Below are 144,179 nucleotides of genomic sequence, written 5' to 3'. Positions count from 1 at the left end.
GTTACAGCCCAGCTGAGTGTAATCATTGATTTGCCTTGAACTGTGTGATGCTTGGGGGCGACGCCTCGCTGCAGAAGCAGTGGTTAAAAGTGCTCTGTTAGGCGTGTGCTCTGTAAACTGAGAATGCATGCACATAACGTCTGGGGCTGGCGTGCGTGTAGGAGGGCGTGGGTGCGCCCGGTGCTGAGCAGAGGAATCGCCGAGGGGAGTGATCCCGCGACGGCGGCAGGGGCGAGGAGCCGTGGAGACCGGTAAGGCAGGATTATTTTGTGTGTCCAGGGACTCCTTGCGGAGAGGGAGTGCTTTGTGTGGGAAGCGAGGAGAACGCCGATTCCTGACAGTGGGGAAGCGAGAAGGTGACAGTTCGAATTGTTTCTCGTACTGATTTAAAAACCCACGGCATGCAAGCGGGTCTCCAGCGTATTTAGTAGGTGTAGGGATATGCAACTCCGAAGAGCCTGTTCCTTCACGGGAGACAGTGGGAGGGATAACGGAACTGGAGACATTAACCTGGGGAATCTGAGAGGTTAAGGTAGCAACCTGTTGGTTAAGAGCGGTAACCTGGTTGTCCAAAAAGGTAAGGTGTTTGGAGATAGTGGTTAGGGTATCTTCCACCTCAGGGGGGTCTGGGTCTGATGGACTCTGCATAATGTAACGCTCGGCCTGCCCACAAGCCAGATGAGACCCCGGGACTGAGGTGTAAAGGAGAAATACCACACACCTAACAGTAAACGGGGGCACGGCCGGAGTGTGGAAGTAGCATAGCTGGTCCAGGGAACAAAAATAGAAAAATTTCAGTACTTGCCAACTCAGCGTAGAAGGGTAAAGTCCGTAAGCCAATGGTCAAGGAGTAGGGAGAGCAGCGTGGTAGAGTGTCCGTAAGCCTATGTCGTGAAGCAGAGAGAGCAGCGTAGTAGGGGTCCGTAAGCCGAGTCCAAGGGATATAGAAGACTGCAAGGTAGAGAGTCCAAAGCCAAATCCAAGGGGTTCCAGAGAGCAGCGTTGTCGAAGTCCAAAGCCAAAGGTCAAAATCCAGGGAGGTCAGCAGAGAATCCAGGGACAGGAACAGGGACTGCAACACAAGAGAGCAAAACAGAAGCAGACAGCACCAAGGTACAGACGCTATGCAGAGCAATGTGATAATGGTGAGGGGAGACTAAATATTGGGCTGGGACCTATCAGGGGAAAGGGAGGAGCGGAGGTGCGGCCCAAGGGAAGCCCTGATAGGGGAGAAGGGCCTGGGGGCAGACCTGGTGGAGCAGGGGCAGGAAAGCGCGCTGATGCGCGCACCGCACTGGAGGAGGCAGGGGTCAGGCTCCTGGCACCAGAAAAAGGAAGCTTGGGTCCTTGCGCGCCCGTAAGGGTGACGCACGCGACCTGGAAGTGCGGGGGTGATGCCGAGGACTGCAGAACGCCGCCGGAGACCAGAGGCAGCGGGGAGAAGAGGTAAGGAGGCGCTGGTAGCGGGAGTCCCCGCAGCGCGGGTCCTTACACTGGCTGTGGCTTGGGTGTGGCTTGGACTAGAGGCGTGATTTAGGGGCAGGACATATTAGTGGCATGATTTTGGGACGTGATTCTCCCAATACAGGCACTGTCTGAATACATAGCTTATTCATTGTCTGTTATCAAAAGAGACCTTGAGTCTCTAGCAACTAAGTTATACGATTCTGCCTCTCTAAAAGAACCAGTCTTATTGTTTACTGACTAAAACAGCAGGAAACTAACAATACAAAAAGTATCAGCATACAAAGTATTTTAGCAATATCCTGAGCAGGGAGAAAGGATATGTAATTTGGCAGAAACTGAGTACATTAGAAATTATATTTCAGCAAAAGGCAGACTACAGAATCTTAACTGGTTATGAACAGACAAAATGGATGCTTATCACAAGTGCAGATTCTGGCCTGACCTACCGGTCCTAACAATTCCCTCCTTTTTGTTCTCTAAAGAACAAATACCCTTATTGGTACTCTTCTCTATGACTAGAGCCATTAAACATTTTTACAGATTTAGAAAAATGTTTTATGTCTCAATACGTCACATAATTTAAGGGTCAGCTATTTGTGAGAATTGGTGGGGGCTAATTTCTGCTAAGAGTGACTGCACAAACATTCTTCTTGCACGCATCTTTCATAGTTTATTTACTCAGAATGGCAAAATGGACCAAAAGGGGTGCTATGGTCAAAATGGTTGACTTGTGATCCTTTCCTTGTGGTTGACTCACGGCCCTTGGTGACCTCCCACCTTCCTCATATCCAGTCTTCTCAGTCCCCCCATATCCTTAAGAGACAGTCTATTTAAAGAACAGTTAACCATTTAATAGTCCTGCTGGACCAAGATGTCCAAGTTGTGCATAACTTCATTCTTTTCCTTTCCGGCCATTATATCAGCCCAGTTGATTTCTTCTTTGGTCTCTTCTTCTGGGGGACTGGTGACATCATCACCGCAAAGAGGCATAGCATCGGTGGGGGTTGCAATGCACTTCTGGATCACAGTTTTGCTGTACTTAACACATAGAGAGCAATAAGTAGGACAGGCACACATACAAAAACATGCGCTAGCTTCGCTCAAAGCAAATCAATCCAACCACCAAGTCCCAATGGTTCCTGTATCCTGGATAAATACACAACATTGCACTTTAACTAGGGCGCATACATACCCCTCTCTTTGAGGCTAAAATATAGTCTAGATCTATTCCATTCTGCAGAGCCATTAATTTAAACTAAACCTCTTCTTGGTTAAGTGAGTAAATGTTGTGGTTGTATGATTGAGGATATCCCTGTAAACCTGTCATACAGTAACCCAACTCCTACATTTGGGAAAAAAGTTCCCCGAAACTTGTTCTTCCCATAGACTACTTTTTTATCACTTGTGTATTGGGTGTCTCTCTTTTGTTTCTAACTCTACCTGTGAGCAATTAACATAACTATGTGTTTGACTGATAAAACATTCTCCCACCGGGATATCATTCTGCAGGGAGATTCTATTAATCTATAAATCCAAACAAAATAAACAGAGTTAAACAAATAATACCTTACTATTTTTTTTGTCATCCTTATGGGACGCCAGTTACACAAACCCAATGGAGCATACATTGTAACTGAAAAATAATAAAAACATGTAAAAATAAAAAGTTCAAAGTTCGTGTGTTGAGGCCTGGACTTTTTGCCTATGACCTTTCTCCCTTGATGATTAGTGGTCAGAGAGTATTGTGTCCATCAAAACACTAATTTGCAGGCGCTATGTCTTTGTCTTTATTAGCTGTTTGTGCCGAGGTTTGCACTATTTTGACGTGCGTGATGTGTATCCATGATGATAATTAAGCAAACTTTTACTGCAATGATGTGATGGGTAATATTTAAATGGCCTTTTCATCTGGGATGAAGAGCGTGCTCACGTAGAAAATGCTTGACCATTAACCCGTCTCGCGTAGGTGCACTTTCAGCTTTAACCTGTGCCTAGAGATACTCAAAAAAATATATTAGTTGCATGCAATACTTATTAATTGTTTTATTACCAATAACATGGTCCTTAATTCGTTCCTTTGAACTACTGATGGGCATAACTCATCCCATAAGTGTCTCATAGGGAGATAATTTATACCTAGAAATAAATTCTTGTATTAATATGGTTACTACTGTCTTAGCATCCGCATATAAAAAGAGATATCCCCTATTAATGCTCCTCAAATTTCAAACTAAGCAACCAATGTGGATTTGACTTTGCTACAATCCAAGTTCCTAAGACATGGTACCTCAGCCTGTTCCAAACCAATTGCTTCCTTAATTAACTCTATCCTGTCTGCAGGCCATATCCCTAAGACCTGGAAAACTGCCAGAGTTGTCCCAATCTTCAAAAATGGGGACAAAAACACTGTCTCAAACTACAGATCAATCTCTCTCTCCCAATACAGACTTGCTCTCATTCATTTAAAACCAGAGACAGCACATAAAACACAGACAAAGCTCAGTTTTAGCACATCCAGTGAAAATCATACACGGTACAGTGCCTAAATATATATGTATAAATATCTATTAAGTAAAATGGTCTTTTAGTTTGACATTTTTGGCCAAAATTGTTGTAAACCCCTGAGCCAACGTCACGGCAGACCACAATTCAGGGGTCCCTAACGCTAATATAAATTCTTAATAACCTGTGTAATAACAGGAAGAATGATTTATAGTAAATCTGTCAATATTAGTTGCAAAGTTCTAAGTCTGATTGAAGCCTTTATTAACCTGTACATTACCAGGAAAAGCACTCTGTATTAGAGTTGTCGCAACCATCCTGCAAGCAAACAAGTTCCCCTGTGTGGAAGATGCTATGGAGTGAGCCCTTAACCATTTAAATGTGGGAGGGGTGAGCTTAAATTAAGTAGGAGGTTGCCACCCTCCAATCAGCCAGGACTAGCTGAAACACAATTGTAAAATATACTGGACACCTAACAAGCTCCTATTGAACCCCCAAAATAACCACAACATATATATAAGCATATGAGTGTCAACCTTTTAGTCATTTAATACTAATTAACCTTAAAACTCGCCCCACAAATCAAGCATCCCAAGAGCCTACACTCATGGCTATTGTCCAACACCCACAGTCACTCTTGGCTTTCAGCTCAAACACTCCACTGTAACTTTTCTGTTAAAAATGTGAAATGCCTTGTATATAATGTATACCCTGCTCACTTATGCAACTGCACTTGCAACAATGCATCACCTGTCCTACTCTATGTCCAGGACACACCCAAAAACAAATACATGGTTACAAAATTATAAAGTTGGCAGATATGATATATCCCTCAACATAGGGGTGGCTTGCTACCTGCTTTGCTGTGACATCTGCAAAGGTATATTTTTAATGAGAGCCTGTCAGCCCTGTTAATATGGCAGCAACCTTTATTACTGCAAGAGCCCTTGGAGTTAACATTGCTTCAAATAAATTCTTTTATCCAGATATGGATAATAGCTCATTTGCCCATTATAAAATAAAACATTAGCCAGCCAGTATAAAAAAAATAAATAAACCTTTCTACTTACCCCTGCTATCATGAGGGGCATCCTAATCAGCATACTCCAGGTCCATGTCCTCCGTTGCCAGAAAGAATACAAGACAAAATACAATCTAATGGCCCCTAACCCCTTAATCACCTTAGCAGTTAATTACCGCTATAGTAATAAAGGGGTTAACCCACCCTCCTCCGCTACCCACCCGGGAGGCCTAACCACCCACCCCGGGACCACTATACCCACCCTCACTATACCCACCCTCTACTCATATAATATGGGCATGATAAGCCACTATAGCAGTTAATGGTCACCCTAATAAAAAAGCATGAAGGCCAAAACTACACAATAATAAAAGATATACACACGCACCTAAACACCCCGATTAAATAAATAAAAGCACTAGCCAAGCAATTTCAAGTGGAAAGGGGGGGCGCTCAAAGATAATGTAAGTGTCAGGTGGAATTCAACAATACAGAGAGTGTCTCGGGTTGAATAGGGCAAAGTATATCCAGACAAATGGGTCGGATCAATCCTGTCAATCAATACTCTCCAAAAAACTACTTGTTAGACAGGAAAGGCAAAAAACAAGAAATCCGCAGTCGTTCTGTCTTTAGTGTGTGTGCTGGTCTGAGCCCCTTGCAGCTGTATGCCTGGAGATACTTAGAAAAACTCCTATGTGAGATCTCCCGAAGGAGGTCTCACCAACAAACGACAAGAAAAATGCAAACAGCGCACCAGGGGTCAGTAATTGAAAATAATGATACATTTAATATATATCAAAACAAATAATCACGGTGTCCAACATGGGACCTAAAATATTAGTATCAATTACCATTAAAAAACACAATAACTTTAAACAAACACAATAAAATTAATAATATAAATGAACTAAATACTTATATAGTGTAAAACAAATTTGCGGGGGTTGTTACAAGCTTGCGAGCCGGGACTCCACACAGGCAGGATTTTGAGCTGATGTACAGTAACGGATATCTCTAATGAAGACCCCTTACACATCCCCCGATCTAGGAGGCAGTTAGTATGTACCCTACAGACCTAGGGACTCTGGCAGATATATGTTTTTATCATTGGCACAGTGCAGCACTAATTACCTTGGGGTAGGACATTCTAAGTAACCATCTACATACATAGATTAGATGTGTTCTAAGTTCTATTCATGACTATGTTATGCCTACACCTCGCCTAGCATATAAGAGTGAGTGCTTGATAGGAGGTTTCATGCATTAGTCTGGTATGATATACCAACAGGGTTGAATGTTTGCTAGCAGGTTGCTGACTATATAGGGTTACACAGCCCACTCCACTCCCTGCACCCACTCCCTGTTTCTTTTAATAATTGTGTTTGTCTTTGCATATCTGTTTATTAAAATATTTTATTACAAATTACTAAATGGTGTATGGGTTTCTACCCAGGGATTGAATCCTTCACAGCCATTTAATAGTATAGGTGAGTGCAAATAGGAATTCTTTTGGGTGTTTCTCTTTTAACCCCTTTCTGTTCTAATTCATAACTCAAATGCAGGGTTTATATTCCTAATCCCTTTAATTGAAACACAGCATAAACCCAGCTTCTGAGTGCGTCCTTAACCTTAACTCCCCTCTCATCAATCTGCAGCCCATGAACATTTTTATGATTTAAGGAAAAGTTTTACGTTAAAAAACTGCATGGGCATATTAATTGTCCCATATATTTCTCCTATAATATTTGGAATGATGTGATTCATATCAATTGGTGTCATGATTCCCTCCTGCAGTACTCCTCGCTGACCTGTAGGGGCGCACAAAGTAGTTTATTTCTGACTCTGGCTAGTCAGTACTAGAATTAATGACGCCAGCTGCTATCGTAGGATGGCTATAAAACCCCACCCATCCAATTTGGTCTTTGCTTATCAAACCTTCTAGTTTACAGGTCAGGAGGCAGGGTATGCTTGTTTCCCTTGCGATGTGACTTTCCCTGATCATTTGTATTTAGGCTTCCATTTCCACTGATTATCAGGTAGTTTCTTATTAGTATTCCCTTACCACTATTTTTGTCCCCTATTTATTATTTGGTCGCTTGCTGCAGCCCCGTTGCTATTTCATGTAGCATTGCAGCTTCTTTCAGTTTAATTTAGTTTTTCGTTTTTCCCTTAACACTTTCTGCCACTTCCCTTGCTTTTTGTTTGTCCCCTGGTTACCATAGCTTTTTAGTGTACCTCTGTACATTTTGCAGACTCCATTCTGTTTTCCTTGTCTTGTTATTTTTGTTACTGTACATTAAATTCTATCAGTTTATAATATATATATATATCTCCTGACTTTTGTGGGTTTCCGTGCTGCCTCCGAGGGTTCCATACATCCTGATAAATTGACAAGCCCAAGTTATCAGCCCCTCCTAGGTACACGAAGCTAGCCAAAACCTTGCAGGACATGCAGGGAGATTTTTCTAAAATTTTGCAGGACATGCAGGCAGATTTATCAGCATCCAGAATAGTTGTAATGGGGTTAACTGCTAGAATTGATAGTTTTCAGACTCGGGTAACAACTTTACCAGATAGAGGGGGGGCCACAGACTATTCCTACTTCCCCCCAGTTTTATTCCGCTGGGGTCTCCTGGCTCTCAAGCGGCCAGTGGGGTACCACACATTCCCCATTACTTTCCTCATGACATTACATGCTATTCCTTAAGTGTCGCCAGAAAGGTATTTTAGGAACCCCCAGAAATATCAAGTATTTTTGACAATGTCAACTTCATTTTTTTTAAGCAGGCCTATGCCTTTTCCTGACCCCCAATCTAAGGTAGCATTTATTGTATAATGTTTGGGAGCCGATGCAGCAGCATGGGCTATCCCATTAGTGAATTTAGACAGCTATACAATCTAGATCAATTTAAGGCAGAATGTCAGCTTATATTTGATAGACAAGCTATCATCCAATTGGCAGATAACCAACTTCTGGAGCTTTGGCAGGGCACAAAATACATTTTGGGATATCTTACCCAGTTCAATCATCTAGTGCTAGAATCGGCTTGGCCTGAAGATAAAAGGGTTTCTCTGTTTTATAGAGGTCTCAGAGATGAAATCAAAGACATTTTGGCCCAGGTTGTTCCGAAACTCGCTACCTACTCAGAGTTAGTGGAATTAGTTTTTCAATTGGAACACCATTTAACAGAACGTCAGGGAGAAAGAGGGAGGAAAGACGCCAGAACTATTTATGAACACCTAGATTTAGTCCGACATGAAAAGAATGTTGGTCAAATAAGGGAACCTTCACCCGAACCCATGCACATAGGGGGAACCCAGGGATCACTTTCTAAAGAGGAAAGGGAAAGAAGGCGTAGGCAAGATTTATGTTTATATTGTGGGAAGCTAGGGAATTTTGTGTGGGAATGTCCCAAGAAAACAAAGAACTCACACCAGAGGGCTAAGAAACAAAAAACTCCACTTTGTTCTGCTAACACACTACAGGTGACTGTGGCACACTTGAACCTTCCAGCCATTATACAGTATAAAGACCATGATTGACATTTTTGTTCTCATCGATTCTGGAGTAACCAGGAATGTTTTTGACTTATCTTTCGCTAAAAGGTTGGGGATATCAAGGCATCACAAGAAACAGGAAGAAATGTTCAGAGCAGTTGATGGGTCAATTCTTACTTCAGGTCCCCTGAAGTGGCATACACCTCCATTGAAAATTACCAACAGTAATGGACATTCAGAAATTCTACAGTTTGATCTCATTGATGCACCACAATTCCTTTTTATCCTGGGAATGCCATGGTTGACGGAACATAATCCAACTATTGACTGGGAGGCATGTTCCGTGAAGTGGTCATTTATTTCACTGACTTGGTCAGTCATACCTTAAACCTCATCTTTCTGTTTTCTGTTCTCTCTTTATACCATCTATAAACTACTCAGGACCTTTTCATAGTCATCCTTCCACTTACACACCCCTGTGCTGAGACTTTGGACCTTCTGGCAAGAGACGTCTAGCTCTATGTTGAGAGTGCAAAGCTCTTTCTGAGAGACTTCAAGCTCAGTACTGAGAATGTGAATCTCTTTCTGAGAAACTCCCAGTTCTGCTCGGAGACTGTGAAACTCCTTTTGAGAGATTTCGAGCTCTGTGCTGCGACTGTGACCCTCCTTTTGATAGACTCCAGTCTGCCTTTGCCACCTTATACGTTTGCTTCCAGTAAGCAATAATTTAATTAGAGTGGCTCTGCTCACATTCAGGACGGTAATAGTAGCGTCTGCAGTCTCCAGCTCCGTCATCATGTCCTCCAACTCAGTCCATAAGAGATGGTCTGTCTTCTTCAAAGTCCTACATTCAAAGGTGACTGAAAAGACCCTTCAGTAGCTAAGCATTAGCTTTTATCTTTTTTTCCAATCATTCATGGAAGAGATCAGTCATGTCTGGTAGTTTGCAGTGAATTTTCAGTGTGGGTCAGAGGATCGTCACTCATTCTGACTCCACTTCCCTGATACTGTTTGAGAGATTTCCACTGGCAGAACCAGCTAGAGGCACCTTCTGGGTATCCAACTTCAGCATTGGATCCTTTGCTTTTCCTGGGATGCTTCAGCCAGTCCCGCTAGGCTGCAGAACATCTCGGGTCCCTTCTGACATCGCCGGGTCATCTCCGAATGTTTTTGCAACAACCACAGTAAGATGAGCACTTCTTTTCTTTTTTCTTTTCTTTCTTTATGTAGGCCCTAAGGCATCAACAGTACTGAGATCCCACTCATTGCTTGAAACTTCTCCAGTTTCACTGTTCCCACCATGCTTGGTTTACAGTTGCAGTAGCTGACAGAAATATTTGGTGTTCAGCTGGTCCTGCTGCTGCTGCTGATGTTCAAATTCAAGGACACAGGGGCATGACTCTTCTGTGTTCCAAAGGTGTAGGACCCCCCAACATCCTATGGGCATTTTGCTGGTGTGTCTCACTTTTGCTGGAACTGCATAGAAGTCATCCTCATCACCATAACGCCTGAAGGGACACTCTTTCCTTTGGCCAAGTTTATTACAGAATAAATATTTAATCCTCCTTCTGGCACTTTCAGGTGTATTCTTCACACTGACCTCAGGAAGCGCAATTTCATCAATACTTTTCTGTATATGCTACAATAACAGCTGGTAGTCATACAGGTGTGGCAGACTTTACTTGCAGAGTTTGTACCTCTCGTTGGTGTCACTGTAGCTGTCTTACTCCTAGTGAGCAGTCATTTAAAAAACATATGGTTTTTTTTCTGCCTAAGTGATGGTGTAGACTTTATTCCCAGAATTGGTACGGCAACTTGTATGAGTCACCATCTGTAGCAGTCTCCCCCAGTAAGACTGTGGCATTTGTTACTTTATCCAGCGCAGTGTACCTTGGTTTTCTGCCTGGATTTGTAGCTCCTTATTCTGGTCACCTCTGCACATGATTCTTCCGTCTTATTCCTGTTGCAAAAAACAAAACATCTTGCTGGATGATCTCCGGGGGCTCCTTTGACATCCACTGGCCACCCCTCATCCCACTTCAATCACCATATGTAGAAGATGCTAGCAGAGGTGACAACAGGAGATCATTGTGGGGGAAATCAATGTAGGCTTTTATTCAGCCAAAATGCCACGAACAAAACACAGGCTTGTTCCTCAGGCCAGATGCAGCAAAAACAGGGTAGCATAAAAAGAGCTTACGTTCAGCATAAGGGAGTAACAAAAACAAACATGCCTGGCTCCTATCTGGACCACTGACTATTATAATGGTTAGTCCCTAACTATAGGTTGGAGGGCTAAGCCCCTTGCCAACTATAATGTTGTAAGTTTACCTTCTGGTTCCCGGCTTCCTCCGGTGGGGTGCCAAGTGCAGTGTGGTCTCTCTACAGCATTCCAGGGTGCGTACCTTCCTGGATCAGAGAGCCCTCAGACTGCTGTGATCAAGGCTTTCAGGACCCCTTAATGAACCATGTGAAAGCTGGTTAATTACCTCAGCCTGCACTCTGGCTAAGATATACCAGCTCACCGCTGGACTCGGGCATACCTATGTTTTCCCCACAAAGTTATTAGACAGGGAAACCACCCTGTCACACAGACCTTCTGGTATTCTGCAAGACACCAAAGGCATCCCTTTCAAGTTATATTTAAAATGGTTTTGTTTATTCCAACTGCCAGAGAAGAAGTGTGATGCCATATTCCAAAACCCCCACTTGCAAAACCGGGTGTTGACCTGAGATACACTTTTCCTAGATCTACACAGAACCAGACAGGATCAGCGACCACCATAAAAACAATTCATGTGGTTTTAAGACAATTTGCAACTAACATTAAACTCTGATGTGCCAGATTTATTAAAATACTAAATATCTCATGATATTATCATGACATGACCCAAAAAGTTTTGTTTACACTGTTGCTGTTGACTTCACTGGCTATAATGTAAGCATAACTGATACAGTACTGTATATCACTGATATGGCCTCAGAGGATAGGTAGACCTTCTGCATTGGAAGTCATACTGTATGTTGCAAGAATTGTATGCACATGTTCAATGTAGATACTAAACCATTGCAGAAGCTCTAACATTAAAACTTAAATAAATAACTTGTCCCCACATCTTGCTTGCTTAAAGTTTTTACAAACTTTCAACCCTCTCTTTTTCTTTCCTCTAAAAACAATAGCATGCAATCTTTTTGTTTGTTGTTACTAAAAAAAAAATCAAACTACATTATTGCTTCTACGCCATGTTTTTTGCATGTCAGAGCTACTGTACATTATGTAATTGTGTGACCGATTTTTAGCTTTTTTTCCCCATTTCCTATTTTTTCAGGGAAGCTTAAAGCTGCATTTTTTAAATAATTTTCTAAATTATGTCTTGCTCTAAGAATGTCAAACACCAGAATTGTGGCTGTGACACACTTGTGTGTTCTGTAGCCACTGCAGCCTGTGTTAATCAAAGGAAATATTAGTGAAAATCCTTTTGTAAAAGGCACAACATATTCCCTGTTAATAGTTTTCATTGCTAAGGCGCTCACTCGGTCGGAGAATATTATGGCAAGTCTAGATGGAGGCCTGTATCCCCATCAGTCTCAAAAGGACCTACTGTACAAAGCATTGCCACTGTATGTGCACAATGGATGGGGCGAGAAAATATGTTGATTACATACTAATGCACTTTAGGTTTTCTCACCAGGCCTGACTCCAAGTGCAGGTCATTCAATGACCTGCACCAGATTTTAATTTACAAAAATATTATTGAACAATCAACTGATCAAATAGACAATCAGATCATAAATAAAAAATATTGCTATTTGTGTCATTTCCAAACTGTAAATTGTATGTAAATATGCAGCAACACCAATCACAAAAAAAATATTAAGGTAAAGACCAAAAGTGCTATTGAACTATTAGGCTAGAACCGCTTCCCAGGAAAATCTGTCTGGAGTGTCATTCTTTAGCTCTTTTTGGAGGAGGTTCCCCCTCTTCTCTCTTTAATCACCGATCAGCGTTTCATTAGCACAACACTACGTTTGTGGGCATGTGCTGTTACAGGACTGGCACTGATTCCACATCTGGCACACAGCTGTTCTGTGTCATGTGAAGTCTGCGGAATCTTCTTTTCACTTAAACAAAAGATACAGGACTGGTGCCAACTTTAAGGAAAATGTTCTGTTGCTAGACACTTCAAGATGGATTATATATTCTGAAAGTTGAGTGGAGTACCCTGTTATGGAAAATAAAATAGCGGGTAATAAAAATTGTTACTACTTAAGCAACAATACAATCATTATAGTTTCAATTTGACAAGTAGTTTAATGGTACAAACATGCTGCTTCCAACCAGTGGTTCAAATTCCCCAATGTTATGGATCCCTTCTAAGGGGCCAATTCACTAAACTTCGATAAGTTCAGTACATTGCCGAGCGGGTTTGCATTTTCTTACTGCACTATAAAAAAATGTGTAAAAACGGTATACACTAAGAAAAATCACCATTTTTTTTATAGTTCTGTAAAAAAAATGCAACATCACACTGCTTTGGTTTCCCCCCCCCCCCCCCCCAAGACTTACCGCACGACTTGTGATTGCTTAAACTGCAGTCTGGAAGAGCTGCACGGAGAGAGCTGCATCTCCCTGCACAGCACTTACAGGCGATCATGCAATTTTAATGTAAATTTTAATAACAGAGTATTGTAGCAGGGGGTCTCCTGAGCTGAACCGCATTAATTTCAGCCTCGGGGAACCCCTGCTTTCCGGGTTACAGGCCTCGGTATGGGTTGCTGGTATCTCGGTGCATTGTTTAAATGTCCCATCACCGGGACATTTAAAGACACAGGAGGCCTGTAACTCAGGAAGCAGGGGGTCCCCGAGGCTGAAATGAATGCGGTTCAGCTCAGCAGACCCCCTGCTACAATACTCTGTTATTAAAATTTATATTAAAACAGCTTCATTACGGCAATGAAGAGGTGTTGCACTATGATATTCTCTTTTGAATTTTCCCAAATGCTATGAGACATCTATCAAGACTTCTGTGACCTTGTCTGGATTCTAAAGGGCTGGGCTGTATATTGGTCAGTAATCTCACTAGGTGATTTATAATATTGCTTATAGGCGCCGGTATTATTGTGTTATTTTGTTTTACTTAAGTGACCTGCATCAGTCACTTTTATCAGGCTGCCTAGCTCTTTATTTTTAATGGTAATTTGTAATCACATTCAGTAACGATATTGATACATTTTAAGGCATTAGCGCTTTATCACAATATTTTTCTTTTTTCGTGGTTTACCACTGTGACAATCAATGGGTAGAGGTGTTTGGGTGTGGGGAGGGTGGATAGGCCTCCCTGGTGGGTAGCGGGGGTGGGGGGATAACCCCTTAATTACTATAGCAGTTAAATTAAGGGGTTTAAGTTAAATTAATCCCCTTAAATTAAGGGGATTAAGGGGTTAGTGGCCAGTACTTTGTTTTTTTTTTAGGAGTTGGTATTTATTTTTATTGTGTTGCACTGTAATGTTTTTTTGAATGGGGAAAAGTGCTGTTAGCCATCTTTGGCTAATAGCACTTTTACCCATTTCGGTGTGGTGTTGTTGGTACAGGGGGTGGGTGAAGGGGTAGTTGCTCCAGGATGGTGTTTAAGCCTTGCGGGAAGGTAGCACGAGGGGTTAACCCCCTCATTACCTTAACGCAGTGGTGCACAATGTGGGGGTGCGACCCCCAGGGGGGGGTGGGAGATTTTGCTGGGGGGGCGCAGGCAGTTGCAGAGGTCCCGCACTCTTCCCCCAGGCATTTAAATTGAATGCCGGGGGATCGCGTGAGGCCTCTGCAACTGTTTACTTACCGGGATTCAGCCGGCTGTGACGCGTCGCCATGCCAACACGGCATCATCTGACACCGCAGCGACATGTAATGTGACGTCACATGCGTCAAATGACGCCACGGGTCATGTGACAAGATGTCACATGACCCCGCAGCGTCATCTGACGCAGATGAAGGTAGGCGGGGGGGGGGGGCGCGAGAGCCGGAGGGAGAGAGACAGAGGGGCACAGCACTAAAAGTTCGCACTCCCCTGACTTAATGATAGCCTCATCTCAATAAACACCAGCAGCTAGTAAGGCAAATAAAATGTTAGGGCTAATTATGAAACATTTTGAAAATAATACATGTAACAGTGTCCCCCTTACCTGCCAACAGGAGGGAGAGCTGCCTCTGCATCACCCCTACATTGTTCCATCGGATCGGGAGAAGTTGCGTTGGCCATCTTGGAATGGCTCTGCATGTAATGAGAATCAGGTCAGTTAACAACGGAACAAAGGTCAGACCTACTCGAATTATGTGACCAGTTTCAAGATGTATTTTATGAGCTGCCAGGGCAGACTAATTTAGTGTCCCATAGGATTGAGACGGAACCTGGCGTAAAAGTAAGTTCCCATCCCTACAGATTGCCAGAAGGCCGAAAAGACATTGTTGTAACAGAGTGCTCACCACAAACAAGGCATGACCGTGAGGCCGAGGTGGGGATTATATATAGCACCAAACCACAGCCACGTGGGCGCATCTCGCATGTAGATATGTCGAGGTAGCCGGGTCGGCGTTGGAGAGGTATGGATACTCAGAGATACTTGCCGATGTCGAGGTTGGAGAGGTGCAGATCGTAGAAGGTAATTAGCCGTGGTCGGTTTTGGAGAGATGCGGATTGTCATGGTACTTTGCCAAGGTCGGGGTTGGAGAGGTGCGGATTGTCGTTGGTAGCCGGGGTCAGGAGTTTAGAAGAGCGGAGTCCAGAAGAATAGTCTATTCCTCAGAATCAGAGGAAAAAGGAACCGGAATGCAAGACAAGACTGTGGAGGCAAGGGTAGCAGTGAACACTTCGCACATAGGAAGGTTTATGCTCAGCCGATTTGCCAGTGGGCCGTTTGAGCATATATAGGAGAGAGGAACCAATGAGGTGTGGGATGGAGGAGGCGCATCAGTAAGACTGAACGTGATAGGCTGAAGGGATGCAGGAAACAGGGGTGGGAAGGATCCCAGAAGCAGAAAGATGACGAGGCCCATGCGTGCGTTGACTGTTGTTGCCGCGTGGGCGGACTCTGGAGGCGGGGCTGTAGAGAGTGTTATTAACCTCTGCATGGGATGTGCACGCCTAGCATGACGGCTGGTCCCAGGAGAAGGAAGAGAATCGTCATGCCAGATGGAAGGAGTGGAGGGCCCAATCACCGGTTGGTATAGGCGACGAGTGCACAGAGAACATCGCGGATCACTTATCCTGACAGTACCCCCCCCCCTTCCTCAGGAGCAACCTCCGAGCATCTCAGAGAGGCTTGTGTGGATATTTGGCGTGGAAGAGCCGGACAAGCCTGGGGGCATGAAGACAATGGTAAGGAACCAGGGACCGTTCCTCGGGTCCAAAGCCCCTTCAGTGTACGAGATAATAAATCGATCCCCTGGAAATCCTTGAGTCCAAGATGGACTGAACCTCTTAATCCTGTTGGCCCTATACGAGGAGAGGAGCCGTAGACGAGGACAAATCGGGGAAGCGAGGATCCCAGATAGCTGGTTTCAGCAGAGAAACATAGAACACTGATGGTATCCTCATAGGAGGAAGGTGCAGACGGTATGCCACCGTTTTGATCTTCTCCATGATGTAATAGGGTCCGATGAACCTTGGTGCTAATTTTAGCTTGGGAACTTTGAGACGGATGTTCTTTGAAGACAACCACACCCTGTCTCCCGGGTTGAACTTTTGAATGTTCCTACAGTGACGGTCTGCCTGTGTCTTCTGTCTAGAAGTTGCCCTAGTAAGATTCTGCTGGATTCTTTTCCATGAATTCTGTAGCCAAAGAATTCTGTTGTCTGCTGCCGGTACCCCAGAACTGGGTGTGGCGATGGGCAGGAGAGATGGGTGAAACCCATAATTAATGAAGAAGGATGACTCCATGGTGGAGTCATTGCTCAGATTGTTGTGTGCGAACTCGGCCCAAGTAAGGTCAGTCCAGTGCAGAAGCTCCAATCTTGCTTTATCAAAAACATCACGAAAGTCGGTGTACACCTCAGGCAAAGTTATCTTCTCTTTTTAAAAGCAGCAACCCCACATATACTTTTGACGGGAACCGTGCAATTCTTAGAAGATGAAGCACTCCACCGAACAGGTTCCTTGTCAGTCCAATCAATAGATGGGATGTGAAGTTGGAGCCACGGGAGACCAAGAATCACGTCAACCAATGGAGTATGGATGGCATCCAGCTGGATCTCTTCCGTATGGTCTTCACCTGTACGTAAACGATAGAGCTTGGTCTGTAAAGAGATAAATGCAGGTTGCAGTGGTCGACCATCAGTTGCTTCCAACCCTATGGCATTTCTTGCAGATGAGGGGGATGTTATTCCTCTCAGCGAAGCCCTGGTCAATGAAATTGCCTCCCGACCCGGAATCCACAAAGGCTAAAGCGGTGGTGTGGAGGTTCTCGCCGGTCAATGTAACAGGTACAAGGATCCTGGTTGGGAATGGACTATCTTTGATAGGGGAGGTAGAAAGTGTTCCCAATGTGATTCCCCTGGACTTCATTGGGAGTTGGCATTTCTTGACTTGTGGGGGCAATAGAGTAGCAAAGTGAAAAAGGGAATAATGTGTGTAAAAAGCGCTAATGCTTAAATATATTAGTGAAAAATTCCTAAAATAATTATAGAAAACCTTAAATAAAGGACTAGGCTGCCTGCTATAAATGACCCACAAAGATCATAACACAATCACAGAAAACACAATATAACGGCACCTAGATGAAACTTATATCACCTTTGTGATTGACCACTAAAAGTCCAGCCCTCACAGTCCAAGTGAAATCCAAAAATTGGCTTGCTTGATGTCTCATGACATGTAGGGATAAAAGAGACAAATCATAGTGCAACACTGGAAAACTCACTGATAAAACAAACAGTCACTAACAACATACAACACATACAGACAATACAAAATAGCTACAATAAAAACTGATACATTTAATGAAAAAATTATTAAAGTGATAACAATCAACCATATAAAATACACTGACAGGGGATCAATTCCGGAGCGTCTAAAACTGAAATCCTACTCACGAAATGTGAACAGTACAACAGCAAGTAGCAGCAACAGCTGCCAAAGAAATCCGAATTGGAATCAGTGGAGGGACATCACAGGACGTTGCAGACCTCATGTGCTACCGCCGTACACCCCGCTGGCGCGATCTCAGACCCGCTGGTGCCGTCGCCGTCGGATGATGAGTTGCGCATGCGTTGTAGTTCAAATGTCCTGGTAAACACTGCGCATGATATATAGCTACAGTGAGTGCTAATGACTCATGGAACGAGGCAACTGGAATATATCAGGATTTGTTAAAGTTGTTTGGTTTTTGCTGTTTCTTCAACAGTGTCTGTTAAAAAAAACCAGCTTTTTTTGGGATTTCACTTGGACTGTGAGGGCTGGACTTTCAGTAGTCAATCACTCAGGTGATATAAGTCTCATCTAGGCGCCGTTATATTGTGTTTTCTGTGATTTCCGGGATTGCTACAGTAGAGGCAGACACCGGCATTGCGTCGGCGCTGTTTCTCACTGGACGACAACTTGTTGGCCCCAAGTTGCATGGGCTCAGGAATACCTGGCGGAAGAGCATCAGTTGTACCAGCATGGAGAGAAGGAAATCTCGGAGTGAGTTGCCGATAACGGGTTCTTTCGGACCTCCTCTCCTGCAGTCATTGATCAATGGGGATACATTTGGCGAGAAGTTATTCAAGATCAGTAGGGCGTTCATGTGCAGTGAGCTCGTCTTTTAAAATCTCAGAAAGACCCTGCTAGAAGGCGGCTGACAATGCTTCGTTATTCCATCCGGTCTTGGCGGCGATAGTGCGGAACTCCAGAGCGTATCTAGCCACAGAGCGATTTCACTGGGAAATGTGAAAAAGGGAAGAAGCGGCAGTTACTTTGCGACCAGGTGTATCAAAGACCGGATCCTGAGTAAGGTCAGATCTTTGTTCCCAGATGGGAGTAGCCCAGGCCAGGGCATCATCGGTGAGTAGCGAGATAATGTACGCCACCTAGGATCTTTGAGAAAAGAATCAAGAACACATTAGTTCGAACTGTACTGTATGAAACACTGATTCAAAAAACCCTGGCACCCATGAGGGTCGCCACTATAACAGTTGGGTGTGGGAAGTCGGGGTTCAGAAGTCGAGGTCATGGATATAGAAGGTAGAGTTGCGGCAGAAGGCCCAGCAGGGAAGGGACAAGAAAGAGGGGCTTGCGTCTGGTCAGTAAGAGACAGGAGGTTCTGTTGCAATGTGTCCATGCGATGGTCATTCTGTTTCAAATATTTTTCAATTTTAGAAAACATGCTGGCGTACGTGCTCAAGACTCGCCCCACCTCAGCGGGGTCCATGTTTGTGGGACGGAACATACTGTAACGGAATGCTCACCACAAACAAGGTGTAACCGCGAGGGCGAGGTTGGGATTGTATATAACACCAACCCCCAGACGCGTGGGCACGTCTGGAGTGTAGATAGGTCAAGGTAGCCGGGTCGGGGTTGGAGAGCTTTGGATAGTCAGAGATACTCGCCGAGGTCGAGGTTAGAGAGGTGTGGATCATAGAAGGTACTTTAACCGTGGTCGGGATTGGAGATGTTCGGATCATCATGGTACTGCCGAGGTCGGGGTTGGAGAGGTGCGGATCGTCGTTCATAGCCGGGGTCAGGAGTTTAGTAGAGCGGAGTCCAGAAGAATAGCCGAGGTCAGAAAAAGAGGAACTAGAAACCGGAATGAAAGACAAGACTGTAGAGGCAAGGGTAGCAGTGAACACTTCGCACATAGGAAGGTTTATGCTCAGCCGATTTGCCAGTGGGCCAGCTGAGCATATATTGGAGACAGGAACCAATAAGGTACAGGCTGGAGGAGGAGCATTAGTAAGACTGACCGTGATAGGCTGAAGGGATGCAGGAGACAGGTGTGGGAAGGATCCCAGAAGCAGAAAGATGATGCGAACCGTGCGCACTGATTGCGCGCTGCATGTGCACGTTGCGCACCGATGATGTTGCCGCATGGGTGGAGTCTGGAGGCGGGACCGGAGAGAGTGGTATTAACCTCCGCGTGGGATGCCAGCCCGTGCTTGGTGGCTGGTGCCAAGAGAAGGAAGAGAAGTGTCATGGCAGACGGAAGGAGCGGAGGGCCCGATCATGGGTTGGGGTAGGTGACGAGTGTGCCGAGCGCATCGCGGATAACAGATCCTGACACTTGTAGAGAGGGAGATAATAGACATGTTGTAATTTGGCATGATCGAGGAGTCCCAGAGTGAATGGTGTAGCCCTATAGTGTTGGTCCCTAAACCAGTCGGGAAGGTGAGGTTTTGCGTGGACCTCCGAATAGTAAATGCTGTATCCAGATTCGATGCATACCTAATGCCAAGGGTGGATGAATTGCTTGACTCCCTTGGTAAAGCAGAGTATATCTCCACCCTAGACCTCACAAAAGGATATTGGCAGATACCTTTAGCAGAGGAATCAAATGCAAAACTGCCTTTGCCACCCCTCTCGGTTTATACCAATTCATCAATATGCCGTTTGGGTTACATAGGGCTCCAGCCATGTTCGAAAGATTAATGGACAAAGTGCTACGATCTCATATGGTATATGCCGCTGCCTACTTTCAACCATCCACAAAAGTGGGTAAAAGGTCATTCTGACATCTGATTCAAAAATACAATAGCAGACTGGCATTTATTAGTCCCTGAGATTAAAGTGTTAGTACAAATGGTTATATAGCAATCAAAATGGAGTCCCCCCTTGATATACACATTATCAGTCATCTATAGTAGGCACTGGCAGTCCCATATAAAAAGGTTAAAGGCCTGTCCTAAGGTCCTTAAGAGAAGCAGGGCTAACTGCCAATTCAAAAAAATGTGCCCTGGGAAAAGCCACTACAAAATATTTGGGCTATGCCGTTGGGGGAGGGATAGTAAGGCCACTCACCAGCAAGGTGGCCACCATAAAGGAAGTCCCAACCGCACAAACAAAGACACAGGTCCGCTTCCTTTTGGGGTTAGCAGGGTTACAGGCGGTTTATACCAACATTTTCAGAGATTACAGCACATCTAACAGATTTAACAAAAATGAGTGCCCCGACCCAAGTTAGATAGTCTTGGGAGTGCCAAAGCGCCTTTGATACATTAAAGAAGTGCCTGTCAGAGGGCCCCACTCTTCGGAGCCAAATTTTAAGGAGCCCTTCATAATTCAGACGGATGCCTCCAAGGTAGGACTGGGAGCAGTTCTGTCCTAACAATTTGAAGCCGGAGGCTGTTCCCAAGGGAATTTAGGTATTCCATCATTGAGAAGGAGTGCCTCGCTGTAAAATGGGCAATTGAGGCCTTGAGGCATTATGTTGCGGGTGTACACTTCACCCTTGAAATGGTTAAATACCATGAAGGACACAAATGCAAGGTTGACCCAGTGGTATATGGCCCTCTGGCCCTTCTCTTTTGATATACAGCATCGTCTTGGAAAGGATCATGGAAATTACGATTTTTTTGTCACGAGTGGAGGGTCGGGCTTAAGCCGTGTGCGGCCCTAGCCACACACAAACAGGGGATGTACTGTATGTGACAAAGTGAAGTCAGCTACTGATAATTATGCCTGGGAAACATACATCTGAGTCCTTCATCCAGCACTGAGAAGGTTAACCCAGTAAGAATAGTTGGGCAATCAGGAAGTAAGCTGAGACAGCTGAAAACCAGCTTGATAAGGAGGCTAATGCTTGTAGTGGGTGGCTGACTCAGACTACAGAGCTGTTCTGTGCAGGCGCTTATCCAGAAGGATTTCCTAACCGTTGTCTAGGGACAGAGATTCCCAACCAAAGATACAGAAAGTACTTTCCTATAGTTTCATAACCATTGTGATATATGTTTAGGGGTTGGGAACTGGACAAAGCCAGTCAGCCCAATAGATAGGGCCTTGAGTGTTTAGCAAGATCTCCCTATGGTGAGTAGGTGTTCTTTTTTGAGTTTTGTTTTGCCTTAAAGGGACAGTGGGCCTAAATGTTTATTTGTGTTGTGGAGAAATAAAACCATTCAACATTTGGTTTACCCTGAAACTGCATGTGTGGACTGTTGTCTGACCTTCCCTACAGGCCGTCCTGCCACAAGTACCTTGCTGTAAATTGAAAGCAATGATATATTATTTGTTTGATACATATGTTTTGCACCCAGATTTGTACCAAACAATATTGATACAGACTATAACCTGCACAAAGTGAGTTAATGACGTGACCTACTTTGAAGTTTTCTGGTATTAAGAATTTTTTTTCAAATTATATAACAGTATATTATAATATATCAATCTGGTGCTGTGTTTCTGCACAAGTGTGTTGCCGCCAGAAGATTAAAAAAAAACAAAATAGTACTGCATGTGCTGTATGATTTCTGAAATCATGTGAAATCACACTTTTAGGCGGTCAAGTGAAGGGCGGAGAGACTGGAGGAGAGAATATGGAAAATCAGAATTAACGCAACAAGCTTTCCTAAACTAGCGTTGGCAGAATTTATAGTGAACGTGCCTTTTTATTAACTTTAAACTTTGTTTTGTATCAGCTTGGAATTAAACTGTAATTATTAGTCATATGATATAAATTTACGGACCAGGAAACTCACTCAAACAACATGTTGCAGCTATTAAATGTGCTTTGGAAAAAATACAGAATGAAGCATTGTCACGAACGGCACACCTGTGAGCACATGACTTGTATATGTAACTAGGGTTAATACACACAGCTACTGGACAGTATCTATCTGACCCACTTTTCACCCTGCAGGGTCCCTCACATTAGTAATATCTCCCCTTAATCCGTCACAATATATATTAAATAACTTCCATCACCAAGGATACAAAAAAAAAGTCTTAATCGCTAGGGTCTTTGGTCCCCATTTAATAAGAAAAATATGTACAGATAGTGGTGCACAAAAATGTATTGTAGCAAAATGTGTCAGAAAATGTAATTACCTCTCTTCAAAATGTGCAAAGCTCAATTAAACGCCAAATACAATGACATTTTAGATTTAATAAAAAAAGTATTTTTGTACAAAAGTAGTACAGTACTTAGGTTACAGAGAGAATATTACAACAGCTCTCACGCCCCCTCTCTCTTTCACAGCCCCCTCTCTCTCTCCCTTTCACAGCCCCTCTCTCTCTCTCTTTCACAGCCCCTCTCTCTCTCTAGCTGTTTCTTACCATTTCTCTTCTTATGACATTCCCTTTCTCGCTCTTGTTGGCTTTCTCTCTTTGCCTGTGCCTCTTTCTCTCGTTGGCTGTCTCGTAAGTGCTCTCTGTCTCTCTCGCTCTCTGTCTCTCTCGCTCTCTGTCTCTCTCGCTCGCTGTCTCTCGCTCGCTGTCTCTCGCTTGCTGTCTCTCTTGCTTGCTGTCTCTCTTGCTTGCTGTTTCTCTCGCTCGCTATCTCTCTCTCTCGCTGTCTCTGGCTCCCTCTTGGGCCGCGTGTTTGCTCTGGTTGTCCCTCTTTCTATGTATTCTCTATCTCTCTCTCTCTCTCTCTCTCTCTCTCTCTCTCTCTCTCTCTCTCTCTCTCTCTTTCTCTTTCTCTTTCTCTTTCTCTTTCTCTTTCTCTTTCTCTTTCTCTTTCTCTTTCTCTCTCTTTCTCTTTCTCTCTCTCTCTTTCTTTCTCCCTCTCTCTCTTTCTTTCTCCCTCTCTCTCTTTCTTTCTCCCTCTCCCTCTTTCTCAGCCTTACTCTTTTTCTTTTGCCTGGGTCTGGTGTGCCAGATGATTAAAATACTGAACCTTTTCTGGCCTTATGACAAGCCCCATGTTTAAGGTGCAGTGAAGCCGCTTCATTTCTGGGAAGATCTGAAATCCATAATGATGTGATTTGTATTTATCATGCCATTGCATTTAACAGTCTGCACCATTTACTGGATTGCCAATAAGCATTTTAAAAAGTACAAGAAACACTCTCCATGAGTGAAATTTATAACAGAAAAGCATCAGAGATAACATCAGTTTTCTTCATAAAATAAATACAGGAAGATCATAAGATTTAAATATTTCTCCAAGGAAATGGAAAATATTTCTGGAGAGTCCAGTTTAAACATCCCAAGGTTATGCAAAGGGCTGGATAACTTCCAAACCAACTCAGCTTTTTTTACATCTGTGAAAAGGAAGCAACAGAATGATAGTTCTGGGGTAACGAATTCTGCGAGAGCAATATACTGGACCATTACACAGAATAAGAAAGATAAAGGTGCGATGAATGGAAAAGGAAAGGGTCCTCCTATTCCATTCAGATCGGGTTCTTGCAATTTCCGCTAGTATTTGAGCAAAAGGCATGCCATAGCCACTACGGTATGTCATGGGTCCCATGACTTGCCAGCCATCAAGATGTTGTAGCTACATCGTAGGGCAACCCATGGGTTAAAGAAAACCTATATAGTTATGGAAAAGTAAGTTAGCATGTACAGTTTTTACTCTACAAAATGTATATATCAGATATCAACAGTTTTCATTTGATATAATTCCATTTCAGTATAAGATTGATTGTGCCTCGGTTTCATAGAAAGCAATAGACATAAGTGGAGAAAATGGCTCTTTGCATTTTTTCCATTAACATTTTTTGTGTAATGATGCTAATATTTTGCACAATTGAAACAAAGTTAATGTATAACTAAGTTGTAGGAACTCAACAATTATTATTCCATCTTTTCCTAAATCTTGATCAATGGGTAACCTTGGTAATCTTGGACTTTTTTTTTCTTCAAAACCAGTAAATGTACATAGCGATTTAAATTATTTTTTTATTGCGTTTACAAGGATGTACACATTTTTACATTTCATTCCTCACCGGCGGTTTGAGACAAATTACCGTTAGTAGTGTTCACATCAAAAACTGATAATCAAGATTTTTCTTCTCTGTGTTTAGATTCTAAGGACATTGACTGGTTTGAAATTCTGTATGTGTTTATGTTTCACCTGAACCCTCGGTTTCATATGCCTTGTACCAATATTTTGTTCCTTGTTCAAAGCTTAGAGCAGACAGAAAAGGAAAGTAAAAAGAGAAGAGAAAGGAGGGTATGGGAGGTAGGTATAGAGGGGGAGTAGGGGAGGGAGGAGGGAGATGGGAGAGGGGAGAGGATAATCCATTCAAGATAGTCGAGGAAGAGGGACGGGGACAAGTAAATCCATCCCTCTTCCCCGCCCTGCCCCATCGTCCGCTCGATTTTAGCTCGTACTCCAAGGCAAATTGTCTTGATTATTGGGATGGGATTTTTACTTTATTTAGTTTTTAAAGATTTTTGTAGGTTTGGAGCCATGGTTCCCAAATGTTATAAAATTGTTCTGTGTTTTATTTCAGTTGGGCCGTTAGCCTCTACATAATCATAACCTAATTTATTCTTTTGATGACAGTTCTTCCTAAGGGAGCATTGATTTTCTTCCAGGCCGCGGCTATAGAGCATCTTGCAGCTGTTAGAATGTATGAGACTAGCCACCCCATGGGGCCCGTGAGGATCTCTATTGGTTTGGCTAGCAGAAAGGTCAACGGGTCCAACAGAACCCTCAGATCTGTTATTTCATGTATTATTTTTTGGATCACAGTCCAGAAGTTCTGGATCTGTGGACACGTCCACCAAATGTGAGCCATATCTCCTCTCAGCCCACACAATCTCCAGCATAGATCAGGCGTTCCTGGGAAGATCTGGCTCAGCTTACTAGGAGTTAGGTAACTTTGAAATAGAATTTTGTAAATATTTTCCTTTGTTATCATACACATACTTTTGAAGTTGAATTTATTTCTGTAAACATGTCAGTACAACCATTTAAAATAATTATAGTTACTTCCTACAACTAAAAAAAACCAGACAAACCCCCAGGTCACTCAACCATTCCAGGCAATAAATCTCTTCTCAAAGTACATATGTATTGATTCCAAAGCAACTAAGAAGCATTATTGGCTAGATTTGCTGAGCAGTGTTCTTTGTTAAGACACCATTTAGCAGGAGAAGGCACCTTACAGGTCGAGATGTGAAAATGTTTTCAAATGTGCTTTACAAACATTCTGTAAATCTGTTACATTTAAGGTTTTTGCAAAATTCTTCTGTGAACGTTCACATTGCTTGGAAATTAGGGAAAATAGATTTGTGTGTAATATTTTCATCTGATTACTATGACATTTCAACAGCGTTTTGTGAAAATGGCACTATGTAAAGGCCTTCGTGTCCTTGCAAAATAACTTTCAATGCTTGTGCACCCCACAACTGGAACAATCTAGCGGAGACTCTCACACCCGCCACCAGTCTAAGTTCTTTCAAAACTAATGCCGTTTCACATTTTAATCTGGTCTGTAACTGTTAGGTACGCCTATAATATATATTATCTTTAACTGTGCATGCAATGTCTTGTATATAATGCATACCCTGTTCACTTAATGTATATATTTATTTGTAACCATGTGTAGCCATGACTAGTTTCCTTGGCTACCAGTCTGCCCCCTCCTGGCAGTAAACCCTAATAAGAGCAGGCCAGCCAGGAGTAATCATGGGTTTTCTCCACCCCCAGCAGCTTCAGTGAGTCACAGGGGAGGTGGTGGGACTAGGCCTTTGTGTGACCAATCAGAGTCTCAGACCTGGACGTGCTTCCCTTGTATTTAAGTCAGTGCCTCTACCTGCTTGAGAGAGGCTGGTCTACTCACAACAATTGTGCAGTGCTCTGCCAATCTGTATTCCCTCGCTTAGGGTAGTGGATGGGAGTCTATGCCCCTTACTCCACCAGGGAGTAAGGGAAGAGCAATGACTGCTTCAGGGCCCCTTTGCCTGGAGTCGAGGTCCAGGGTGCATCCTGAGGGTGAAGCCCCAAGAACTGCCGGTACCCACTGTGTGAGCGGTGTATGCTGACCATCTGCAATGTGTCTGAATAAAGTGATCCTGTTCAAATAATATCTTCCTGCCTGAGACTACAATCTATCAGGGGGAGGGGAAGTAAGTTCTCCTATAGGGATTGTCCCAACATCCCTGCGGCCCTCAAGAGATGGAGGCGCTGTCACCATGAGAAAGAATCAGTTACTATCCCATGAAGCCTGTCCTCTTCTCCTCCACAACACTGCAGGAGACTCAGATCAACTATGAGCCAGCAGGTGTGCACCACACCACACACCGTGTAGCAGTGAAATCCCCAAGTGGGTGGGGGGACATGTGTTACACATGTATTTGTCATCATAACTCTATGCCCAGGAAATACTTGAAAACGAGAGGTAACTCAATGTATTACTTCTTGGTGAAACATTATATAAATACATTTAAAAAAAAAGTTTTTCAAACTTTTTTTTATTGAACTTTGCGGTTTGGCCAATGGGGGAAAAAAAAACCTTTTTATTTAACGTATTTTATTCAATGTTAAAGAAATAGGGATGATGTACAGAAATGAAAAAAATAAGGGACATAAGATGGGAGCTGATGTACATGGGTACAATAATTTTATCCAGTTATACCGTATACTAAAAGATGTATATTTCATTTCAAATAGTAATATCCACCACATAAATTGAACATTACCACCTATATGTCAAAAGGAAGAAAACACATACTTATTTGTATATATAAGTAGTTATGAGTAGATGGAATTAGTCCAACGAGCCCAGATCTCTCAAAAGTGATCATATGTTCCTAAGGCTGCGGCCAGGGTGATGCTAAGCGGGCACGCGCGGCAACGAAACTAATTGCTGCAATGTGTGTGAACAGCATGAGCGCATGCCCATGAACTCTCTTCAGCGCTCATCTTCAGGAATACAAATATTTTGAATCTGTAGCGCTGAGGTCTGATAACCTGACATACTCATAACGTATTAGAGGACAGCAAGTAAACAACCAATGCAATGCAAGTATTTGGAGATCCAATCACAGCAAAGCATTGTTACACCAATCACAGGCAATTCTATTCTGGCCAGTAAATTCCAATTCAATTAAAAAAGAATATTCTACCCCTGAACTTCTCAAAATCTGCCTATGAACGCAATAAAAAAGTATATTCTGCCCATGAACTTTTGAACTTCTGCCTGTCAACTGACTTAAAATAAAGTCTTCCAACTGTATAAATACTGGTGGTGTGCTGTGCCGTAGTGTGCTGTGCCCTGCTGTGCTGTGCCGTGGTGCGTCGTGCTCTGCTGTGCCATGCTGTGATTTGCTGTGCGTGCTCTGCTGTGCCTTGGTGTGCTGTGCCGCGCTATGTTTTGTAGAATACATGGATAATTCTACAATAGAATCCCTAATTTCAGAAGTATCGCTTAGAGCAGGGGGGCGCAAACTTTTTTCCCTGCGCCCCCCTGCCGACTGTCCCCTCACTCCCGCGCCCCCCTCCCAACCCCAACTTACCCGCGCTCCGGCGTAATGACGTCACGTTGCCATAGCAACGTGACGTCACATGACCTCGCAGCGTCATTTTGACGCCGCGTTGCCATGGCGACACAGGGAGGAAGCCGCCGGAGCCACGGTAAGTTAGGTTTACAGAGGCCCTGCAGCTCCCCCGGCACTTAATTTAAGTGCCTTCGGGAAGCGCGCGGGGCCTCTGTAAACCCCGCGCCCCCCGTCGGCAATGTCGCGCCCCCCCTGGGGGTCGCGCCCCACAGTTTGCGCACTGCTGGCTTAGAGATCCTCTGTGGAATCAAAAAAATAAATGCTACCATGACCGGATTCTTCATGATAAACTATGGAAGGAGATATCTGAAATATTGGCCATCCCATGTAAGTTATGTGTTACATTATTTAAAATTGTTTAATTATTTGTCATAAAATGTGTATTGATTTTTATTTTTAAAAGTGTTATCAAATGAACAAAATGAACTATTTAGGTAATTTGATATTTACTTATCCACCGCATGTGTTGTTGCTTGTTAATAAACAATGGCATGTAATGATGAGTTATTTTCTAGTGTTGATGGTATTTATAGCTGTATTTTTTTTATCAATTTTCCTGAAATATATATGTATGTATTAACCGAATACTTGATTTATGAAATGATGCTTAACCAGTATAATTTGTAAAATTTGAGATATTGCCATAAAAAAATGTTGTATTGAAAAATGAATCATGATTTTATATTAATTTTCCATTTTTATTTTTTAAGGTGAAATATGCAGAGGGAAGTGAAAGAACCTTATAGATGCGTTCCGGAGGGAGCTAAAGAAAAATCAAGTGCCACAATCCGGTGATGCTGATCCAAGCGGCAGAGACTTTGGTTCATCCTGGCCGTTTTTCAAAATGATGCTGTTCTTGCAGGACTAAATGATGCCTGAAAGAACAGAATCAAACTTGGAGACGTGTATAATAACCCTGGAACCTGTTATTGAGCCAGCAGTGGAGGTAACAACAGAAGAGGATTTTTTGTCTCTGGCTTCCACCTCAAATGAACCACCGCCAAAAAAACATAGGGCTGCTAGTGATGTTAAAAGGGATTAGTTGCCATAGAGGCACAAAAACTTGAGCTATGTCATTCAAAACCCCACAAGATGAGGAATGGGATTTCTTAAGAAGCTTCCTCCCGTACATTTGACAATTAGATCAAGTAGCCAAATTATTGTTAAGAAAATAAATTAGTGATTCAGTAAATGCAGTAAAGAAATGTTAAGAAAATCAGTAAAAATGTAAGGTTAAGTTACATCTAATTAAATGTTTACAAATTTCAAATACAAAACCGATAGTTGAATATATCGTAACTGATAGTAACTGATAGTTGTATATGACACATAAAAAATATAAACATTATATATGGAAAACCTATAAACAATACTGTATGTATAATTATATTATATGAATATTTTATATATACACAACTAGAAAGAGAACTATACTAAATGATGACCAACATGCTATGAAAACATAGGTAATACTAGTCATATACAACTATCAGTTGCGATATATACAACTATCAGTTTTGTTATTGTGATAATTATGTGATTTGATATATTTTTCATCCATACTATGTTAATTGTATCTTTTATCTACTATTAGAGAGTAGGGTGCATAAATATGAGTCTACTAATATTGCACATTTATCTACTATTCCCTCTTTTTTTGTGTTTCCCTTAGCGATGTCTCTCTGTTGATGTTTTGTTTCATATTGTGTATCAGGTTATGTTATGTTTTGTTTTATACATACTACTTTCCATCAGTTAACAGGGTTAACTATAATGTGTAGTACGCGTCCATTATCCGCCCACCATCAGCATTGGCTGTTCAAACTTACTGATTGGGTATAAAGGGTAGCTGGTTGACCAATGAGATTAGCCCCTGACGAAGTAATTCGTGATGAAACGCGTAGGGCGTTTCCTGGAGTGGCGAATGTACAGTAGCAGCTGCTTTTACAGCACAATTAACAGAGAGCTAATTTCCAGGCTGCAGTGAGTGGTCTGCCATCCCGGATTCATACTGTGAGCCTGTGTGTATACTGGAGCCAATACAAGAAGGTGCAACCGGAGAAAGGGTTTCTATGGGACACATAGCTATCATATGATCCGGCCTACAGAGTACCAAGACACCCCTGTTAGACTACCGCATGCAGTGAAGGAGGCACCTTACCATCTGTGAAGTTTCCGGTGTGGACCCATGCAGCATTCTGGCGATTGAGTATAACTCTACATGCTTATATAATAGCTCTGTTTGTGAGTGCGTTTTTTATATTTTACAGTCCTATAAATTATTTTTATACTTTAATACACTAGGAGTGCGCCTGTTATTTTCTTGTTTTTTACAGATATCTTTGTGGGATTGGTGATCCTTATATTCAGGCTGCAAGACTCCGGTGGACTATACTTTGTGGACTAGTTTAATTCAATTTTTATTTTTTACACACATATATTATTATTCATTTATTTAGTTTAATTGTGTTTTATTTTAAATAGGTATATTAGTTACTGTATTTGTGTGTTTTAGTATAATTTATACTTGCTGCTTATCACAACATTCACTCCAGATTGTCCATTGGTTAGCACAGCCATTAGCCAGACCTTGTCACAGCTTTGCTATAGACGCAAGTACACAATAGGCGCTACTCCCTTTCTGTCCTTTTTTGCAATATATATACAGTATATGTGTAATTTAGTGAGACATGAGAGTGTAAGGTTCATGCGCTTAATGTTCTGTTTTGATGTATTAGTGTTGGGCTAGTTGACCTTTTTACTATTATTACTATTATGACTAAGGCGCTGTTTACTGAGGTAATAAACAAGTGAGCTCACCTGCATAAAACCCCAAACAAACTAGAAAGACCAGTGACCTGTTCTTCAGGCCCTGTTTTCTGTGACCATTTTTAAAAATGTTGTTGGATGTTTTAACTAAATGTATATTTATAGAAAATAAGGCTGCAAAACATAACTGCAACAGGGAGCAAAGCCACATACTGTATGCATTCTCCAGTGACTTCATCATTATACCAACCAGGCAGTACGAGTCTTGGCAAAAGACCCCCTGAGCAAGAACTTCTCCAGTAAAAGAAAACAATCACAGATGTTTGAAAAGATCCAGTTTCATTCTTCACAAATGAACTGTAACAGCGATGGGAACATTTTCCAAAACACTTTGTCATCATGCTTGTAGAGAACAGGGACTGTAGAATCTTCTCCAACACAGCACTAAAATACTGTACTAAGCTTTGTCCGTCAAGAAAGTAAGTAATTTATTCTGGAATGAATAGGAAATAAAAAATGGAAAACTACAGCAAGCCCCCTATTAATTAGGTGTATTAGTATTTATTTAGTCCAGGCCATCTTTTCCATGTCACCACTTATTTAATAGGATGGTGCTTCTCACTGGGAAACGGGAACTACATCTGTATATGAAAGTTTTCCCCTCTGCTATTGCTGTAAAAAAAAAATCTATCTCATCCTCCTTTAGTGCATGTAGAATGGGGCTTTTCCCAATTACAGTCCCACACACATATACAAGGCTGGCATGAGTAAAGTCATATAAATAGGGGTTTCCTTATAATATTGTCTAATAAAATATGGACCAACACATTAATACTGTACATACAGCATAGGGTATCATTTATTAAAGTCTTCCAGCTGCACAACTAGGGCAAGGAGGAATAATACCCCACTGACATTCTTTAACATATTATAGCTTTATTGGGCAATAACAAAAACAAATTGATCAGCACTCCTAATATTTAGTCAGTAAAACAAAATTGTGAAAATAATATATTGGTTTAGAATGAAAAGAGGAAGTCCTGCAATAATGGCTCCATATAATAAAACACTATTACAAAAAAATAGCACAAATCCTCAGCACGCTAAAATCTTAATATACCAAATGTATTCCATTAGCAACAACAAATATATATATATATATATATATATATATATATATATATATATATATATATATATATACATCCATATCACATGATCACTAACAAAGGTATCACATATGAAGAAAAAAAACAATAACTAAAAAGAGACAACCCCCCCAAAAGAGTGCAAAGAAATACAAAAACAAGAATAAAATAGGGCAAAAGAAAAAGGAAAATCTTAAAAAAAAAACAAAAAAACCATAATGCAATAAAGAAAGCCGGTAATGGGCAGAGAAAATGGACTGGGTGGTAGTACTGGTACTAAAGAACATTTTGGACAACCTTTAGAGTGGCTGACACTTGCCCTTTTTTGTTATTTCTATTCCACAGGTGATATCTTTGTTAGTGATCATGTGATGTGAATACTGTATATTCTTTGTAAAAAAAATGTATATACTGTAGTGGCTTCTGAAATACATTTGGTACAGTATAATTCTTGGGGATTCTTGCTGTTTTTTTGCATTGGCTTTATTTATGGGTTAGTGAAATGTGATGAAACCCATATCCCCCCCCCAGACACAGATGCTATATCTAGGGTGTGTGAGGGCTGGTTACACGTGCTTGAGTGGTGCGTACCTGTAGGTAACAGGAGGGCCTGAGCTTCCCGCGATGATGTTGGGGACACAGGACCAGGCTTCTGGGGTAGTTGCCTCATTCTTTAGTGGTGGTGCAGCGCCTCCATCCTCTGTACCATCCCAGGGATATGGGGTAGGACCCGTATAGAAGAAATGACCCTGGTCCCAGGGTGGATGCTCCAGAATCACACACAGTCTCAAGTATAATCAGCAATGTCTCTTTATTGTCTCTAGCTCGCACACAGCAGCCTTGGCAGCACACAGCAGCAACAATAGCAGCAACAACAACAGCACACCAGGAGGTCTCAAGGTGTACAGCCGTTCTTCTCTCCTCTCCTTTCCTCCAAGATGTACTCCGACAGGATGGTCTGTGAGGGGCCTCAATACCCCAATGCCCACCTCAGAGGGTATCCTCTGGGTGGGGGTAGATTTTCCCCATCACCCCCTCATCGGAGTGAGGGGCATTGGTCCACCGGAGCTCTGCTCACTCACCAAATGTAGTAGGCCAGAGTTCTCTCTCTCTCTTGCTTGCTCCCAGGACGGAGCTTGATCTACTCCTCTCCTCCAACTCCCAGGACAGACAGACTGTCACTCACAGGAACCGGCTGCTAAATAGAGTCAGCCCCACCCCTCATGATATCAGCAGAACCTCCCCTCTGTCTCTTGCCGGCAGCAGAGTCAGGGGCCTGCATCTATCACTCAGGGCAGGGCGTGAAGGGGGAAAACCCATGATTACTACTGGCGCCTGCCCTTAACAGGACTTACCACAGTAGGAGAAAGATATGTATAGCCCGTGCTGTTTACAGGGGGCTACTGTGACTAATGCAGTTATTTACTGTTTCTGTTGGCCCAGATTCATCCAAGGAAAAACTTCTATTGCTTTCAATAAGATTAATTTTCATTGATAATTGTAATGCAAGTTTTGCAGCTGGGAGAATTTAGAAACGGAACCTATAAGTTAAATACAGCTACTGCACACATTCTGCTCTATGTAAGATAGGGAGGTTTAGAATGAAAGATTTGCTAACCACTGGGGGGTTTGCAATTGAATATTTGTTTACAATGACAACCTTTTTTTTTTTTAAATAAAAAAATGCAGAGTAGAACTGCATTTACCACATTTAGGCCCAGATGCACAACAATCTGTTATATCAGGGCACAGAATGTGACATTACCTGAATAGATTTTTATTAAGCTAAAAGAACGGCCGTTAGTTTTCTCATTGAGAGAGTCCCAAGCACTATATATATCCCCTCAGATATCCCTCCAAATAACATATGGAGAGACACATTTGCTCAAAAACGAGCACACCTTAGGTACGCTAATGGGATATGCAAAGTATACTTAAAGGACTCACACCCCACCCCTCCTAAAAGATTTCCATAAGACCTTTACTGACAACCCTAAGGCTGAGGGTTGTGGGGGATGGGGGATTGTTAATGGTAGGTAGTAGGTATTGTAATTTTTATTGGGGGTAGAGGGATTGGGTGAGGATAGCTGGTTAGGCCTACCGGGTGTGTCACGGGGGAGGGGGGGCGATAACCCCTTCATTACCATAGCGGTTACTAACGCTATGGTAATGAAGGAGTTAACTCCTCCTGCAACCTTCTCGGTATGCTTAATAACTCACCCTGGGCCAAGTACCCCCTTCACTCACCCCCTCTGCCCCCAATAAAGCTGCTATTGTGCCTTAACCCCTTCATTGCCTTAGTGATAGCCGCTAAGTTAATGAAGCTGCTTTAATGTAATTTTTATTAATAGTGTGCATGAGCGGGGGGTCTCCTGAGCTGAACCGTTTTGATTTCAGCCTCAGGGACCCCCTGCTTCCCTGGTATGTTGCATCGGGTGCCGGTACCGCAGCCATTTTTTAATCGGCCGCGTCAAGTAACCAGGGAGATATCAGCACCCCATACCAGGGCAGGGGCCCATGAGGCTGAAATCAATGCGGTTCATCTCATGAGACCCCCTGCTCCCGCACACTATTAGTAAAAATGACATTAAAGCAGCTTAATTACCATAGCGGATAGCCGCTACGGTAAAGCATTTACATTTTTTTTAAATTTAGGTTTTAATACCAGTTTTTTGTAGCAGGGGGTCTCCGGAGCAGAACCGCGTTGATTTCAGGTCTGGGGACCCCCTGCTTCCCAAGATACAGGCCCCATTATGGGGTGCCAGTATCTCCTATGCATTTAAATCCCATAGGAGATACCGGCACCCCATACCTGTACCTGGTATTAAAATGAAAATCTTGTGATCGCTGGCGAGATAGGCGCAGGCCAGATTGCTACAGATCGCCGGGTTATCCCTTTCGAGAGGGGCGAGCATCATGTCGCCGGCTACTCGCCAGTTTTGCAGATTTTGCTATTGCAGGTATTTGGGGTTTTCGGAATACCACGATAGCAACGCTGTCAAAACTGGCGGCGTAAACGGCACAGCAATTTCTTTTAGCATAGGCCCCTAAATCTACACGTTTCTCTTACAGTATAAAGATATCATTACATAGCTCAAAAAACATCCACAAAAAGCACAAGGGAGGGATAAAAGATGGAGAAAAACACATATTTAGAACGTCAAATATCAGGATGAGATAAAAGGAAGAAAACATGGAGAATCGGTGTGAAAAAGATCAAGGGGATTGAACATCTGTTGCATGAAAAGTACTACAAGCCCCATCATATACTGTATATCTGAAGAATAATGTGTGAATAGTGGGACACTTTAGATTTTTTATTGAGAATAGATGCAGTATATTAGATGTTTAATAACTCAAGTCAAAAAGGGTCCCAATTTAAAATCTACATTTAAACCATAAGGTGTTAGGGTTCTTTGCTTGTGGAACCAGAACATTTTGCGTTTGCTCAGATCCACATCTCTGTCTCTTCCCCTCCAATGCTGCAACACATGTTCAATCCCTATACATTTCAAACCTCTAGGGTCTGATTGGTGGTGTATTGGTGATTGAGGGGATTTTAATGTCTGGGTTGATGTGGGTTGATCCTCTAGATACATTTCTGGGGCATCTGTATTGGTCAGCATGTCTCTGATAAACAGGATTAAGGAAGCACTGGTAGTTACTGGCACTGTTACTATTTTACAAGAGGTTACCGTGTTTGCCTTACATCTCAATCTCTACATCTCCACAAGCCTAGTGTAAGAATGAGTAAATATCAATTTTAATGTGAACTCTTTTCCTACTAGTCATGTCTCAATGATTAGGGTTAAATCTACACAAATCCAGCTGTCATTCTGATTTATTTTTTGTGATTGCTGTTATTTTATTTTTGCTTATTACAATATTTTGTACATCCAATGCACTTTTCCTTCTACTATGCTAACTGCAAAATCATTGAACATGCTGTATATTTAATGATTTAGATGAGGTTGGATATTTATTTTACCATGATATGTAATTTGTGCTATCTGGGTGTTCATCCAAGACACCACAGTCGCTGGTTACGGTATACTATAACTCCCATTGAATGCTGATTAAGTATACACCTGTTGTTCCATTGGTTTTACTTTCCTATACCTTACATCTTTTTATTTGCATTTCAAGTATGCCACTGTTGTATTAATGTACTCCTTTACCTTTCATCCCATTTCTTTGACTTTTTTTGTACCTCATATCTATTGACTCCTGTTCTACGTATGTCCCTGAGTTAGCGACGTATTCCTTTACCTGCTTATGCATACTGTTTCTTAGTATCAGGTGGGCATCTGCTAATGGTATCATAGGGCTACTGGCTTGATCTCAATTGACAGTGTCTTGCTGCCTAGAAACTTTAATTGGATGCACTGCCCTGTTGGTCACGGACAGAAGTACTCTTTTGCCCAATGATTTTCACGCTATTTGTGCTATTGCTCCGCTACTATATATAGCGGCTCTTCTTCATGCTGCCATTAGAGCCCCAGAAAGGACCACAGGCCGGAAACGTCACTCTTTCTTTTTTCTTTGTACCAGTTTAAGGTACAGTACCATGATTGAATCGAGAGGATCATTTCAACTGCTTTGGACATTACTCTAAATCTCTACTGTGGAGTGAACTGGGGCGCTCCCTTTACACAATGCTTGAAACTGAACAGAAGAATAAGGTCAAAAATAAATATACATATACCACACTTCAAATGCTCAGTGTCTGCTGCTCAACCCCTGGAAAGGATCTTCCCACGATCCTCAAGAAAACATAGGTAGAAAGACAGAGGGGCGCAGACAAGGGTCAGAGTTAATATCAGACCAGTAGTTGAAAACACATACAATAGTAAACCAATGGTTAGGAGCACAGAGGTGATAAGAGTATAATGTAATATGTACTCACACGGGCCTGTGTGGTACTGGGTAGTACTATAGGTATCTTTATTTTCTTTCCCTCCTTCTTGCTAGTCAGTCATGCTCCTTCTACATCATGGATGGGCCACTCAGGGCGAATGTAGTGGAAGACAGCGCCACACAGATGAATAAAAATACGTTTATTGGCAAAGAATGTGAGGCAAAAATTCTCTCACATGTAAAAAAACTGCTCAGGGACGCCGACGTCAACCTCCCACTCTCCGGTGCAGTGTGCTCCTGTTTGCCTCGTCCGGTCTACAGGACTGTTCACATCAGTGCAGGCGCCAGCTACGGTGTCCTCGAGCAGACACACAACTTCTGGTCAAGGTCTCTGCACACACAACGCGTTTCGGATAATTGAATCCTTCATCAGGCGTGTCAGACACGCCTGCACTGACGGTGAACAGTCCTGTAGACCGGACGTGGCCAACAGGAGCACACTGCACCGGAGAGCGGGACGTTGATGTCGGCGTCCCTGAGCAGGTTTTTTTGCATGTGAGTGAATTGTTGTCTCACATTCTTTGCCAATAAATGTATTTTTATTCATCTGTGTGGCGCTGTCTTCCACTACATGCGCCCTGAGTGGCCCATCCATGATGTACAGAGGGAGAAGGAGCATGACTAACTAGCAAGAAGGAGGGAAAGATAATAAAGATACCTATAGTACTACCCAGTACCACACAGGCCCGTGTGAGTACATATTACATTATACTCTTATCACCCATGTGCTCCTAATCATTGGTTTACTATTGTATTTGTTTTCAACTACTGGTCTGATATTAACTCTGACCCTTGTCTGCATCCCTCTGTCTCTCTTTCTATCTAAATCTCTACTGTTGGAGGTCTTGCATGGTGGGGATAAACCTAACTGATCAACGATATTGCAAAATAACAGTCCACAAGCACTTGAAAGAAGTCAGAGCTCCTGTCATGAGGCATTGTATCAGTTTATATTAGACCAGCTAAGCTCGTCTTCGCTGTGGAGAGGCTTTGCAGGTCAGCAGGTCTGTAGTTTGGTGCGGCTTTTTCTCAGTCATGTTGTGATGAGTTTGCTCTCTTCTTTTCTGATAAGCATCGGGATTTTGATAGTACTGGCTATTGAGTGTCCAGTTTCCAGGCATTTCAACAACAGTTCTCTAGCTTCATGGACTGGTTTTGACCAGCTGTATGTGGAAGACATTGTGCATACTGTAGTATCCAGAGGTTACACCCCACTCACTGTAATTTGGATCCAGGTCAAACACACCTTAAGAGGTTTATTGATGTAACCAGCCCTGTATTTGCCAAAAACGTCCAGAGTTGTTTGCAGATTTGGATCTTTCCAGAACCACTGAACAAAGTTGTCGTCAGACCTCCACTAAAAAAGCCTTCATTAGACCTAGATTGTATGACTAATTACAGTCCGGGTCTATCAAACCTTCCTTTCCTATGGAAGTTTATTGAAAAAGCATTTACAACCCAACTTGACACCTGGCTGTAAATCCCTGATATTTATAACCCATTACAGTCAGGATTCAGAACATGGCATAGTAATGAAACATCTCTGGCATGTGTGCTTGATGATCTTCTGCTGGCATGAGACAGAGGTGACTGTTCAATCGCAGTCCTCCTTAACCTCTTTGCAGCATTTGATACTGTAAAACAGGATGTCCAAGGAGTGCCTGAAGGATGACTGAGTGGCACAGTTCCAAGCTGGTTAAAATCTTCTCACTGACAGGTCACAGAGAGTGTCTTCAAGAGTATACTCCTCTGCACAAAAGCACATTAGATGTGGAGTGCCACAGGGCTCTACAGTATCTTATCTCTGTGATGTTTGTGTTGTGCATGCTACCAATGGGGGGTGGGGGGTGCATTATTAGATGGCATGGTCTGGCTATCACTGCTACGTAGATGGCACTCAACTCTACTTGTCCTTTGCACAAGCTATTATGGATCCATTATTCCTACATTTATTTTGAGCTGATTCCCTTGAGTAAATGAGTTGGAGTTGGTTGAGGTTAAACCCTGATAAGACAGTGGTGCTCATGGTGGGTGCTCACCATCTGATGACAATAAGACTTCAGTTATTTTTACCATAAACCCTTAAACTTCTGGAATTCCCAGCTGCTATATTCTGACTGTGTGCGTAATTTTGGCGTTGTCCTTGATTGTGAGTTGACACAAACATCAGATGTCAAATCCTCATTCTTTAGATTAGCCAGGATTAAGCACTTAATTTTCCTTCCCTGGTTCATGACTTTGTGTCCTCACATTTCCTGGGACTTCTGGAAATTGAGCTTCACTGCTTGCAGCTGGTTTAAAATGCGTTGTCCAGGTTCCAACCAGAACTGTTCTTTCAACGGGACACTTGTTCTCTGTTTTCTGCACTAGCTGCCTTTAAGATGGTGAATCAGTTTTTAGATTGTCTTCTTGACATTCAAAGCCCTACATAATCAGAGTACCTGCTACCTGAAGGAGCTCCTCGTTCCGTACACTCCCATTCACTTAGCTCAGCAGGTGATGGACTCCTAACAGTTGTAGAATTCCGTTGGGGCCTGAGTTTTTAGACATGCAGATCCTATTCCTTGGAACTCTCTACCTCAGCCCAGTCAAACTCAAAATAGCTTGGGGGACAATTCTTAAGTCTGACTGCAAAACGCGGGTGGGCCACAACAGGAAAAAATAGAATACAGTCACTATAACCTATGCGTACACTTTTCTTTTTTTCTTAAGATTTTTATATAACATCTCTCACTCTCTCTACCACTCTCTCAAAGAGGAAACAGAATCCCAATAGGTGGCCCTGATAGAGGGGGGGAGGGGTGGCGTGGGAGGAAGACTCCCTCTCCCCCCACCCTCACAATACACACACACTCATTCCCCACACCAAAACACACACACAATACCCCTCTTACCCACAATTCCCCTCTTCCTCACAACAAACACACACAATACCACCCATGCCTGACAATACACACACAATATTCCCCCTCCCCATAATACCCCACCCTCCCCCACAATAAACCCTCCCACAATACCCCTTCAAACCCCACCCTCCTCCACAATAACCCCCACCCCCCACCAAATCTACTCTCCCCCACAATACTCCCCTCCCTCCAAAAGCTTACCTTAGGGAGAGCCTATTGGGCCGCGCGGTCGTGGAAGATTGGCCTGAGTTTCACCTGGGCCTTACTTCTGGCACGCATTAGTGAGATGAGGAGGCCTGGACCAGTGGGGAGCAGAGGAGGGCCGACAGCCGGATGCAACTTCCTGCACCGGGCAGCCGAGCCCCACAGCCACCAGGCGCTGGATGTCCCAGCACTCCTCCTTGGTTCAAGCACAGTGGTCAGCTGATCGGGCTGATGGTGACCCCTTCTGGGCCGCGTCTTTGACAGCCCTAGTCTTGGGCGTTTAATACCTTTGCACCGGCCCTGCCTTTAAGAGGTTAAAAAAATCTTCCAAAAGTTTTTTTTGTGTAATAAGATTGGAGAATTGTGTAAATAGCACTATAATGTACATCTGGATTAAAACATCATTGCAACGATGAGTAATCAACAGAATCTATGGTATAACTTGAATATTTTAATAAAGACAATCCATTGTGGTTCTATTACTTATGTCCCATGGAACGTATCAGCAATGTAATATGTTGTCATCTAATCACTTTTTCTACTTTTGCCAGTAATGTTTACTTGTGCAGTAGAGCTTCTGCATGTTGTTTTCTTCGTAAGGCAATCCAAATTAGCCTTAATTACACTTAGTTATGTCTAATTTCTGATTTATCTGTTGCTGCGTACTTTGTTAAGGTTGTTATATGTTTTACAAAGTAAGGATATACAATGGTAAATTGTGATTGTTATCACGATAAGACCATGCTACACATTGCAGATTAAAGATGTAATATCGTAGAACGCCTTTAATCACATTTAGAAGAGACCTGTGTCTGACATTAAGGGAGTGTCGAAGTCCAATTATAAGTGATGTCCTGTATTAAAGCAACAAATAGATACCAATTTCACCACAATAACACAGTGCAAACATTTAATTTTATTTTCTTTATTTCCAAAATTGATTTCCCCCCCCCCTCCCTGTTCTCACATGCTCAAAATAAGCTGCTCAGAGTGAGCTCTGTTAATTAAGTATAGGCAGGTTTGCAGGTGTAAGAAATCCAAAGTGCAGCATCTGTTCTGATGTCCAAATCAAACTCTGGAACTAATATTCAAATCTAAGCGAAATCTGAGCCTAAACATGATGAAGACTCATCCTTATTTTTTTTTTAATTTGGCCTAATTTTGGGTTCGCAAACATTAAACTCGTGAAGTTTATTTTTAATAAACTGGGAACACTTTTGGTTTTGCAAACTAAAAACGTGCAGACAAATGCACAAAAGTTTCCCAAAAATGTTTATAAAATTCACAGCCTATTTTGAGTTTTTTCCAAAACCACTAAAAAAAAAAAGTATAATAAAAACCACCAGCGAGGGTGCCTAACCTTAATTAGGTTTAGCTAAAACTACTTCAAAATGGGTTGATGGTTTACTATATATTGAATTTATTTTGTCTCAATATGAAAAAATAATAGGTCTACATACTTATGTTCTGTATCCACTCCCCCTGAATAACTTATAAAAGACAATGTGCACATCACCAAAAATGTTACAAAACATCACACTGTTTCCTTGTGTAGCTATAGCCATTGTCTTTTATGTTAACCACTTTATTCTGTTATCTTTTCACTTCTGTATAGCCAAAATGACAAATTCCTGCATAAAGATCCAGATTGCTGAAGAAATATGACATTTTGAGTTGGTTTTATAATGCACATTAATATAAAACCAATTTTTCAGGACACGCCACTGGCATTAAGATGCTAGATTGACAGTTTCTGAAGGTCTCTTTGGATCAGCTCCTTCTCGCTTTTTTTTATGTCCTATTGAGATAAACACAGCTGCAACTATCAGACCTGCAGAAGAAAAACATGCAGATTAATACAAGTGATATATCAATTATGCACAGAATGTATTGCATTTAGTCTACTGCTTTCTCTAGATTGTACAGACACGAGAAATCGTTTGGCTACTTAACTGTGTTCAAAATGCATCCTCTGCGGATTCACTGCCCAGCTATCGCCCCTAAGCTGGAAGTACAGTTTTTAAGAAAAGTAGGAATCTGATGTTTTTCATGTTATGCTGTTCAGCTAATTAGGGCCTAATTTTGATAAATTAGCTGTGAATGAAATGTTACAAAAGATTGAGGGGATGATATACTGTATCACAACAATTTTGGCGAACAATAGATGCAAGTTAAGCATAATTTCCATATTGTGTTCATCTACAGTATTAAGATGTTTTTCACAAATGTTTGTCCTGTGTGCATAAGCTTGTGTTTATTTTCTATAGTTATTAGTTCAGCCTGCAAAAAAATACTGTTCACTAGAGACAGATGAGACATTTACACATTATTGTGAAATTTTTGCATTTTGAACGTTCCAGTATCTCAATATGTCACTATCCTATCAAATCCTGTATTACACGCAAAATTCTCCTCACTTTCAAGGCTTTACACTCTTCTGCCCCTCCTAACATCTCAGCCCTACTTTCTCGCTATATACCTTCCCGATTCTTGTGTTCTGCTCAGGGATGTCTTCTCTCGACTTTTTTTTTATCTAAAGCTCTCTCTCTCTCCCCCTCTCTCCCCCTCTCTCCCCCTCTCTCTCCCCCTCTCTCTCCCCCTCTCTCTCCCCCTCTCTCTCCCCCTCTCTCTCCCCCTCTCTCTCCCCCTCTCTCTCCCCCTCTCTCTCCCCCTCTCTCTCCCCCTCTCTTTCCCCCTCTCTCTCCCCCTCTCCCTCCCCCTCTCCCTCTCTCTCTCCCTTTAAGATCTTAAAACACACCTTCTTGTCGAAGCGTATGGGTATCTCCGTGGCTGATACTATACACCTCATACACTGACCTTTGCCCCTTGCAGACACACTTACCAGAACATCCTCCTACTGTCTCTGTACATTCTTCCTACCTACCACTTCGATTGTAAGCTCTCCGGTGCAGGGACTCCTTTTTGCAAATGTTACTTTTATGTCTGAAGCGCTTATTCCCATTATGTGCTATATTATTATGTCACGTGTATTACTGTTGTGAAGCGCTATGTTCATAAATGGCGCTATAAAAATAAAGATATACTTACATACTATGCGCAACACACCATTATCTATGTCACTATACATGACTACACTCTATTATCAAAGTTGTACCCACGTTTGCATAGAAAAAATACCCATGAGAGTAATTGCATGCCTTCCACAAGGCCATCAGACCTACACCCATTGTCACATCATACATTGATAAGCTACATACAGTAATATGCAAATATTGTATATTTGCTATACTTTGTACGGTGGAGGGTTCTGTAACTTCTGTACCCACCATAACCTAATTCTGTGAACAGAGATCAAGCGCAAACACTATCTTTAAATATGCTATAGATAGATAAGAGAAAATTTCAAGAGGTATAGATATCTATATATGACTAAAAAGGAGGGAGAGTAGGGTCAAAAAGGTGCACTCAAATGCTGAATTATGAAAAATAGAAATGGACTTTATTAACAAAGAGTATAAAAAACACAAAAGACAGACCCACACAATTCACATGTCAGATCGCTATGCGACACAGCGTAAAAACATCAAAGAGGTACAATTGGTCTGATAAGAGCCAAAGCAGGGTAACAATATATCATTACAAATATAACATAACAGAACTAGGGGAAAAATATTTCTCCCCAAGTAATGTTTACTGAGATCGGCCGATCCAGAACAAGAGTAGCAATGAATATGAATGGTAAGTAGATACAGACCACAAGAGAAAAATTGGATATATATTGTAGTAAATGTACATAAACCTCTTAATGATGATGAAAGATAATTAGACACATAGCTAGAAATACATACAGTTGTGACCCTTAAATGTGCTGTAAATCAGCTGAATAAAGTGATGCCCAGATTGAGCTGCACATGTAAAATAAGTAGCAGCAGTGGTAGATCTATAAAGTGCACTGGTAGCGCTCATACAGTATAAAGTCCCCTGAGATACAGAGCTCAAAGATAATGAGCAGTGGTGGTGTGTGAATAACACAGGGACATAGAGCACTGCTGTGTGTTGTGTGCACAAGGCACTGGGGAAATCCAGTGATAAATACCAGCGTTACTCAGTCAGGCAGCAGGAGAATCAGATGATAAAGACCAAAGTCTTGCAGTGGGACATCAACAGTAAAACGGATGAAAGTCTCACGCAGTATGGTAAGGCACACGGGTCACAGGATGGAGGGGTGCTGTCACAGGAGTCATATTATTCCCTTGGGTCGGTAGCACCACCAGAGGGTTACCTTTTACCTTGACTTCTGGTTAACTGATTATTTAATCACACAAGGGTGATTTGATTGCGGCATCTATTGTGTGTTCCAGATATCTATATATATCTATATATATATAGATCTATATATATATAGATCTATATATATATATAGATCTATATATATATAGATATATATATATATATACAGTGTTCGACAAACCTATACATTTGCTCGCCCCGGGCGAGTGGATTTAACCCCCGGGCGAGTAAATATTGGCCCAAGCAGCACACGTTTGGTACTAGGTGGCGAGTAGATTTTTTTGTGTGGCGAGTAGATTTTTTGGTGATTTGTCAACCACTGTATATATATATATATATATATATATATATATATATATATATATATATATATATATATATATATATATATATATATATATACTGAGTTAAGTTATGGTGAGTAAAAAAAGTGACAAAAACCCTTCACAGCAAAGCATATAGCAAATGTAAATATACTGTATGCTCATTTGCATGTCTTAGGCAGGTCTGCAATCCCGCCTTTCACCATTATCACCCAGCACACAGCACTTCCACTGCAGCAAGGGATTCTGGGAAATGACATGCAAATGAGCACACAGTGCCACTTTTTGCTTCAAAAACCATTTTTAACATGGTTCCCTATAGGCTTAAGCTTGCTACATGGTCACAGCTTTGAGCACAGCCAGGGTTAAAGTGCATACCCAGAAAACTACCCACAGACAGCTGTTTCGACCTTAATGGGTCTCATCAGTGTGGGGTTGATTAACTGGCAATGCAATGCTATGATTTTTGAAGCAAAAAGTGGCACTGTGTGCTCATTTGCATGTCATTTCCCAGAATCCCTTGCTGCAGTGGAAGGTCAAATTGGGGGTGAAACAGCGGTCTTTGATCAATCCTCTTATACTGTGCCTTTCATTACCCCAATCCTAGCTGTATTAACTGTATAAACTGATTAATGCAGCAGTCAAAAGCTTTAGGGAAGCAGTGGCGAGAAAAAGTTTGTGAACCGCAATAATTACGGAAATTCCATAGTTTTTCCATGATAATCTTCTTGAATGAAAAACAGTCTTTAATTAAATATCCAATATGGTTTATATTAACCAATTCCATGTCTTTTGAAATAGGTAGATCTTCAGGTGTGAGTTTGGGAGGGGTAGATCTTCGGGTGTGAGTTTGGGAGCCCCCCTCCCCCCCGCCCTTTATAGAGATCAGAACCTTTGTGAGTTTGGTCTTCACCATACATGTGTGTGGAAACACTGTCATGCCAAAATTCTAAAGAAATCTCTGGGGACCTCAGAAAAGCAGTTATTGATGCGAATCAGTATAGAAAGAGTTACAAAACCATTTCTAAGGATTTGGGACAACATCAATCCATTGTCAGACAAATGGAGATCCACAAAAGAATGGCTGCAGAAGAAGAAATTATGCATTTTTGAATGACCTACTCAAAGTCCGGACCTAAACCCCATTGAAATATTGTGTCAGGAACTAAAGTGAGCTGTCCATGTAAAGAACCCCTTAAATGTCACTGAGTTGAAGCAGTTCTGTAATGAGGAATAGGCCAACATTTCTCAAAACCGATGTGAGAGGCAGACCAGCAGTTACAGGAAATGGTTAGTTGAAGTTAGTGCTGCTCAAGGGGGCGCCACCACTTACTGAATCTACTTTTTCACACATGAATATTGAATGTTGAATCATTTGTGGATAAATAAATCTGGAAAAAGTACCATGTTCTTGTGTCATTTGTTTAATCAGGTTATCTGTATCTATTATTAGGACTTAGCTCTAACAACATTTTAGGTTTGAAATATGTGAAAATACTAAGTGGTTCACAAACTTTTTCTTGCCACAGCATTTAATGAAATGGCTAGGAAATTTAAGGTGACACACATATTGTGTGCTCATTTCCATGTCACAACCCAGATTCCTTGACTACAGTTTAACCACTGGAGGCACTGTATGATGTGCCAATGGAGTATAGAAGCAGATTTGGGGACCTGTGGAAGACATGCACATATAATTATTTGTTTTAATGGTGATAAAACTACAATTTTAAAAATGTACAATTGTTTAAAAAAAAAAAAAGTGTGCTGAAACTTACCAATCTTTGCATTTCTCAAAACCTTTCCATGAATGTTTGCAAAATAATCTATGACAACATACATCTCTACTATTTACAATATAATACATAATTAAGGAGTGAATGCTATGGTGAACACAAAGCATTAGGATACAGTCATTTCCACATATTTTACATATAGGGAAAACAAACCAGTTGCCTTTTTTTTTCCTTAAAACCATGCTATAGGTTCAACTGAAACGTTACCCTACCTATAATTGCCAGTGTTCCAGCCAGGATACCAACAGCCATAGCAACAGTAGGCTTTCCAGAAGGAGATAGTGTGTCCTTGGGGCATTCATTCTTAGATGTGCAGCTGCAGATAAACACTGTAAATATAAATGACATTTTATTAATGTGATATTTAATTTAAAGCTTTTCTATATTTTCTTTTTTCTAAAGATAAATATCTTTATTATCTTGTTCCTAAAGCAACTTTTGTGTATTGCTTTAGCCACTTTAATTTATATGTGTAGCATACTGGATAGATCATTGAAAATACATATTCTTTGACATCTAAAATCTACAGCAAATGTTCCAAACCTCGATTACTTTTATCAAGCGGACAATCTCAAATGCCAATCTCATTAGAACTTTAAAGAAATCCTACATATGTACACTTTCCAAAACATGAAACAATACCCACAAAACTCTTTCAAGATCTCAGAATTTAGGAAAAATAAAAGCAATAAAGGATGTTTTTAATTATTATAATTTTTTTACATTGAGTATCTACTTGGAGGAATTATGCTGAAAAAAATAATTTTTTTTCTTGGCTCCCCCTCTCTTGATAATTGTTTTGAGCCGAGTTGTGTCCTTTTGTTATCCATTGACTGGCTTGTCGGTGAAAATGAGACCCATCTCCCTTTAATATAGGATTTACATAACGTGTTCATTTCTTACTGGTAGTGTTAGGGAAATATATGCTAATTTAAAATTACAAAAGGGTCTATCTACTGAGCTTCATTTAAGTTGTGCCTATTTGTGACACTAAAAAAAAATCAAAAACGTGCCAAAAGGTTTCTTTACAACAGTGCATCATTGCTATAACCTTCTTAGGCTGCGTCCCCGCTAGCGCTGAGTTCGCTGTGCAGATGGCACTTGGCGAGGTGACTTGCATATATATATGCAAGTCCCCGCTCACGCGATGCGCTCACCGGCGCTCGGGTGAACAAATGTTTTCAACTTTATAGCATGCTCAGCTTCCCCTGCAGCCCCCACCCCACTCCCCCCCCCCGCACCTCCTGTCCCGCGAGCGCTTGCGAAAATTTTAAGGACACCCGGCGCTCATGCTCTCCAAGCATGAGCACGCTCAGTGCCAGCGGGGACAAAGCTTTACTGTCAGGGTCGCCTAGACTTCCTGCCTAGCCATAGTTCTTCTTTGTCCACCAGGTGTGCTGCTGCCTTCTGTTTGCTCTGGGTTCCTCTGTCTGTCTGTCTTCTGGTTGCTCCTCTCTCTGTCTTATAGTTCTGCTTCCTGTCTGTTTCCCTTGCCTTTGTTTCGAGTCAGACTCCTTTGCACATGATTCTGTCTCTGATCCTGATCTGTTCCTGTACCTTTCCTGTATTTGATTCTGTTCGCAGTAAAGGCCCTTGCTGGTATCTGGCTTGTCCCTGTTTGTTCCCAGGTCTCAGTCCCTGCTCCCAGACCTGTCCCTGCTCCCCTGTCCTGTTCAAGTCTCCTCGTTGCCGACCTCTGCTTGTTACCTGACTACACTGTCTGCCGCCTGCCTCGAACCCCTGCTTGTCACCCGACTGCGCTGTCTGCCGCCTGCCTCGGACCCTCTGATTGTGATCCCTACTACGCTCCTGCTGTTCCGGCCACCGGGATCCTACCCGCCACAGGAGTCTCCTGTGACACTTACATTTGCCAAGTTATTGGTAACAATTCCACTATTCCAATACTATATCACATCGCACATATAGCGCTTCTAAACGTTTACCCCTTAGGCAAAGCATACATGTCACACATCCCATGCTATTGACTATAGATTTGTTTTGTTTCCTCTTTTCTCTACGCAGTGAAGGAAATACAAGAGATAGTATAAAATTGGTAGTGTAGGACCTGCTAAAAAAGGTCTACCTTAACGTGGTCACATGCTCAACATGTTGTGGCCAGAATATTGCTTTAAACAACCCATACTTATGAGAAGTTAAAACGTATAGAACTTAATCAAATAATTTTCCATATTGGATGTACATTAGGGTTTCTTTGTTTATTAAATCCATAACTTAATCACCAAGAACTCTCAATGATAATTTAGCATGTACGTGTGTGTTAATTTTGGAACATACCAGGAACATGGACAGTCGCTTCAATGGGAGGCCTCCCACGATCATTAATTTTTATAGGGACATTATAATTTTTTTCTTCAAGCTGTGCATGCTTCATAGAAAGACGAGCATGAGTACCTGCCAATTAAAAGATAGATTATTCAGTAAGCATTAGTCTTATTAACTGTGACCTGCGAAAAAAAGAGCGTGTGTGCTGCGCTAATCAAAATAATAATAGAACTATATATATATATATATATATATATATATATATATAGGCAATACGATACCGCATCAAGATGAAATATCAGAGGCAGCACTCCAAATGGTAGTCAAAATATTGTATTGAATCAACAAGACATCATTCCAAATATATATATATATATATATATATATAGTGCATACAAATAATAATAATAAATCACTTAAACGTATTGTTATAGTGTGATCTACCGGTTGCCAAACATAGGTAACTCTGACTACCCTAGCCAGATACAGTACTGTGGAACAAAATGTTACCAAACGGCGCCAGCAAAACTTAGATAACAAATATATAAAAAGTGTATATGCGACCAAACAGTGTCAGTGTTCAATACTACCAGAAAGTCCTTGGTAAAATTCAATATAAGGTAAGTCCAACAAACGATGACTCCAAATAGTGATCAATCCGGGGGGTACCGCATATGTGACAAGGAAAAACAGAACAAATATAGTGCAACACTGTGTAAATAACGGACAGGTAATCCAAGAAGAAGGGGGGGGGGCAAACCCCAGAGAATAAAACTTGGGCAAGATAGTGAGTAAAACAAAAGGTACATTTAATAAACAACATAACACTTTAAAAACAGCTCCTCTCCTCACGATGGCAAACAGCAATTAGAATCCTACTTACTGGACCCAAGTAGGATATGCGCATAGAATATCTCATGTAACAGGAAAATCGCCTCCCACTGCCACCAGCTACTCTCGGAATCCTAGCGTTGCGCCCCCCCCAGACACGCTGGGGCGTAAGGAACCTCCGCCTTGCTGATGGTCATTCCGGCTGGCTTCCCTCTACTTGGTGTACTGCTCCTGATCTCAGGGTACCCCTGACGAAGCGGAAGGATCCGTGAACCGCGTAGGGTGGAGTTTGCCCTACTCCCACGTGTGTGCCAAACAGAGTAGCATCAACGTGCACTCTTTCCTGACAAACCTGGGACCTACCGTGATGTGACGTCATACCCGGATACAAGCCGCAGATACCATCGCTTCTCGCGAGAGAGGCTTGCGGACATCCAGGAGATCGTCCTGGATGAGATATGTTACATGAGATATGTTACATGTTTTCCTGTTACATGAGATATTCTATGCGCATATCCTACTTGGGTCCAGTAAGTAGGATTCTAATTGCCGTTTGCCATCGTGAGGAGAGGAGCTGTTTTAAAGTGTTATGTTGTTTATTAAATGTACCTTTTGTTTACTCACTATCTTGCACAACTTTGTTTCTCTGGGGTTTGCCCCCCCCCCCTTCTTCTTGGATTACCTGTCCGTTATTTACACAGTGTTGCACTATATTTGTTCTGTTTTTCCTTGTCACATATGCGGTACCCCCCAGATTGGTCACCATTTGGAGTAATCGTTTGTTGGACTTACCTGATATTAAATTTTACCAAGGACATTCTGTAGTATTGAACACTGACACTGTTTGGTCGCATATACACTTTTTATATATATTTGTTATCTAAGTTTTGCCTTGCGTCGTTGGGTAACATTTTGTTCCACATTAACTGTGACCTACCATATTTTCATTGTTCTGTACTGTAATATCAATGCACTTGTGTTACATTACGGCTTTATAAAGACTAATTTTCTTGAGATCAATTTACTACTAAAGGATTAGTGGGTGCAAGGTATTTATAAAACGAAACACATTTTAAGTGTTTGGATAGAGATTAAAAATGTGAGATTGTGTGTTGTGTATTGTGTGCATTAATTAGTGGACACAGCAGAACTATACAGATTACCGAAATAACTCTTGGATAGATTCCTTAATTTATGACAGCAATCAAGTAACATATAATTCAAGTGATTGAAACTTAAAACAGTTATCGGCGATGCTCATTTAAAACATTTTCCTTTTTAACTTGAAGTATATGAAGCATGCTTGATCCATGTTAGTTTGAGCTGTGGGGACTCCCTTATTCCCGAGATATTAACTATTGTATCTACCAGACAAGAATACTTGTCCGGAGGACACACAATGGCCAGCAGGATCAGGCTCGCTCTGATGACCAGTAGAAAGTTGCTTTATCATCAGGAAACCATGTCAGCCACACTTACTTTTTTCTGCTGACATAAGAAATAGTGTCTCTCTCTGCAACAGTGGAACCTTTATGGTCAGAATACTACCGTATGATTTAACACTGGGGACCCTTCAGTTAGGGCATATTAGGTACTGCTTTAAGGTGCACTATGGCTTAGCACCATTTAGTATCTTTGGGCCTTGGTACACTTCCTTTGTCCATTTTAACTGTGATGTAATTAGAACATATTACTGTAATATGATTGCCTATGATCCCCGCTCTTAGAAAAAGAGTGTTCTGTATTTTAATTTTACACAAGGTTCTCCACACTGGAACGGTTCACATAATTCCCTCAACGTTCCCTGCCGGCCTTAGGACATTCCTAATCTCACTCTTTTTTTTTTTTTTTAAACATATGAATATAATTATAAATCTTACTGCTGATTATGTGTATCTATTATTTGTTTGTGTGTCTGTCTTATTACCCGGAAAGTCTTTGAAAACAAGATTTATATCTAATGGTATTGTATCTTCAACATGTTTTATAATACTGAATATTAGAAACATATGTTCATTTAGAAGAATAATGTACTAAACTGCTACCTTACCATTCAAGAGACATTACCTGTTAAGAGCACCTTAACGGTGAGCAGGCATTTTGAGAAACTTACCATTGATTTTTGCAATATCCCAGTCTCTTGTTATATTTTCATCACCTCCAAGGTCAAAATTGAAACTTTTGCCATATGTATATGAATCATCATCAGTTGCTTCAATTACTACTGCTTCCGGTTTGGTCAAAGGATAGCAGAAGAAAGTCCCATAATAATTTTTGGCTAACCTAGGTGCGTTGTCATTAATATCCTCTAAATACAAATGGAAATTTACAGAGGAGCTCACACGTGGATTATCTGTAAAATGATCAGAAATAATGTCAATTAAGCAACTATAGCCATCTTAGGTACAAGGTGTTATTGAGCAGCAGGAACTTTTTTTTCCAATAAAATAACATTATAAAGTGCAGTACAAACCGTCAAATAATAAATACAATTTTCAAGATGCTCCAAAGCCTTGGCAGTATCAACTTGGTCATCATGGATGAGGTCTCCATATATTAGACTTTTCCATGCTGCCTGTCAGTGATCTTGAGACTATGGCAATGCTGTTGCGTGTGATCCCAGCAACTGCCAGAACTACGAGGCATCCGACATATTATTGATAATGTAGAACACTCCAAAAACCGAATGGCCCGAAGGGGTATGATGCACAGTATACCGACTGTTATAATTTAATTCACCAAATTATTGCGCCCCAGTCTGGCAGACCAACTCTGTCACAGGCAAGGACATTTAATACCTTAAACTGACCTTGCACCTCCACCAGACTAAACACCTTCGCTTGACCCACTGTCAAACCATAGTTACATTACATAGTTAGATAGTAGATGAGGTAGAAAAAAGACATACGTTCATCAGGTTCAACCTATGGTAAATTAAGACGACAGATACTTATCCTATATTTGTATTTACAGTATATTGATCCAGAGGAAGGCAAACAAAAAAACAGAGTGAAATTTCATTCAATGATATCTCATAAAGGGAAAAATAAATTCCTTCCCGACTCCAAATATTGGCAATCAGATTTCTGCCTGGATCAACATCCTTCCCATGTTTACTTATTTGGCATATCCCTATATATAATTTTCCTTTCTAAAAAGATGTTCATCACAGAAACACTCAAAGCACAAAGCTGCCCTCGGGCATATAAAAGAAAAATATAGACATAGTGGAAAAGTGTAATGCGGAAAGTCAAATATTTAAATAAAACGAGTGATTGCTCACTCACCCAGAGTGGCCACACCGCTTACTTTTTACTTGGAGCATGTGAGTTTAACGGGCTCCTTGCTCACATTTGTGTTGTACTGTATTAAACTGCGTTGCACTATAGTATCTTCTTTTTTTATATATGATTAGCTGATATACCCGGCGTTGCCCGGGATGTAAATCCGTAATAGGTAGTATTATTTATAAATAGGGGAACAATAGGTTGACTATTTGGTGGAAAGGTTGTATAATAATGTTGAAAAGAAACATGGAAGAAAATGTAATACGATGTTGTTTAAAAATGGTTTATTGTAAGCACACCACAGTACAATGTATATTTTGGTGACATAAGTGATGTAAAAATGTGAGGTGTGTGTCCTGCTAGGGTGTGAGTGGGTGTGAGGCGTCGGGTGGGTGTTCAGTATGGGTGGCGGGTGGGTAGTGAGTGCTGGCTGTGGGTGGGGGTCCCGCTAGAGTGTGAGCGGGTGCGAGGCGGCGGGTGTCTGGCGAGTGCGGGCGGCGGCTGGTCAGTGATGTCGGTGCAAAGGGGTGTGCGTGCGGCAGGTGGGTGTGAGGCTGGAGGCGCCGGGTGGGTGGTGAGTGGGTGCGGCGGCTAGTCAGTGATGTCGGTGCGTAAGGGCGAGAGGCGGCGTGTGTGTGTCGAGTGTGGTAGGTGGGTGAAAGGCGGCAGGTGTCTGTTGAGTGAGGGCAGCAGCTGTGGGGCGCAGGGGTGTGAGGCGGCGGGTGGCTGAAAGGCAGAGGCGGGAGGCTGCGGGAGTGCGGGCGACGGGTGGGTGAAAGGCGGGAGGGCGGCGGGAGTGTGGGCGGCGAGTGGGTGAAAGGCAGAGGCGAGAGTGCGGCGGGTGGGTGAAAGGCAGAGGCGGGAGGCAGCGGGAGTGCGGGCGGCGGGTGGGTGGCGGGAGTGTGGGCGGCGAGTGGGTGAAAGGCAGAGGCGGGAGGTGGTGGGAATACGGGCGGGTGAAAGGCAGAGGCGGGGGTGAAAGGCAGGGGTGGGGGGGAAGGCAGGGGCGGGGAGGGGGTAAGGCGGGGGGGGAAGGCAGGGGCAGGGGGGAGGAAGGCAGGGGCAGGGGGGGGAAAGGCCGGGGTGGGGAGGCAGGGGCAGGGGGGAAGGCAGGGGGTGGAAGGCAGGGGAGGGGGGGGCAGGGGCAGGGGGGGAGGCAGGGGTGGGAGGCAAGGGGGGGTGTCACTGTGTGTCTGTTCCTGTGGGTATCAGTGTGTCTGTCCCTGTGTGTGTCAGTCCCTGTGTGTGTCAGTGTGTCTGTCACTGTGTGTGTCGGGGGGGGTCAAAAATGGAGCTGGGGGGTCAAAAACGGAGCTGGGGGTCAAAAAACGGAGCTGGGAGGGGGGGTCAAAAACGGAGCTGGAAGGGGGGTCAAAAACGGAGCTGGGGGGGTAAAAAAAGGAGCTGGGGGGTCAAAAACAGAGCTGGGGAGGTAAAAAACAGAGCTGAGGGGGTAAAAAACGGAGCGAGGGGGGGGGTAAAAAACAGAGTTGGGGGGGTAAAAAAACAGAGCTGGGGGGGTCAAAAACTGAGCTGGGGGGGTCCAAAATGGAGCTGGGGGTGGTCAAAAACGGAACTGAGGGGGTTAAAAACTGAGCTGGGGGGGGTCAAAAACGGAGCTAGGGTGGGGTCAAAAACGGAGCTGGGGGGGGTCAAAAACGGAGCTCTCCCCCTTCCCCCAGCAGTAGCAACAGCCGGCGCCACCACCACCTTGAGCATTTCCTCACCTCAGGCAGCAGCAGCAGTGTGGCCAGGGGTTGGGGACCCCTGGGTTAGAGCGCACCGGCCAATGAGAGCCGTTGGGGGGCTGCAATCTGGAGGGGTGAGACATATGTGTGTGTATATACTGTTAGACTACACCGGCCAATGAGAGTTGTGCGGGGGCGGGCGGGCGGACCAGGGGAGCTATCTCATTGGCCTGAGGTGGAGTGACGGGCCAAAGGATCAATGTAATTGCCCCTAGACACAGGGACATACAATGTTTTCAAAAATATATATATAGATCTGTGAGAGGTCCTGTGACATCCATCAGATCCAGATTCTTACCTACACAAACGCCTGAAAATCACCAATATCACGTGAGTGAGCAATCCCTCCTTTTTTTTTTTTTAAATATTTGACTTTCTGCATTACACTTTTCCAATAAGTCTATATGTTTCTTTTATATGCCTGAGGGGAGCTTTGCACTTTGAGTGTTTCTGTGATGTCTATCCTAGGTGCTGAGAAACACCTACCGACTGCTGCATCTCCCCATTGGGTTTAGGTTTGCGCTTCACTTCTGCCATAAAAAGATGTCCAACCTTTTTTTTGAAGATATTTATTGTATCTGCCATCACAGTCTCCATGGGTAATCCATTCCACATTTTAACTGCCCTTACTGTAAAGAAACCTTTCATTTGTTGCTGGTGAAATCTCCTTTCCTCCAACCTTAAGGTATGACCCGTGTCATTTGTACTGCCCTTGGGATGAATAGTTTTTTGTAAATATTGTAGTTATCATCTCCCCTCTTAGATGCCTCTTATCTAATGTAAACACATCTAATTTATCTAGCTTATCCTCATAAATCAAATTTCCCATCCCCTTTATTAATTTGCTGGCTCTTCTCTGCACTTTTTCTAGTTCCATAATGTCTTTTTTATGGAGTGGTGACCAAAACTGTACTCCATATTCAAGGTGTGGTCTAACTAATGCTTTATACAGTGGCATAATTATGTTTACTCCCCTTCCATCCATCCATTCCCCATTTAATGCAAGATAAGATCTTGTTTGACTTTGCAGCTACTGCATGACATTGGGCACTATTAGTAAGCCTGCTGTCTACAAGCACTCCTAAATCCTTCTCCATCAAGGATTCTCCTAATTTTTCCTCATTTAATTTGTAAGTCGCCTGTTTATTCTTGTTTTCCAAATAACCTTACATTTATTTGTATTAAACCTCATCTGCCATTTACCTGCCCAAGTTTACAGTCTATCCAAATCCTTCTGGAGAGAAATTACATCCTGCTCTGATTCTACTACCTTACACAATTTAGGGTCATCAGCAAAGATGAAGACTTTGCTCTCCATGCCAACCTCAATGTCATTAATAAATAAGTTAAAAAGCAAGGGTCCCAGTATCGATATTGAGGTACTCCACTCACAACTTTAGCTCAACCTTAAAAAAAATTTAATTTACGACAACTCTCTGTTGTCTATCCTTCAATCAATTCTCAATCCAGGTGCAAATATTTTTACTGAGTACAATTTGCTTTATTTTGTACATTAACCTCTTATGTTGAACCGTAGGAAAAGCCTTTGCAAAATCTAAGTAGAACACATCAACCGCATTACCTTGGTCTAAATTCTTACTTACCCCCTCAAAGAAACTAATAAGGTGTGTTTGGGATGACCTATGCTTCATAAATTCATGCTGACTATTACTAATATTTTGTTATTTATTCCTGAATATTATCCCGTACTAAACCTTCAAGTAGCTTCCCTACTATTGATGTTAGGCTTACAGGTCTGTAATTCCCCGGTTGTAATCTCGCTCTCTTTTTAAAGATAGGCATCACGTCTGCTTTACTCCAATCTTCTGGTACAGAGCCTGTGGAAATGGAATCCTTGAATATTAAATGTAGTGGTTTGGCCATTACTGAACTTAACTCCTTAAGAACACTTGGATTTATACCATTGTGCCAGGTGCCTTATTTACTTTACGTTCAACTGGTAGCTGAACAGGGAAGGGGGAGGAGGGATGCTTCGCTTTAACTATGAATGTAGTATAAAACTTTCTAGAATTCAAAAGAAGTGCCACCTGAGGATCAAAATGCAATTAGCTAGGGAATAGGTAGAGAGAACTGGAATCCTTTTTTTTATTGATTTGAGAGTATAAGTCAACCGCATACCAATCATCCTACACACAACACAAACATAGGTATACAGCCTCTCTATCCCTATACCTGTTCCTCCAGCCTAATTTGGGGAGCAGAAGTCTGGATAATTTGTGTCCCTCGGATAAAGTTGTTATTTTAACAAAGCAAATGGGGAGCCTGTGATACAGTATACCTGGCAACACTAACAACCTGTATACAATTACACAGTCATAACACAGATTTATAGGCTCACAATTACTGAACCAGTACAATTTTTTATATTTTTTTGGTAGAGTGCAACACAATACTCCGACATATAGTATTATCTTATCTAAAGATTTAGTCATTCACAATAGAGTAAAGCACTCCCACATACGTTACCCCTTTATGTGAGAGGGTTTCACGTTACATTTAGGATCAATCTGTTTTCTGACGCTTCAAGGTTTTTCACAAAATCAGCTATTATCACAATTAATTCAATGGTATAATTGTGATTTATGTTAAATTAAGTAGCTGATTTCGTAACCAATATTCAGCGTGCAGATCAAGCACCCTGACATCTCTCCTCATTTTTAATTTATTTTAATATTTTCTTTTGGTTCATGCTTTTGCTTTCTCCACTACATGTATATTTTAATTTAATGTGTTAATAAAATGACTTTTTAAGCTTGTCTAGGGGTGTTTCTCCAGTGCGACAATAGGGAGCTCTCTCTACTTTGTCCAATACATTATCCCCTCCCAGTCAGCACCACCCCTTTATCACCTATTATACTGGAGTTTTTTTTATCACATCTGAATGTAATTCTTTGACCCTCCTTGGTGTTTGCGCGGGGTACACACTTACCCCTTAAGGGGTACCCACCCTTCTAGTCTCATTTCTATCTTAAATACATAAAAAAGGATAGCCAAGGATCAAATGGGGGTTACAGCCAATAGAAAAATGGACGGACTCGTGAGCCAAATAGTTCTTATCTGACATTAAATTCTATGTCCTTTATGTGGAGGCTATTTATTCTATAAGATCCGTAAAATGTGTCCATTAACCTAATGGCTTATTTATTACATGGAAATCCAATTTAGTAATAGATCAGCACACGCTTGTTTTTCATGTAATTGTGAATTTATTTGGAGCAGTGTTTCCCAACCACAGCTCCTTAAAGCATCAACATGCCAGATACTGGCACAAGCAGATCACCTACTCCTACTGTGATAGAATCCCACAATGAATGAGTGACATTTTGTTTAAAGGTAGGAATCTACAGTATGAGAAAGGGGATACCCTCTGACAAAGTTGAACTGTACTTTATACCTTAACGTAAAACAAGATAGAGAGATGTGCCTAAAGGAGGCACCAAAGATCCCTTCTAGGAGGCGCACAGCAAACCTTTATAATATAATTTGGTCAGGGGTGAATTGATATATACATAAAATAAAAAAGGTTTATTAAATAACTTCGTTAAAATCGTGTTGTGTAGTGTGATGTGTATGACACAGATAAAAATAGACTGGTTAAGTCTATAGTACTACTCTGTTATCCTAGTCACTACCAGTAGTGAACAATGCTAAAGTGATGGTTTCACACAGGTTGCACTCATATGAGAGCTTATCAGGATGTAAAGTGTTGCTGCTTACGGCTGATTCCTAAGTCCAAACTTAATAGTGTACATCCGTTGTTATCGGTGCTAAACTAGACTTTGTAGACCTGAATAGGCAGGGGATAACTGCTGGCAGCGGATAGCCCGTAAGTAAGGCTCTCAATGGGCTAAAAACTGTACTAGTGTCATTAACGTGGACCCTGTTGGGTTCTGAAGGCAAAACACACAGCCAAAGAGGGTAAGTGAAATTAGCTGTTCTAGTGTTTAACCTCTTCGCACATATATAGTTACTGCCAGATATTGTTTAAATGAATCAGATACCCAGCTGCATATAGTTAAGTGCTGGATCTTAGGCAGGGAATGTGTACAGTATATGTTCTTCCTAAGAGGCTCCACTAGAGACGGATCAGGTATTTATTATGCAGTATGGGGTATTCCCCTCTGTGTATCATCACCTATCTGTAGTGTGCAATTACACTCCAGTGCTGGCAGAGTTCACGATGTCACACTGTACAGGACAAGCTTGCTACAAATAATGTTACTTTGTCACAAAAGGGGCAGAGTTTGAACAGGTAAGGTATAGATCTCTGCTGAGAAAGTTTCTAGGTCTGAACCCAGTATAGTTTCGTTGGAGTAGATCAAATGTCCAGCTGCATATGGTTAAATGCTAGTTCTTAGGCAGAGGAGGTGTGTCTGTTTCCTCAGTACACAGTAAGTATTTCTTCTGAAAAACGGGTCAGGTTTTCACTGCAGGTATATACCCAGAGACAGGGTAAATTGTTCCTGCAGATAAATATATGCTGTGGGGTGGTTCCCTCTATATGTTTAGCATATACTGGCAGAGTACAGTTAGACCGTAATGCAGGACAAAATCGCAGTGTCACACTGCACAGGGCAGGATTGCTGCAGATGTGGTAAGTCTCTCCAGAGCTCCTCTGTTCACCGGGTGATATAGGCACAGCAAAAAACAAGTTACAAACACCTCTTTAAGTGGGTGTATCAGTTATAGTAACCATGAACATTGTTTAGCATACATGTAGCAAGTGTTAATACCATGAGTTAGTTAATAGATCGTTACTATGTCACAAGTGGGGCAGAGTTTGAACCGGTAAGGTATAGATCTCTGCTGAGAAAGTTTCTAGCCCTGAACCCGGTGTAATCTCGTTGGAGTGGATCAAGTGTCCAGCTGCATATGGTTAAATGCTAGTTCTTAGGCAGAGGAGGTGTGTCTGCTTCCTCAGTGCACAGTGAGTATCTCTGCTGAAAACGGGTCAGGTTTTCACTGCAGGTATATACCCAGAAACGGGGCAGATTGTTCCTGCGGATATATATACTGTGGGGTGGTTCCCTCTATGTATTAGCATATACTGGTAGTGTACATTAAAACTGTAATGCAGGACAAAATCGCAGTGTCACGCTGCACAGGGCAGGCTTGCTGCAAATAAAGTGGTAAGTCTCTCCAAGGTTCTTCTGTTCACCGAGTGATAAGAGCACAGCAATAAACAAGTTACAAACACCTCTTTAAATGGGTGTATCAGTGATAATAACCATGAGCATTGTTCAGCATACAGGTAGCCAGTATTAATACCATGAGTTAGTTAATAGATCGTGCTATATGGTGCACAAGTAGTACTATGTCGGCAAAGACCCGACATGCGGCATGTTTCGTCGCTTCTTGCGACTTCTTCCGGGGTGGGCGTGTCTATGCTCTATGTTTTTGCATCATCTAGAGACAGTGTATGTACTTCTCAAAATGTATTATCATGGTCAGGATGACTTTTAAATACATCTCACATGTGGGATGCAGTACCTCTGCACCACCACTATCAATCTCGGCAAATAAGCGTCCCGCGGCTACCATGGTAACCGCCGGGTATAAAGGGGCCGCCAGGGACGTAGACACGCCCACCCCGGAAGAAGTCGCAAGAAGCGACGAAACATGCCGCATGTCGGGTCTTTGCCGACATAGTACTACTTGTGCACCATATAGCACGATCTATTAACTAACTCATGGTATTAATACTGGCTACCTGTATGCTGAACAATGCTCATGGTTATTATCACTGATACACCCATTTAAAGAGGTGTTTGTAACTTGTTTATTGCTGTGCTCTTATCACTCGGTGAACAGAAGAACCTTGGAGAGACTTACCACTTTATTTGCAGCAAGCCTGCCCTGTGCAGCGTGACACTGCAATTTTGTCCTGCATTACAGTTTTAATGTACACTACCAGTATATGCTAATACATAGAGGGAACCACCCCACAGTATATATATCCGCAGGAACAATCTGCCCCGTTTCTGGGTATATACCTGCAGTGAAAACCTGACCCGTTTTCAGCAGAGATACTCACTGTGCACTGAGGAAGCAGACACACCTCCTCTGCCTAAGAACTAGCATTTAACCATATGCAGCTGGACACTTGATCCACTCCAACGAGATTACACCGGGTTCAGGGCTAGAAACTTTCTCAGCAGAGATCTATACCTTACCGGTTCAAACTCTGCCCCACTTGTGACATAGTAACGATCTATTAACTAACTCATGGTATTAACACTTGCTACATGTATGCTAAACAATGTTCATGGTTACTATAACTGATACACCCACTTAAAGAGGTGTTTGTAACTTGTTTTTTGCTGTGCCTATATCACCCGGTGAACAGAGGAGCTCTGGAGAGACTTACCACATCTGCAGCAATCCTGCCCTGTGCAGTGTGACACTGCGATTTTGTCCTGCATTACGGTCTAACTGTACTCTGCCAGTATATGCTAAACATATAGAGGGAACCACCCCACAGCATATATTTATCTGCAGGAACAATTTACCCTGTCTCTGGGTATATACCTGCAGTGAAAACCTGACCCGTTTTTCAGAAGAAATACTTACTGTGTACTGAGGAAACAGACACACCTCCTCTGCCTAAGAACTAGCATTTAACCATATGCAGCTGGACATTTGATCTACTCCAACGAAACTATACTGGGTTCAGACCTAGAAACTTTCTCAGCAGAGATCTATACCTTACCTGTTCAAACTCTGCCCCTTTTGTGACAAAGTAACATTATTTGTAGCAAGCTTGTCCTGTACAGTGTGACATCGTGAACTCTGCCAGCACTGGAGTGTAATTGCACACTACAGATAGGTGATGATACACAGAGGGGAATACCCCATACTGCATAATAAATACCTGATCCGTCTCTAGTGGAGCCTCTTAGGAAGAACATATACTGTACACATTCCCTGCCTAAGATCCAGCACTTAACTATATGCAGCTGGGTATCTGATTCATTTAAACAATATCTGGCAGTAACTATATATGTGCGAAGAGGTTAAACACTAGAACAGCTAATTTCACTTACCCTCTTTGGCTGTGTGTTTTGCCTTCAGAACCCAACAGGGTCCACGTTAATGACACTAGTACAGTTTTTAGCCCATTGAGAGCCTTACTTACGGGCTATCCGCTGCCAGCAGTTATCCCCTGCCTATTCAGGTCTACAAAGTCTAGTTTAGCACCGATAACAACGGATGTACACTATTAAGTTTGGACTTAGGAATCAGCCGTAAGCAGCAACACTTTACATCCTGATAAGCTCTCATATGAGTGCAACCTGTGTGAAACCATCACTTTAGCATTGTTCACTACTGGTAGTGACTAGGATAACAGAGTAGTACTATAGACTTAACCAGTCTATTTTTATCTGTGTCATACACATCACACTACACAACACGATTTTAACGAAGTTATTTAATAAACCTTTTTTATTTTATGTATATATCAATTCACCCCTGACCAAATTATATTATAAAGGTTTGCTGTGCGCCTCCTAGAAGGGATCTTTGGTGCCTCCTTTAGGCACATCTCTCTATCTCGATACCCACACTCCCTTGGCAGCACGCTAACAACATCTAGGGGTTTCTGAGCGAGGTTCCTCTCTACAGTACTTAACGTAAAACAACAATTATTTCATTTAACATGAACTTAAATACATTGCTGTATATAACTTGTTACAGCAAATTTAATATTTAATACTTTTTCTGTAATATATAATTTTCTTGAGTATAATTGAAACAGTGTCAACCTCCTGGAAAGAGTTTCAACCATATTTACTTAGCAGTGTTAAGGCGTAAGACACTTTAAAGCTTATTCAAGTAATTGGGCTCTGAGGTGTCTTACTGCGTAGCATTGCTTAGCTAATATTGTCGCTTATAACAATACCACGGTACTCCAGTACATGGAATTACTCATAGTAAAGTATTTATCTAATTTAGAAAAATAATACATTCAAATGCATTTTTATCTAAATTAATAGAACTATTCAACATATTTTTTTTAAACTTTTAACTAAGTGCCTACAAATGTTGTCAAATGTGCTGTTCAGTAATGAGTACATTTGTTGTAGTGCAGTTGTAACTGCTTTATTACCCCCTCTCTCTTGTAAGTGAGCATACATATGAACCAAGCTCCAGTTCATACTCTCACATACAGTGTACACTATTACTGTTTTTTTCCTTCTGGGTTGATCCTTCTCCTTCTGGATTTTGGAGGAGATTTGATGTATTAGAGGACTTTGGGAAACACGTCCTCACCAGAGGTTTGAGCAACTTTCACCCAGTATCTATCACTCACACAATTGTTTGTAGTCCACTTTACACTGATTAGTGTGGGAGCGCCGTCCAATCTTTTTGGTGCAGTAATGAGAACAAACATTTCATAAATATTTACAGTATCCAGCAAGCAATTTATTCTAATAATATTTTCACATGGTCTATATATACTGTATGTTCACAATTCATGGTAGATTAAAACTGGAAAACTCAACAAGTCATGTTTATTATGTACTAGCTGATATACCCGGCGTTGCCCGGCATTGAATTCTCCTGCTCCCCCCCCACTCTCCGCTCCCCCTCCCTCTCTTTTTTTCTTCGCTCCCCCTCTCTCTCCCCCCCCTTCCCCTTTCTCCCCCGTTAACAGCAATCGGGGCCCCCCTGCACATGAATGTGGCCCCCGTGTTAATAGCTGGGTTCCCCCCTCCCCTCCGTTCACAGCTCCGGCCCTTCCCCCCTTCACACCTCCGTTCCCCCCCCCCTCTCACATGTCCAATTCCCCCCCTTCAGAGCTCAGTGGGTGAGTGAGTGACTGGGTGGGTTGACTGAGGGACTGGGTGGGTGGGTGACTGAGTGACTGGGTGGGTGGTTGGGTGGGTGACTGGGTGGGTGACTGAGTGACTGGGTGGGTGGGTGGGTGACTGAGTGACTGGGTGGGTGGGTTGGTGACTGAGTGACTTGGTGGGTGGGTGACTGGGGGTTGACTGAGTGACTGGGTGGGTGGGTGGGTGACTGAGTGACTGGGTGGGTGGGTGACTGAGTGACTGGGTGGGTGGGTGACTGAGTGACTGGGTGGGTGAGTGACTGGGTTGAGTGACTTGAGTGACTGAGTGGGTGGGTGGGTGAGTGGGTGGGTGAGTGGGTGAGTGGGTGGGTGAGTGAGTGGGTGGGTGAGTGGGTGAGTGGGTGGGTGAGTGGGTGGGTGAGTGACTGGGTTGAGTGACTGAGTGGGTGGGTGAGTGACTGAGTGGGTGAGTGACTGAGTGGGTGGGTGAGTGACTGAGTTGGGTGACTGGGTGGGATAGTGGCTGGGTGAGTGAGTGGGTGGGTGGGTGAGTGGGTGGGTGAGTGGGTGGGTGGGTGAGTGGGTGGGTGGGTGGGTGAGTGGGTGAGTGGGTGGGTGAGTGGGTAGGTGAGTGGGTGAGTGGGTGGGTGGGTTAGTGGGTGGGTGAGTGGGTGGGTGAGTAGGTGGGTGAGTGGGTGGGTGAGTGGGTGGGTGGGTGAGTGGGTGAGTGGGTTGAGTGGGTGAGTTATCTTTCCCCCCCAGCATCTCTTCCCCCAACCCTGCATCTCTTCTTCCCCCCCCCCGCATGCCTCCCCCCTTCATGCTATTCCAGGAGGCAGCAGGTGTGAGGCGCGGTGAGGCGGCCGTGGCAGCCGCAGCTGTTGGGGGGGTGGGGACAGCAGCGCGGGGCCTGTGAGGCACAGTGAGGTGGCCGTGGCAGCCGCAGCTGTTGGGAGGGGGGAGGACGGCGGCGTGGGGGCTGTGAGGCAGCCGTGGCAACCGCAGTACCCGTCCGCCTGCTCGATCCCTCACCCGTCCGGCCGCTCCCACGTGCATGTGAGGCGGGAGGCAGCGTGTTGTGGCCGCTCCCCCGCTGTGTCCCGGGCGCTCGCGCCGCTCCCCTGCTGACTGTAGCGGCGCTGGTGTGTGAGCTTGGGGGACGGTGTGTGTGTGTGTGAGACCTTTGGCCCGTCACTCCGCCTCAGGCCAATGAGAGGTGTGCGGGGGCGGGCGGCCAAGGGAGCAATCTCATTGGCCTGAGGCACAGGACAACCAGACACGCATACAACACTTTCAGAAATATATAGATAGATTTACATTGATATAAATGGTGGATAGAAGGAATTTGTGTACCTGCATCCATCAGTTACTTTTTTTTTAGCTATTGTAAATTGTTGCCTTCAGTGAAAATATAAGGTGGAACGTTATTTATTTTATAAACGCTACAAAGAGATGTCCATTCTGTTTCTTTCCTTGTATTAAGAGAGTATGTAGCGTGAGTACTACGGAGCCTTTCTTTGCTACGGGCAGAATCTGAGGAAGGGGTATTATCCCGGCCGAGATGTATAACATTAGCTAGTTTAGAACCAGTTCATACTGGCCCCCTCAACATATGCTAAAAATGTTTTATATTTTTACTTTCCCCCCCAAAAAAAATCTATCATCCCACAGAAAGTCAATGGAAACCAAAGACATCTCTCACATTCTATATACTACAAAATCTCAGTTAAAAGAATGTATAAATGTGGGTCAGTATTAATTGGGCTTCTAAACCCAATGCCTTATTTTCTTGTGTGTGATACTGTATAATATGTAAAACAATATAGATCACTTTCTATTATTTATTCAGTGTCTGCTCCTGTTACCTCTTTAGGGTTTGAGTGTTTCCTTTTTGTTTCTCCTCACCAGGCGAGTTTGTTTGTGTGCTACCTTTCACCCAGATTCATTGTCGGTTTCAAAGCGCTGTACATTATGACGAACTCTAATGTTGGCCCACTAAAAGGTATCAGAGCCTCCATAGAATCTGAATTCCTACAGGACCAATACCACTAGAGCTTTTAACTATGCTGCCTTTCACCTTACGTCTGATATGTGTTTATCCCTTTGAGAGCCGGAGTAGCCGCAGCACTAGTGTTACAGCCCGTCCAGCACATCTCGATCACGTGAGCATTCGTCAGAGCGATCACAGCATCACGGATTACGGAAGTGAAGAGGAGGAGACCTCTTCCTTTAGTTTCTCTGCATGCCACATCGTGTCCTACGGGAGATCGAATCGCAAATGCCATCTCTCCTAGAAACTGTGTTGAAGTTCATGACGTAGCCAATAGTGGCTACTGTACATCATGGGACACTCAAAAGGGTTAAGCACCACAAACCATGTAAACGTATAAATATTTCTGTAAATGCACAAGTCCTCGAATACACAGATGAGCGAATGTGTCAAAATTAAATTTGCAAGGTTTTTTTTTACATTTTCAAATAAAATGTGTATATATTTTCTATTAACAACAGGGTGACAAATTTGCACATTTCAACATAAATAAGTGATGTCTGTAAGAATAAATGTATGGACTTTCCTGTCTAGGAACATCTATTCATATAGTTCTTATTTTGACCAACAGAAGGTTTTATAGCAGGGGTGCTCAACTCCAGTCCTCAAGACCCCCCCCCCAACAGGTCAGATTTTAAAGATATCCCTGCTTCAGCCAGCCAGTGACTGAAGCCTTTGACTGAGCCAGTGATTGAGCCACCTGTGCTGAAGCAGGGATATCCTTAAAACCTGACCTGTAGGGGGGGTCTTGACACTAGTTGGGCACCCCTGCTGTAGCATACAAGAAATTCAGATATTGTAAGGACCAATACGACAAACATAACTGTATGTTTTCCCATGAATAATGCAGCAACAACCTGCTCCTTACTTCTCTCTGTGGCGATGACTGTCACCTCGTAGTGGCTCTCTGTTTCCCGGTCCAATTCTGCATTGCTAAAGATTTCTCCAGTAGATTCATGTAACCTAAGCCAGTTCCTTCTGTCCCCTTGCATTGAGAACCTGCACAAAACAGAGAAAATGAATGAGAAAGCTATCATTTCCATAAAAATAAAATAAAAGCGTTGCGTAACAGGGCTGGGATGGGACAGTTAATTCTAATAAAGCTTCTCTACCAAAATGAGTTTGAAATAAAGAGTCAGCATGCTGCCGGTTTTCCTTTACGATGGCAGACTCCATTACTCACAGTCACTTATTATTAACAGCCGTACATCTTCCATTAGTCTCAACCAAAAACAAGCTTCCTAGCATTTATCTGCCTGAGTAAGTGTATATTATAATTAAGAGCTGGCACTTGAAATCTGAGGATGAACCTTTCTCAGGTCCTGGCTCGAATTCCGATCAGATTTGAACGAAATAGAATTTGGATTCCGATTTGAAAATGCATCCCAAAGTTCCACTCTCGGTTTAAATCAAACGCCCCAAAACTTGCGCGGCTTGACTGGGAATTCAAATTAAATGTGAAATCCGCGAGGTTCAGATTTGAGAACCCCTGAACGTGCCCATTCTTAACCATGAGCTGTGTTTTATTTATTTATAAAAATACATTGAGAGTTACCTCTCATTTTCAAGTATATCCTGGGCACAGAGGTATAACAATACAAGGTTACATTGGAATAATATAATAATGTTGTATCGTGCTGCTAGTTTTACTTAGTGCTTTTCAGAGACATTTTGCAGGCACAGGTCTCTGCCCTGTGGAGCTTACAATCTATGTTTTCACAGGGAGATAAGGTGACTTGCCCAAGGTCATAAGGAGCTGACACCGGGAGTTGGACCAGTCAGTGTCTTTACTCACTGAGCCACTCCTTCTCCCAACAGAGAGTATACAGTCAATTCACAAACATTTCATGGACAGATAGAGTTGGAACATTGGATACAGGGGATAAAGGGCTGGTGAGTTTCAGATTGAAATAGAGAAGCTTTAACATCACCAAACATCCGGTTATACCGGCATTCACTGCCAACATTAGATTACAGACTGCAAGCAAGTACAATAGAATAGTCAGCAGCAATTTACCTTATGCTATCACCTTCAGGATCAATGGCCACTATCGTAGCTAACTTTGTCTTTGGAGCAATATTCTCTGGGACCTGTACTTGGTAAATGGTCTGGTTAAAGTATGGCTTTTCATCGACATCAGTCACCATAACTCTTAAGTGAGTGATGGAACTGTCATTATACATAATTCCTGTGAACAACGGTTCTGGGTTTGTGGCTTGGATCACAAGTCTATGCTCTCGGCTGGATTCAAAATCAAGTTGCTGCAAAATACAAAGTGATCGTTTAGAAACTGTAGGAGGGGCGCTGCTTTCAACAATCTTCACACACATTGACGTGCCCACAGATTTATAAGGATAAAATTATATGTGTGGGCGGGTTGTCAGACACACTTACATGAAACATACTTGTTCTGTTACTTTACACAAAATTAAAAAGTTGCGTGCACAGTACTGTGTATGGAAAAAAGCTTTTGTAAAACATTAGTGCTAAAGTCCGAAACACAAATGGACACGCAAAAAATCAACTGTAATCCTGTGGATCAGAAAAATACAATTTATGTTTACTGCTTCCAATAGGAAAACAGCAGACTTTTTAATACTATTTTCAGAAAGGGACAAAACGATGTTGTTACCTTTTGTATAATAGTTTAAAGTAGTTAGTCTGTTTGTCTTCTTTCAGACAATTAAACATATGGTTGGAACCACCATTGTCAGTTAATGTTCTTAGACATTTGTACATTCATAAGAAAATAGTCTGAGATTAAAAGCCCTTTCTACTAAGTGGTGCTACGCCATTAGACATCCTTTGGCACTGGAAGAGATATTTGGGCCCATTTACTTGAATTAGCCGTAAGATGTCTTCAGGTGCCAGAAGGTATTTTATAGGTTTGCACAATTTAGTAACTACTGTACGAGCCAAAATCTGCCTAAAGGATTCGCGAGGAGGAGAACCTGCCGTTCTCAAAAGGCTTATTTTTGAAAGACCTCATGTGAGTGCAATATACCACCTGTGTGTCTATAGTAAATTTAGATTTACACAACTGTGTTCTGCTCCATCTTTCTGAAGTTATTTGGAACAATCTTCCAGGGTTTTCATTAGAAACACGGATTGATACTTCTATTGTGTACTATATACTCACCAAGTGTGAATCGAATTAGTCACATTCTCTCTGACCTACTCTCACAGAGCCGTACCATGTGATTTATTCCCTCTTTTTTTATGAACTTGGAAGTCACTTTGCGCCTCAACATCCACTCAAAGATCATCTGCTATGCAGGTAACTGGGTATACTGGGAAAAAGGTACGCATGTCCCTAGGCACGGTTTAAGCTCCACACAATTTCATAATATCTTAGCATAAAAAAGATGTTTAGTAATCAGTAAATGCTTTGTATTACCTGCGCCAGTCTCACATATCCTCGATTTGTTACTGAATCTGTAATAATTTCAAATATCCCATGTGGGTCTCCCTCGGTTACACGGTAAATAATGGCAGAGCTCCCAGTTGATGGCTGATCTGAATCTGTGGCCTGAATTTCCATCACCACGGTCTCCAATGGTGTGTCTTCTCTAAAGGTCACATTCCCATACTAAGGGGACAGAACAAACAATGAACCAGCTCACGTTCCAAATAAAAAATTACAGTGTATTACTAGGCCTATGGCCAAAGGCTTTAGTAAAACATTGGTGGTCTTTGCACACATAGGGCACTGACAAACAAACACTCAAAATCTGGCAAGTCATAAAAATAACGTTCTTATTTACCTGAAATCAGAAGATTTATATGAGTACTTTTTCCACATAATAAAAGTTTCCATTCTAATTCAGCATTGATTGTGAAAATGTAATATTTTGTTTCCTTCACATTTTTAAAAAAAAATGTTAAGTATTACTTTACATTGATGTTTCAGTGTCATTTTTTTCTTTTTATCTGGTAAACCAGAAATTATTTTACTGGATTGTGGCAGGATATCATGTTTGCAAATGTTGCACCTTTGCTATATGTTGCCCTGTTTAGTCCTGGCCCTGCAGGCAGTGTAGGGGTTAATCCGCACAGGCCCTGTTTGTTACAGAGTTGTGCCTTTAATGTTGCACTTGATAGGTCAGTGCCTGGCACTGCATTGCTTATAGAAACTGCTAGAAGGGTCACCTGACATGAGGTGATTTTGTTGCAACTATAAGCCTGCCCTTAATCTGCCCAGTAACTGGGTGGGGTTTTGTACTTCCCTAGGTTATATAAAAGGGAAGGGTTGTGTTATATCGTCGGATCCCAGGAGAGGAGGGGATCTCTATTATAAATATGTTTACGGTAGTAATCCTTTTATTATTTAGTACGGTAGGGAAGTGCCCTCAGATAGGTTTCCCTAGAATGTAAGGATCTCCCCTAAGCCTGAACCCAGACATACACACCTGCTCTCACCCACGCCTCCTTGCCATCTCTTCCCCTGTAAATGGTGTTAACCTTCTCATTTAATACTGACTAACCTTAAAACTCGCCCCACAAATCAAGCATCCCAAAAGCCTGCACTCAGGTCTATTGTCCCAAACCCACAGTCACTCCTGCCACACATTGTGACCAAGCACTGCCATCTACAGCACGTATTCCCTCACCTGCTGTCTCTGTAAGTTTCCCATCATACCACTTAGATTTTAAGCTCTTCGGGGCAGTGATTTTTTCCTATTGTCTGATTTTGCTGCACTTATTGTATTATTATAATTCCCCGTACTGTATTCTTTGTGAAGCGCTGCGTGCACGTTTGGCACTATATAAATAAAGACATACAATAAAATACAAATCTGGCAGTACAGGCTCCTACAGGGGTGGCCGGTGTATTGTATTGTATGTCTTTATTTATATAGCGCCATAAATATACATAGCGCTTCACAGTAGTAATACATGTTGTAATCATATAAATAACAAATAATATAAATAACAGGTCATGGGAATAAGTGCTTCAGACACACTGTAAGAGTAACATTAAGGAAGAGGAGTCCCTGCTCCGAGGAGCTTACAATCTAATTGGTAGGTAGGGAGAACGTACAGAGAAAGTAGGAGGGAATTCTAGTAAGTGCGTCTGCAGGGGGCCAAGCTTTATGTATCATGTGTCCAGGATTATCCACAGTGCTATTCATATGCTTCTTTAAGCAAATGTGTCTTAAGATGGGTCTAGATAAGGTGGATAGAGAGGGTGCTAGTCGGGTATTGAGGGGAAGGGCATTCCAGAGGTGCGGGGCAGAAAGTGAGAAAGGTTTAAGGCGGGAGAGGGCTTTAGATACAAAGGGGGTAGAAAGAAGACATCCTTGAGAAGAACGCAAGAGTCGGGATGGTGCATAGCGAGAAATTAGGGCTGAGATGTAATGAGGGGCAGAAGAGTGTAAAGCTTTAAAAGTGAGGAGGAGAATTGAGTGTGAGATGCGGGATTTGATCGGAAGCCAGGAGAGGGATTTCAGGAGGGGAGACGTGGAGACAGATTTAGGAAAGAGTAGAGTGATTCTGGCAGCAGCGTTTAGGATAGATTGTAGGGGAGACAGGTGAGAGGCAGGGAGGCCGGACAGCAGGAGGTTGCAATAATCAAGATGGGAGAGAATGAGGGCCTGAGTCAGAGTTTTAGCAGTCGAGTAACAGAGGAAAGGGCGTATCTTTGTGATATTGCGGAGGAAAAAGCGACAAGTTTTAGAAACGTTTTGAATGTGAGAGGAGAATGTGAGAGAGAAGTTGTGAGTGACCCCTAAGTAGTGTGCTTGAGCTACTGGATGGAAGATTCAAGAGTAATGTGGAAGGAGATAATAAGATCAGGTTTGGGAGGAAGTATGAGGAACTCTGTTTTTGCCATGTTAAGTTTAAGGCGAAAGAGGGCCTTCCAGGATGAGATCACAGAGAGACATTCAGAAACTTAGGTTTGTATAGGAATCGAGTGTGACCCCTAGGCAGCGTGCTTGGGCTACTGGGTGAATGATCGTATTTCCAATAGTAATGTGGAAGGAGGTAGTAGGGCCAGGTTTAGGAGGAAGTATAAGGAGCTCTGTTTTTGCCATGTTAAGTTTCAGTCGGCGGATGGCCATCCAGGATGATATTCCAGAGAAACATTCAGAAACTTTGAATACAGCAGGTTTAAGGTCAGGGATTGAAAGGTAAATTTGTGTGTCGTCAGCATAGAGGTGATATTTAACCCAAAAGATGTGATTATGTCACCTAGAGAGAGTGTGTAAAGAGAAAAGAGAAAAGATAAGGGGTCCCAGGACAGAGCCCTGGGGTACCCCCACAGAGAGATCGATAGAGGAGGAGGAAGGGTTAGCAAAAGAGACACTGAAAGTGCAATGGGAGAGGTAAGAGGAGATCCAGAATAGAGCTTTGTTCTGAATACCAAGAGTATGGAGAATGTGGAGGAGAAGAGGGTGGTCCATGGTGTCAAAAGCTGCAGAGAGGTTGAGTAATAGGAGCAGAGTGTAATGACTTCTGTCTTTGGCACCATGGAGGTCGACGGTTATTTTGGTGAGGGCTGTTTCAGTAGAGTGTTCAGTGCGGAAGCCAGATTGTAGAGGGTCTAGAAGAGAATAGGTGTTGAGAAAGTGTAGCAATCGAGAGAATACAAGACGTTCAAGGAGTTTGGAGGCAAAAGGCAGGAGGGAGACATGTCGATAGTTAGAAGGACACGTAGGGTCAGGCTTGCTGTTTTTGAGCAATGGTATAACGGTTGCATGCTTGAAGGAGGATGAAAAAGCACCAGAGTAGAGGGAAGAGTTAAAGATCTGTGTGAGCATAGGGATTATAGAAGGAGCAAGAGGTTTTAGGAGATGGGAAGGAATAGGATCAAGAGGGCAGGTGGTAGAGGGAGAAGAGGAGATCAGCAGTGACACATCCTCCTCCGAGATAGCAGAAAAAGAGTCAAGAAAGGCAGGAGGAGAGTTAGGAAGCGGTGTGGGATGGGAGGAGGCAACAGATGGGATGTTCTGACGTATGGATTCCACTTTTTCCTTAAAAAAGTCAGCAAAGTCCTGAGGTGAGATGGAGGAAGAAGAGGAGGCAGCCGAGGGTGGTCTCAGTAGAGAGTCAAAGACAGAAAAGAGTCGGCGTGGGTTAGACTTGTGTGTGTTGATTAGTGATGAAAAGTAGGTTTGTTTATCCTGAGAAAGGGCAGAGTTGAAACAGGACAGCATAAATTTGTAGTGAAGGAAGTCTGCGAGCATATGAGATTTCCTCCAGAGGCGTTCAGTGGAGCGAGTGGAGGAACGCAGCATGCGTGTGTTGAAATTTAGCCAGGGTCTGGGGTTAGAAGGGCGAGGATGGCAGAGAGAAAGCGGGGCGTGTAGATCAAGAGAGGAGGATAAGGCAGAGTTGTAGTTCCTGACCAGGTTGTCAGGGTCTGAAGCAGAACTGAGAGAGGAGAGGGAGGACGTAAAGTGGACTCAAAAGCTGGTAGATCAATAGAGTGCAGGTCTCTGCAGAAACGTGTTCAAAAGATTTATGGCAATCTGTAGTTCAAGAAATGTGCCTGTCCATGAATGCGGTAATGTATGCGAAAAAGTCCTGCTGTTGAATAAATGTTTTAAAAGTTGCTGGCGCCTTTTTTCTTTTCCTACTCCTTGCCAAAAGCCAGCATGGATCTATGAGTACTAATGGGAAGAACCAAGGTATTTGCACAGCACCCATACATCTATAAGCACAGTTCTGCTTAAAGGGGCGGTAGTAAAGACATTGGGACTGCATCTGATCTATTTTTGACTGTACACCCTATCCTTCATGCCGGGAGGGGGGTGAGGGGGGGGGAGCGGATAGGGGTGTGTTAGGGGATAAGGGTGTTAAACCAAGTAAAGATTAAAGTACTATATTAAAGTACTATAGTCCTTGTCAAATGACATTCAATTCCAGTGGCATCATGTGTTGAAATTGCGTTTTCATATAAGTTCACCACATAAACATATCCCACACGTCCTAAAAATTCCCTTGATCTCACCTGAAAGTCAGATATAGGTAGTGACCAATAGTGGTCTCTTGGCAGTATCAGCCTGTGTAATTGTACACTGTAGATTATCCCATGTGCTATGTTGTATCCTATTATTTGCCATATTGAGTACCCTATTGATATATCTCTTAGCTTTAAAATAACCTCTTTTTCTCTAATAGGATATTGGGATGGACCACTGGTACTCTGTTTTGCTCTAGCCAATTGGCTGAAGGGTAAACTCTCTTTAGTTTTGTTGGTGAAACCTCTTACAGTCTGTGGGTTTTGTAAATAGATCAGTAAGTCTATTGCCCTTCATGGAGATTCTAATATCTAAAAAATCAATTGATAATTCTCAGTTGACTATTGGGAATGTAATAGTATTGTATACCAAATTGAGAGATGTTACGACTAAATGTACTGATTCCACATCATCAGACCACACCATAAAGACATTGTCTATATACAGATGCCATTGTATGATGTTTGATTGAAAGAGGTTGTTATTATAGATGTATTTCTTTTCTAAATATGCCATAAATAAATTTCCATAGGCTGGGGCCATATTGGCCCCCATAGCTGTCCCTTGAATTTGTTCATAAAAGGTTTAATTATATCTGAAAAAAAATCTTAGTCAATATAATTCTCTATCATTTAAATCAGGAAAACAATATGTTCCGGAGGGAAGGAGAGTAGTTATGGGCTTGGGGGGAGGGGGGAGTGGAAGGGGGAGGGCTGGGTGCGAGGGGGGGGGAAGGAGTGTAGATAGAGTTTTGTGGTTCAAAGGTCAGCTTCACTGAAAAAGCTATTTAAAAGAGTTCATTTTGCATGCTCTTTGAAAATGCTGAAACAGGCATTCACACCGTACAAAATGAAACATTTTCTTGGTGTTTGTGGGAGTATACTGGAGTTAGATAGCCAGGGTCTTGAATACTGACAGCAGATATACAACCTTCCACAATTAATATATGTTTTGTGATTTGGCTCTCCATACCATCAAGCCTAAAATGAACAGGTAAATTTATACTTAGAAAAGCCATGCTTGAGAAAAATTACCCCAGAGCAGAATGAAACAGCTACAGTAACTAAATACATTTCTCTCCATCTATAACCTATGTAACATCTCATTCCTGCTAAGGACTGAAGCTTGGAATTGTAAAATGCCTCAATAAATAGAATAAATATATTGGGATTGCAAGAAACCTGTGTTGGGATCTGTATTTTCACACAATGAGGATCCTATGGCATTCAAAGAATGAAAGACACAAATAATTTATTTTCAGGGTGGAGAGTATGTATGGGCCTGAGGGGGAGCAGCTATGGGTTTAGGGGGGCGAGGAGTAGGTAAGAGCCTTGGAGGAGGGGAGGATATATATAAAGCCTGGAGGGGGAGCAGGCTTGGACCTGCATGGGGGAAAAGGATTAGGTATGGACTTGTGGGGGAAGAGCCCAGAAGAGGTCTTACACTACATGTGACCTGAGGATAGGCCCTACTGAAAGGCCATGCTGGAAGGGGAGGGCCCATATGCTGGAGGGAGAAGGATCTGCCCATGTGCTGAAGGGAAATGAAGGCCCACCCATGTGCTAGAGTGAGAGCGGTGCCCGCCCAGTTGCTGGCATTGCCAGAAGTTAGGCCCAACCTCCTGTCCAGGCTAGCAATGACCCCCAGAATAGCCAGGCCTGGGACATTTGTCCCAGCTTTCACCCCCCTGTCAGCAGCACTGCCTTTAGTCCCCTAACCCTAGCTGCCTTTAAAAGCAGACCACTACCTCTTCCTGGTTTCCAGTTCAATGTACCTTGTGCACAAAAAGGAGCACACCGAAGATGCATGGGATAGAGAGAGTGGAACTTCCCAGCATCTGGTTTAGTTCAATGCTGGAGCTGCTGCCCTAAATATCAGAGGTTGTGGGTTTTGATCCTGTTGGACTGGCCACAGTACTCGCTTCATCACAAGGGGCCTTAAACTTTATAGTATCAGTGTTTTGGAAACATTTTGTGGGTTGTCACTCCTTAAAATACACTTTTCACCCCTCCCCCGCTCACCTACATACCAGCAAAACATATATTTCTGACTCTGGAAGGGAGTTAGCACCACCTTCAGGTCATTCCACTTCAGTTGCAAGTACAATCCAGGTGAATTGGCTGTTTAACCGTGCGGTTTGTCACACTTTATAGACATGTTTAAACAATGCAATTTATAATACAGAATATGGCTAGTTGTCAACTTTTATTTCATGAGTTATGACCATTTCAAATAGTGTGGTTTTGCACGGAAAAACTCGCCGCTAGTAGAATGTGACCCCAAGTCTGTTTCATTTGATATAATATTGAACACAAATATGGTACTGTACAATGCATCAATTCAAACTTCCCTTTGCCGTGATATAGAAATCATAAAAACTTGTAGAAATTAAATGTAAACATTCAATTTTAATATCAGCTGCAAGAAATGTGTAAGAAAATATGATTTTATCTCAAAAAAAAAAAAATGTTCTTACAGATTATGTTAAAATAAAGCATAGAAGACTTATTGAAAAGTGTCTTTTAGGATAAACCTTGGCTTACTGTAAGTAAATGTGCACATCATACAGTACGATGTCTCTGTGTATGGTGCCACCCACAGCCAAACTCTCTGTTGGAGTTTGTGTAGCAAACATGTCACAGTATTTATTAAAGCTGATAAACACTTATAAACCTACTAATCTCTTAAGGCACCTATTAGGTCTGCAGTTGCTATTTTACAGAAGCATACTGTTGCAGGGACAACGCAAAGACACGTGGGTTTGTCTGAATATAGGCTTTTTGTTTAGCATACTAGTATTGGCTCCTTGACTCCCAGATTCTTTTAACCTGTCCTTTTTATCACAGCGTGTTTGCTTCCGAGATTTTGGAACATGGTGTCTACTGGGGAATATCTTAGCAGCGATGGGGAAGAGTTTCCTGGGCTTCTCCTGTATCAGAGAAGGAAGCGCCTTCTGGGAGGGAGCCAGTAAACTGGAGAAATAGGACCAGTCTAGGCCCAGCAAGACTTGGGCAAGGAGCCAAGGAGCGACTCCTACTTCTAGCCTGGCCGCCCATTCCTTGACCTGTGGCAGGATATTGGCAGTCAGGTACAATTTTGCATCACCATGTATACATTCTATGCTCCACAGGGAGTAAAGGAAAGCACATCAGGCAGTATAAGTTCCTGGGAGACAAGGTTTTTCCCAGAACCCGAATCTACAAGGGCCTGGACAAATTTACCCCCAATCAGGACTGGAAGTAGCCAGAGCTTGGAGTTTTCTATGAGGAAGGCTGAGGCGATGGTCCTACTGAAGGATCAATCCATCTGTTGGCACTCCATATGATGGAAGTCCTGTTCTCCGCAGTTAGAACATGGAGAGTTGGATGAGAGACTGGAAACTAGAAGGTGAGTGGGTCCTGCGTGTGACATCCTCTAAAGTTCCCTTCTTTTGGTGATGAGCCGAAGTAGACAGGGGTCTCATCTGGAATGCTTAATGCCTCCGTGGGGCTTGGCGGTAATGAGTGGATGGGTTGCAGTTTACACGCTGGTCCGGCTCCATCTTTGGGCATGAGCTGGAACTGATGGAGTCTGTGCTATTGAGCCCAGAACACTCTCCTTGTTACTTGGCCAGAGGGGAAGTTTTCCACAAGCTGAACTGCCAGCATGGCTTTTTACCCAGGACCGCATTGGAGGGCTTTTCACCTGTAGAAATTGCTCTGGAACAACTTGTTCAAGAATCGCCTCCTTGGTGTCTGCACGTGCTGTGTGCCGAGTGCACAAGTCCAGTAACTGCTGAGCTATGACCATGAGTATCCCCTTAGGGGGGTATTTCAAGTTCCGGACCTGCTTATTTATTTATATAATGTTTTACCAGGAAGTAAAACATTAAGAGTTACCTCTCGTTTCAAAGCTGTTAATATTGTTATTTAGGAAACCTAGCTTTTTTGGGGTAACATTCAATAAATTGCAATTGCCGATTCTGTATATACTAGTGTTTGTCTATCTCACCAAAATATGTTTGTATTTGGGAAATGTATTATTAGCTGTCTATTAATCTTATGTCATTGTTACATAGTCTTCATATACATATTGGGCTAGATCAACAAAGCTCTGTTAAATCAAGGCTCATAACGTGACCTTAAATATACAACAAGCACAAAAGATCCAATGCACATCCAATGGGACACATTATTTAGGTCATAACGATATGTTTTTTCTTCTCTTAATTATGGGTCATTTAGTTCAATACTTTGGCCAAAATATTTCAAGCCTGCAACTACGTTAAGGTAAACTCTATCAGCAGGCTCCTACACTACCAATGTTGTACGGTGTCTTTTATGTTTCTTCCACTGCATAGAGTAAAGCGGAAAACAAAACAATACTATAGCTGTAATTTGACATTACCAAAAACAAGAACGGATGTTATGTTAATGCATATCCTCAAAGCTAATTATATGCAGAAACAGCGGCTGTTCTAAATGTAATTTGTATAGACATAATGTCAAATTATTGTAGCATAACCTGGCGTTATCTTCCAACAAGATGACATTAAGTATGTCTTCGATGTCGAGTGTTTCTTCGATGACCCTGAAATAGGTCTTCAACTCAAGTTGGGACAGAGAGGTTCTTGAAATAACAATGGAAATAATGCTGTTAGTTAATGCATGCCTAACTGTGGCGTTACACCAACCCAGACCTTGTAAAAGCCATATTTCTGGGTCTGGATGTAATGCCAAGTTTAGGTATAACTTAACTAACGTAATATCAATTCCCGGCATTCACCTTTGCACTATATTGGCGTGTCTTTATCCCTAATGGCTGATAAACTGTAGTTAACTAAATGTTCTTAACGGAAGAAAACATGACATGGTTATTATTGACATTATTGACTTGTGTAGATCCACCGTTAAGCTTAATGGGATGTTGAGTTACGTTAACATTATGTTAAGTCACTTACTGTAATAGAACTTTGGTGGATCAGGTCCATTGAGTTCAAAGGAATATATAATGCCAACACCAGGGTTCATTCAATACACTATGCTAATATAGAGAATGGCAGTAGGTCATACTGGCATGGTTTGCTTAATATAGTCCTAACACTGAGGATGGCATTGCAGGGTTAACGCATAGAAACTCACATTCAAGTAATTATATTATTATTATTATTATTATTATTATTAAGAATGGAAAATACTCACATCAGATCTTTCAAATATTGGAATCTGGTCATTGATGTCAATTACATGAATTTGTACCTCACAGATCGTACTGAGAGCTGTAAATATAAAATATAATTGAATTAAATAAAACATATTGGGATACAGCGTGTTGTACTTGTGAACACAATTGAGATACCTGGGAAATAAGTGAATTTAAAATTGCTAATTTGTCCCTATTTTCTAGTATCTTATGTGTGTTCATAGGTATCTTGCAATGCACTTTTGTAGACAATCTACAATTCTGACAAATAAAAATATAAATATACGGAAGAAAAACGATGCTGCTTTCAATAGTAGTTTCTTTGATACATGGGTTGCTATTTTTGCATCACCTTTTCCATTTTAGGAGACTTTGATAAATTACCCCAGAGTCTCTCTTGCTTCTACTTTATTTAGCCTATATGGCCGTAGGGGTGCTGCTGGTACTGGGCAGATCATCAGGAGTGGCTGGGTCCATGCCTTATTTGGATGTCTGGACCAGGGAATGACGCTGATGTTTTTATGTTTAGACAAGATCACAGGCCACCTGGGAGTGATACTGTGAGGTGAGGAGAGGCGGAGAGGAGGCAGATCTTGGGTAACCTGTGAGTAATACTGGAAGTTGAGGTGGGGCGGAGAGAGAGGAGGAAGATCTCAGGTAATCTGTGATTGATACTGGGAGTTGAGGCGGGGCGGAGAGAGTGGAGGCAGATCATGGGTAACCTGTGAGTGATACTGGGAGTTGAGGTGGGATGAAGAGAGAGACGAGGCAGATCATGGGACACATGCGAGTGATACTGGGAGGTGGGGCGAGTGGAGGCAGATCTTGGGTAACCTGTAAGTGATACTGGGAGTTTAGGTGGTGCGGAGAGAAAGGAGGCAGATCACAGGTAACCTGTGAATGATAATGGGAGTCATGGTGTTGCAGAGAGAGAAGAGGCAGATCTCTGTTAACCTGTGAGTGATACTGGAAGTTGAGGTGGGGCAGAGAGGAGGCAGATCTCGGGTAATCTGTGAGTGATACTGGGAGTCGGGGAGTGGAGGCAGATCTTGGGTAACCTATAAGTGATACTGGGAGTTGAGGCGGGATGGAGAGAGAAGAGGCAGATAACGGGTAACCTGTGAGTAATCCTGGGAGGCGGGGTGGAGAGGAGGCAGATCACGGGTAACCTGCGAGTGATACTGGGAGTTGAGGCGGGGCGGAGAGAGGCAGATCTTGGGTACCCTGTGAGTGATACTGGGAGTTGAGGCGGGGTGGAGAGAGGCAGATCTCGGGTAACCTGTGAGTGATACTCGGAGGTGGGCGAGTGGAGGCAGCTCTTGGTAACCTGTAAGTGATACTGGGAGTTGAGGCAGGATGAAGAGAGAGGAGGCAAATCACGGGTAACCTGTGAGTGATACTGGGAGGTGGGGTGGAGAGGAGGCAGATCTCGGGTAACCTGTGAGTGATACTGGGAGTTGAGGCAGGACAGAGAGAGAGGAGGCAGATCTCGGGTAACCTGTGAGTGATACTGGGAGGCGGGGCGGGACAGAGAGAGAGGAGGCAGATCTTGGGTAACCTGTGAGTGATACTGGGAGGCGGGGCGGGACAGAGAGAGAGGAGGCAGATCTTGGGTAACCTGTGAGTGATACTGGGAGGCGGGGTGGGACAGAGAGAGAGGAGGCACATCACGGGTAACCTGTGAGTGATACTGGGAGTTGAGACGGGACAGAGAGAGAGAGGAGGCAGATCTTGGGTAACCTGTGAGTGATACTGGGAGGCGGGCGGGACAGACAGAGAGGAGGCAGATCTCAGGTAACCTGTGAGTGATACTAGGAGGCGGGGCAGGACAGAGAGAGAGGAGGCAGATCTCAGGTAACCTGTGAGTGATACTGGGAGGCGGGGCGGGACAGAGAGAGAGGAGGCAGATCTCGGGTAACCTGTGAGTGATACTGGGAGGCGGGGTGGGACAGAGAGAGAGGAGGCAGATCTCGGGTACCCTGTGAGTGATACTGGGAGGCGGGGTGGGACAGAAAGAGAGGAGGCAGATCTCGGGTAACCTGTGAGTGATACTGGGAGGTGGGGCGGGACAGAGAGAGAGAGGAGGCAGATCTCGGGTAACCTGTGAGTGATACTGGGAGGTGGGGCGGGACAGAGAGAGAGGAGGCAGATCACGGGAAACCTGTGAGTGATACTGGGAGGCGGGGCGGGACAGAGAGAGAGGAGGCAGATCTCGGGTAACCTGTGAGTGATATTGGGAGGCGGGGCGGGACAGAGAGAGAGGAGGCAGATCTCGGGTAACCTATGAGTGATACTGGGAGGCGGGGCGGGACAGAGAGAGAGGAGGCAGATCTCGGGTAACCTGTGAGTGATACTGGGAGGCGGGGCGGGACAGAGAGAGAGGAGGCAGATCTCGGGTAACCTGTGAGTGATACTGGGAGGCGGGGTGGGACAGAGAGAGAGGAGGCAGATCTCGGGTAACCTGTGAGTGATACTGGGAGGCGGGGCGGGACAGAAAGAGAGGAGGCAGATATTGGGTAACCTGTGAGTGATACTGGGAGTTGAGGCGGGACAGAGAGAGAGGAGGCAGATCTCGGGTAACCTGTGAATGATACTGGGAGGCGGGGCGGGACAGAGAGAGAGGAGGCAGATCTCGGGTAACCTGTGATTGATACTGGGAGGTGGGGCGGGACAGAGAGAGAGGAGGCAGATCTCGGGTAACCTGTGAGTGATACTGGGAGTTGAGGCAAGGCGGAGAGCGAGGAGCCAGATCACGGGAAACCTATGAATGATAATGGGAGTTGAGGTGTGACGGAGAGAGAGGAGGCAGATATAAAGACGCATAAGGTTAGTTACAAAAAAAATAAGGTCTCTGTTAAAGTGACAACCTAACAAGTGGGTAAAAAGTGTTAAAATGCACTCATTGAGTGCCAGTTATACTGTAGATGCCTACATTTACAAATGATTATTTTTTAATTAATGAAAGTTAAGTTTTTCATTGATATATATTAAAGCAGCAATCCTACATTTTTTTGTATACTAGATGTAAAGCATGTGACAATGTATAATTCTATATTCTTACCTACATTGGCAATCGTTCGGTGCTCCTGTTATAAATCTTTAAATATCCTGATTGTGTGCCTAACGTAATGGCTGCCTTTCAGTTTCACTCAATCCTTCAGTGAGTGTAAGGCCGTGCTTATACCGGCAGTAGGCGGGCATGTGCCGCGCGCTACCGGAACAAATCAAGGTAACCTAATTCAGTTGCCTATACAGCGTGCGCAGCTCGAGCACTGCAGAGTGACCGCACAAGCTTCTCCCAGGCAGATTTTCATTTTTTATTTTGCCGCGTAATGGCCGTGTCATGTGAACGGTTCAGCCAATGAGGGCGAACCGCTCATGACCACGCCTCCGCCACGCCTCCCTGTCTCTTCTGTTTGCCTCCTGCCTTCAGAGCCGGTTTCGGCTGGGAGCTGGTGCTGGTATGATTACAGCATAACTCAGCAGCTCCAAATGTGTCCTTATATTACCAAGGTACCAGAATCTATTTTTACAGTTTACAGTTCAAATTGCTGGGAACATTGGCAACAAATTATCACAAACATGACAGTGTTGCAAAGATCATGCACTGCTGGGGAGGTGGGCTAAAACCTGCTATAGAAATCAGAGGATGCTTTCAAACTCATTAATAATGGCATTGAGTTGAATATTTTGTTTTTTATAAAAACAAAAAAAGTCACTATTACCTAATACTACCTGAACTGATTTTTATTTCTTTAAAAAACATAAGATTTTACATGTTTTGCTGCTTTAATGTCATTTTTTAGAATTTCCTCTGCTAGTAATAAAGTGATTATTTAATTGCAGATGTAGCCATATATGTATATCGTGTAGTGTTGTTCTCTACACAAATTTGTATCCAGTTCTGCAGCTAGAAGAGGTTAAATGTAATAACCCCATAAAAAGTTACTGAATGGATTGCAAGCGTAATTCATATATCTTAAGCAAGATTTTCCCCTAATTAAATTATCAGTGAATCTATTTGATGGTGAATAGTTAATTAATGTTCTATCTTTATCTTCCTATTCCCACGCAATTGCTGGGCTTTTTTCAACGCAAATGAACAAAACAGGGTATTTTTTTTATTTCTAACGCAAGTTTGGAGACCCTTCCTGCAGCGCAGAAATTAAAAGAATATTGTAGTAAATAAGTATGCTGGTTTTGTTTTACTTCTGGCTGCAAAAGAGGTGCAAAAATGGAGCAGGCCACAAATATGGGTTCAGCTTCTGTAAAACAAAACTAAAAATTAAAACAATTATTATTTATATTGAAGCAACTACTGTATACTGACCAGTTGGAGGAAGACCTTCATCAGATACTTGCACCTTTAAGGTGTACTGTGGAAAGTCTTTAATATTCAGTACAGGGCCAATCAACTGGAAGACACCTGTATACTCATTCACAATAAACATGTTATCATTTGGCAACGTGGGAATCTGCTCCAAAAGGTGGTAATGTAACAGTGAATTGCGTGTATTTTCCTCATCCATGTCGGTGGCTTGAAGAGTTCCGATATTGCTGCCTGGAGATAAGAGGACATACTGTACGTGAGAGATATTCCCTCTTTTTATTATATTATATTTATTATACGTGTCATATATTGCTCTACATTGAACTAAAGGTCAGCCTGGGAAGCAAGTCAAGTTTAGAAAACGCCCTTCAATGACATGTATAATGCTCCCTCTTTGATGTGGCATTTCCTTAGCTACCATATCACCAAAAGTCAGATATAAAATTATCAAATATTACATAACATTCATAAGGTTTGGAATATGTGTGTGTACAATTCTGATCTATTAGATCATTCCTTTTATGAAGACAATTGAAACACAAGGATGGTTTTTATGTCTCTTACCGACGCCTTCATTTTCCTGAACTTCAAACACAGTCACTGCAGCCGGACACACTGGAGGGTTGTCGTTTATATCCTTAACATTCACTACAATTTCCAGGGGTCTCGCCAAATTCTCGCCTTGCTCATTTTTTGCCAATGCATAGAAGATATGCTAAAAAGAAATAATGTAAAATAATGCATGCATATCACCAATTTTATTTTTTTTAATACCCGGTAAGGCCAGCAAAACATTGCAGATCTGCACCCAATGGGGCTCTGATATCTGAAGTGCTAGAACTATTACCTCTTGAATAGGTGTTTCGTAGCTATGCCAATTTTCCACGTTCATGAATAAGATTCCATAAAGTATAAAACACTACTGTTGCCATTTGTAATAAAGAAATGTATATTAGCACAATGGCGAGAATCAGCACGCCAAAGAAAAGGTAGCAAAGTGATGTAGAGGAGCAGGGAACCCAAAGGGACCACTGAATCCCTTAGTAATAGTAATAAAACAAAAGGGAGGGAACACACAGAAAAAAAAAACCTTATGTAAACTGAAAGATTTAATTGAAGTCAAATGCAGATTTATTGAAATGGAAAATTCATATTTCATAGTCCCAGTGCTTGGTGTCTGTGGCCTAGTAACTAATTCATGAGTTGTGTTACCTTCCTTTATTCCTGGTTTGGGACATAATGGAAGGGTATAACCTCACTCCTATATTATACAACTCAATTATTATTATTATTAACTATTTTGCATGTACTTTCAGAAGTAGGCCACACAGAGAAACCCTAGCTCAGCTAGGTAGAAAAATAGTAAATACTGGGAGTTGCTCAAAATGGGACAGGGTATGAGGCACAAACACAAATGAGAGAAAGAGAAATCCCTGATTTTTCTCACTTAAACTACCAGAGACCAGGTGAATAATCAATTAAAGTTTAACACTTCACTTTTAATGCGATGTATAAATAAAATAAGGTAGAATAGTCTATAACCGAGCGTTCTTGGCGAGTGATAAGGTAAAATACAAGGACTTAAAAATGGCGTACAGTACTACCAAAGTGATCACTGAAAAGGTTCTACGATGCATTGAGACAGATATGTATCCATCTGCTTACGCTAATCTTTTAACTATCTTACCTAGGCTACAACATATTTGGGCTACATCACACTGATGAAAGTTTAAAAAATACATTAAGTACCTACCTAGTAACACCACAATTGCCCACCTTAACCTAACTATACAGGGGTCCTACAAGCAGTGATCACTTTGGCAGTGCGTCATTTTCAAGTCTTTGTATTTTATCTTATCACTCACTAAAACAATTTGGTTATAGACTGCTCTACCTTATTTTATTTATATATTACATTAAAAGTTAATTGTTAAACTTTAATTAACTATTCACCTGATGTCTGGGAGTATTTAAGTGCCAAAATTCAGGGATTTCTCTTGCTCTCCAATGTGTTTGTACTTTCGGAAGCAATTAAATCGTTTTAGGTACTTCATCTAAGCTTTCAAGACAAACTAGGGTTCCTCTTCCAGTGTGACAACAATAATAGTTAAGCCTTCATTGTTATGCTGTGGTCAGATATGACAAATAGTCTTACTGTATGTGCTATTGCAGGTTATTGTTTAAACTTTAGGATTTATCATGTTGGTTCAATAAAATTACAACCTGCAAATAATCAAGTTTTCTCAAAGACTAATGAAACTGCAAGAACTACCAAAACTCTGCTGCAAAAAAAATGAACCACGTAGAAAAAAGGGGCCATTACAGAGTGAACTGCAACCATGTCTCGTAAAATAATATAAGAATAATAGAGTCCAAACGAACACTACTGTGAACTTAAACAAAATAGAATTTAATTATTCAACATCAACATTTCTGCCCCGCACAGGCATGGAAGTTTTTGGAAATAACGCAGTTCTATTCATCTCAGCATTGAATTTCACCTAATACAGTATAGGTGACCACATCATCTAAACATCTGCATTGTTGTTTGAAATGGTAAACAAGATGGAATTGGGTATGCCTCTCCTACGGCTCACCAAAACGTCTGCTCATATGTGGAGAAGAAAAGAATCAAAATAAAAAAAAAAGATTTTCACAAGAAGTTCAAGTTGTCAGTACTGGCAGAAGATTGTATCATATATTTTGTGACAACAAAAATGGGATTTATTCGTATGTGGAGTGTTGCGAAAAAAACATGAGTATTATCCTGTTGTGACTGCTAGCAAGAAGTAAAAGCAAAACCCAAAAGGAGCTTTTTTTAGGCAAAGATAGGGTGGCTCAGGGACTCCCCAGGGGCTTACTGCTTCAAAGTCCAACTCATTCCTACACACGAGACAGATATTGCATAAAGTATTTGAATATCAGGTCATTTATTCATTAGAAACCTCCTATGACTACGAGGTGCAGTAGGAAAACCTCTAACCCAGAACTCATTCCACCTCTAATTACAGGTACCGGCAAGTATTTATTGACTGTTTGTATTGGCGCAGTGACTCATCTAAGCCGTGCTGATGCACACTTTGTACTTTGAATATCTGGTTTCAGTGTTAGTCAGTATTTTTTTATGTCTTTATGAAAGTTTATAACACAACATGGACTTTATGGTTAGTCTTTGTGCCCACATCATATGACATGGTAGTATTGTAAAGATTAAACGTGAAGGCCTAGAGCCTATATTATACTATTCAGCTAATCTTTATGAGATTCATTCATACATTGACATACAGATGTAGCCAGACATACTGTCCCCAAAGCCCCTGCATGGAAAGCACAATGCTGCAGCTCTGAGGACGTAAAAGCTGCAGCTGCCTTTCGGGTGTCCTTTCTTCGGAATTGGACCTTGTCCTCGAGACTTCCAGCGTTATTATCTGCTGCCCGAGGGATGCCATGATCAGATAACACGGAATGCCCCGGCAGCGTGAACATTAAGTTTGTCTACATCTGTTCAGTACAGAAATGTTTAGTGCAATGTTTCCCTATCCAATCCTAACTGTGAATGGAGAAAAGTGTATTTTCTAAAACAGCTAAAGTTCTGTGTTTTAGGATTAGCCTGTATTAGGCAACTGAAAACCAATGAACTATGAATATGCAAATATGCCCTAAATTATTTAGCAAGATTTTTACATATTTCGCCAAAGTTGTCAAATGTTGCCTTGGGCCTTTGAAGTAGGTTGGTGGAGGGATGAGTCCAGTTTAATAGAGTACCAATTTGCTTAGTACTAGAGATAGGTGAATCTACCCATATCCGTTTTCTGGATTCTCTTGCATTTTCCCCCCTAAAATCCGTTTAACGGTGTCAAATACGCAAATGGATTTGGTCAGTTCTAGTCCGCGCAGATTCATCAAAAAATCCAGCAACGGACTGCTGAATCCCCACAGCCGATCTTCTGCGGATAAAAATCCACCAAACAAATTCACCCCTCTCTACATAGTACCTCCCAAAACACTATACAACATGAAGAGAGCTACCTGTGAACACACCGTAAATACCGGCGGAATGTGCTAGTTTCAATTATTTGATTATACTATTCTTACTCAAATTAGTTTTCTTGCATGTACAAATTAGCTTATTTACCACGTATCTTTATTTTTCAAGTTGTAGTAACAAAAGAGGGAGAAGGGAGTAGGTGGTATGATACCTTTGTCCTGGAACCAGTTGTATATTTCTCCTTGTTTTTGTGACTCCTGTCACTTCCCTGTGTATATTGCAACTTTGTAACTCCCTTGTTGGCTTCTCAACCAGTTGCCTTGGCAAAGCCCCTTTGGAAGTGACACTTCTTTGCTGAAGCCTACAGGGTTTTCATTAGAAAAAAGTCTTGCCTTTTAACGAAAAACCATAACGAAAGTGACGTGACGCTATTAATGGACGCACGCCTGTCATGCGTGGCCGTCTCGCGCGCATGTGCATAAGATCAGCATTCCAGCCCGCACAGAGTTTAGACAAAACGCATGGGCATAAGAAGAGGTTGTGGGCCACGGCGCACATGCGCAGAAGAGGAGGTTGTAAACCCTGCCGCGCATGCGCAGAAGCCCATATCCGCATGCACACTAACAGAGCTGCCGGCGCCATGTGCAGGACCGCCCAGTGCTGCGCGCGTGCGCAGGACACTAGACGTCAGGCGCAACTTCCCTGATCAGCTGCCTGAACCCCTTCCTATGCTTGCCAAACACCGAACTCTATGCTGCACAGTTGGGCCCCATCCCTTCTCAATAATGCCACTGGCACAACCCTTCCCAATGCTATACAGTCACACACACAGTGTCACACACACAGTGTCACACACACACAAGCACTGTCACACACAGTGTCACACAAAGTGTCACACAAACACAGTATCACACACACACACACAGTGTCACACACACAGTGTCACACAGTCACACGCATGCACAGTCACACACATGCACAGTCACACACGCACAGTCACACACGCACAGTCACAAACGCCCAGAGTCACACACAGAGTCGCACCCACACACACAGAGTCGCACGCACGCACAGTGTCACACGCACACAGTGTCGCATGCACGCACAGTGTCGCACGCACACAGTGTCGCATGCACGCACACAGATTCGCACGCACAGTGTCGCACGCACACAGTGTCGCATGCACGCACACAGTCACACAGAGTTCCACGCATACAGAGACACACAGAGACAAACATACAAACATCAGGAATTCACAGTTAGTATAAATATAGAAGTGCAAATAGCTAAAACAGAGATGTCAAACATTCTAAGTCAAACTTCTTGTGTTTTGTCACTAACATTGTGTTTTGATTTTTAATTAGAAACATCACCATCTGTGACAAAACAGTGACAAAAGACAAAGAAGTTTCACTTAAAATGTGCGTGCTCGGCACAAACCCTTTTTTCCACAGCAAGTTGGGCTGCCCCCTCCTCCCCCTGCAAGTTGACACAGTCTGACTCTATTTCCTGGTTGTCCAGGCCAGCATGTTCTCTCTTTCAGCTTGCAGCCATCTTGAGCAGTCATCTCACTTATCTCCTCTGGTAAAGTGATTGTAATTTACCTATCCCTGATACTAAAGCTATACGTATACCTTGCATTGTCCTATTTGCCATTATAGTCCCCATTTCCCCTCCATTGCTCCTATGCCACAGTGTTTACCCCAGTATCTTATCCCCTTTTGAAGTGAAACTACTTTGCTGGCACATACAGAGTTTTGATAGGAAAAATCCCTTGTTTTGTAACAAAATTCCATAAGGGAAGTGGCGTCACTGCTGGCAGAAGAGGCCATCAGTGACATCGGGGGAGGGAAAGGAAAGAAACTGACTGACACACATACACAAACACTGTGTCAGGAAATAGCCCTGACATATATTTTGCTAGATCTCCCTATCTCCCAGTTCCTTTCTCTGTCCACCGGGTGTGCTGCTGTTTTCTGTCTGCTCTGGGGTTCCTCTGTCTGTCTGTCTCCTCTTGGTGCTCCTGTCCTCTGTCCTTATAGTTTCCTGTTCCTCCTTTGCCTTTGTTTTGTGTCCAGACTCCTTATGCCCATGCTTCTGCTTCTGTTCCTGTTTCTGTTTCCGTGTGGAATCCTGTACTTATTTAAGGCCCTTGCTAGTATTCTGTCTTGTCCCTGTTTGTTTCCTGCTCCCTGCTCCCATGTCTCAGTTCCTGCTCCCCTGCCATGCTCCTGCCTTGCTGTTGCCGACCCCTGCCTGGACCTCGACGATCCTTGCTTGCTGCCTGCCACTGAACCCTGCCTGTGACCCCGACGATCCTGCTTACCGCCTGCCACCGAACTCTGACCCTAACGATCCTGCTTGCCGCCTGCCACCGACCTCAGTCCGTGACCTCAACTATCCACGCTCCCTGCTGTTCTGGCCACCAAGGTCCTACACGTTCCAGGACTCTCCCCCTTGAAACACTGACTGACAGACACACATACACTGACTGACAGACACACAAACTGACACACACACACACACACACACACACACACACACACACACACACACACACACACACACACACACACACACACACACACACACACTGACACACACACAAACACACAAACACACAAACACACAAACACACTGGCACACACAAACACACCCACTTACTGACACACACACACACACACACACACACTGACTGACACAGATACACACACTGACTGACACACACACACACACACACACACACACACACACACACACACACACACACACACACACACACACACACACACACACACACACACACTGAATGACACTCACACACATACACACACACTGACTGACTGATACACACACTGACTGACACACACACACACACACACACACACACACACACACACACTGAATGACACTCACACACACACACTGACTGACAGACAGACACACAAACACTGACTGACACACACACATACACACACACAGACACACTGACTGACTGACACACACACACGGAATTCACAGTTACTATAAATATAAAAGTGTAAATAGCTAAAACACGCATTCAAACTTATTTGCGTTTTGCACTGAAATTATGTTTTGATTTTTAATTAAAAACATCACCTTCACAAATACAATTTATGTGACAAAATAGTGACAAAAGACAAAGAAGTTACACTTAAAATGTGCGTGCTCGGCACACACACACACACTTTTTTTTTAATTTTTATTGTTGTGTCCAATAAACACTTCAGCAATTTAGAAGCTTCGCCTTGCTTAATATATGGGATTGAGTTGAGTTTCCTGCCCCTACTTATTTGCCACAATGAGCCTGGGACAGAACAACCTTCTATTGGATCAACAAGTAGTTGAAATATTACAAGTTTTCGAAACTCTCAGGGTCCTTCATCGGGTATGGCAGAAATACAGAAACACAACATAATATACTGTACAGTGTACTGTATGTACAGTAAGTGGGATATCTGGTTACAATGGATGTAGACAGGAAGTGTTATATAAAATGTGGTAGAAGCAGGTAGACGGCTGTGAAAATGAACAATAGAAACATACTGTAGAAGCCTATTTTCTTTAGAACTGCAAAGGCGGCCTAGATATTTAAGAAACATGAGGGGCACTGTGTGGGACAAGAGAGTGAATGTGAAAAAATAGCTATCAATTTAAAAACCACTATAACTATTTTGTGTCAAGTGATCTATATAAAGAATGTTATCAGGGAATAGCACAAATGTGCATGTGTACATATACTGTATACATATGCACTCACATATACATACTTATGCCTGTACATATGCTGTACACCCTACATACACAGATATATATATATATATTTATCCAGAAATGCTGGTTTAGTAACAATGCTGGTCTTTGACGTGGGCTGGAACAGAGGATTTCATATACAGTGAATTTATATTTATATATATATATATATATATATATATATATATATATATATATATATAAATATATATATATATATAAATTCACTGTATATGAAATCCTCTGTTCCAGCCCACGTCAAAGACCAGCATTGTTACTAAACCAGCATTTCTGGATAAAGGCTTAATTTTGTTCAACCATTGTGAGTGCATCTCTTACCCTCTAATAGGGATCCATAACAGACATACTACTCTATGTTCTCCCCCCACCCACCCTCCTTCTTTTTCGGCGCCTAGGTCATCTTTGATTGATATATATATACAGCAAGACAAATCAGAGCATCCTTGCAACAGTCCACAATGCAAAACATGTAAGAATATCTCCACAGTCAACACTATCCACACACCACAAAATAACCAATTCAAAATCCAATACAGGATATGTAGGTGAATCCAAACAAGCATTGCGCAAAAGGGTGAATGCCCACAGATTCACTTTCAAACACAAATAGGAAAACAAACCAATAGGAGAACATTTCTCACAGCCAGGTCACTCCTTCTCTATTGATCCTGAAAGGACAGTTCAGAAATACACTAGAAAGAAGAACTTGAAACTGAAATTCATACACCTTTTTGATTCCAAAATAATGGTTTGAACCGAGATTTGAGTTTTATGACAAATTACAACTACTAACATATTAAGTATGTGTATGCACATGCTACATGTATGTACTGTTATCTCCACTCACATTACTTCCATGTCCCAGTCTTTGTGCATAGATATGCACAGGACTGCCAAAAGGGGGGGTCTGCTGGGGTTGGCATCCCAGAACCCGTGAGTCAGCGGGCCCGGCCACATGGGCCACCTGCGTGGCCGGGCCTGTTATATTTTTTAAAAAATGGCAGCGATTGCGCATGCGCAGAGCCACGGTCTTGGTGTGCATGTGCAGGGCAAACAGGGTGTCCGGCCTGCTGCCTGTGGGCCCCCTCCCGCCCCTGCTCCTCCCCCGCGGTAAGCGCCGTTGTGAGCCCGCGCGCGCCAAATGAGCTTCCCCCGCACGCGCAAATCCAGCTTCCCCAACGCACGCCAAACCAGCTTCCCCCACGCCCACCTTCAGCCCTGGGAATTAGCCGCCAGTCTCACCCCCCGCATCCTCCAGCTGCCTACCTCCCGCACCCCTCATCCCCGCGCCTCCCCCTCAGCCGTCCACCTCCTGTGCCCCCCCTCACTCCCGAGCCTACCTCCCATCCTAGGCAGCAGGGGGGAAGCAGCTGGTGGGCAAGGAAGCAGGGTCCACCTGGTCAAAGTCAGTCACCCACCCAGTCACTCAATCACCCAACCAGTCACTCACTAACCCATCCACCAAGTCACTCACTCACCCACCCAGTCACTCACTCAACCAACCCACCAAGTCACTCAAGTCACTCAAGTGTCACTCACCCACCCAGTCACTCACTCACCAACCTAGTTACTCACCCACCCAGTCACTCAGCCACCCACCCACCCAATCTCTCATAGTCACTCACCCACCCAGTCACTCACTCACCCAGTCACTCAGTCATTCACTCACCCACCCACCTAGTCACTCACCCACACACTCACTCACCCTCCCACCCACCCACAAGGCAGTCACCCACCCACCCAACTCACCCACCCACCCAGTCACTCAACCCAGTCACTCAGTCACCCACCTAGTCACCCACCCAGTCACCCACCTCGTCACTCAGTCACCCACCCAGTCACCCACCCAATCACTCAGTCACCCACCCATCACCCAGTCACCCACCCAGTCACTCAGTCACCCACCGACCCACCCAGTCACTTACCCAATTACCCAGTCAATCACCCACCCAGTCACTGTCACCCTCCCAGTCACTGTCACCCAGTCAAACCCACCACCAAGTCACTCAGTCACCCACCCGCCCAGTCACCTATCCACCCAGTCACTCAGTCACCCACCCACCCAGTTACTCAGTCATCCACCCAGTCACCCACCCACCCAGTCATCAGTCACCCACCCAGTCACTTACCCACCCACCCAGTCACTTACCCACCCACCCAGTCACCCATCCAGTCACTGTCACCCAGTCAACACAGTCACCCACCCAGTCACTCAGTCACCCACCCACCCAGTCACCTATCCACCCAGTCACTTAATCACCCACCCAGTAGCAGCACGTGTAATCGTCCGTTGTTTCCCATAGGCATAGGGAAAGGGAGTTATACATAGAAGAACAATTCCTGTATCTTTAAAAGTCCATGAATCATAAAAATAGGTAGAAAGTCCTATGAAGGAGAGACACCCACCATAAAATGAACACCCTGGGAGGGTGGTAATGTAGTCACATTGAAGTGACAAACACACCTCCACCCATGGCTAAAGGGTACCAGTGTGAAATCTCCTGGAGTATAAACATAAGTCCATAAGCATATGAATAAGTGTGTGATCTGTGAGGGGGTACTACTCACGACTTCATTTATCACCACTGCGCTCTTGGACAAAGTGCTGTGATGCATGAAACGCATTAGAGGCTGGACACTGTGTGGTTTTTTTCACCTGTTGCTATGTGACTTATTGAATAAATAAACTATTTTCATTGCGATCCAGTCTGCCATCCTTCCTTTGCTGTGCACCGTGTAATCCCTCCCCCATGGGAGGACTTCCGTGAAATGCACTGAATATTATATTGTATTTCTGCATTTCTGCCATACCCGATGATGGACCCTGAGAGGTTCAAAAGCTCAACTACGTGCTGGTCCAATAAGAGGTATCATACCACCTACTCCCTCTCCCTCCTTTATTACTACACGGAAGAAAGGACCAACACGGCTATACACCTTTCTTTGCTTTTTCAAGGTGTATGTCAATGGGTACTCTACTTTCTCCGTCTCTCTCTGTCACTCCATAATTCCTTCTCATCTCATTCTCTCCCTTTATTCCTCTCTTCCTCATGCCTTCTCTCTCCCTCTTTCTGTCTTCCTCTCCCGCAAAAGCCCAATTTAAGGAACTGGATTAAAAAGACTTAGTAAATCACTTGTTGACTCTGACTCAGCCACAATCGTCTTTGGTTGAGATAACAAGAATTGGAAACACAGAGCAGGTGAGCGCTAACTAGATGGTAGTAACACCCTATGTAAATACAAGGTAAAACCTTGCAAAGTTAATTGGACTCTTTGCAGGGGCTGCCTACATACTAAAACTGACCCCCTGGTCAGAATGAAATACAAAGTGAAACAGATGTATTATAGGCGCCAATATGATAAAGGATATATCACACCAAATGCAGGGCCAAGGTGAGGCTCAGGATAGATGAGTTGTGCTTAAAAAAGAAGAAGACAAAAATACAAAACATAGCGTGATACTGTAGGTATATGGGACAAACAACATTCAATATTAAAAACTAACAGCTGAGATCAAGGTGAAAATTATCAAAAAACATTTAATAAAACATATAATCAATTACTATGACAATGGACATAAGAAAAATAAAAAATAATAAAAATACACAGACTGATAAAAATGACCAAATGGTTAATGGTGAGGACCACCTCACTGCGACACCGGGTGAACTGCCCACTCACCGGACGGAGGATGGTAACGAGCAGTGGATAATTTTGAGAGTATCCCCTCTCAGCTGCTCAAACAGCTACTGCACCGGAACGGATCTGAAGAGGAGGCGCTGCACACGCCAGCCGGCGTGTGTGTGTGTGCTCTCACTGCCTGCTCGCGGGATGGATGCCGTACAGCGTGTTGGCGATTTCTCAGCAGCAGATTCGTCTGTCAGAGTTTTCAGCTGATTCGCCTCCAGGACAACTCACGGGAGCAGCGGCAGTCTCGGCGTCACTTTTAGGGGTCCTTGCAAGCCACCCTACGCGTTTCGAAAGCAATCTGCTTTCTTCCTCAGGGGTTTATGCAAGAATGTCCGTTAGTGTCCCTTAAATAGGTGTCTCAATCATTTTTTTCTCTCATTTCACCTGTAGCACGCTCGCACATGAGCAGTTAATGTTGCAAAATAGTCAATCAAGTTCGAATTGCACATGCGCGGGTGCTGCTATCTATTAAAAGTCAATGCTTTTCGTAATATACACAAATGTATACAAACAGATCTCAGCTGGACAAATAATTATAAAATAAGGAATATATATATAGCCATTCTTAAAGCAAGTGATATATAACTAATGTGAAGTGAAAAATTGTGATGTGTAAGGAAATAATAAATTAAATAATTAATAATAAAAAATATATATATATATAATACATTAATTAGCTTTTATTTAAATATATAACTGTGATAGTGTAGTTATTATAAAATATCAAAAACTACTAGATAAATATATTTTATATTTTGTTAGGTGTGTGATATTTTTGTGTAATAATATATTCTTAGTGATATAATTTTAAATAATGAAATATAATATTAATATACAAAATCTAACATGATGGTGTGTATGTGTAATAATAAGTCCCCTATATCATAAGGGGATATTGACATGCTTAGGCAATATATATATAATTAGACATATTAAATAGAAATATTATAACCCATATATCATATACAGTAAATTCTATATTTTATCAATTATAACCCAAACATCATACATGGAAAATTAAAAAAGTTAATTAAAAAACAACCTGGATAAACTTCACGGAAAATCAAGTTACCAAAAAAGGTTTCAAATCGAAGTCAACGTTGAGGCCCATTGGGGATAGGGTACGGAGTTCATATATCCAATAGGATTCCCTCCTCCCCAATAGGCTCACAGCGTTTCCTCCTCTCCAATTTGGAGTAATGGTTTCGATAGCCTTGCATTTTAAACCTATAGGATTTTGTGCGTGCACCTGGAGAAAGTGATGTGACACGTTGTGCGTGGTTAGCCCTCTCTTAATGTTATATATATGCTCATACAGACGTCTTTGGACAGATCTAGTAGTCATACCCACATATTGCAGACCACACGGACATTCGAGCAAATAAACTACAAACGAACTTTTGCAAGTAATGTGATGTTTAATGGAATAATTTTTTGAAGTGTTATTGGATGTAAAATTGGAAGATTTAGTACTATATTTGCACGCAGTGCACCTATTACACGGGAAATACCCCTTATATGTGACTTCGTTACGTGGAGTGGCCTGTAAAGTTGGACAGCTTGGAGCTAATTTACGTCCGATGTTGGGGGCTCTAGTGAATATAATCTGTGGTTGTTCAGGCAAAATGCCCTCTAGCTCCTTGTCTTTTTTTAAGATGGGCCAATATTTTTTAAAGATTTTACGAATATTTGGTGCCATTTGGTTGTATTTTGTAACAAAGGCTAAGTTAGCAGAATTGTTCTTTTGTTTATTTTTATATTTCAATAGGCTGGATCTCTCCATTTTTGCAACTTCCATGACTGTGTTGTCAAGGTCTTTAGAGGGATATTCCCTTTCCAAAAAAATTTTCTTCAGAATTTCTGCTTGAATATGAAAAGTTTCAACACTAGAGCTATTTCGTTTTAGTCTGATAAATTGACCCTTGGGTATATTTTTTACCCAACTAGGGTTATGGTGACTGCGTGCATGTAAATAATTGTTTGCTTGTACCGGTTTGAAATATGTGCTGGTTTCTATGTTATTATTTTTGATTGAGATATTCAGATCTAAATATTCTATTGAGGAAGGGCTGGAATTGAAAGTGAATCCAAGATTGTAATTATTACTATTCATGTAGGTTTTGAACTCTTCTAATTGTGACAAAGTACCAGACCAGATAAAAATAATATCATCTATGTAGCGTCGCCATAGGACCAAACTTGCTCCATATGGACAGCTGGACCAAATGTGGTGTTTTTCCCAGCTGCCCATAAATAGATTTGCGAAACTTGGAGCAAATTTGGTACCCATGCCGTTTCCACATATCTGTAAAAAATAATCCTTATTGAAATAAAAAAAATTGTGAGTGAGTATAAATTTTATACCTGTAACTATAAATGAATTTAATTCTGCAGATACGGATGGATCATTATTTAGTGTTTCTGAAATGGCAGCCAACCCTTGATCATGTTTGATGACAGTATATAGTGAATTGACATCGGCCGTTACAAAATAATAATGTGGAAGCCACTGAATGTCTTGGAGGGTCTGCAATATGTGGGTAGTGTCTCGTACATATGAGGGCAACTGCACAACGTATGGTTGTAGTTTATTGTCTATATATTGAGATAAATGAGATGTTAGGGACTGTATACCCGGGTATACAGTCCCTAACATCTCATTTATCTCAATATATAGACAATAAACTACAACCATACGTTGTGCAGTTGCCCTCATATGTACGAGACACTACCCACATATTGCAGACCCTCCAAGACATTCAGTGGCTTCCACATTATTATTTTGTAACGGCCGATGTCAATTCACTATATACTGTCATCAAACATGATCAAGGGTTGGCTGCCATTTCAGAAACACTAAATAATGATCCATCCGTATCTGCAGAATTAAATTCATTTATAGTTACAGGTATAAAATTTATACTCACTCACAATTTTTTTTATTTCAATAAGGATTATTTTTTACAGATATGTGGAAACGCCATGGGTACCAAATTTGCTCCAAGTTACGCAAATCTATTTATGGGCAGCTGGGAAAAACACCACATTTGGTCCAGCTGTCCATATGGAGCAAGTTTGGTCCTATGGCGACGCTACATAGATGATATTATTTTTATCTGGTCTGGTACTTTGTCACAATTAGAAGAGTTCAAAACCTACATGAATAGTAATAATTACAATCTTGGATTCACTTTCAATTCCAGCCCTTCCTCAATAGAATATTTAGATCTGAATATCTCAATCAAAAATAATAACATAGAAACCAGCACATATTTCAAACCGGTACAAGCAAACAATTATTTACATGCACGCAGTCACCATAACCCTAGTTGGGTAAAAAATATACCCAAGGGTCAATTTATCAGACTAAAACGAAATAGCTCTAGTGTTGAAACTTTTCATATTCAAGCAGAAATTCTGAAGAAAAATTTTTTGGAAAGGGAATATCCCTCTAAAGACCTTGACAACACAGTCATGGAAGTTGCAAAAATGGAGAGATCCAGCCTATTGAAATATAAAAATAAACAAAAGAACAATTCTGCTAACTTAGCCTTTGTTACAAAATATAACCAAATGGCACCAAATATTCGTAAAATCTTTAAAAAATATTGGCCCATCTTAAAAAAAGACAAGGAGCTAGAGGGTATTTTGCCTGAACAACCACAGATTATATTCACTAGAGCCCCCAACATCGGACGTAAATTAGCTCCAAGCTGTCCAACTTTACAGGCCACTCCACGTAACGAAGTCACATATAAGGGGTATTTCCCGTGTAATAGGTGCACTGCGTGCAAATATAGTACTAAATCTTCCAATTTTACATCCAATAACACTTCAAAAAATTATTCCATTAAACATCACATTACTTGCAAAAGTTCGTTTGTAGTTTATTTGCTCGAATGTCCGTGTGGTCTGCAATATGTGGGTATGAATACTAGATCTGTCCAAAGACGTCTGTATGAGCATATATATAACATTAAGAGAGGGCTAACCACGCACAACGTGTCACATCACTTTCTCCAGGTGCACGCACAAAATCCTATAGGTTTAAAATGCAAGGCTATCGAAACCATTACTCCAAATTGGAGAGGAGGAAACGCTGTGAGCCTATTGGGGAGGAGGGAATCCTATTGGATATATGAACTCCGTACCCTATCCCCAATGGGCCTCAACGTTGACTTCGATTTGAAACCTTTTTTGGTAACTTGATTTTCCGTGAAGTTTATCCAGGTTGTTTTTTAATTAACTTTTTTAATTTTCCATGTATGATGTTTGGGTTATAATTGATAAAATATAGAATTTACTGTATATGATATATGGGTTATAATATTTCTATTTAATATGTCTAATTATATATATATTGCCTAAGCATGTCAATATCCCCTTATGATATAGGGGACTTATTATTACACATACACACCATCATGTTAGATTTTGTATATTAATATTATATTTCATTATTTAAAATTATATCACTAAGAATATATTATTACACAAAAATATCACACACCTAACAAAATATAAAATATATTTATCTAGTAGTTTTTGATATTTTATAATAACTACACTATCACAGTTATATATTTAAATAAAAGCTAATTAATGTATTATATATATATATATTTTTTATTATTAATTATTTAATTTATTATTTCCTTACACATCACAATTTTTCACTTCACATTAGTTATATATCACTTGCTTTAAGAATGGCTATATATATATTCCTTATTTTATAATTATTTGTCCAGCTGAGATCTGTTTGTATACATTTGTGTATATTACGAAAAGCATTGACTTTTAATAGATAGCAGCACCCGCGCATGTGCAATTCGAACTTGATTGACTATTTTGCAACATTAACTGCGCATGTGCGAGCGTGCTACAGGTGAAATGAGAGAAAAAAATGATTGAGACACCTATTTAAGGGACACTAACGGACATTCTTGCATAAACCCCTGAGGAAGAAAGCAGATTGCTTTCGAAACGCGTAGGGTGGCTTGCAAGGACCCCTAAAAGTGACGCCGAGACTGCCGCTGCTCCCGTGAGTTGTCCTGGAGGCGAATCAGCTGAAAACTCTGACAGACGAATCTGCTGCTGAGAAATCGCCAACACGCTGTACGGCATCCATCCCGCGAGCAGGCAGTGAGAGCACACACACACACGCCGGCTGGCGTGTGCAGCGCCTCCTCTTCAGATCCGTTCCGGTGCAGTAGCTGTTTGAGCAGCTGAGAGGGGATACTCTCAAAATTATCCACTGCTCGTTACCATCCTCCGTCCGATGAGTGGGCAGTTCACCCGGTGTCGCAGTGAGGTGGTCCTCACCATTAACCATTTGGTCATTTTTATCAGTCTGTGTATTTTTATTATTTTTTATTTTTCTTATGTCCATTGTCATAGTAATTGATTATATGTTTTATTAAATGTTTTTTGATAATTTTCACCTTGATCTCAGCTGTTAGTTTTTAATATTGAATGTTGTTTGTCCCATATACCTACAGTATCACGCTATGTTTTGTATTTTTGTCTTCTTCTTTTTTAAGCACAACTCATCTATCCTGAGCCTCACCTTGGCCCTGCATTTGGTGTGATATATCCTTTATCATATTGGCGCCTATAATACATCTGTTTCACTTGAGATAACAAGAATGTCATCATTTTTTACACTGGACTTGTTATTCTTTGGTTAGTCAGGAAAAAACAATGCACCCACTCACACTGAAAATAAATAACACAAATCTGAAATTATTGCAAAACTTCATAAAATAAAACAAAATATTTTGTGATGAATACAATTTAATGACCAGCGCCATATGTATGTCCTGTAATAGTTCCAGTTCTGTTTATGAGACTGTTAGCACTTGTAAATATGCAACACATGCCCCACAGTGTTTAAAAGAACAATGAGCTTCTATGCAGATGCATCCAAAGTAGGTCCTACAGTTCATACAGTACCTGTACTAATGCTCCCAATCCAGAAACTGCCCTAACTAGTATCATATAGGCAGACAAAACCTTACCCTGAATCACACTGACCATCGCCCTATCACTCCTTGCACTCTCCTGATCACTCCCCATTAACCCCTGCACTCCCCTGATCACTCCCTGTTAACCCCTGCACTCCCCTTATCACTCCTGATCAGCACCTGCACTCCACCAGTTTGGAATGTCACTGAGTGTGATCTTGCTAGTCCTCCTTTCTGGAGCGTGTGGCCAGGAGAGAGGAGGAGGAAGATTGAGACTCAGTGACGTTTCAAATGTGCAATGGTCAACATGGAGTTCTGGGAAGAGTGAGACAGAAACACAGGCAGAAGGGAAGAGGAGGATCTCGTATCCCAATGACATGCAGTCCGGGGATGCCGCCAGATGGTAAATGGTACACGTCTTAGGTCAGTGGTGCTCAACTCCGTGTCCTCAAAATGCTGCAACAGGTCAGGTTTTGAGAATCTCCCAACTTCAGCACAGGTGGCTCAATTTTCCACTGACCCACTGGGAGATACTCAAAACCTGACCTGTTGGGCGGGTTTTGAGGACTAGAGTAGAGCAACCCTGCCTTAAGCGCGGCCAGGCTGAGAGCGAGCGTGCTTTTGCTCGAGCACCATGACGTCAGGCACAGAATAAGCAGGGGTAATTTCTGGCCAGTTGAAATTTGCAGTTGCACAGGGGGGGAGGGGAGACGTGTCGGGGGGCACGGCTGTGATGTCACGGAGCTGGTTTGCCCTTATTGGACGAACCGCTCACGTGACACGCCAGCATCAAATTTATTTGTTTCTGCAAACAGCTGAGCGCACAGCGCTCAAGCGCGCACACGCTGGATAGTCTCATTGTGATCATGTGTTTGATCGTGTGTCGCATGAGCGCGCAAGCGCTCTCAGCTTCACTCTGGACGAGGCCTTAAGTGAGCAGGTGAGTGCTTTTTACAAAAACACAGCAATGCAGATCAGTATTGCATAAAGCCCTGCAATCGTATCTCATTGCCCTTTCTTATTTCATGATTAATAATTGTTTAGACAATATATTAGCAGGAAGGATACATGGAGATAGCAGTCTTGTTTTTGGCTACTGTATGTTCAGGAGACATGCACAGAACGATTCTGCACAAAAGTGTACAATTTTTTAACAGGATTTGCGTTTTTCTATTTCCTTAATGTGTCTTTCATTGACTGCATGCGGTTACCCTTTATTGGCAGTATATAAAACAGCCCTTCGAGATTTCATAAGTTAGAGACATTTCCTCCATTAGAATGAAAGAGAAAGGGATTCAACAACTTGCCATGGAAGGCCTGCATTTTGGGATTTACATTGGTGTGGTGCCTGACTTCCTTTTTTGTTTAAAAATAAATAAACATGAAGAGAAATTTTGAAAAACAATCCAGCTGCACAACATTTTTTTAAAAGTCAAGTCATTTCTCATATTCTCTTACCTGCGCCTTCTCTTCTCTATCCAGTGATTCAGTCACATAAATATCTCCGTTTTGATCAATGAAAAAAGGGAACCGCAAAAGCTTCTCTTTTTGGTGTAGTTCATAAATGGCACCATGATCATTCCATCTAACCTAATGTGCAAGAAAGAGAATGTATGATGATACTAAAAACACACACACACACACACACACACACACACACACACACACACACACACACACACACACACACACACACACACACACACACACACACACACACACACTAAATATAATATATATATAATAAATATTATATATATATATATAATAAATATAATAGATATTATATATATATATATATATATATATATATATATATATATATATATATATATATATATAAAGCAGAAAATAGCCGTGTTAGTCCAGTTGCGATAGTGCAGAATAAATGAGTTCTTCAGTATTAGGTGATACCTTTTTTATTGGACTAACAATTTATGTCATAGGACAAACTTTCGAGAGTTCTCCTCTCTTCTTCAGGTCAAGCAATACTGATAAACAAAGAATTTTAGCCATAGAATCCTTTGTTTATCAGTATTGCTGACCTGAAGAAGAGAGGAGAACTCTCGAAAGCTTGTCCTATATGACATAAATTGTTAGTCCAATAAAAAAGGTATCACCTAATACATATATATATATATATATATAATATATAAAAATTTAAAATAGATCCTGCACTCATGGGACTTACACTTAAGAAATATTTAATATGTGGTGATCAATGTTTCGGTTCCCATTGGAATCGTTGTCAAGATAACTTAACAAGTGCACAAAGCAAATATTTTATACCCCCTCCCATCAAGTGGGAAGGGCCGAAAGAGAAGAACAGGTGACCCATGTTGTACAAAAAAAGTGTTAAAGCAATTAAAAAGTTCAAATAGTTGTGTCTGTTTGTCATAAGCACATAATCAATCCAAACCAATGCATATACAGCACAGTATACAGCACAATCACAGAAAGCAATACTAGATTAAAGATAGAAACGTGACAATGTATTTAATCACAAATACAGCAAGGCAAGTATAAACCAACCTCACACTGATGATACCCATCAAGGCTGAAACATGTCTGTGAGTGGTTTGTACTTGCTTTGCTAGTCCCATGCTGTGCTTCAAAGCTGTGTGAACAGCAATGCATCTGCTTAAATGGGCTCCATGTGTATGGATATTCCAGGCAAAAGGTGACACATTGTGTGCTCATTTGCATGTCATTTCCCAGAATTCCTTTGCTGCAGTGGGAGCACTGTATGCTAGGTGATAATGGTTGAAAGGCAGGGGTGCAGACCTGTCTGAGACATGTGAACGTGCTCACAAGTGATATTCTTTATTGGCTATATATATATTCACATTTTAAGTTATGGGGGGTGAAAAAGGTGACAAAAAACCTCCACCGTTAGCATATAGCCAATAAAGAGGTCTGCAACCCTGCCTTTCACCATTATCATCTAGCATACAGTGCTTCCTCTGCAGCAAGGGATTATGGGAAATTACAGGCAAATGAGCACACAATGTGTCACCTTTTGCCTGAAATCCATTTTTACATTAAACCCGTATAAGCTAATGCTCTGCTGTTCACAAAGCTTTTAAGCACAGCATGGGATTAGTTGCAAAGCCAGTCAAACCAGTCACAGACAACTATCTGTGAGTGGTTTGACTGGCTTTGCATCTGTCATGGCGACCAATCAGAGCGTGGGAATTCCTCCCCGCCAGCCAATAGAAACAGGGGCTCGTCACTGGGCTGACGTCAGAAGAGGTGTGCCAAACCTGCTCGAAAATCCGGGTGAGCGGGAAATATGTTTGAGCCAATTGGAGAAGCACCTATGACCTGTATCTCCCCCAGCTAACTCATTGCCACCCGCTGGGCAGACCCCACCAAGTCTGGCAGATACAAAAGGTGTCCACTGGAAGCACTGTATGCTAGGTGATAATTTATTTATTTATTTATAAAATATTTTACCAGGAAGTAATACATTGAGAGTTACCTCTCGTTTTCAAGTATGTCCTGGGCACAGAGTAAAACAAATAATACATGGTTACAAATACAGTTACATAAATGAACAAGGTATACATTTATATACAAGACATTGCATGCACAGTTAAAGAAAATATATATTATGAGCTTATGAAACAGTTACAGACCAGATTAAAGTGTGAGACAGCCTTAGATTTGAAAGAACTTAAGCTGGTGGTGGATATGAGAGTCTCTGGTAGGTTGTTCCAGTTTTGGGGTGCACGGAAGGAGAAGGAGGAACGTCCGGATACTTTGTTGAGTCTTGGGACCATGAATAGTCTTTTGGAGTCTGATCTCAGGTGATAGGTACTGCATGTGGTAGGGGTGAGGAGCTTGTTCAGGTAGCTGGGTAGCTTGCCCAGAAAGTATTTGAGGGTGAGACAGGAAAGGTGAACTTTGCGCCTAGACTCTAGTGATGACCAATCTAGTTCTTTGAGCATTTCGCAGTGATGTGTGTTGTAGTTGCATTGGAGAACAAAACGACAAATTGAATTGTAGAGGGTGTCAAGTTTGCTAAGGTGGGTTTGAGGAGCCGAGCCATATACTATGTCTCCATAGTCAATAATTGGCATTAGCATCTGCTGTGCAATACGCTTTCTGACCAGGAGACTTAGGGAGGATTTGTTCCTGTAAAGTACCCCTAGTTTGGCATAGGTCTTGGTTGTCAGGGTATCAATGTGCATCCCGAATGTTAAGTGGGAGTCAAACCATAAGCCCAGGTATTTAAAACTAGTGACAGGTGTTAGGGTGGTTTTAGCGTTGGTTCTAATCAGGAGCTCAGTCACTGGAAGCTTTACAAATTTAGTCTTGGTCCCAAATACCATTGTTACAGTCTTGTCAGTGTTTAAAAACAGTTTGTTTTGGGAAATCCAGTTTTCGAGTCTCAAAAAGTCAGACTGAAGTATGTGTTGAAGGTCAGAGAGGCTATGGCTGTGTGCATACAGGATTGTGTCATCTGCATACATGTGTATTGAGGCTTCCTTACAAGCTGTGGGAAGATCATTAATGAACACTGAGAAGAGTAGGGGCCCCAGAACAGAGCCTTGCGGGACACCACAGGTGATATCCAGGGGGTTGGAGTTAGAGCCTGAGATGGACACATGTTGGGATCTTCCTGATAGGTAGGACTGAAACCAGTTTAAAGCATGTTTCCCTATTCCAGAGCTCTGGAGTTTGTTAAGCAGGATAGCATGATCAACTGTGTCAAAAGCCTTTGCAAAATCTAGGAATACTGCACCAGTGAGTTGTCCCCGTTCCATTCCACACTGGATTTCATTGCAAACTTTTAGCAGGGTAGTTACGGTGGAGTGTTTGGGACGAAACCCAGACTGGAATTGGCTAGGGAAATTTGTCTTGGTGTAGAACTCGCTTAATTGGGAGTGGACACATTTTTCCATAACTTTGGATAGAATTGGGAGAAGTGAGATTGGCCTGTAGTTTGAGACCGTGTTTTTGTCCCCACTTTTGAAGATTGGGACAACTCTGGCAGTTTTCCAGGTCTTAGGGATATGGCCTGCAGACAGGATAGAGTTGACTATGGACGCAATTGGTTTGGCAATGGCTGGGGCACCAAGGCGTAGGAACCTAGATTGTAGTAAGTCGGGTCCACATTGGCTGCTTAGTTTTAGTTTGAGGAGCGCTTGTGTAATCTCCTCTTCAGATACTGGGCTAAATTGAAAATTGTGGGCAGTGTTGGGAGGGGGTGGGACTATAGGGGTACTCCCAGGATGAGATTCAGGTTTGGGGTTTGTGCTGCGTTTCGCTAATAGGTTAGTGGCACACCCCACAAAGTAATCATTGAATGCATTTGCAATGTCAGTGGGGTTTGTCAGAGTAATATCCCCCTTAGTGATATTACTTGGTTGTTGATGGTTAGGAGGCTGGAATATATTGTTGATAACCTTCCAGAAATTAGCTGGGTTTGATGTATTCTGGAGGAGATTGTCAGAGTAATATTGTGTTTTTGCATGCCTTGTTTGCCTTGTGCACACGTTCCGCAGGCATCTGTAGTGATTGAGATCCTTGGTAGTGCCAGTTACTTTGTAGCTTTTCCACAAGGCATCCCTGAACTGGTAGAGTGCTATAAGGTCAGGTGTAACCCATGGAAGGTGGGCCCCCCGTACCCTTATTTTGCGTAGTGGAGCATGGGTATCGCAGAGTTTTAAGAACTCGGATTGGAAATAGTCGAGCGCAGAATCAGGGTCGGGAATTAAATCGATTCTGTGCCATGGGCAGTTGGTAAGGTCATCCAGAAACTGTTGTGGGTTAAAGTTTTTAAATGTTCTAGTGAGGAGAACTTTGGGGCTTGAATGGGGCGGTTTAATTTTCCTTACACAGTACACTATTGCATGGTCACTGAAAATGTCAGGAAGGATGCCAGAGGATTGGATTCTGCTGGGGTTTGAGGAGAGAATCCAGTCTAGCAAGGAATGGTTATGCGACTTCAGGTTTATTCGTGTGGGTTGGGAAATGAGTTGCGATAGGTTAAGTGACTTGAGTTGTATCTGGATTTTGTGGTTTTTAGGGTCAAGCCAATTGAAGTTGAAATCCCCAAGAACTAGCAGCTCACTCTTCTCATTCAGAGAGGAAATGGAGCCAAGAAACTGGGTGATATCAGTCAAGGATTGTAGAAGGGCTTTAGGGGGGCGGTAGATGCCAGCAAGCAAGATGGGCTTAGAAAAGGGGAGGCAGATTTTGCCAACTAGAGTTTCAAAAGAGGGTGGACTTGGTGGGCAATGTAGCAGTGTAAATTGTAAGGTGTCTGCAATATAAAATAACACCCCTCCTCCTCTCTTTGACCTATCTCTCCTAAAAATGGAGTATCCCTGAATGGCGATATTTGCATCAGGGGTTTTAGAGGATAGCCATGTTTCTGTAAGAACGATGGCTTTGGGTTTATGCATAAGGCACCATGCCCTTAGTTCGTCTAGTTTGGGCAGCAGGCTCCGGATGTTTATATGGGCGACAGATAGCCCTTTTTGGAATTTAAAGGTGGAATTCTCAGGGGCATGGGACAGAGCTGAAATGGGAGGACCTGGGTTAGTTTTAATATCACCTGCTAGAGAGAGTAATAGTATGAGAAGAAATTTGGGTAGTTGTTTACAAGTTGTAAATTTGTGGTGTTTTCCATTAGAGTGAGCAGTGGTTGGTGTGCTGGTTTTTAGAGTTCTCCACCAACATTCAGTAGATAGTGCAAGGCTTTTGAGTAGTCCAAGGTTTTTGGTGAAAGGTAGGGTTGCAGACCTGTCTAAGACATCTGAATGTGCTCACAAGTGATATTTATATATGTAGCCCCCTCTTGGGGGACTACTAGTTTATGTGAAGGGTTGATTGCCTTTTTGGGGTTAACTTTGTGGGCTCACTCAGGTTACTCCCCTCCCCATCATGGGATGTATGATGTCAATGTAAGGATATATATAGCCACCCCTTGTTTTCTAGAAGCAGGTTCCTCAGAGTTCTTGACTGGGGTTCTCAATGTCAGTCCTGTAAATAGGTTTGTGTGTTTGGTATTATGTCTTGAGAGGTGTCCTGTCATCCTTTATTGTTTTCCCCTTAGTAACATGCTCCTTCTAAGCTAGTGCCTATTAAAGGAGCAGGAAAAATAAGTTTGTGGGAGAGAGATGCCAATTATCCTAGTCTCATAGGGTTGCAGATACTTCAGCCTGCACTCACATTGAACCTGCCCATCCAGTATGTTCTCATAACATCCTAACCTCCCTGCAAGCTGGGTACTTAAGGTACTGGGTACCTTTTCAATGGGTACTTACAGTAAGTCATGCACCTTCCCTGAACAGGAGTGAGAACTACCCGGGGTTGAAGTGCAGAGTATTAGTGCTTGAGATAATGTACCGTAATGTATGTCAATACATGTGAAGTGTTTTAGATGGCTGTCAATAAAGCACCTTTTTATTTTACGAAAAGTTCCGGTCGCCCAACTTTTTCCCATGCTATCATCCACCCCCAGCCTGCACCTAGCCTGAGACACTGAGCACTGCCATTGTACATAACTAACCTCATGTGACATCCTTCAGAGCTGGGTTAGGAGAATTACATATAAATGTAACATTAGCAAATTGGTTATATTGAATATTCTTGCAGCCCTTGTATTTGTACAGGCTGAATAATATTAATACTGTGGACCCCTACATACAAAGCATACAATATAGTCTTAGATCCTTATTCAATCTACAGTACTGTGAAGCCCCTTCTTCACAATGCTGGAGAAGACTTTTACTCCCAATAATCTGTATGGAGCTGAACGTTTCTCCAGCACCAGGAAGCAGCATCACACCATGCTGAATAGGGGCCCTGGAATCGGAGACACAGGTCCATATTCAATATGTGGTGAAGTCACTTTTCCAGTGAAAACACCTTGAAGAACATGGGTTTGACTGAAGCTCAGAGCTTTCCCTTGCATGAGAAGCAGATTAACAGCATTTTGAATAGGAACCACAGGGAGAGGAAGTGACGTGCCCAAGTTTACACATGGTGGTTCTTGAGCTCTGTTTGCTTTTATAAAGCGGGTTGCTTTCATGACTAAATGGGCCAAATAAAGTATTAATAATTTACTGACATTGGATAAATAAAACACTTCAGGAAAATAAGGTTTATGTCTTGTTTTATTTCTAAAACTCTGATACCATTAATTAGTTGTGTCACTGTTTGTTAGTGGTTTGCAGATGATATATAATATAACATGCGCTGTGATTACACCAGTTAATCACAGTTAGACAATGGACTGGGAACTAAGAAGACCTTGCCAAACAACAGCTACTTCAGTTAATAACAACATTCAATGGAATGGCCAATAAAGAAGTGTTAACGCTTTGCGCTGTTTAGGAAACCGGGCCCTTTTATTTAAGTAGTGCATTTCATTTCAGGGCTTTACAATTCCACTTCAGAAGCATTCATGCAGACCCCTCTAAGGTAGGAAATAGGCAGCACAATTCTGGTGCTTCCCACATGAAAGAGTTAGTGGAGAGAGGTTAGAAAGTACATGTAATATCAGAGATGTTATCACTGGGGCTACTGTCTTTCATTTACATTTTTATTTTAATGTGAGCCCTTTGCAAACTTTATCAACATTTTGAAAAAGTTACAGAGATCGAGTAATTCTCTTGCATCTCCAGTCTGTGACAACAGCCTTGGTCTGACTTTTCCATAGGCACAATGCTGTTAGTGCATCAGACTGCAATCAAACATATAGGGGCCTATGCTATAGCCGTTTATAATAAAAATCGTCGGGCCATTTAATTTACCAGTTTTTTTAGCATTGCTATCACAGTACTCAGAAAGCCTCAATTACCTGTGATAGCAAAATTCCCAGAATGGGCGAGTAGCCAGCGATGTGAAGATCGCCTCTATGAAAAGCCCTTCCCTGGCGATTCCTTTCAGCTGCAGAGAGCTGCTCAGAGAGAGCCGCCTCTCCCTGCGCAAATCTCGCCTGAAATTAATGTTTTTTAATAAACAATGTAATACTAGTGGAGATGAGCAGGGGGTGTCCGGAGCAGAACCACATTGATTTGAGGTCCGGGGACCCCCTGCTTCCCGAGATACAGGCCCCGTTATGGGGTGCCGGTATCTCCTATGCATTTTATTTCCACGCTCAAGTGATGTGGGACATTTAAATGCATAGGAGAAACCAGAACCCCATAACGGGGACTGTATCTCGGGAAGCAGGGAGACCCCAGACCTCAAATCAACGCGGTTCTGCTCCGGACACCCATTGCTCATCTCCACTACTATTACATTTTATATTAAAACAGCTGCTACCCACAATAAACACACAAAATAAAAGCACAACACTAATACTCACCTCCTCCACCCCCACATGATTGATACCAGAGACAGCGGGTGTCCGGGGGCCTTTGGTGGTCCCTGAAGGTGTCTGGGGGCCCTCGGGTGGTCCCTGCGGTTGTCTGGGTGTCCTCAGGTGGTCCCCGTGGGTGTCGGGGGGCCCTCAGGTCATCCCTGCGGGTGTCTGTGAGTCCTCAGGTGGTCCCCACTAATCAAGGCTTACTGAATAGCAGTAGGCATTTTGGCCGATAAGTGCTTGATAAGTGGCTTATCGACGCTTTTAGCATAGGTCCCAAAGGATTGAGTATTTAAACGTCTCGATCACATAACACATGAAACCCTGTGCCATGCTACACACTTCTTAGACCTTAAAGCATGAGACTATAATACTTGTTATGAGACACCGCAGCCTCATATTGGCATATAACTGCACAAAGCACCAAACATGAAATAAAATAATCAAAAAGTATTTGATTACCCCCCAGCAAACAGATGGTACTGCGCATGATGAAAGAAGTCAGGTTGATGGAGCTCCTGTCTGCACGTTTAAATCAAAAAGTTGAGATTTTCAATAAAGTATGGGGAATGTGGCCATACAATTAAACATATCAGGGGCCAACCAGATCCAGTCCGGGATCCGCTCTCCACCACGCCCCTCTACGCGGAGCAAGGATTCAGGTGTCGGGTCGCCGGTGGGAGATGGAATGGGGTCCCCGACACTTCCTATATCCCTCGCTCCCGTCCCTCATCTTCCCCCTGCCCCCCCCTCCCCCCTTTTTTCTCTCTCTCCCCCCCTTTTCTTCTCTCTCTATCCACTTTTAGGACATCAACGGGGTTTGGTTGTTGACTCTCTTGATAGGTCCACCCTCCCGGACGGGAGAGTTAGTAACACCTTCACAAAAAACAAGGTCAAAAGAGTAGTCACAGAAGTTGTTATGCCGTCCCACTAGCTAAGATTAAGTGTGCGTTGTAATCCGACGTAGTACTGTTAAATTACAGTGGAAGGCTTTGATGTATATTTTCAACCTTGTGAAAAAAAATCAATAAAAAATTTGAAACAAAAAAAAATATTTGAATGACTAACTTTTTGCCCAAGTTGTCACAGCATTTTTATGGAAATGAAGAGCAGTACACACAATCTGAATCAGTGAATCTGATCATTTGGGAACATTTGCAGCACACACATACAGTAGGAACATCCTTACTTGATCTCTCTATCTGAAGGGAATCGATTTACATTTTTTGCTAGATCTCATTGCAAGGCTTATGCAATTTGCTTGACATACCCTAGAGAAGACAAATATCCTAAAATACAAAGTTCTCCCAAGAACTACATTGCCAAACAATGCTGTTGTACCTTAAACAACTGGACTTCTCAAAAAGCTCTAAACAGAGTGAGTCTTACAGTCTGTCTTGGCTCTTGGAAGACACAGCGTCTGGTTAAAATTTCCATTGCGTAGATCATTTTACAAACGGTGCTCGCAAATACCGAAATATTACTTGCCTGGTGTGTTACATTGTTGGCTACATGTGATGACTTTTCTTTCATTGATACATTATGTACAATATGTTCAAGTAGTAGAATTTAAATGAAGCCATTGCATTAAAACGAACTGTTATCCGAGTAGGACTGTCAATTACATTTTAGCACATTCAGACCATTTATCATTGATGGGTCCAATAGATTGGGGCAACTTGAAATACTGTAGACTGACCAATGTCACGACACATGCAACAGTATAGATATGTATTAGTATCACACGTTGGTGCACTGCTACACAACTGACCTTAAATGCACCATACAGAGTAGGCATTGCTTTATACTAAAATATTCAAATGATTTCCATTAATGTTTTCGTTTCTTTAGTAAATATGCTCATTTCATGTTATGTATACATTTATAAAGAAAATATACCATGGAGTATAAACACCCAGCACTTTGGAGGTCATTTATTTCATCAAGGATTACCAGCTGGAAAAAAATGAATCCACTTAAAGACAATGGAATATTTTTTTCCAACAGTATTATCCCAGTTTCACAGCTGGAAGACTGGTAATGAACCTGTCATGTGTATCCATAAAGATGATTCCAGTGAAAGCAATGGATTTTTTTTACTTTGATAAGTTCTTGATACCCCAGTTTCCCCCCAATTTTGCAGCTCAGACACTTTGATATATACGGTATTATCATTAGGACACAGGGCCATACAGAAGACAGTACCTCAGTGATTTTCATGGGATGACTTGCGGTGGAGTTCTCTGAAATAGTCACAGGTTGGGGTGCCCGCCAAATGTTCTCCTGCACTGTGATGTACACCTTTGTGGTACTGCTGAATGCATTCAATGCTGAGTCTGATACGTTAACAAGCAGTTCATATGTGTCCTGAGTTGCGACATCCAAAATGTTTCTCCCTGGAAATGAAGGGGAAGTACAATATCATGGATAACTTTGTGGGCAATTTGTTTGCATTTACTATTACATATCTATGCTATGTTAGGGGAAACATAGCTGCCACAAGTGGCTGAAATGCATTGTGTTGCAATGCGCTGAAGGATCCTTAAGCAGATAATGGGTTCTAAAACAATACACACGGCATGGGACAGTAATATATTTATTGTACTCATATCATTTTTCTAAAATGTTTTAATGAATAACTTTTACTATTCATTTTCCAATGTGATCATACACGACATTATCCAATACTCTGGTAGTCTTGTATTTTGCAGAAATCTGGAAAGGAGGGCATCCAACTATAAAAAAAGGCACTCTAAGAAAGTCACTGTGTAAATCTGAAACACTAATACTACAAAACAATCTAAGGATACCATTATCCTTTTGGGTGACAAGAGTGCCACATTGTGATCATGTGATCGTGACATCACTGATTACTCCAACGAAGAGCTCTTCCGTTCCTTCTCCGGTGAGGTCACATTCAGCACTCTGCAAGAGTGACTACAAAACAACCAAAAAGCCCATTACTTAGCTGTAACGTCATCTGCGTCCTGGAGTGCCACACGAGGTGGTAGCCACATCATGTAGCACTCGAGAGGTGAAGGTGTATGTATTTACCCAAATACATGGACATATTCAAATATACATGAGATGGGTATGGCTCCTACTGTATATAGCAGATATATCATCTCATGGATTTACATTTTCAACGAATCACTGATTAAGTATGATTGGCCTCTTACAGTATCTCAAAACATCCAGGGGGAGCATATAGGGGAATAAGAGAACAAAATACACAAATTTAAGTGCAGACGTTTCTAAAACAAGTGTATTATATAGACTGTGTCTTGGCTCATATAGTTGCTCTACTCACAGGATTCTAGAGTTTATAAAGGCAGCTGGCAAATTGGGTTGCCACCCATACAGGTACTGTGCACTGGACACCCTATCGAATTCTCCGTCAGCAATGTTAGCATATAAAATGAGAGAGAAAGCTACATAGTGCGATCAAATTGGTAAACTTTATGTAATAAAAGAAGGGTAAAAAATGCGCACTTACAATGTGCCAATATAAAAAAAAGCATGTATCACACAAGGTGAATTGGAGGTGTCCCGAACAGCTCACTGCCTCCCTTAGGTTATTTGCTGGCTTCCACGGCTCTGTGTCCCGAATCGGAGCTTCCCTCTGTGCGCCCGTCTAAATCTGTGACGTCACGGCTGCAGGGTTGGTTTGCTACAGGTCGCCTCCAAGCCCAAAATTGGTCCACTCAACGCGTTTCGCCCAGCTACCAGAGCCGTGGAAGCCAGCAAATAACCTAAGGGAGGCGGTGAGCTGTTCGGGACACCTCCAATTCACCTTGTGTGATACATGCTTTTTTTTATATTGGCACATTGTAAGTGCGCATTTTTTACCCTTCTTTTATTACATAAAGTTTACCAATTTGATCGCACTATGTAGCTTTCTTTCTCATTTTTTATGCTAACATTGCTGACGGAGAATTCGATAGGGGGTCCAGTGCACAGTACCTGAATGGGTGGCAACCCAATTTGCCAGCTGCCTTTATAAACTCTAGAATCCTGTGAGTAGAGCAACTATATGAGCCAAGACACAGTCTATATAATACACTTGTTTTAGAAACGTCTGCACTTACATTTGTGTATTTTGTTCTCTTATTCCCCTATATGCTCCCCCTGGATGTTTTGAGAAATTGCTAAACCTTGGAACCCGTGAAACAGGTCCCACCAGAGAGGTTTTGAGCTGGGTGTATGGATAATCTATTTATTTTCATCATTTAAACACTTATTATTATTATTATTTTCACTTTTTACTAAGTTGTTCGCGCCTTTTATCACTTCTTTTCACTACAAATTGGCCTCTTACAGTAGACAAGGGGTACATAAACTGGGAGGGGGGCCTTACAGTGGCCCCTCGCGCTGCCCCAAAGAATTTTAATTAAATGCCAGGGGAGCGCGTGCGAGACTTTTGTATGTTCCCTTACCTGGTCTCCGGTGGCTTCTGGCATTGCGGCATCAAATGACGTTGTGATGTTCAGAATACACCGGCAAGCAGGCAAGGGGGTTGGAGCGCGAGCAGGGGGGGAAAGCAGGCAGGAGGGCGCAGACTGAAAAGTTTGTGCACCCCTGCAGTAGACTACAATGTAGTCGCACTGATAGAAAGCAATACAACCGTTTTCCTGTAGAATCTTAAGACCAACAAATCTAAATGATTTTGGTCCTTGGAGGTTGATATCACTAAATAGCTGTATGTATTGTACAGTATGTTGTATAATATTTAATATGATATTATGTAAGGAAAACGGCAAGATTGAGCTGCACATTTCAGAAGTATAATCACTGTTCAACTCAAGACAACCATTATTACAAAAATTAAAATTCTTTAACAATTAAAAACACAATCAGTTTATTAAGGGTAATAAATAAGTGGCATAAACCCCTTCCACCATACATAAAAGACAGCAAACATTCATAAATGTATATATAAGTAGCAGTGTATTCAGGGTATTAATAATGCAAGGGCCTAAGACAAGCAGTGACTGCTCATTAATATATACAAAAACAAACAGCATTACTCTATCGATATAAAGTCTAATACTAGAAATAGGTGCACATGGACATCAGGAATCCCTAATTCATAAATATTGTACTATGCACAGACCAGAAAATAGCCCTCAGCACTCTAAACAGAATAAAGTCTCACAGGGGTACCAATGTATACTCACAAGCAGAATGATACTACAGCAAACCCAATGAAAAAAAGATTATTTAATTAACAACGCATAATGAACAAGGCAACGCATGCGTTGTTAATTATATAATCTTTATTTCATCATGTTTGCTATAGTGTCATTCTGTTTGTGACCCTGTGAGACGTTATTCTATTTAGAGGGCCGAGGACTATTTGGTGGACTCTGCTCACTAATATTTCAACTAATTTATTAAAATGTAAATCACAATGACAGTTCCACTCTTTGGGAAGAATAAATGAACACACGCTGTAAATGCTACTTTAAGGGAACACTGAGCCTTTAACATGGGCTGGATTAAAGATGACCATGCTGACATACATAAACACTAATATTATAGGCATAAGGAACAAAATGCAGCCATTATCCCTCACTGACCTCAATCCTTTCCTTTTCACAAACATCTCATTTATTAAATGTAACCCAGAAAAAGGTCCATAGAGAAGCATGAGCAGCTGGAAATGTGAAGCACGTGTTTATCAATGTACTTATCTGGAAACTGAACTATACGAATATTAGATTCTTAAAGTGGTAATCCAAGTTGCAATTTTTTCTAATTTTTGCTTATTTTCTTCTACATTGAATTAAAACAAGTGGTTCCCAGAGCTGAACCACATTCATTTCAGCTCCGGGGACCCCCTGCTTCCCAAGATACTTACCTCCATTGGGGGTGCCGCTAGCCGCTCTGGCTCGCTACCTGGGTTCATGTAATGGCGGAGTTTCTAAGCTCCCGCGCCCTGCAGGCCATTCCGGTGCGGCTTCCAAATTGGCCCATATCACTCGGGAGCTTTAAACGCAGCGTAGCGCAGCACAGCTACGGAAGGGGAGCGATCGGGAGTCCTCTGGTGACGTCATGTGGGCGACTCTATGCGTTTCACTGGGCATGTAGCTTCGTCAGGAGTCGCAGCTACGCTGCGCCGTGCTGACTGCGAAAGACCCTCCTTCTATCAGGACATACATCCGGGCCCCGACAGACGCTTTTACCTGGAAGCAGTGTGCTATGACTGAGAGGTCTGAAACAGGAGGTAGCGGGGAGTAACCAGGCCGGTGACATTGTCTGATACAATTATGACACTGTAGTGGTGATAAATCCTGATTGACATCGCATCACATTGCATCAGATTGTCCCGACTGGGGTTCCAGCTTCATTACACTAGAGTCAAGCCCAGTGCCACTGATCTCTGAAATGCTTTATTGTGATTGAAACCACGTGAGTCTCCACTTGACAGAGTTTCTACAAACACACCTTCTATTTTGAGGACTTTATTTGCACTACAGTATGTTGAGTTTCTATTTGTCTTCCATTAATCCTGTTGCACAATTAAATTTAGGCATTTTCCGAAAAATGTTTTATTAAAATAATGTTTAAAACGCTAAACAAATCAGATTCAAATTTTTCTGTTTTAACTAATCATAATGATTCTTTTTCTGAAACATACACGCGACCCTCCAATAATACTGGTTTGGTCGGTACAGTACTGTTTTGGGGCATTCTGTACCAGCCTACAAGGAGTGTCCCTGCTTGCACTGGTTTCCCTCCTCTGTACCATTACGCTACTGCATGGCACCTCGCTGGGACAGAGAGCCAATCACTAACTTCGGTGATACTGATTGGCTGTCCGTGTGGCATCACTACATGGCCAGCCTATGAGCGTCGCCATACATTTTAGCTGGCCCTTTTGTCGCAGCGAGCTAGTTCCCATGCAGGTGAAGCAGCTGGAAGGTTTTTTGTGTCCCCCAGTACTGCTTCCGCCAACGACCCTGCTGCTCCTGGGGCCATCTTTTACTACCTGCCCTGCCTGCAGCCTGAGTATGGGTTAGAGACTTTTTAAAATGTATTTGTAAATGTTTTAAAGGGTGTTGGAGGTGTATGAGGGTCTATGAGGGGTGTTGAGGGGAGGGGTGGATCTGTGGATCTGTGGATCTGTATGCCTGTGTATGCATGCGTACCCTGTTCCATCTGTGAAATGTTGAAGGGTATGGAACACTTATTAATATTAGTTAAGGCAACTCAAAATGTGGCCTTTCAAATAATTAATCTTTCAAAGCAAAATCCCGTGATCAGCATTGGAATATACATCAGGAGCTAATTCTGACCGTAGGGAAATAGGATAATCAATTCTAATACACGGTTGAAATGCAGTTAAAAAAAGGAGTAACTTACATTGAAATATTTCCTATCCCTTCCCCCCTCCCTAATCCTGTTTTAGGCCTCTGGGGGTCTGCTGCTCTATTCATTTGAGTATATTAAGGTTGGTAATGAGACCACCTATGTCCACTGCCCCTCACAACCCCCATCCACCCCCCCACCACCACCCCTGTTACTCCCTACTATCCTGATAGGTATGCTTTGAGGATTTACAGTATATGCACCTATCTACTGTATGTGTTTATTGTACATTTTATTGTGTATTATTTATTCCACCCCACCCCCCCCCCCCCCATCTCTTATATCTATACCCCATTACCCTGGAAAAATCTTAATAAACATTGAGATTACAAAATTAAAAAAGAAAACAAGGAATAACTGGTTAGCCAACAAACCATACAATTTGTTAAGAGAGAACGTAAAAGCGGTTGGATAAAAGGCTCACTGAAGATTTTAGATGCGAATTGACCTGGGATGTCATTTTTATCACTTGTTATAAGTCTGAATTGCATACACTTTCTTCTGACACCTTTGACTCCTCCCCCTGTGACTAGAGATATCAGCTGCAAAATACATTATCAGCACACTCCCATAATAATAACATGTTCTTGTATAGCACTGCTAGATGTGCGTTGCATTTTACCGAGACATTTTGCAGGCACGGGTCCCTGCCCTGTGGAGCTTACAATCTATGTGTATTTGGTGCCTGAGGCACAGGGAGATAAAGTGACTTGCCCAAGGTCACAAGGAGCTGACACTGGGAATTGAACCAGGCTCCCCTGCTTCAACCTCTCAGTGCCAGTGAATGTCAGTCAGTGTCGTTACTCACTGAACCACTCCCTCTCCTGTAACTCAAGACATGCTGAATGTTCACTGAAGTTTGCGAACCTGGCAACGTTTAGTTACATTTCCCCAAAACAAAATTGCCCAATCACATGTGGCCATAAATTTTCGGTCACATGACATTTTAGATACTACAATTTTTTGCAAAAAAGTGGCAAAATTAGGAAAGGTTAAGAACATTTTTGGAAAAACATGAAGGGTTTTATGCATTGAAGGGCAAATTCTATCACAAAGTCTGCGGTTAGCAGCGGGTATGCATTAATCTACGCTGCGCTATTTTCGGTATGTCTGCGACCAGATGAGGGATTTATGGGCAAAGTGGGAGGAGTTTGGGCGGAGTTAGATATGCTTATTGGCGCAGGTGCGGCTTGTGTTACCTGACTGTTTTCTGCATTGGTTTTCTCTATCACCGTAAAGGTGGCGTAAGTCTTTTTGTTAGCGCATTGTGCCCCAAATGCTAAAACAGTAGAAATACGCTTCATGAACAGCAACTGCGTTGCCACACACATACCTCCTTGATACACAGAGACAGAAATGTAAGATAAACAACACAAAAAAAATTGCAAAGCCATTTTGTAGACATTTTCATATCTCTACCTGAAACCAGTGTTAAATCAGCATTATTACTTTCACACCTGGGGTCACAATCATTTGCGATTGAGTCTGGGGATTGTTACAGCATTTTTACGCACACATTTTTGTTGAACACTTGTATTGTTCATAGCTGTAGTGGCCGTATTGGTCTGGGAGAAATGTGAATTAATTCTATTGTAGCTTGTTTTAGGGGCCAATCTGAGTGTTCATCATAAATTGAATCATAGGATACAGACCTTTAAAAACACTTTAGGAAGAGCAGCAGCCGATCCTCTGATTCCCAAAGGGAACTTTGTATCTCTAGTTTAATTGTTTGGTGTATTACACCTTCACATTTATACTCACTGTATTACACTGGGGTTTATGTATTGCCCTTCGGGCTACTGAATTATTTGTTATAAGTACTTATATATTTATTATCACATTCAAGCAGTAGTGGACTAATTAATTGCACTATTATACACTGTACACATTTTGTGCGCTTTGGACAGTTTTTGTTGAACAACTTTAGGAAGAGACCTGAGAAGGTTGAAAATCCCTGTTTTGCTATAAATTAATCTGTGACCTATCATGTTGGTCCCATAACTGGTATCACAGCCTACAACAAGTTTGTTGTACAGTATACCGAAAAACAAAAAACAGAAAATCCCTGAAGTTGTGTGTGAACTGAATATCAAATGAAGAAGACATGTATTTCCATTGCATTATTTTTGTAAGGGTGCTTGTATCTCTTCCTATTACTTTGATGCCAAGGAGATTAACAGGTTTTTGTTTTGTCAATGAGGCACAAAAAGCGGATCAACAGTACCCACCATTTGTATAATTTATCAATGAAATGCTTCCTTTTGCAGTCCAAGCAATTAAGAGAGCCATTGGCCGGGTTAACTTTAATCTGCGGATCTGCACTTTTTTCAATTGATTGCTTTGTACATACCATTCAGAGTGGTGGAGATTGCCCCTGTTTTGCTGTTGATCTGGAAAAGCATGACTTTTTGGGTGTCTGGAAACTGTTGCATGATTCCATAGGATAATTGTGCATTGGGAGTTGCAGGGTCGTCGGCATCAGTTGCATACACTGTAACAAATGGTCTTCCTGTTTGGGAAAGAACATAATTAAATGAGATATTACTACACTGTAAGAAACACTACTACTGTAGCTTGCACACTTCATTAATGGTTTGTCTCAAACTGATTTGCACACTACTGTGCAGTACTGTTAGTAGGATGATGAAATGTTAAGAACATAGAATAATTTTGACCTGCAGCTTATGTTTATAAAAAATATATACTTTCTTCCTTGTTTTAATCATCAGTATGTTTCTTGCAGACTCCTGTACTACACAAAGGATTAGTGAAGCTGGAAGGAACTCAAAATAAATATGTGCTTTCTGCATGGTATACTCAGTTCACCTGCAAATATTACTGTGAAATTACTTCTCTCAAATGAAATTCAGTTTGATATACATATATATATATTTTTTTAAATATATAATAAATATATATAAAAATATATATATTTTGGGATGCGACCGTGGAGCCGAAGCTGAATTAAGCTAAGTCTACAGTTACAGTTAATTTCTTTTGAAGTTGCAATAAAGATTGTTATGTTATGCCGCAACACACACACAAAGTTCAATGTCGGTGCGAGACACCTTTGGTCTTCGCCGGCGCCTCACAAGGTATCCCATGGAGGTAGTCCATGGGAGCCAACATGCCCTACAGAGGACACGCCCACAACAACTGACACTCCCGATTGAAGGGTGCCAGTTGGCGGTCCGACAAACAGGGCACAAGAGTCGACTCTGGATCAGCCCAGACAAGGCTCTTCCCTTTTTCTTTTTATTTACTCAGTTTTTCCCCCTCCCCTCCCCCTCCTCCTCCCTCCCTCTCCCTTCCTGGGGGATACGGGCCTACCATCAGAGCAGGGAAAGGCCAACCCAGTGGCATATACTTATCTCAGGTCACACTGACGACACTAGGAGGCCCAGTTCGGGACCACCTCAGAACCATAACATCTCTAAGCAGATCCCAGACACTAACCTAACTATATGGCGCTGAATTTTGTATCTATAAACGTAAAGGGATTTAACAACCCTAGGAAAAGAAAGGTCGCCTTTACGGATCTTAAGGCAAAACAGGCGGACATCCTCCTAATACAGGAAACTCATTTTAGCCGTACCAGTGTCCCCAAATTCCTGGATAGACAATTCTCACAATTCTACTTAGCGTCCGCAACAGAAAAAAAAAGAGGGGTCGGAGTTCTCTTTCACAATAGGGTTCCATTCACTCTTGACACGATTAGGAGGGACAGTGAAGGCAGATACTTAATAGTGGTGGGATCAGTACAAGAACAGCCACTGACAATAGCATCGGTGTATGCCCCGGGTGAACAAGGCCACGAATTTCTTAAGGATTTTTTCCAGAAACTCACGCAGGTAGCCAAAGGCCAGATAATACTATCGGGAGACTTCAACCTTACCCTGAACCCGAAGCTAGACAGATCGGGAATCGCTAGAAACTGTCGTAAGAAAGTAATCGACACCCTAAAAGCAGGTCTCAAAAAAACCCAGCTGGTAGATATCTGGAGAGAACTCCACCCCACAGAAAAAAACTATACTTTTTACTCCCACCCCCACGACGTTTACAGCAGAATCGACTACTTCTTCATTTCTAGTAGACTGGTCCCCTTGGTCGCTCAGGCGTCGATCCATGATATTTCATGGTCAGACCATGCGCCTATAGAGCTGAGGTGCAACCAAATTCGCCCTGATAGACCCGGTGCAAATTGGAAGTTAAACGAGTCTCTACTCAAGATCCCAGATATATGCGACTCAGTCGGAGAGGAGATAGATCAATTCTTCACGACCAACTATGGTTCGGTGAGCAGCGACCTCACCCTCTGGGAGGCCCATAAGGCAACCATAAGAGGCACATTAATTAGCATCGCAGCCCGTAGAAAGAGAGAGCGTAATAAGAGGATAGCAGTCCTCCAATCCAAATTAAGTTCCCTCACATCAAGACACAAACTGACACAAGATCCAGGGGTCCTATTGGAGTTAAAGAACACCAAAATTGCACTAAATCTACTAATGGTCTCCCAGGCTGATAAGTCTTTGAGTTGGTCACAAAGGAAATTTTACGAAAAGGCGAACAGGCCGGATACCATGCTAGCGCGCAAACTAAACACTAGACAGCCTAATTATAACATACAGGCGATACGTCTGAAAGACGGCTCCTCCACATCCAACCCAAAAAGCATAGTCGAGGAACTTAAAGCATTCTATGAAAATTTATATAATGGAGAGAAAGTGGCACATAATCACAAAACGGCAAGGGCCATGGAAGATTTTCTAGCACGGTCCAACCTAACAGGGCTGAGCGTGCAGGACAGGGAGGGGTTAGAGGCTGATTTTACATTAGAGGAGCTTACCCAGGTCATCACCGACCTCAAACCCTCCAAGGCCCCGGGGCCAGATGGGTTTTCGGGGCAGTATTATAAGGTGTTCGCTGAGAACTTAGCCCCATGGCTGCTCCGAATGTATAATGCTGTTTTAGCAGGAGCCCCGTTCCCGGAGCAGATGCTTCAGGCGTCAATCTCAGTTATTTATAAACCTGGGAAAGATCCGCAGGACTGTAAAAGTTATAGACCAATCTCCCTAATTAATACAGATGTCAAAATATATGCCAAACTACTGGCCAATAGATTAAGTCTTATCCTGCCCAGACTCATACATCCAGATCAAGTCGGCTTTATAATGGGTAGACAAGCTGCGGACAACACCCGACGCATCATTGATCTGCTAGAAATAGCCACTAATCAGAAATTAAACATTATGATGTTGAGTCTGGATGCCGAAAAAGCGTTCGATAGGATAGACTGGCCATACTTAAAACAGACGCTTGGGGCATTCGGCTTTGGGGAAAGGGTGAGTGGTGCGATAATGTCGCTATACTCGGGCCCCGCAGCCAAGGTCATACACCAGGGTTTCCCCTCTAATCTATTTCAAATTAAAAGCGGCACACGACAGGGGTGCCCGTTATCCCCCCTGTTATTCGCCCTATGTATGGAACCCTTGGCTGCGCAAATCCGTAACAACCCGGATATTTCAGGGATTACGGTGCATTCACAGTCACATAAGATTGCCCTGTATGCAGACGATATACTGCTGCTGATCTCCAAGCCTCTAACCTCCCTGCCGAACCTATTTGACCTGTTAGATAAATTTAATAGAATATCAGGATTCAAAATCAACCAAACCAAATCAGAGGCCCTAAATATTAGCCTCCCAAAGGAAACTGAAAAGCTACTGAGTCTGAACTTTAATTTCAATTGGCAACCAAAACATATTAAATACCTAGGGGTCTACATCACCAAAAATTACAGGGACATCTATGAGGCTAATTACCCCAAGCTAATCAAGACACTAAAAGCAGATTTAAAAAAATGGATGCCCTACAAGATCTCCTGGATAGGTAGGATACATAGTGTAAAGATGAATCTCCTCCCCCGTATCCTATATTTGTTTCAGACTCTACCAGTGCCACTTAGACTGAAGGATATACTCTCACTTCAGTCTGATATCTCCGAATTTATCTGGGGAGGGAAAAAACCGAGAGTAAATAAGACAATTATGAGAAAAACCACGCGGACAGGAGGCCTAGCGGTACCTTGCCTGGTCTCTTATTACAAAGCGGCGCAATTGTGTCAACTCACACAATGGCAGACCAACCCTGATCTGAAAAGATGGGTGGATCTGGAAAAGAGGGCTTGTGCCCCATTAGAGATAGAGAATTTGCTCTGGTTACCCAAAACAGCTATTAAATGGGCTGAACGGCCGCTCTCCTCGGTGGCCAACTCACTGTCGGTATGGGAGACCACGAAATATAAACATACCCTGACCTCAAGGCGCTCTAGGATGGCCCCTTTATGGGGCAACCCTGACTTTGCACCGGGACTAGTGGCAAATGCCGCAGGGCCTTGGAAAAGATACGGATATCTTAGGTTAAAGGACCTGGAGGGTATACCGAACAAAGTTAAATCATACGAACAAATCCGATCTGAAAAAAACGTCCCACACTACGAATTTTTCCGCTACCTCCAGGCCAGAGCGTTCTTCACCAAAAACTCCCCCTTCCCGCCACTAACCACATTTGAAAAGCTCTGTCTGACGAAAACAGACACGCAGGGACTTACATCGCAGATCTATAGAGAAGTGGTCGGTTCTGGGAGCTCACAGCAACGACAGAAACTGACGTACCAAATTAGTTGGGAAACAGACTTAGGGGAGGAACTGGAGGAGGACGAATGGACGGCTATTTTAGAGGCTACTGCTAAGAGCTCCATATGCACTACTTTGAAGGAGAATGCATATAAAGTATTGATGAGGTGGTATCTCACCCCACTAAAATTATCAAGGTTTGTCACAGGATACTCCCCGCTGTGTCCCAAACAGTGCGGAGAATCGGCGGACCTGTTACACATGCTGTGGTCTTGCCCTCGGATCTCACACCTGTGGGATGAGATTAGACATTGGCTCCGGAGGATTTTTGACCTCGCAATTCCCCCTGATCCGTGGCTGTTCCTATTGAACAGACCATGGAAGGGTCTTTCAAAAGCAGGTAATAAACTAGTTGCACATTTTGCAACAGCAACAAGGTGCGAGATCGCAGCTATGTGGAAACAACCAGAGATCCCAAATATCCCAAAGATTCGAAATCGATTATGGTACATATGCCAGATGGAGAAATTGACGAGTCTGGTCAATGACACTGGCGAAAAATATATAAAAGTCTGGACGCCTTGGCTGGAACAGACAGACATCCCAGGGGTTGAGGTAGCCACGATATGGCAGTGATTATTCCAAGTGCCACCTATGGGAAAATGGCAGTGCTGCGTGCCCACGCCCCCCCCCCCCTTCCCTCCTTCCCACCCCCCCCCCCCCGCCTTAATTTACCCTTTTTCTTTTTTTTTCTTTTCTTTGTGTTGTCCCCCCAAGTTTAAAATACATAAATATCCCAACTGGTTATAGAGATATCATGTTCAACGCATGAACACTTGTGGCTCCAGAAGGAGAATGTAGCAGTATCGTACATGAATGTAATACTGTGAATGTTCGTGTTATTTGTATTGCGATGCTATTTATATTGAAAATCTTCCAATAAACTTGAAGTTATAAAAAAAAAATATATATATATTTATATTATATTATATATATATAAATATATATATATATATATATATATATATATATATATATAATATAAAAATATATATTTTTATATATATTTATTATATATTTAAAATATATATATATATAATATAAAAATATATATTTTTATATATATTTATTATATATTTAAAAAAAATATATATATATATATATATATGTATATATATGTAACGGGTATTCCCTGTGAATACAGACGCTACTACCTGCTGTGTAACCTGTGTGGCTCTCAGAAGCCTAAGCCTCCGCTTGGGTAGCCTGGGGTACATACATATAATACGATCTCGTGGTGCAATGCCTCCACCTGAGAGGGAACCCAATGGAGTGGGAGGAGGCCCTCACAGGAAACAATCACGTTAAGCAAACAGTGGTAAAACAGAACTGGCTTTACTGCATATATATATAAGCATAACGTTACTAAAACACATTAACGGTTAGCACTGCATAAGGATATTGCATAATCCCCACACCCACCACCGTGTACCCCCACACCGTGTCCACAGAATAACCCCCCTTGTCCCGTGGTCAGCGCTACCACTATGTGAGAGTACTCTCGTGTGTGCACGTGCGTAACGTTACCTGCCCAGTGCGACGGCACCTGGGCGTTAAAGACTCTTCACAAAGGATCAGACAGGGTCCCCTTTACTTACCTTTGTGGCTTTGTGTATTACATGCATTACTTTATCCTTAGCCATTCAGGTATTTTGCTGTTTGTTACACTTATTTTCCCCAGTTAGTAATAATTTCTTTTTGCCTGTCATTTTATGTGTATCAGAGGGGCGCAAACTTTTTTCCCTGCGCCCCCCTGCCGGCTGTCCCCTCACTCCCGCGCCCCCCTCCCAACCCCAACTTACCCGCGCTCCGACGTAATGACGTCACATGACCTCGCAGCGTCATTTTGATGCCGCGTTGCCATGGCGACACAGGGAGGAAGCCGCCGGAGCCACGGTAAGTTAGGTTTACAGAGGCCCTGCAGCTTCCCCGGCACTTAATTTAAGTGCCTTCGGGAAGCGCGCGGGGCCTCTGTAAACCCCGCGCCCCCCGTCGGCAGTGTCGCGCCCCCCTTGGGGGTCGCGCCCCACAGTTTGCGCACCGCTGTGTTACATCATGCAGCATATACAGTGTTTTTTCACAGCTGCTTTACTTGCAGGTTTTTGAAGGATTATTTTGTGTTTTGGCATTCCCATTTATTATTTTGAGTTCCTACTCACTTCAGGATCGGCCGATCTTTACTACACTACTAGGTGAATTTTCTTTCCCCTAGTTTTGTTATGCTCTATTAGGACTCTTATTATTTGGTTTTTCCATGTTTGGGTTTTTTTTGTGTTTAGTTATTCTAAGTTTTATTTTACTGCAGCTAATCTTACATGTGGTATGTGTATGAGTTTGTCTTTTGTGTTTTTATTCTTGCATTGCTAATAAAGTCCATTTTTCTATTTTCAATACATATTTTTGGAGTGCTCCACTTTTTGACCCTCTTTTTTCTCTTTTTGTTATTATATATACTGTATATATACAGTATATATATATATGTATATATATACATATAGATATATATATATATATATATACAGTAGTTATATATAGTTTATACAAACTGTGGTACTATTACATGAATATCAGGTCCTAAGCAGAGGCAATGGCTGCAGGTGTGGCAGACATCACATTATTTTCATGTAATACATGTTACCAGAGTAATTCAGGTGCTAATTGATTTCCTCGCTATTAGGTACACAAACAAGTGAATACAAATGTGACAAAAAAACTCCATAATACAGAGTACAGTAGAGATGCAGACCACGTATGAGAACTTTACAGCAGTGTAAAATAGCAGGCAATCACATTAAATAAAAGTATCCACATTAACGTGTGTAAGAAGCAAAAAGTGAGGCAGTATGAGTGTTCCTTTGCATGTCATTACCCAGAATCCCTGGCTGCAGTGGAGGTACTTTATATTCACATATCTGAGACAGGTCCAACAAACGTAGCTCACTCCATACTAACACAGCATATACAGACGCAGCCACCAGTATCCGATCACTTGCCTGGGTAAAAACTAAGGCATCTCGAAGTAAATGCCTCAACATTTCTGTGAGATTCCTAATGGCCCATCGGATTAACACAGCAGGGGTCCCTGCAGTCCCATTCAGGCCCCGCTGTGTTAATCCGATGGGCCATTAGAAATCTTACAGATATGTTGAGGCATTTACAGTAAGATTGCCCCAGATTTTCCATGGCTAGTGATATAATACTGGTGACTGCGTCTGTATATGCTGTGTGAGTATGGAGTGAGCTACGTTTGTTGGACCTGTCTCAGAATATGTGAATATATTCATAAGTGTTCTATATCATTACTGTCTCTCTACTATTACAAACGGTTTGCTAACCACAAACTAATTATTGATACTTAGCTACAGTATTATTTTTAAGTGGTGTAATGTATTTTTTGGTGTGGTTTATGGTTTTATCAACAGCGGAGAGCGTCCTTTGTCTTAATTCTATATTGTCAAAACTCTGAACTGCTCAAGTAAAATTCAGAACACATGTCATATTAACACAACATTATTTCCAGTCTATACATTCTCTGTATGTATCATCTATATTACCTGGTCTGGATTGTTCTCTTACTTCTCCAAAATACTGGCTCTGGTTGAACTTTGGCTGGTTGTCATTAATGTCTTCAACTATGATGTTAACAGAATATGGACCTTCTATAATAGTACCATCGGAATTGATTGTTTTCACCTAAAGCAGCAAATCAGAAGGATACATTGTATTACATTCATTAGAATTACAATAAAGTTACAAATAAAAAACGGTCATTTACATGTGCAATCATTCAAGCAAATGTGTGGTTTTTTTTTTAATAACATAGGAAAGCAAAGTACGTGTCATAAAACAAATCACTATTTTTCATTCCATAGGCATTTTACAACCTACTTCTTACTTATGTTCAGGGCTACTGATTATTTGAAACCATGTTAAAACTGGAAGTGAGAGAAGTCCAGGGCAGACATTTGAATTTGTACTCTAAGTGCGTGCAAGTGTAGTAGTAATATTTTTCTAGTTATTTTTATTGGAATACCACACACATATTGCATTACTTAAAAAACAAACAAAAAAACCCATCAAGTCTGCTGCCTGTTGAATAGACCAAGCTCACCACCCTATACATGCAGTATCTAGGATGTTTGTGTTGACTTTCCTATGGGGTATAACAGCAACTAGTCTGCCTCTGTAATACAGTTGGAGTTATCCACTTCAAAGCAGTGACATGTTCACACACAGTGATAAATATGAAAATAATAAACATGTTATATATTTAAAGAGGTGTAACAGACGTTATTGCCCCCATTTAACGTGAAATAACGCACAATATAATGTGTTAAATAACGCATGCATTATCTCTTTAACTGTTGCTATCAATCAATAACGTGCCATTGTTCATGCAAAGCATCACGCCAACCGGAGCGGTAACATCTGCTACATTTGTAGTTAACAGCTGTTCTCATTGGTGCTTTACCGTTAGTTTGTACAATGCTTTCATTTCCCTGTCAAGCGGCGCCATTGTACGCAGCGAGTTGCCATCCGCAATTTCAAAAACATTGTCCGTTTCGCCTCCAAGAATGATTTCTTTAGAACTGGTACTGCTCACAATAAACTGATAATAAAAAAAAATACAAAATAGTATTAACATTTCTCAGAGTGATACTCAAGATTTAAGTATAATAGCTGATTATCTCAGGAACCAGGTAAGGACTGCAGTTTGAAGTGCCATGGATCAAATAGCCCTAAGGAATACTCTTCACTTACCAAGATATCCAAAAAGCATCCTCGCAAGGTCATAATAAGAGTTATTTTCTGGCAATGCCCACAGCGCTAAACATAGAATTCTCCATACAGCGAATCCCTGCCCTAGAGAGCTTAAACACGCAGTGCCATGCAGCTGACCACAAAACAACCTTTTGTAATTGGCGGCGGCGGCGCATAAATCTAACCAAACTAAAAGCAAAAATGTAGCTGCTTTTGTTCATCTGCTAATTAATTACAAGTGTCATTTATTTGAGGCCTCTGAATCGGGGAGTGTTTGGCAATCAAGTGTTTTCTTCTCCCACCCTCGCCTTATCAGTGATTCAATCAAGATAAAGAAAGAGAGTCTTTACGGGCGCAAACTTGTGTTGAACACACAGTGACATTGGACAAAAGGCAGTAGGAAGTCACACCCCTCCCAAGTCTTATCTCCAGTTTACAGTTTACTAAACTATCTTTACAGAATGATTTTAAAATACTTATGGGTGTCAGCCTGGGGGGGAAATGGTATCAATCACGCAGATGTGAACCCTTAAACATGTCATTGACATTAACGCACTATGGTCCTAGGGAAGGATTGCCCATTTAAAACCGAATTTTTCAGTGCCTGAGGAATACCTAGAAACAATGCCCCTTGCAGACCCATTACCAGAACACCTTCCTACTGTCTCTGTGCGTTCTTCCTACTTATCAATTAGATTGTAAGCTCTTCGGGGCAGGTACTCCTTTTCCTAAATGTCATTTTTATGTCCGAGGCGCTTATTCCCATTATGTGTTAGTTAATCACGTGTATTACTGATGTGAAGCGCTATGTACATTAATGGCGCTATATAAATAAAGATATACATACATTCATTAGCTGAGATTGGGAGTCAAGCAGAATCACCCACTCCAAAGGCAGTAGTACCATTACCACTTTATTACTCCTTCTTACCTTAAGAACTCTTTATTAAATATAGATACAGCTATCAAAACAGTAGCTTAGATGCTAAAATCTATTATCCTCATTTAATAACAAAGTGCCAACATATTCTGTGGAACAGCACAGTCTGTGTGAAAGAGCACAGGAGGAAGATATGGGCATTTCCTCAATGCAATGCATGTGGAAAAAGTGTAACTAGATTTGACAAATTAAACAAAGGAATTGCTTTTAATTGGATGTTTTATTTTATATGTGTAGTGCTTTTTCACAATCGTATTGCGCAAGGAAACTTTGATACTGTACGTGCTCTGTAATATGAATGCAATAATTGTACTGAGGTAAATGTACTGTAGGCGGGATTTCAAGAGAAGCGGATTACATTCCTTTCCGGAATCCAAATAGAAGATGTGGTGCCAAGGGAAGGAAACAGAAGAAGGTGGCAGGTGAGCAAACATATAAAGACTCTTCATTTATTCTCTCGGGATCCACACCCCATTGCATTGTCCAGTTATACCAGGCAAGAACAGCAATGACACACCCAGATTGTATAAGACCAATAAAAGAGTGGCTGGCATTGAAAAGCTTGCACAATCTTCACAGCCATAAACGCTTGAGTTTATTTTTTTTTTAAGAATATTTTTTTGTATGTGTTAAGGTAACACCGTGGGTCAGTCACTGGATGAAAAGTCAGGAAATGACAGGTTATTGCTCTGTGCTCCCCAGTTATATCAGTGACACTCATTGCCCAACCCAACACTCATATCTGAACACAGGTACAGTATCTCAGAATAAGGCAGTTTCTCTAGGATCCAAAAACATGCCCTTAAAAGTAATTCTCCAGAAAACATTCCCTTGATTTGCTAAGGGTAAAAATCACACAGTGTCACGTGGACATGAAAGGCAACACACTTCTTCCCAAAGGAGCGAGGCAATGCATACCCTGCAACGGCACCTATTTAGCAGGAACTGTACCTATTTCATGCCCTGTACTGTACCGGTTAAAACCAGGAGTACCTACTGTATTGTACCTATTTCTGCCTATATCTGAGAGCCAGGGCCGCAGACAGATTTCCCGGGGCCCAGGAATACAGTTCTGACCGCCCCCCCTTCCACCCCTCCCCCCCCAAAAAACTTCCCACCCCGCAATGCAAAAAACTTCCGACCACCAAATACATGTAAAGAAATTCCCCACCCCTGCAAATATATACTACCTCCCCCACCCCCCCCCCCCCCCCAAATACATACAAAAAACGCACCTACCCAACACATATTAAAAAAAATACATATACCCCACCCATACATATACATACATATACATATATATATATATATATGCAATACATATAAAAACCACTCAAATACATCTAAAAAAAGACCCCAATACATCTAAAAAAATACTCCAATGCATCTAAAAAAATACCCCAATACATCTACAAAAGACTCCAATACATCTAAAAAAAATAAAACAATACATATAAAAAAACAACCCTCCCAAAACATATAAAAAATACCTCAACCCATTTAAAAATACCCCCAAGCCCCCCAATACATATAAAAATACCCCCAATACATATCAAAATATCCCCAAGCCCCCCAACACATATACAAATACCCCCAAGCCCCCCAATACATATACAAATACCCCCAAGCCCCCCAATACATATACAAATATCCCCAACATATATAAAAATACACCCAAGCCCCCCAATTCATATACAAATACCCCTAATACATATAAAAATACCCCCAAGCCCCCCAATATATATATACAATACCCACAATACATATAAAAATAGCCCCAAGCCCCCCAATATATATATAAAAATACCCCCAATACATATAAAAATACCCCCAAGCCCCCCAACACATATACAAATACCCCCAAGCCCCCCAATACATATACAAATTCCCCCATGTCCCCAATACATATAACAATACCCCCAAGCCCCCCAATATATATATACAATACCCACAATACATATAAAAATAGCCCCAAGCCCCCCAATATATATATAAAAATACCCCCAATACATATAAAAATACCCCCAAGCCCCCCAACACATATACAAATACCCCCAAGCCCCCCAATACATATACACATTCCCCCATGTCCCCAATACATATAACAATACCCCCAAGCCCCCCAATACATATACAAATTCCCCCATGTCCCCAATACATATACAAATACCTCCAAGCCCCCCAATACATATAAAAATTCCCCCAAGCCCCCATTACATATAACAATCCCCCCAATCCCCCAATACATATAAAAATATCCCCAAACCCCCCAATACATATAAAAATACAGACTTACCTTGGGTCAAGCCGGTATCTGCGGGGCTCCGCTGGCTGGGGGGGGTCTGGCCGGCCGGCGCTACAAATTTCCCCCGACCTCTGGCCAGGCCTTGCTGCCGGTCACGGCCGGGCCCCGACTCTCAGCTGCCTGCAGTACCTTTCCTCTCTCTGTCCCACGCCGCCGAGCTTCCACTGCCGGCACGTGACAGGGCTCTGACGTCAGCGCGGCACGCCGGAAGCTGGGCCAAGCTTACTTCTGGTGCGCTGATGTCGGAGCCCTGTCGTGCACCGGCAGTGGAAGCTCAGCAGCGTGGGACAGAGAGAGGAAAAGTCCTGCAGGCAGCTGAGAGCCGGGGCCCGGCCGTGACCGGCAGCAAGGCCTAGCCAGAGGTCGGGGAAAATTTGCAGCGCCTGCAGGTCGGCCAGCACCCCCCTGTCAGCGGGCCTGGGACACCAGCCCCGGCTTCCCCCCCCCCCAGCCCCCTCTCGGCGGCCCTGCTGAGAGCAGAGGAGTATTCCACTGCCTGTCTCTCATTGGTTAAGGCTCAGACCCTTCAGCTAGTTACAGCAGTTTGAGGATTGATGACTGATTTGATAAGTGATCGGCAGGTTATAGGGAAATAATCACAACTTGTATTTTATGTCATTATTAGTACATACAACTGCAGTAAAACAAGAAATGTATGTGTTTTCTTCATAAAATTAATAGCATGTGTTACGGTGCCTTCAACGTGGAATATAGGAGCTTGCAAGCCCCAGTATTTCACACTGACGGAGGAACTAAAGTGTACTTATTTTCATGTGCCCAATGTTGGAGGGTCTGGCAATGTGACGTATGTCTGAACTGCAGTTGACGATGGAGTTAATGTAGCAGATGAGACCCAAAAGGCTGAAACAGCTGTCTGTGAGTAGGTTCACTGGCTATGCACTTCTTTAACCCCGGCTGTGCTGAAATAGCCGTGTAATGCGGCAGGCATAAGCTTATAGGGGTTTATGTTAAAATGATTTAGAAGCAAAAAGTGACACTGAGTTCTCATTTGCATGCCGTTTCCCAGAATCCCTGGCTCCAGTGGAAGCATTGTATGCTAAGAGATAATGGGGAAAGGCATGTTTGTGGACCTGTCTGAGACATGTGAATGTGCATTTGTATTTTCTATACATTTAATACAAACACAGAGAAAATTATCCTGTCACAACAAAGCTCTTTTTTCACCTTATTTACTTTAACACAACACCTCTAATAATGTAAAGATTTATTTGCACCACACTAAATGGTTAGATTAAAAATCTAGTACAATGTCTCTCTGGCAGGAAGTATTAAATCATTGTGCAGTATTGAATTGTTTTAACCCTCTGGTTGCCAGGATGGCCGCGGCACCAGATTGCCACAGACCCTCCAGTAAACCACAATCACACGACTGCTTTTCAGAGCTGTCACATACTTCCGGAGTCACTTAACCCTTAAGCCATTCTCTTCTTCCATTTCCCCGCATTACAGATTTCGCTTAGATAATGAGCACTCTAAGCATGATGTAGCCCCTATATCCTGGCAGCCCTGGAGTGCCGGACCCCATAATGTAGTGGCTATGTCTTGGGGCAACCCAAAGGGTTAAAGGAAATGTACACTGAATGGTTTACCTTATATAAAAGGGTTATTCCATGATTTCCTTCTTTGATCTTGAGATCCATGTTTCTAAGAGGTCCCTGTTCTTCTAACTGTCCTGTTACTAATGTCTGAAACAAAAGAATGTTGGTTATTCCAAGAAAAGTTACATGAATGGTTATCACAAATGCAAACTTCAATGGCTACTTACTAATCTTTCATACTGTACATTGTGTCAGACCTTCAAAAAGAACATCTATGTTACTGATTTATTGCATGTACGAAGTGATACCAAATTAATTATATGTGCATGGCAGCGTCTCTTAACAAACAAAAAAATATCATCTGCAATAGATATTTACTTTTGGAGCCCCCATGAATCCTTTTTATCCAAAGTTTATAACACCAGTATTCAATAATCTTTAAAATCAAAATCAAAATTTTTTTTGGTAACGGTTTAGAAAACAATTTACCCTATCACAGTGGGAATATTAATTAGGTGTACAGGGGAGGAGGCCTTGAGGTTTGCATGTATTTTTAAAGGAGTTCCACAGTTACTAACAGTATAAAAACCATTGGCTTAGGAAATTGCAGATGTACAGTACAGTTCTGACCTGTATCTGCCATCATGTTGTGGGATCATGTGGTAAGTGCGCACCGCGTCAGTAGCATAACACATTTATGCAGCTTGTAGTTTTATGTAGCAGTTGCCCACAATGCTTTTCTATGTCATGGTGCTCCGGGAAGCCAAAGACGTATCACAGGGGTAATGCAAAAAAGGAGGTATAGTTAATTTTCTGGGGAATATGATATCATTGTTTCTTATTATATCCTCCTTTCCAGCTTCCACGAACTCTTTCTGTACTGAGTTTCAGAAACCCCCATCACTGGAGACGTGGAATTAAACATGGAAACAAATCATTTAATTCTGAAAATTTTGTTTCTAAAATTATCCCCTTGGGATTTCTCGCTCACAATAACGTGGAAAAACAGCTGTCAGGACGTTCTTGTTTCAATCCCTTGTGCTTTCATTGTGTCCATCACTGTATTTATATCTATTTGATTATCATCCCCATCTCTCTGCCATCTTAGTCTACTTATAGTCTTTTCATATAACTCCCATGCGGTACATAAAGTTATAGGGGGAGTTAGACAGCTGCTACTTGATTCCAGATCGGAAAAAAAAACAATCCAGACCGGAGCTGGGGGAAAAAAAACTAGCTGTCAAATTGTGATGGACAAGTTTGTTACCGGACTCCAGGATCCTGAAAAGAGTCAATCTGCCGCAGGCGTCAAGAGCGCAAATGTTTGGAATCATAAATAGAAGCATGGAAATAAATGAAAACGTACAATAATGTCAATTTCTAAAACGACCACCCACCCACCACTTAAATACTGTGTATTGTTTTGGTCACATCAATTCAAACCAGTCATAGTGAACTGGAGAACGTTTATAGAAGGCAAGAAGGGTGATAATGTTGTTGAAGGTTTAATGTTGGAGGAAAGGATAAAAGCATGAAGCCTGGAAAGGAGGAGGCCTACGGGAGAAATTTGGTGCACACAATCATGACTGCACGAAGAAGGTGCATGTATATAATACAAGGACATTTTCAGTAGTGAATACTATAACAAATATTAGACAATGTTATTTCACTCAACTCACAATCAGCCATTGACACTGGATGTTGTACAGTAACTGAGGCTCAAAAGAGGTTTACACATATTCATGGATGCAAAATACAGTACAGTATATGAATGCCGATAAGCAAATCCAGTGTCCATGATTTCAGTCAATGTACACCTCCAAATACTGGAACAATGGATTAGATAACAGAGAGTATCTCGAGGTTATAGATGTATGTTCTCCATTCTCATCAGACTTCCAGTGCTGCCAGGTTACTGGACTTGAAGGATCATTTGATGTGTCCTAGATTTGGCCTCTCAGTACTGGTTACTATGCTTAACTTGACACCCTCTACAATTCAATTTGTCGTTTTGTTCTCCAATGCAACTACAACACACATCACTGCGATATGCTCAAAGAACTAGATTGGTCATCACTAGAGTCTAGGCGCAAACTTACCTTTAAATTCTTTATGGGCAAGCTACCCAGCTACCTGAACAAGCTCCTCACCCCTACCACATGCAGCACTTATCACCTGAGATCTTACTCCAAAAGACTGTTCATGATCCCAAGGCTCAACAAAGTATCCGGACGTTCCTCCTTCTCCTACCATGCACCCCAAAACTGGAACATACCAGAGACTCTCACATCCACCACCAGTTTAAGCTCTTTCAAATCTAAGGCTGTCTCACACTTTAACTGGTCTGTAACTGTTTCATACGCCCATAATATATATTTTCTTTAACTATGCACGCAATGTCTTGTATATAATGTATACCCTGTTCATTTATGTAACTGTATTTGTAACCATGTATTATTTGTTTTACTCTGTGCCCAGGACATACTTGAAAATGAGAGGTAACTCTCAATGTATTACTTCCTGGTAAAATATTTTATAAATAAATAAATTATGTTAGTGGTACAGCAGTGGTTTTCAACCTTTTTTTGGTTAAGAAAGCCTAGAATTAGATTGTGAGATTCTTGGAACCCCCAACCCTCTCTCCCCCACCCATATTCATCTCTCCCCCGTTCATCCATCTCTCTTCCCCAGCCCCCTTCACCCTCCCCCTCTATCTGTTCTCCCCTTACACCCCTCCTCTTCCCCCCCTTACGCTCTCCCGTCCTTACACTCTCACACACACACTCTCCCCTTACTCACACACACTCTCCCCTTACTCTCACACACTCTCCCCTTATACTCTCACACATAGACACACACTCTCCCCTTACACACTCTCACATACACACACTATCCCATACACACACACTCCCCTTACCCACTTACACACTCATGCACACTCTCTCCCCTTACACACTCTCTCCATTACACACACACACACTCCCCTTACCCACTCACACATATTCCCTTTACCCACTCACACACACTCTCCCCTTACACACACACACACACACACACTCCCCTTACACACACATACACATACTGTGCACTCTCACACAAACACACTCACACACCCACACACACACACACTCACCACATTGAGACAAGATGCCGGCGGCCTTATTGAGGCTCCCCCTTCCCCCCAGACTGCAGCCCCCTCCCCCCCTCCCACTCCACCAGAAGTTGAACGTGACTCCTAGTGCTAACAGGAACAGGGAGAGGAAGGATCGCAGTAACCGGGTGGCTGCTGCTGAGCTGGGGAGCTGCCGGATCACTGCTGGTGGGGTGCCTCACCCCGCCAGGCCTGGTACAGCTGGGAGGGTTGTCCCAGCTCTCCCCCCCTGGCGGCCGCAGAGCCCCTGAGGGTGCTCACGGAACCCCGGTTGAAAATCACTGTGGTATAGGTTTACTTACAACTGACATTTTAATTGGCTTGGAAACAAAAGAACAACGAATAAAGCAATGGTGACATCTGCAGAACTTTTATATTGTTAAAGCTGGATTTGATTACATCCCTCATGTCTAGAATATATATGTTTACCGTAGCTACATAACATGAGATGAATGTATATATAATAATAATAATAATAATAATAATAATAATAATAGCATGTTCTTGTATAGTGCTGCTAGTTTTATGTAGTGCTTTACAGAGATATTTTGCGGGCATAGGTCCCTGCCCTGTGGAGCTTACAGTCTATGTTTTTGGTGCCAGGGAGATGGGGTGGCTTGCCCAGGGTTACAGGGAGCTGATGCTGGGAGTTGAGCCAGGTTCCCCCTGCTTTAAGCACTGTGCCAGTCAGTGTCTTTGCTCACTGAGCCGCTCATTCTCCCATAGGAGAAGAACATTCTTTCCTGTGATCTACTTTCAATCTGATTGCCAAGCCTGTAATACTCATAATACCCAACCTTATTTTTACTGCTCATTATGCCCTATGTAAAGATTCTGAGCAGGTCAAGTCTTCTCCTAGCACATTTTATGGCAGCCTGTCAACAACTACACTGCTGTAAGTAAACTTGACAGTATTGTACATTTACAAGGTTCAAAGTCTAGTGTTGGTATCAAGGCAACAAACTTATTCTTCTCTGCTCCCTAGTTGTGGCAGGCTGTAAAAATGTAAACGTATATTTACTTATTCCCAGTGATAAATCCCCACGCAGATAAGAGCGCAGCGGGGTTTTTTTTTTGCCTTGGATTCCATTTTCTCCCACTTCTCAAGTAAGGCAGTATATATTGTGTTCATGTAGCTGACCGATACTGTACTTTCGGGCAATGTATATTTTTTTGGCAGTCATACAATTACAAGTCAGTACTAACTTGACATACAATTAAAAAGAAAAGCTGGGCCAGCGGCAGTATTTTACCAACTAGTTATTTGCTCTGTGACCCTCTTAAAGTGCACTTACTGTTCAAGTGCTGCATATAGTTTATACAGCAATAATTTGCAAACCACTTTGGCAATTAAAGGGTTACCCAGGGAGAAAAAAAGTACACTCATTATTTGTAGAGAACACGCTCCTATACACAATGAATACGTCTGCATACGATCTTATTTGTTGATTTGCATACAAATAATGAACCTCCTAACCACCCAAAGCATTTATTTGCCTGATAGGTGACGGTTAAAAGATTAGTGAACAGCACTGAACAAAAGATAGGAACGTTTCAGGTATTTCGGATGGTTGTTTGTAAATGTATGTGTTTCTGTGCTCTAAAGGAGGACCACGATAATAAGAATAGTTGTTTCTTCTTGTATAGCACTGCTGGTTTTACGTAGTGCTTTACAGACACAATCCCTGCACTGTAGAGATTACAATCTATGTTTTTTGGTGCCTGAGGCACAGTGAAATAAGGTGACTTGCCCAAGGTCACAAGGAACTGACACCAGGAATTGAACCAGGTTCATTTGCTTCAAACTCAGTGTCAGGGTTAGTGTCTTTACTCACTGAGCCGCTCCTTCTCCTATAATAATATTACGATTAGACGATAATTATAACCTGATAGCATTGAGTTGTGGAAGTTGCATTCATCATTCTAAATTGTAGCTACAGTAGTGTCAATATGTGTTTTGTGTAATAGAGTTATTAAAGCACTGGGTTTGTAACTTAAAAAGTAGTGGTCCTCCCTCGCAGAGCAGGTGCAAGGGTATTTGGCACCCTAGACAAACCTCCAGCAATGCGCCCTCCATCCCCCAAAAAAATTATGGAATCTTTTGTATGTCAGATGGACTTGCCCGACACAATCCTCTCTCTCCCCCTCTCTCTCTCTCACTCCCCTCATTTCTTTACCCCGTCTCTCCCACTATCTCTCCCTCTCCCCACTCTCTTTCTCCCCCACTCGATCTCTCCCCACTCTCTCTCCTCTCTTTCTCTCTCTCCCTCCCACTCTCTCCCCTACTTTCTCTCTCCCCCTCTCTCTCCCTTCTCTTTCTCTCTCTCCCTCCCATTCTCTATCTCTCCCACTCTCTCCCTCACTCTCTCTCTGTCCCCCTCTCTCTCCCCCTCTCTTTCTCTCTCTCTCCCTCCCACTCTCTCTCTCTCTCCCCCCTCTCCCTCCCCCTCTCTCCCTCCCTTCTCTCTCTCCCGCCTCCCTCTCTCCTCCGCCCCTCTCTCTCCCAACCTCTCTCCCCCTTTCTCAGTCTCCCTCTTCTCTCTCAACCCCCTCCCCCCTCTCTCTCTCCCTCTCTCCTTCTTCGTCCCTCCAGCATGAAAATCTGATTACAAACTGGTGTGTGCAAGGGTTAATGGGATGAAAATAATATATCTACTAACCTCAAATGTCTCCATTTGTGCTAGTTGTGCCAGTAATAGATTTTTACATTTGTTTTGGCGCACTTAAATGGACTCTCCTAGTGTATCTATGTATATGGTATGTAATAAAAAATAATATTTCTATGTATGAAAAAAATAATTAAGTGTGCCAAAATCAGCCTTCAAGTTCACCATGGCATAGATCGTTAAGCGACGAGTTATCACAGAATGTGCGATGTACCAACATCATTTTTGTATTTGAAAGCAAAAATATAGGTGAACAAAATCTATTATTTTTGCTGTATGGCTATCATAAATAATATTACACTTATAATTTATATTTACGAACTCTGGTTATACATTTAAAAACACACATAATTCTGTTTTAATTTACATTGTACCAATCAGGAATCAACATCACGCAATGCATCAACATTAATTTCAAACAACAAATGATGCGTCGTGTATGAAGTCACATAACGCCCTTCACAAACATGACACACATGTCATGAATGTTTGTATTACTTTTTAGCACGGAAACAACAAATATGAACATAAAATGTTAATACATCCTATATCTCAACAACCATTGTTGAATTGAGCCGAAATGTAGCCAATAAAAAATAACCCCACAAATAAAGAGCTAATGAGACTTTACAGCAAAATCCATTAGTGCAAAATAAGTGACACACAAAAAAAATTCCAGAACGTACCTGTGTTTGAATAAGGAATAGCAGAATCACAAAGTCCCTGAGTTTTGGCATCTTGATCTGCTTCGTTGAAGCCCTTTGAAAAAATGGATATCAGTTCAGACATTTGCTGTAATATTCATTTGTACAATGATGACTAATGTCGTGGTCTGTAACCAATAGCGCAAAAGTCAACTGTTGACACATTGCACGCACTGTATAGTAGGTGTAAGAGTTGAACAAAGGGAGAGGCTACAGATTATCATAAGGGTTATGGGGAGCAAACAGAGAAGTGAATGAGAACATGTATGGAGAAGAGAGAACGAAACCACTGTACTGTATTTCATACTGTATATTCTGGCTGAACTGCTTGGTAATGACCGTCCCATAAACACTATATTCATTGGTACTAAATGTGGGGGAAACTCCACATTTTACCATTTTTTACATTCTTTACACCTATTAACCCTTATTTCATACCTTGTGTTCAATCAAAATAAAAACTCGTCACACATGTTGAGAACGTGTCTTCAAATTTTCTATGCACGTTTTTCACGTTTTTGTCTTAAATGTCTTTTTTTTTCTAACTTTTTCCAAAAGTTCACATTGCTCAGAATTTTGCTAGAATTTCAACATTTTTCCAGAAATTCAGTACAATGATGCCAGAATGTCAACATCATTTTGCCACTTTTGCCAGAAGTTAGCAAAAAGGGCAGTATATACATAAGGTCATGTGACCTTGCAGATTGAATTTTGATGCTTGGTGTATTTTTTCCCCGAAGCTGGACAACTTTCAGGAAACAAAATTGTGAAAAAAATAGGTAAACCACTCACCTGGTTCCTAATTTATATTTGTTTCAAAATGAAATATCTGATTTTGAAAAGTGACAGCATAGGTAAAATTATATATATATATATATATATATATATATATATATATATATATACCGTTATCAACAAAATATTAATTTGCTATGACATAATGTATTGTTTGAATATGTTATCCTTATTCTTTATGCCAAAAAGCATGTTGTATAAAAGAACATTCACAAATTGGATTTATGTTCTAAGAAATTAGTTTCCATTAGATCTGAGGATAGAATAATAATTCTAGACAATGAACAGTTCCTTACAACTCGGTGCCTCGTGTGTGCTGCATATAGAGCCTCGAGGATTACAATATGCGACTAGAAGAAAGACAATTTTTTCTTTATCACACTTTTGTTTTCCTGCTCCCCCCCCCCACCCAAATGGATTAAAGGTTACATCCCCGCATCAATTTAATTTCAAATGTCACTGTCACCTGACCCTACTGTATGACTATACATTTTAACAAAGGAAACAAAAATCGAAAAAAAAGTATAAGGGAATATATTAACGAAAATCTAGAAATAGAAATAAATCGAATAGAAAACACAAAGACAAATTGTTGAAATCAATGACACTTAAAAATATTTCCCCTGAACTTGGAGGGAAAGTCTGGAGACTCCAGACAAGAACCACTCCCTACAGATAGTAATGAACAAGACCTTTAATGCTTCCAACTCATTCCATGCCACTGCGTTCTTCAGCTCCTAGATGTTCATCTAAAATATGTTTTTCAACAGTGGTGCTTAACTCCAGTCCTCAAGGCACACACCCAGGTCGTGTTCTAAGGATATCCCTGCATCAGCACAGGTGGCTCAATCAGTGGCTCAGTCTTTGGCTGTGCTGAAGCTGGGATATCCTGAAAGCCTGACCAGGTGGAGGCCTTTGTGGACTGGAGTTGAGCACCCCTGTTTTTCCACACCGCATATAATTAACATGTAATATATTTTTACACGATTTCAGCTCACCTTTACTTAAAAATGTGTCTTCTCTAAAATCTTCGGGACCATTTGCTGACTGCCTTGGTATCTTCCGGATGCGAGGGTGCACTTTGTTTGCAGAGCTGATAATTTGACTTCTCGTCAAACATTATCTCATGCAATGATTGACTTCACTGTGAGATCAGGGAGGTGCTAGGAATATTACAATGGAACTGCCCCGGTAAAGTACTTTTTACAAGATATTATTACGCCATTTATAACACGAACAGGTAAAAAATTGTGTAAAGCATAAGCACTGTGATGTAAAGGTGTTTTATGAACCTTAAGCAGCAATCTCACATTTTCAGGGACTTATCGTTTTTTTTTTTTTTTACTATTGGAACAAAGTGATTCCTATACTGTATGACTGCAGCAGTCATGTATCTGTGATAAACAAATATATACATATAAAAAAAAAGACATTCATGCCCCCTTTAACCAATCAGTAAGACCGTCAGTGGAAAGTGTATTTGGAATCCATATGTATTCCAGCAGTGTTCCAATGATGGCGCCATCTCTGATGGCTGATTGGCTCGCCAAGAAGAAAGTTGCCAGCAATCTGCAAAGTGTGTTGGTACTGGGCGGCACTGAGTACAATTTTGTTACATATATGGTCAGAGAGTCACTTTTAACATATGCCATTTTCTTTCAGTAGATTCTCCCTTTCAGTTTTGTAGTATAAACACAGGCGTCTACAAAACTTTATCCACTGCAACCAATCGCTGTACTACTACTTTCTTAATGCTACTTTGACTAATGATTGCCAGATGTCTCTGGGTGTTTAATAATTACGGAACTTAGGGTTCCTCTAGTTTATGACTAATGTGTCATTGTGAGATCCACTGTGGTTGAAATAACAAAGAAAAAAGTGTGGTTTGCTACGTTAGCAATCCCTCTAGCCAATTAGGCAAGGGATGGCCATGACCAGGGTGCAAGCCCACCCCTCACCTCACTGGGGTCTCTGGGTCGCCATTACTGGGGGAAGTGCTATGAAGGGGCTTTAAAGCGCAGGCATTCAGTCGGCTGTATCGAATTTCCCACCCACCCATCCCTTTTTAGAATGCAGTCGGGGCAGGTACTCTGCCTTTGGCCACTCGTATGTTAACGGGTAGAGAGAACGTTATTATTGTGGAGCTGCTGAACTATACCGCCTGTAAACATTGTTAACATGTACATTGTATTTTACAGAGCAAAGTTGAGACTTCCCAAAGGAATAAAAAGGACTGAAGTTCCTAATGGAGGGGTCAGTTTGATCAGTTTTCCACTGTCGCGGCGGCAGTTTGGGGGGTAAGTGATTGTCCTTCCCAGACGGGGCTCGGGGCTGATAAAGCCCAGGGGTAGTTGTAATTGGACGGGGTCAACTGAACGTGACTCCCGGGAACCCACTTGCGACAACGGCCGGCTCATGGGGGCTCGGCTGGATACGGGGGCAGCAGGCCAAGGCCTGGCTGACCCCCTTCACTTAACCCATTAAGCGAGCACCCTGGCAGGGACTAGCTGTTAGTCTATTATTGTTTAATACACTAAGCCGCGTCCTTTTATACCTTCAAACCGAGTCTGTCGTTACTTGTCTGTTATATGTGGGTATTGGTTAGCAAGGGGAGGGGGACACTCGCAACCTCCCTGGTCAAGGGTTTAGCTGAAATGTCAAGGTCACTAATGGTTTTAGAAGCCTTTTCTAACGAAAGGAGAAAGAGGACACAGTCTTCACATACATTTTAATCCTAAGTACCATTCACCTTGTGACAGAATCTAATAATATATATTTATTTGCATGGTCTTTACCATATGTTAATAGCTTAATGAATGAACTCACATATTTTTTAAGTTCTTCATTCCAGAGAGATTTTTTATTTTTCGAAAAAGGAAGCTAAGTGGACCATGTGAAATCAAATACAGGAATATTTGCAGTTGTTGCCACGTGTAGAACTGTGATAGCGGGATATTGCTTTATTGGCGCTGTAGGTAGAAAATGCAGGTCCACCTCAGAAGTGGCATGTAGCCACAAAACGCGTTAGGGGCAGATAGCGCTGGGTTGGTTAATGTTTTTCTATACATTTACCATAGGTTCTGATACGTAAAGGGAACCAACGCTCACAGCTGAAATTATATAGCACAGAGATTTTGAATCTTTACAGGTTTCATATTCAAGTGTACTCAGACCAATAACATTTTGAGAGCTCAGTGCACTATCATCTCAACAGATCTGCATTTATCCAGTATCAGTAAACGAGAACTTTGACAATTTTATATAGTTAGTTTTATTACTTGATATTCAAAGATGCGTTTTATTTACACTGATTTCTATAGTTGGAGCCTGGTTCGTTTATGTATAGCGGGTTCCCTGATTTAGGGTCAGTAGCCCTTTTTAGTTCCCTCTGGCTGAGCTTCTCTTATATATACAAATTAAATTCTGCTATTCCTAAACCTCAGGCAAATTAGCATTGTATTAAACTTCCTCTCAGACAACGTTTTAGGGGTGAGAAAACAGGACATATTTGAGTAAAGCCGTATGTCTGACACAACCTGTGACACTTTGAACCAGATTATTAAACTACTAATAGGAAAATGAAACTCCACGCCATACTGGTTTCTCAGGACTCAGTTTTACATGGAAATACAGGACTATAATCAGTCAGAATGTACTGGTATTAGGCTTCGAAAATACGTGAAATGAATTGAAATGTCACAATATCATGGGGTCAGGTTAATAACAGATGTCTCTGGGTGTTTAATAATTACGGAACTTGGGGTTTC

The 144,179-nt window shown here is 42.1% G+C and overlaps 1 protein-coding gene across 2 annotated transcripts; it reads right to left on the bottom strand.

Moving 5' to 3' along the window:
* Positions 1-41,551: 41,551 nt before the first annotated feature.
* Positions 41,552-141,565, bottom strand: CDH17 (cadherin 17). 2 transcript variants are annotated; one of them, XM_075582716.1, is made up of 18 exons: positions 141,411-141,565; positions 139,600-139,672; positions 133,148-133,243; positions 128,003-128,140; positions 127,086-127,224; positions 119,187-119,345; positions 111,671-111,861; positions 101,602-101,733; positions 83,269-83,419; positions 82,705-82,935; positions 78,374-78,450; positions 68,627-68,818; positions 67,246-67,490; positions 66,097-66,227; positions 51,442-51,681; positions 48,510-48,626; positions 46,427-46,543; positions 41,552-41,675 (listed from the first exon to the last, which is right to left on the bottom strand). In XM_075582716.1, the coding sequence occupies exons 2-18, from the start codon at positions 139,648-139,650 to the stop codon at positions 41,575-41,577; spliced, it is 2,508 nt and encodes an 835-aa protein (XP_075438831.1). In that variant the 5' UTR covers positions 139,651-139,672; positions 141,411-141,565; the 3' UTR covers positions 41,552-41,574. The 2 variants fall into 2 exon arrangements, with proteins under 2 accessions (XP_075438831.1, XP_075438832.1); XM_075582717.1 differs by lacking the exon at positions 141,411-141,565 and adding an exon at positions 141,105-141,129.
* Positions 141,566-144,179: the final 2,614 nt, after the last annotated feature.

This window comes from Ascaphus truei, chromosome 2, assembly GCF_040206685.1.
Source record: "Ascaphus truei isolate aAscTru1 chromosome 2, aAscTru1.hap1, whole genome shotgun sequence".
In the NCBI taxonomy this organism is placed as follows: domain Eukaryota; kingdom Metazoa; phylum Chordata; class Amphibia; order Anura; family Ascaphidae; genus Ascaphus; species Ascaphus truei.
This window is presented reverse-complemented; position numbering and strand designations above follow the sequence as displayed.

Excerpts from the sequence above, each read along its gene's own strand:
- CDH17 (XM_075582716.1), bottom strand. The coding sequence starts at position 139,650 with ATGCCAAAACTCAGGGACTTTGTGATTCTGCTATTCCTTATTCAAACA. Across the intron at positions 111,862-119,186 it reads AATCTCCACCACTCTGAATG|GGAGAAACATTTTGGATGTC; the intron begins GTATGTACAAAG and ends CTTCATTTCCAG. Across the intron at positions 82,936-83,268 it reads TCAGGAAAATGAAGGCGTCG|GCAGCAATATCGGAACTCTT; the intron begins GTAAGAGACATA and ends TCTTATCTCCAG.